Source organism: Theropithecus gelada, chromosome 18 (genome assembly GCF_003255815.1).
Source record: "Theropithecus gelada isolate Dixy chromosome 18, Tgel_1.0, whole genome shotgun sequence".
Classification (NCBI taxonomy): Eukaryota; Metazoa; Chordata; class Mammalia; order Primates; family Cercopithecidae; genus Theropithecus; species Theropithecus gelada.
The window spans coordinates 23,476,995-23,595,830 of NC_037686.1; the positions used below are offsets into that span (position 1 = coordinate 23,476,995).

The window sequence follows — 118,836 nt, forward strand, 5'->3', positions numbered from 1 at the left end:
TATGGAAAGGCACTTATGAGTAACCTCTATTTTTTTAAGCCTTGCTTTTAAATTAAACAGCTACAGCCATTTAAGGCTTGAGGGTAATAAAGCTTGAGAGTAATAATGTTAGCTTAGCAAAGGTTTAGATGTATTACTTCATGCATGCTACCATGATAGTAATGCAGCTCTTCGAGTCATTTCTGGTCATTCAAGATATTCGCCCTTTTGCCCATAGAGAGCACCCTACCTCACGTGCTTACTGATATTGTTTTAGCTGATCACAAGATCATTATCAACCTCCATGATTCCTTATTGTATATAAAATACAGAGTTTTATATTTTCCTTTCTTCTTTTTTTGCCATATTCAAAACCTAAATTTGTTTTTGCAGGTGGAATGCAAAGTAATCAAGTGTTTGTGCTTTCACCTAGAAGGGTGTGGTCCTGAAAGAAAGAGGTCCCCTAAATATTCCCCACCCTGGTGCTCCTCCCTCTCCCTGGTACCCTGACTACCAGGAAGGCAGGTGCTAGAGCAGCTGGAGAAGTGAGGCAGCCTGTGCTTCCACAGACAGCGGTGCTGCTGCAACAAGGCTTTCAATGCGCTCGTCTTACGGGAGAGAAGCTAGATCCTGTGCAGCAGCCCGGTAAGTCCTGAGGAGGTTTCATTGCTCTTCCTGCTGCTGCTTTTTGCTTCTCAATGGTGGCTCGCTCTGGGGTCTAGAGCACATGCAGCTAACTTGTGCCTCTGCTTATGCATGAGGGTTAAATAAACAACCATAACCCCTATTGGAAGTTCAAAGGTGTATTCAGGATCCTCCAAGCATTTTAACCTTGCCTCTTAAAACCCAATTTACCATGAAATGGGAATTTTGCTGCATTGTTAAACTGCAGAGGAAATCATGCTATAGTAATAAAGCTTATATAAGAGAGAAATTGAAATTAAATGTTTTTAAATTTCAAAAAAAATCAGGCTTTAGGATGACTTAAAAATTGATTTGCCATGTAAAATGTATCTGCATTTTTTATACAAAACTTGTTTTAAGCAGAAAATTTTAAAACTTTACTACTTGATGTATTATACATTTTGAACCATATGTATTAAACCATAAACAGTGTAACGTTGTTATAATAAAACCAGCAATAAATTTATAAGTAAAAAATGAACTACTCTCTATATTAATAGTTATTAAGAAAATATGATTATAAAACAGCAGTCCCCAACCCTTCTAGCACCAGTAATCACTTTTGTGGAAGACGATTTTTCCACAGACGGCGGCAGGGATGGTTTCAGGATGAAACTATTCCACCTCAGATCATCAGGTATTATCATAAGAAGCAGGCAACCTAGATCCTGCGTACGCGCAGTTGACAATAGGGTTCACGCTCCTGTGAGAATCTAATGCCACTGCTGATCAGACAGGAGGCAGAGCTCAAGCTGGACTGCTCACTTGCCCGCAGCTCACATCCTGCTACGGCCTGGTTCCTAACAGGCCACAGCCAGGTACTGTTGGGGGTGGGGGTGGGGGAGGGGTTGGGGACCCCTGATATAAAATGACTCACATATGTATTTTTATCAGTATTTTAGCTATTTTTTCTAGCTGATTCCTTTTCTGTATCTTCCAGGTAGGAAGGAAGGATCTTGAGATTCAGGATGACTCCAGGTGGACATAGTACAGGAGAAAGTGTTGGATGAGGTCAGGGCAGAGGGCCTTTACTAACTGGATGCTTTAAGTCATTTGCTGTTTATTTTGTAAGTTGCAATTGTCTCTCAGGTAACTGAGAGATCATTGTTGTGACATTCAAAAGTTGTGACATTCTAAGATGACTTGGAGAGAAAAGTTGGAGTAAAGAGAAAGTAATGTTTACAATCTAGCCTGATGAAAAACATGTACCATGTCACTGGTGAAAGCCATCAGCCCCAGAAGTGGAACTGTTTTTCCGTAAATGCTAAAGTCCATAGGCCTTCTTTTAAAAGATGCCACAGAATAAGTCCCTCCAATGCTTCAGAACTTTCTTCTGGCTGACCTTCCTCCTTAAATATGGATAATGAGGTTTGGACATGGAGTATACGGAGAAAAAAAAATGGATTAAAGCAAATATTGAGTAAAGAATGGTAGTTGGCTTAACTCAAATGTTTCAAATCAATTCCAGGAAAATGAAAGTCATGTAGATAAAATCCAAAAATATTACTAGCTTCTTCTATTCATAGAAAGTTCAAGGAACAAAAGTGACAAAATTGGTTAATTTAACTTGAGGACCTTCATACATGAGGTAAGAGTGTGAATGGAACACATTCGACTGACTAGTTTCAATGCAACTAACAATTTAGAAACAATTAAAAGTTAAGAATCCTTCTTGTTCTTGCATTTCCATGTTGTCTCGTATCTTCTTCTGGGTCTACAAAGAGGAATACTGAATTAGAGATTATACGGTTTAACAGTGTTCAATAACATAGTCTTAGATGGTTTTATGTACAGGGGATGATTGATAAGACAAGAAGATAAAAAATCATTTAAATTCCAGAAGCCAGAAACCACAGACGTTTTCCATGATGAACGCTGAGACTCCTCTTGCTTTGCTGTCCAGAGTGTGCTGAGATTACCTCCATGGCCAAAGACATCAGGCTGTTGTCTGATTGGTGTCTTTACTTCCTTTTTCTTCTACAGTTTGACTCATTTTTACAAATACAAAACAAAAAAATGTAGACACAATAGAGATATAATTAAAACTCAAGAGGATAAGGTCTGAAGAACAAGTACAAATGGATACAGTTATCAGAGCAAGAAGAAAAGAGACATTAGTGAAGGTTACCAAGTGGTCAAGAGAGCTACATACTCTAATTCAATTCTAGAGTAATCCTTAGATTACAGGCATGGAAACAGAGACTCAGAGAAGCAAAGTAACCTTCTCAAGGTTGCACAATAAGTGGCACAAATGTGAAAGTTGATCAATAGTTGTCCGGAAATAGTAACTATTACTCTCAGAATAATCTGTTCACTTCCAGTCTAAGACTTGAGTAGAACATTAAAAATTAAAAAGAATACAAAGAAAGTGAAAATTATAAAAAGAATTAGAAATCTAGATGTAATTTTAAAGATTAAAGAAGTAGTATAATGTAGGCATATGTGTGTGTGGGAGGGAGAGAGAGAGAGTGACAGAGAGAGAGAGAGAGAGAGAGAATGCTAATACATGATTTGCTGCTATTTTGAAGTACATGCGGAGGTTTTCCTTTCAGGGGTCAGTGACCAGGTCTCTTCCACAACCAATAACTAATAAGAATGAGCCAAAAGCCTAAATTGCAGAAACAAGTATTTAGCTGAATTTAAATTATAATTTTTGTATTTTAATACAAAATTAAAATGCAATTTTATACAATTATAACTGATGTAAGTACTGAAAAAAACTGCCTGGAATCTCTTTCTCAGTAAACTCCCTAAGAATTACTTTGATAAAACACTATTTAGAAGAGGTTGTATGAAATGTATCCAGATATGAAATGATTACCTTAAACAGGTCCTTCCAGCTCAGTGTTTCCATGATTTGTGGAAAAGAACATGTTTTAACAACTACAAATTTTTTACTCCTTGAAGTCAGTTTCATTTCTACTTTGATTTTCCTAAAGAACATGGTACCACTATATTTTCAATTTTACACCTCAGAACATCTCTGATGTTTTCTGTGTGCAGAATTCATCATTACTAAGTTAGCAAACAGTGAATTTTATGTGACAACACAGAGAATCAAATGATAATATAAGCAAAACACTGATATTGAAACAATGTGTATGTCCTCATTTTCCCAGAAGGCAGAAGAAGTATTTATGTTCTTTCACAATCAAAAGAAGGATTGGAAGGAACTTTCCTGATTATAAAGCAGTGAAGAATCAGGTAATCCTGTATTTATTCAAATGACATAATGACGTGATTTTCAATCCTGCAAGGAGACATTGTTACTAAGTGAAAAATGAGTATTTAAGCACAAAATATGAGATTAACTTCAGTCATGTCTTCTCATGTCCAACTGACTTCTACTGATAATAAGATTTATATGGTCGTAACTCAGATGAAATACACACACACCCACATTCTTGCCTCAGGTAACCTCATGACTTGGCATAGCTAAAGCAGGGTCTTTCCATTATCAAATACATGGACCAGACGCTAATGCTTAGTGTACATTGCAGACACAAAGTTTCCACATTTAAGAATTCTCCTATCTAGCTTTATTATTTTAGAAAATAATAATAATCACCTAGATTTTGCACCTAAATTTCTTTAGGTAAGCTATGGCAAAAAGCCTTATTTAACCAGACTTTCAATTATTTTCAACCAGGTCTGACATCCCCAACATTTAATTAGTAAAAAATATGCAATAAATCCTTAGTCTAGTAAGTTCTGACGATATCTACCTTCCTGCATCCTCCCTCTTTTTCTCAGCTGTTATACATTGCTATGAATTTTTCCTCAGAACATATTTTGTGGCTGCTAACTATCTGATATCTAAGTTGATTTTCTAACTTGCCACTGTTTCTACATACACTCTCTTGGATCCTGGAAATGTTCTCTTTCGTGCTGGTCTTTGAATATTCTTTCAAAGAGGCAAACTTATAATGAAGGCATATGCTATCAAGACAATAACAGACCTCCTACTTCATGCAACAAAGGCTCACCCAGGGCCTGTCAAGCAAGCCGGTGCATGCTATTGCTACTTTTGCCAACGCTGGCTAGAAAAGGGTATCTCTACTGAAGGAACAAGTCAGGAGATGTTCGGGAATATAGAGAATGGGTTGTCAACCTAAGAAAACCTATTAAAGTTTACAAAAAACAAAAAACAAACAATGAAACCACTACCAAAGGAGCTAAGAGAATTTTTAAAAATCTCACTCCATCTATTAGTCAATCAAAATAACTATATTTTAATGATTAACAAAAATTAAACTTGAAAAGGTTTCTATTTTGTTTTTTTGTGTGCATTTAAGTTAATGGTTAAGAGTTCAGGCTTTGGAGACATACCACATACTTGAGTTCAAATCCCCGTTTCCCAACTTACTAACTTTATGGTTTGGGGCAAGTTTCTTAATCTCTCTGAACATCTCTGGACTATTATTATGAAGATAATAATAGCTTCTATTTCACACAGTTTCTGTAAAGTTACAAGAATGCACTTTGAACATAGTAAATGCTCATAAAGATTTGTTTTCATTTTTTTACTGTATTTTAAATCTTCAAGATGAACTCAATCATCTCAAAGTTAAGAGTTCTAATGTACAAACTACTGAAACCACAGAATCTCGAAATATCCCTATTGTATGATCCAAAGCCCTCCTTTTATATGGATGCTTAAATTGAGGCTGAGAAGTAACTCGGGGATGAATTTCAGAGTTAAGAATTGGCTAGGCTGATTCTCTTTCTGCTACTGCCACCACAATATGTCTGTTTTATTAATTTTTTGCCTTAGCCACAAGGATTGTCCTAGTCTTCTCAGCACTGGAAATTCCGATGAATACACAGTCCAATGGAGATGTGCCAGTTCATAACAAATTGTTATCTTGTATACCCAAACTGATCAGAATCACCAGATGATTGCCATTTTTCGGTTCAGCTTCCTTGGAAAAGTGAATTTAGGCTTCTAATTGAATTCCTGTGTTCAGGTGGATACTGAATGTGACAGGGTCATGTAGGTTGTTTCTATCATGTTGCAATAGGGTCATGGGCAGGATGGATGGCTTCTTTCTTCTTCTTCTTACTAGAAATGACATAGTAAGCATTCTTTGGAATACTTACTATGTCATTTCTACCAGCTAGATGGGACAGCCAGATGGCTCTGGAAAAAAAAAAAAAACAGTTATTTGAAAACTAGCATGAAAAGAATGACGCTAATCGACCCCACTTCCATTGGATATATATTTTACTGTTACTAGAATAGTGACAAACTGCATGAAAAAAGACCACATTTTATGTTCAGTTTCTATACGATTTATGGATCATTATCACTGCTGGGCAAGTGAAAAATGAGCTTATTTGCAAATGCCAGCTGACCCATCATAAAATGGAAGGAAGTGAAATCTGTCTTTACCTTTGCATGTTTATTCTTTATTTCTAGCACATGACATGCCTGATGTCTTCATATTCACTGCTACCTGCTTCCTCTAAAAACTGGCCATAACTAGTTGATAAGTTTTTTAATGTTTGAGAAATTAATTCACAGTAAGGTATAAATCACAAAAAGCACTTTGTTACTTTTCTCTGAAGTGTGTGTCTTTAATGTTTAGAATATTTGTTGACTGCATAAACAAAGTGAATTTTCATTATCATTAAGCAATAGGTTAGGAGGTAAAGCAACTTGAGAACTCACACTATCCAGCATCCCTCCAATTGCACATTTCACATCTGTCCACGTAGACCACTTCCGTGCACCGGGGACAGAGGCCTCACATTCTGACCCATTGAGCACACTCTGTAGACTCAAGATTTCAAATATTGAAAATTCTGGGGTATAGAGTAGACTGATTCTCCCACAGTGTCAGACAATGAAAACTCGCCATGGCAATTTTATGAACCATACAGCAATTCTTCACATGAGGTTTTACATGGATTTCACATTATCCAACTCCGAATCTTTTCTGTAATACTGTTCTGCTTAACCTGCTGTCATCAACTTTACTACTTACTTTAGATTAATGTTCTAATCCCACAGTTAAGAAAGAACTACAATGATACACTTTCTTCCTCTCTCATACTCATAAGAGAATTAATCATAAGCAGTCTTCGTTGACTGACGTAACTTTATTGTAGCTGATTCTGCATCAAATGGGTGTAACTCTCTCCAAAGGTATAATGTCATTCACATATTGTTCCAGCTGCAGAGACGGCCATTGGGAGGAGGAAGACATTACAGTAAATGTGCAGAAGATTGCCTAGCTAAGTAAGGGGTCAGCTTTCAAGATACACAGTAATGTTCATAGTGAACACAGTCATTTTTTAAAATTTTAACCACAATTGTCCTCGGACAAGCTGAAAAGGGTCATTGTGAGCATTACATCTAAACTATCAAGAGCAATTTTTTTCCCATTGCCTTCTTTGTATCAAACTTTTTTTGCTTAATCAGTTTGCTTAATCTTTAAACATATCTCTGTCTCATAAAACCTCCACTTGGAGTGAGAATTAGAAGAGGTGATATAACTCAATCTAGGTCTACTAAAAAAAAAAAAAAAAAAAAAAAAAAAAAAAAAAGGCTATATAATTTGAACAAAATGGGTTTAAAAACAAATATTTTCAGCCAGGCGCAGTGGCTCACGCCTGTAATCCCAGCACTCTGGGAGGCCAAGGTGGGTGGATCACGAGGTCATGAGTTCAAGACCAGCCTGACCAACATGGTGAAACCCCGTCTCTACTAAAAATACAAAAATTAGCCAAGCGTGGTGTCATGTGCCTGTAATCCCAGCTACTCAGGAGGCTGAGGCAGGAGAACCACTTAAACCTGGGAGGCGGAGGCTGCAGTGAGCTGAGATTGTGCCACTGCACTCGGGAAGCAGAGGTTGCAGTGAGCTGAGATCGTGCCACTGTACTCCAGCCTGGACGAGACAGCAAGACTCTGTCTCAAAAAAAAAAAAAATTTCCTGAAATTCTAGACACCAGAGACAATGTTTTGGTTCTCTTCTATTATAATATCTGAAACACTACTTCGACTCTCCAGTTCCCTGGCTGTGTACAGAAAACTAAGTTAATTAAATTATTATTTATCATGTTACGGGGTTTTCAACTAGTTTTGCTACAGAAGTAAAGTTACTAGATAGAAATAATTTGCCATTCACAATATCCAACCTGGGATTCAAGAATAACAATATCGTAATTGTAGTCAGCACAGTTCATGAAGTATGTCCTCCAAAGTAGATGACATTCACAAGCTCACACCCTCAGATGGAGAAGCCCTGTGATCAAGGCTAAGGTTCCCATCTCCTTCCCTGATGGAACCCATGTTCCTCCTCAACCTGAGAAGAATAGCAGAACACAAGTGGGTAAGTTCATTATTGAATAGCCTTAAATGGGCTCCAATCATTTTAACAAAGTAAATCCTTCACAAATTTCAGACTGTTACTATTAACAAATTAGTACATTGACTGAAATTTTCAAGCCACCACCAAAAAGACTAATTTGTAAAGTCAATTAAAATAAATAATTAATTACTTTAAATTCTTGTTTTTTCTTCAGAATGAAAATCATGTACTTTTGAAATTGTGTATCTCTCAACCAAAGTACTTACAATGATCATTCTAGGTCATTTGGAAAGATTTTTAAACCCACTATTTTACTTCCGGGTTCACTCTCCAAAGCCACTGCATTGCTTCTATTTCACTTTTTCCTCGCACATAAGAATGTCGTTGTCTATCTACGAACGAATGAAATAATTGCCAAAAACCAGTTTTGTTTGTTTTTTCTGTCTTCTGAGGGTTATTTCTTTATTTATTTCTGGGTATCTCCCTAAGCTCATTAGTCACAATGGGTCAGTGTGGTGGTTTCTGTCTGACACTCAGTAAGTACTGCTGTGCCTGCCCTAAAACCCTGCAAGCCCTGTCATGCTGGTGATGGATTCCAGTTCAGGACTGTTGTTAGCAACCGAGGACTCCCCTGCTCTCTTTCTTTGCTATTTCCCTTATCTTTCCAAGAACTTCCATAAACAAAACCTAGGGTGAACCCAAAATAATAGATTTGTCATGAGTAGATAAAACCAGCTTTCCCCAGTGTTGCACTCCTTTAGTGAATGCACGCTTTGTTCATTTCCAGGGAGAAGAGGATTTTTCATGTCGTTAATGTTTTCTTCCTTGGTTCCCCGTGCAAGGAAGGGAGCCTTAAAGCAGAGGAAGAACACAGCAGTGTTCTCCACTGGCCTCTGAACTCCTCCACTTCACCCTGTCCCAGCAGTCTTAGCAATGCCCACTCTTGATGAAATTGTGAGGTAGAGCAATTTTGTCCACAGTGAGCCAGGCCTCCCCCATCACACCCCCGCCCCGGTTTGGTGACAGTCACTCATGAGTTGGATTCCATGAATCCAACGTTCTCTTCTCCTTTTCCCCTTTACCCTCATTTTACTCTCTCTCTCTCTCTCTCTCTTCCAAAATAACCTTGAAAATTTCTTCACTTACTCATTTATTTACACATTCGGCTGGGATTTACTAAAGGCCTACATTGGGCCAGGCACTGTTTTATTTGCAGGATACATGGCAGTTCACAGGGAAAAATCCCAGCCCTCACAAAGTTTACATCCTAGGGAATGGCAACAGATAAGAAGTAAGTTAAAACACAGTCTTTTAGAAGAGAAAAAGAGGATGGGGAGCTCTGGGCACGGGCAGGTGGCGGGGTGGGGGACGGGGGTAATTACAATTTTAAAAATCATTGGTCAGGGAATGTCCTTACTGAGAAGGTCATATTTGAGGGGAGAAAAGTGAAGAGCGATGGAAAAGACCTTGTACATTTCTGGAGCAGAACCTTCCAGGGAAAAGGAACCGCAAATGCAAGCCTCCGAGGTGAGGCGTGCCTGGTGAACCTATGGCATCAGACTAAGATGTAAGTAACTGACAATGGATCAGCATGCTGCCCTCCCAGTAATACGCACTCCAAGGAAGCCTTCTGCTGAAGGAATGCCAACATTAATCAGTGAACGGGAGAGGCCTTATATTGGGGCCTCCAGGCCTTGCTGGGGTTTCCCAGGCAGTTGCCTGTTTCATAATTGCCTCAATCCAGCATTATTATATTCTGATCACATTTTTAAACTAGTGTGACTTAGTTCAAAAAAGATTGCATGAGATGTGTTCAACACCCTACTGATTCCCAAGAATAGACCATTTTGTTTCCTCTACTGCACCAAATCCTATTGTGCAACTATCATTGTTTTTCCCTAATTCTCCTCTACCTCATGAACAATGTTAACAATTTCCTTAAAACAGCTTGGCTCAGAGACTTTGCATCCAAAGCAGTCAGTCCATGCATACTGACTCACCAGGAGGAACACGTGGGGAAAGCTCAGTGAGACACTGTGACTCACGGCACTGGGACTCTCACTCTTTCGGGATATTGACGTCTGTGGCTATGATCTCAGGGCTGCCTATTTTTGCTCCCCCAGAATGTGGGGACTGTTCATTAAGGACGTGTTGGCTTCTCTGTGCTAGAAAATAGGGCTTCTAGTCTGCTGGGCTTTATTATCCTGGGAGTTCTAACTGGGAAAGTCAACATAATTTTCCCCACTCTCTTATTAGAGGCCTCCTCCACCCCCAAGTTGGCCAAGTTCTCGCCACCTAAGGCAGAAGCAGCTCTCGGTCCATCTAACTGGAGAGTCCATAAGAATTTCAAGGTCCTGACTCCAAATGTTGGTGCTGTCATCCATGCCTTGTCTTACATGGAATAGGATCATGGGTCTTTCTCCAGGATTGAGGGGAAGGACGATCCTCTCCCATTTCTCCAGGGCCAATGTAACGAACTGTCTATTCTCAGCTGGCCCCTGAGCTCCTCCAGCTTCATTTACCCTGTCTGTCTTCCTCGTGACCACACTCAATTCCAGGAGTATCCTGGATACTTATACCTTTTTTCTTTTCTTTTCGTAAAGCTTTTTTTATGGAATGGAAAGTTACAGTTTCTAACCTAAACCTTTTCCTCTGAAACTTAAACATATTTCCTCTTAAAGAAGCAATAAGAATATATTCCTTACAGAAATGATTTTTAGGGCTTTTATATTCTTTTTCTGATACTGTCACTTTATTCTTTTTTTTTTTTTTTTTTTTTGAGACGGAGTTTCACTCTTGTTGCCCAGGCTGGAGTGCACAGGTGCAATCTCGACTCACTGCAACCTTCACCTCCCAGGTTCAAGCAATTCTCCTGCCTCAGCCTCCCATGTAGCTGGGATTACAGGCATGCGCCATCACGCTCAGCTAATTTTTTATATTTAGCAGAGATGGGGTTTCACCATGTTGGTTGGGCTGGTCTTCAACTGCTAATCTCAGGTGGTTCACCCACCTAAGTCTCCCAAAGTGCTGGGATTACGGGCTTGAGCCACTGCACCTGACCACTTTATTCTTTACTAGGTTAAATATTCCCAGCACTTTCAGCCTTTTGTTATAGATCTTGTTTATCATCTTTGTATGTGTGATATTGTCCTCAGTGCCTAGCTCAGTTCTCTTTATAGATGTTTTACATAGATATTTCCATAAGATGTTGTCAATGTGGACCTAGAAAAACATCAAAATAATAGTTGATCTTTCCTGGATACTTACACCTCTTAACTGTCCGTCAGGCCACTCTACAACCCTGACTTACACCTACCAGCTGCCATCCTTATTCTGCCCTGGGCTGCAGTGTTAGGGAAAACACATGTACACAACTAACATGTGTGCATGTGTGTGCAAATGCATGTACACACACATATCACAGACCAACATTTTCTTACCAGAGCCTCTGCTAATTCACCCACAGTGGATATTCCAAACACTTTTCCTCATAATACTCCTTTTTCAGTTAAAATTAATCCCTTCCTGTGTGGTCTTATTTCAACAAATCTTAATTGATCATCAGATATGTGCTGGATGCTGAGGGTTGGGCCCACTGTGAATATCATACGGCCTCTGCTCTCAAAGAAGGAACAGCTTTGAGAAAAAGAAATGGGTGGAGTAGTAGACGTGGATGAAATAACCATAAACTACAATGTGATTGCTGCTATGCAGGTTGTATGAGTCATCTGGGATAGAGCCACAGTGCACTGAAGGAGAGGTAAGTAACTAGACACGGAGAGTATAGAAAAAGGAATAGAGGATGCCACTCAGGTCCTAGCGTGAGTGGCCAAGTTTGCAAGGCTGCCATTGACTGAGTGGGGCATATGAGGAAGTAGCAAGCTTGCACTAGAGAGATAGTAAAGAGAGGATATATGAATCTGTTCTTGTGCTGCTAATAAAGACATACCTGAGACTGGGTAATTTATAAAGGAAAGAGGTTTAGTAAGCTCACAGTTCTACGTGGCTGGGGAGGCCTCACAATCGTGGCAAAAGAGAAGCAAAGGCATGTCTTACATGAAGGGAGAGAAGAGAGAATGACAGTCAAGCGAAAGAGGAAACCCATTATAAAACCATCAGATCTTGTGAGACTTATTCACTACCATGAGAACACTATGGGGGACACCGCCCCCATGATTCAATTATCTCCCACCAGGTCCCTCCCACAAACCGTGGGAATTATGAGAGCTGAAATTCGAGATGACATTTAGGTGGGGGACACAGCCAAACTGTATCAGAGGGAATGCTTTTTTGTCAATATGCTATTTGATATCCCTACAAAATTACTATGAAAGTGTGAGGTTCCCATGAAATATCCAAGTAGTGATGTCCCATGATTCGAGCTTGAGAAAGAAAGCTAAGTTTACACAATGGAAGTGACCACAGAATCATACCTGCTACTAAGTAAGAAGAAAAGAAGCAAAGTACAGAACTCAGAAGACACACACATTTTACAAGCAGCAAAGGGTAAGAAATGGATTGAGAAAGAACAGTCAGTGAGATGGGAACAAAATAAGGTGACTATTTCTGCTACCCAAATCTATTTGCAGTGCAGTTGTCCTTTCTCATTTCAAATGACTTGCTAGGCTTTTCGAATTGGATTTTGTTCTAATGTCTCAAATTCAACATGTTTTTACCAAAAGAGAAGTTTTTACTTCTGATTTCCCTTTTTGTGTCATCATGATGAAAAGAAGGCTTTTTTCACAGCTAAAGCAAAAGCCCTGACTCTTCATCAACAGCGTCTACGCTTTGAGTTCCTCTGCCCAGGCAGGTTCAACACCTGGTTCACAATTACTCATCCTTTAAGAATCACTTCACCAAACTTCCTCCAAGAAGCCTTTTCTAATCCCATAGTCCAAAGTGTGAGGTAGGAAACTTCTTCATTGTTCATATTATACTGCATGTGTAGTTCTACCATGGCGGTTATATTATTTTATAAGTAATTATAGTTATATTATTTTATAAGCACGTATTCTTGTTTCTTTGGATACGGGAAAACATTTAATTTTGCATTCCCAATAAAATGAAAATTAAATGTTTGTTGAACTGGGACAAGGTAAATATTGAATAAACTAGTAGAGCTAAACAAAAAAACAGATTCCTCCTTGTATTTCCCTTCTCAGATTACCTGGGAGTATTTCATATTTTGTCCTGTGCCCATACGCCCTTTAGTAATCAACATTCTATGAGTAATCCTCCTGACCATGATAACCTTTTTTTATAACAGCTACACAACTCTATGATTTGTTTATAAGGCATTTTAAAAGGATAGCAACCAGATTTAGCTCTCACCTCTGAAACATTAAATCTAATACATATACTCATGAAATTTTCACTGGAATTAAGTGATCAGCCACTTATCAGACCTTTAGCAAAGAACTGTCCATTTTTATAGTAATATTTAATGTTAGGATGTGTTGGGAGTAAGGAGGAAGTGTTAGTAGAAAAGAGATATATTAATTTTCATTGATCTTTCTGAAACCCTTTAAAGTATTTTTTGTTTTAGATCATATTAAAGAGGTGATTTTAATGAGCTAATCACTTGAAGATGATTCTCATCTGTGTATGTGTGTGAAGCAAAGTATTCTGGAAAACATAAATTTAGGTAGACATTTTGAATCTATCTAGATGTTAAAGGTAATTATTATTTGCATAAATTATGTTTTGAACCAATCCATTCTAAATGTCTTAAGAAAAGTACATTTACCATAATGTTCAACTAACTTAGGGGAGGAAAACATGAAAGTTAAAATTTTCACATCCTATTAACACTTCAATTTATTGTAAACAAATCCTTAGTCCTTTGTTGGTAATGGTTACATTTATTTTTGTGCACAGAGATGTACAAAAGAGATTTACTCTAACCCCAGCATAAAGAAGTTAGGAGCCAGAGAGAGAGCTGTGAAACATCTGATTCTCAAGAAGTCCCTTCAGCTCCCTGAGTCATAAGTTTTAGATTTTTTAAAGTAGAACTAATTCAGGAGTGACATGGCATTGGATGACATATTGGCACCTTCTCTCAAAGTCCTGGGGAAAATGTCTTATAGAAGGAATACTACCTTGAAACTAACTTTGACAGCCTTCAGGGGAGGTTGAAAATACAACAGAAATAAAGTTTGCATTGGCTATTTCTCATTCTGGAAGCTACGTTTATCTTCATTGCTGAATAGAAACCAAAGTCTTAATAATGAAGCATAAATACTTCTCTATAGGACTCAATTGCAAGGGCACAAATTTAAGGCAGGACTGACATACAGTTTCCTACAATTATTTCTGCAAGTGATTTGGTAAAAGCCTCACTTCTTAAATCAGGAGTGCTCCCAGCATGATGGCAAATGAGAAGTGTCACCAAGGTGTGCTAATACCCCCATCTAGCTCAAGAGAAAGCAGTGGAAATTGAGACATATTTTCTCCAGATTCAATTATGTTAAAAAGTTTACTGAGAGTATCCCACAGTACACAGCACAGTCTGGGGCACTTCTGAGCAGAGTGATGAGCTAAGTCCTCAACTAATTCAGCCACCGTCACTTAAGTAACTGCATGAGAAAATCTACTCAGCAGCTAAGCCCCAAACATACGGACAATGTGCTTCTCTCAGCTCAAATAGGCAGTGGTCCTTGGGGGCCTGGGAAGAAAGAGTGTAAAGAGGAGGTGGTGACCTTACTAGATCTTGAAGATTGGCACTTGGGAGATGCTGCCAGAGGGTGAGGGGGCACTTTGGACCACAGAAGTAACTCTACTATTTGAGCCAAATTTAATGCCAAACCTCTCTTTCTAGTCTCCAAATAACCCTTTATGCTTATATAGGCATGGGAAAAAAGTTAAATATTACATTTGAACTCAGTTGAACATGGACACAAACAATGGTCATCAAGTCCTGGAAGAGGTTGTGTGAGCCCCTTGAGGAATTCATCCAGCACTGTTTTGAAGAAATCTCTATTTCAATCTATACCTATACATCAGTTATTGAAAAACAACAGACAATCGCAAAAACAAGTTGACCTTTTGTGTTACTTGAGCCCAGTCGTGAAGGGCCCTGGTGACTGGGCCTCATGTCAAACAACTGGTTACAGTCCCAGACTGCACCGAAGCTTCATGAGACATCTCCTTGTCAGTGTACGGATGAGTGGCCGACTCTGGAGACCAGGCTGTTGCTTCCCTGGTCTGGTGATGAATCCTCCATAGTCTAGGTAATATAAATATATATATACACACACACATATATACATATACATATATATTTATCTTTTCCCTTCTCTCCTTCCCATTGCAATTTGCTTATTATATCGATTTGCTTATTATATCAATTTTCTTATTATATCATTGGCTTATTGTATCATTTGTTTATTATATCTGCATTGCCATTTACGTGGGATAAAGGTTGTTTACTGTTAAAAGTATTGTGCATGCCTTCTTCCCTCGCAGGTCTCCAGCACAAAACATTTTTGTGGTCATGAACAGGATCCGAAAGTGAAAACATGCCATTTTTCCACCACAAGGATCGGGCTGGGAGGTCCCCATATCCTGGGATGGGAACTCACCGACTTCTCCTCCTTGGTCACTGAGTGATCTAACGGAACTGGACTGTGTGAAAATTGGGAATCTAAATTAGTGCATTTTGAGCCATTGGCTGTGCATGAGGTGCTGGAGGGAATCTCAGTTGGTAAAGAAGAAACTGAGGGAATTTCCTGGTGTGGATGGTGCTTGCTTACTGCTTATAAGTTAATGTATCAAGATAAGGACTGGTTGCTACAAGAGAAATGTAAGCTGGAAAAGGAAAATGCTAATCTGACTTCCAGACTCACCCTGGCCCAATGCCAGGCCTATGTCTTGACTAATCAGGCTCAAAGCTTGTTCAAGTGGCCCAGCCAGGGTAAAACTGAAAAACTAGTGAGCTGGGGATTGGAGCAGGTAAAACCCAGCTCCTGTCTCAAGAATGGGAAATTAACCCCAGTAAAATTCAAGGACCTACACAAATTGTAAAATTTCTTGGCATCCTATGGAATGCAGGGAAATAGTCCATTTTACCAAAGGCTAAGCTAAAATACTAGAATTTGCAACTCCTACCACTAAAAAGGAGGTCCAGAAATTTATTGCCTTGCTTGGATTCTGGAGACATTATATTCCCCACTTGGGTAACATTTTACAACCTCTGCACGCAGTCACTAGAAAAGGCTATGACTTTCACTGGGGAGAGGAAAAGAGCATGGCTTTTGAACAAGCTAAACAAGCAGTGCAACTGGTCCTGGATCTATGGCCCATACAGGATGGCCCAGCAGAACTGCAAGTAACTGTCCTACATCAACATGCTAATCAGAGCCTTAGGCAGAAACAAGATGGGAAGACAGTACCTGTGGGGTTTTGGACCTGAAAACTGCCAGAGGATGGCAAAGCTTATACACCTTTCTAGAAGTAATTGTTAGCTTGCTATAGGGCTTTGCTGGAATGGCGCACCTCTGCTTCAACCATGATGTCTTTATGAGGCCTGAAATTCCTATTATGACTTGGGTCACGAGTTCCCCCAAAGCTCACCAGATAGGGAAAGTAGCATCATCAAATGGAAATGGTACATACAAGACCAGGCTAAGCCAAAACCAACGGGGGTATCACTTTTACATGAGGATATACAAAACTTGCCAGTTCAGGAAATCACCAAGCAAGTCCTACAGATAGGGAAGGAAACCTCCCCCGTCCAATGGGGCAAATCCTTTAAAGAACTAAGCCCAGAGGATCAGAAACATGCTTGGTTTACTGATGGATCTACCAAATACATTGATGGGACCCGATGCTAGAAGGTGATGGCTCATAACCCTGTTAAAAAGCATAAGCATTTCTGATGAAGGAAGGGGTGGGAGCAGCCAGTTGGCTGAACTAGTAGTGGTCCTCTGAGCTATTCAGGAGGAGGCCAGAGGGATTTGTCACTTGAATACCGACTCTTGGTAAGTAGCAAATGTTCTTCCTACCTGGATGCCCCAACAGTAACAAAACAAATGGTTAATTGGGAACAAAGAGGTTTGGGGTAAACAATACGGGGAAGACATCTGAATCCTGGCACACACTACCATTATCACTGTTTTCCATGTTGATGCTCATGCGTCTCTGTTTTCTCTTGAAAGACTATTTCATCAGCAGGCAGATCAACAGGCCAAAATTTCCACCATAACTGCAAACTTGAATGCGGACGAATGGATTACAACATGTTCAAGACTTGCAATGAGAGGCTTCATAATGTATGGTATAATTGATAGTGATTACCAGGGAGAGTTAAAGGTCGTTTTATACAATACCACTCCAGATTCTTTTGCTATAAAACCTCAGATGCTGGTTGCTCAATTGTTAGTGGAACCTTGTCTACAATTACCCCTGAGGAAATCTCTGCCCCAACAGAGGCTACACACAGAACTGGGGAATGCAGATCCTGGAGCCAAAATCCTAGAGCCAAAATTTGGGTACAGCATCCATCAGGTCCCACCCTTAAGACTGGTGACCTTGTAGCTATAGGAGCAGAAAATGAAGCAGAGTACAATTTCCTAAAGATGAAAAACAATATTATATTCCCCTCCGTTTTTGTTATCACAGGGAATAACCTATCTACTAATGGTCGGCACCTGTGTCTTTGTGTCTGAGGCCAAGATTAAATTCATCAACTGGGTAACCACCGCTGCAGAAGAAGCCAATCGCAGTCTATGTTGGCTATGCGTTGAGTTGCTGGAGGCCGCTGGGAATGGGCTACCTTGGAGAATCCTCCCTGCTAACATTTCTGAATGACTATGTCGCTACAAATGGGACCACAACAACAACACTTGCAATCCAACCTGGACTTTCTTTGACCAAACCAAGGCTTGGTGCTCTGGGGTTTCTACTGCCAGACACTGTCAACACATGCTCCAAATCAACATTATCCCCAGTGAAACACAGTCTTTTTCCTACTTTTATAACACATGAGTACAGTATGATTACAGTAATTCCATTGCTATCCCCTGGCGGGCCCTCTGGGTGTGCGGATCCTATGGGTGGCAATACCTGCCCCCACATTGGATGGGGAGATGCACTTTGGGATAGCCATTAATTCCATTCACCATCCGGGATAATATTGCCCTCCCCAGTAATCTAGATGCTCACAAACATCTCTGGTTACGAGTGCACCCGACTCCCTAGGGGTGGTACCCTATCACAGTATTCTCCCCTGCGGCCAATGTAATCCTGCTTCAGCAACCAATTAAAATATTAAGCTTACTTCTAAGAAAAGCTCTTAATGATAGTAGCACTGGACGTATGTTGTTAGCAGATGAATTTGCTCAGCTGCATACTGTTGTGTTGCAAATGGAATGGCATTAGATATGCTTACTGCAACCCAAGGAGGGGTTTGCGCCTTACTGCGTACTGGATGTTATGGGTATATCCCTTACAATTCTCACCATATTACTCTCCTTGCAAAGCCATGGTGGGTGTGGTTATTATTGTTGCTTTTAATTCTCCTGTGTTTACCCTGTATCTGTAATCTAGATCAACTATGCCTTCCCCATGTATCTGTAGGGGTATTTTCCTGCAATTGATTATCAAATTGAAGCTGAACGTGGAGGAAAAGTTAAATATTAAATTTGAACTCAACTGAACATGGACAGGAACAATGGTCACCAAGTGTGAGCCCCTTGAGGAATTCATCCAGCTCTATTTCAAAGAAATCTCTATTCAATCTATTCCTATTTGTTAGTTGTTGTTAAACAACAGACAATCGCAAAAACAAGTTGACCTTTTTGTGTTCCTTGAGCCCAGTCGGGAAGGGCCCTTGTCACTGGGTCTCATGCCAAACAACTGGTTACAAAAAGAGCTAGGGTCCCAGAGCATGTAGAAACTTCGAGAATCCTCTGTAGTCTGGTGAGTGTAGTGTCCGCCTCTGGAGCCCAGGCTGTTGCTTCCGGGTCTGGTGGCGAATCCTCCACAGTCTGGTGAGTGTAAATATAAATATATCTTTTCCCTTCTCCCCTTCCCATTGCAATTTGCTTAGTATATCGTTCGCTTATTATATCCGCATTGCCATGTAATTGGGATAAAGGTTGTTTACCCTTAAAGGTATTGTGTGTCTGCGTCTGGTCTTCTCCCCTTGCCCGCACAGAACAATAGGCTCGTCAGCTACTTCCAGTCGTTACATTTCTTGCAAGTTTCCTAATCCGGCGCTGATTCTAGTGTTTGGATGCCCATACTAAGTTTCTGCTTTTCAAGAAGATTTCAATGTAACATCTTACCTCGCAACCATACTGTTCTAATTTTAACAATTATTTATTGAACGCTTAAGTTCCAATTTCGTTCTCAAAACATCCCTGTGCGTTGGTCGGTATTAATCCCATTTGACAGATCTGGAAACTGAGGCTCAAAGAGGCTAGTCCAGGCCACCCAGCTAGTTACTCTTGGAGCGGGGCCTCTGATCTAGCTAGTGGTGTAATAGAATTTGTAAATCATATCAAAGAGTATACCTATGTCCCGTAAAACCCAGAGTTTTCTCCCAGGCCAAGAATTGTCCTTTTTGACCTCTGGGGATTGTTTCTCCCTGAGCCAGATAAGCTGCAAACCTGTTGGAAGCAGTGAAGGGCCGTAGGGAAGAGCAGCCTTTGCGGAGACAGCCACCTGAAATTCTGCTCCACGACCTAAGCTCCCGGAGATGGGGCCGAACGCACCGCGGTCGCAGCTTCCCTGAGAACGCGGGTCCCCATGTCACCAGCGCCACCTGCGCTCCGGGCAGATCACAAAGCACAATCACAAAGCGCGGGACCTTTGGGCGGCGCTGGGCGTCCTGGCCCCGCAGCCACTGGGCAGGTTAGTCCCGCAGGACTCTGCTCTGTGGAGCTTTTGTCCTTGGGCCGGGGCCCTGCAATCCGCGCGCTACCGAGCTCGAGCCCCTCCAGGAGGGTCCCTCCTCCCGCCATTCTCCAGAAAGGAGGGGGTCGGGAAGGAAAGAACGGCGGGGCGGGGCCAGCCACCCACAGTCCGCAACCCAGGGACGTCACGGTCCCAGGTGCGAGTGCGAGTGCGAGGGGGCGGGAGTCCACCCCGCCCCTCCCTCCTCTGCGGAACTCCCCACCTGTGTAAGAGCGGCCCGGGCCGGCCCCGGGCTCCATTTTCTCGCAGCGGCCACACCTGGAGCCGCGCCTTAGGGTTGGGCTGGGCTGGGCCGCGCGGCAGCCACGGGGAAGACTGCCTCGGGGCGGGGAGGGAGAGGGTGGTTGGCCTGGCCGGGCCGGGGGGGCCGGGGCCAGGGAGGAGCCGAGTGCGCGCTCGGGGCAGGCGGCGGCGCGGAGCGGTGCAACGGCGGGAGGCGGAGGCGAGGGTGCGATGGCGCGGAGCCCGGGACGCGCGTACGCCCTGTTGCTTCTCCTGGTAAGTGCTGCGAACGGGGCAGGGGAGCCCCCTCCGGGGAGGGCGTCGGTGGGCAAGGTCTAGAGCTCGCGCCCAGACTTGCCCGCCGCCCTTGTGCGCGTTAGCCGCCCGGCCGCCGCCAGCCCGGCGCTCCCTCCTGCTGCCCGAGGTGGGAAAGGGCCGGGCAGGCTGCGGCGAGTTCCGACCTGGGGCTTCGGAAAAACCTCTTGGCTGGAGCCAGGAGAGTAGGTTGCGACCTGTCGAAGTTGTGTTTTCCTTCCCGCGTCACCCAGGCCCCAGCGCCCTTTTCTGTGGTGTGCGGGTGTAGTGAGCCCTGGGGCGGGGAACACCATTGCTGGGAGTCGGGGGCTTTGTTTAGAGTCTCCGGGATGAGAAACCTGGGGGCAGTAGGGAACAACCTCGCGCCACTTCCACGTTCCTTGAATTTCCCTAGGATTCCCCAGCTCCTCTAGCCGCCGACACAAGCCAGTGCACTGGGGAAACCAGGAACATACTTGTATTCTTAGAGTGCAAAAAGTTGGCTAAAAGTAGTTTCTTTTTTAAAAAAGGTGTAATTTACAAAGCTTATAAGTGGATCACCCACATATAGTTTTAACTTAAAGTTCATGGAGTCGGTGTTTCACAAGTTTTCCAGTATTTAAGATAATAAACATATGTAATAGTTTGAAGACTTATTCGTTTAAAAGGTTACAGAAAATGGAAGTGTAGCGCCCCCTCCCCCACGCCCCACCCCTCAACCCCCGGAGACGACGTTCAGCCCCTGGATCTAGAGTTCTTATGCTCAAATTGGATTTTAAACTGTTGGTTTTTTGTTTGTTTAAGTGGTTGCGCGTATGTGTGTCGCTGATAGGGGTTTACTAAATGGGTTTTAATAAAGTGACAGTTATTCTGAAAATATAGGTGTGAGTTCACCTTCCAGAGAGTTCACAAATATGTGTTTACAGAGATTAGATGCAAAATCATACTCTGTTTTCTTGTGTAATAATTAAAAACGCAAATACATTCACTGTATTCAAAGTTCTAACTTCCAAAACATGAGCCCTTCTATCCTAGAGTTTTGGTGTGATATGGAAGAAAATCGTGTGTGTGTGTGTGTGTGTGTGTGTGTGTGTGTGTCTCAAAACGGAAAAAGGCGTGACTAAATCCAGTCTAGAGATTTCCATGAACTTTCAGGTGGAAAAGCATGATAATTAGGACGTCCAGGCCTAGCACACAGTTCATTTTCGTGTTCTATTTATCCATTTCGTTTTGCCCAGGTAACTTTGAGGTAACTTTCAATGAAAGTTCATTTTGTTGACAAAACTTTTCTAAAACATGATTTGGGGCTTCGTTTTTAGCCTCCGGGATGGCAAAACAACTAATCCTCTCACCTTGATGTTTCCTTGGTTAAGAAGAATTTCCAAGCTAGTGTGACACCTTGCTCACTTTGAGAGTTACATATTCTTTCCATATATGAAAACAAAAGACCTTTAATCTTCAAATAATATAGCAATCAGGCCAATTTGTACACTCACAGAGTAGCAGGTAAACAAATTAGGCATATCTTTCACTTTAGCAATTTGATACTTTTACCTTATTGGGCAGTAATAAACATCTTTAGAAAGTGACTATAGCCAATGGAACAGGAGCAAAATTCTTGGACTGTTCTATGTATTTTCTATAAAACTTTCTGCAGTATAAATTTGAATATGTTTATTTTTGTCCAGAGAATAGTGGGCAATGCAGCATTTTACCCTCAGTGTGTTTGCAGTTGTAGTTTTTTGGTTAAAAAAAAAAAAAAGGAAAGCAATTCATCTGACAGAAGTAGTTGCCAAGGAAACAGGTCCTTCACTGGAAGGAATATAAATTGTATTCTGTTAGGTCAGAGTTCAGTTGCAGGTAACGGAATTTACTCTAGCTATTTAAAGTAAGAATAGGTTTATTTCGGGGCACTAAACTGACTACCTAAGTGTAGGAAGGATTGAGAAGACTCCCATTTGAGCTGTCAGTAATGACTTCAAAGCCACACAGCAGTGCCACACTGCTTAGGGAACTGCTGCCACTCCTGTGACCAGGAACTGCCCTGCCACTCCCACAGTCTGGAAACTGCTGTGATCAGGGTGCTACTTTGGCTACCACCTGCAGACCCATGCATGCCACATCTGCTAGGATGCATAACAACATGGATGCTTGTACCTTGCCTCTTGGTGTTCACGAATCTAATAACTAGAGCCATAACAAGATGACTACAAAGAAACAGCTCCTTATATCCACATCTGCTTGCCAGGAAAAACAGCAGGCACAGAGCTCTGTTTCACTTCCTTCTTTCAAATCTCATGTAAATACTGATTGAACCCAAACCCCATTCAGAACAAAGCCTGCAGTGGAGTCTATGACACGTGGCCTTTTGCTTTCCTCAGCAGTACAGGGAGACACACCAGAAGGTAGCTGTGTCACCCACATAGCTATCACACATTTAGGCCAGCTGTATCAAAATGGGAAAAAGAAATAATTTTCTGAGTAAAATTAGAGAATGTTTCCTCTTCAAGCGTTCTTTGTCTGCAATCCATCGACTCCCAAATGGTTCACAGATAGAATTCAAGGGGTTCCTAGAGATGGCAAGGAATTAATTACATATATATTTTAACTACCTTCTGACTGAAATGTAGTATTTCTTTAGATGATGAGTGTGGGGAAGACACTGCCATAGTAGTGTGAGCAGTAGCTGTGACTATCAAAATAGAATTCACAAATACCTTTATATCTTCTTATGGTGATCTCAAAATACCATTTATTCTCAACATCACTAATAGACTTTCTACTAGATCTTTTAGTTGATACGTTAATAACAAAATACATGATATTGCTGTATCACAAATTGGTATTTTTAAAATGCTGATAACTATTTCAATATAATTGGGTTCATTGATAATCCCCTGTATTTTATTTTATAAATTTGAAATTGTTAATCTGAGAAGGGGTTCAGAGGCCTTGCCAAATTGCCAAGGAGGGCTCGTGGGTGAGAGATTTCCTGATGGTTGCTTCAAGTTTGGGTTCGACGAATGAAGCTTGTGCTTCAAAGTCTAACTACATTTTAAGGATTCAATGGCAGCAGATCACACTGTGAGCAGCCATATTTAGTAGGGTGTTAGTTTGCTAGGACTGCTGTAACAAAGTGCTAAAAACTGGGTGGCTTAAAATAACAAAAATGTGTGATCTCACAGTTCCAGAGGCTAGAAATCCAAAATCAAGGTGTGGGCAGGGCCATGCTCCCTCTGAAACCAGTTTCCTTCCTTTCCTCTTCCAAGTGTGTGCTGGTTTGTTGGCAATCTTTGGCATTCCTCCTCTTGTAGGTGCATTCATTACTCCAATCCTCCATCTGCGCATGGCATTCTCTCTTTTGTCTCTTTATATCGTCTTGCCTCTGTGCATGTCTGTGTCCTTCTCCAAATTTCCCCATTTTATAAGAACATCGGTTGTGGCCGGGCGCGGTGGCTCAAGCCTATAATCCCAGCACTTTGGGAGGCCGAGACGGGCGGATCACGAGGTCAGGAGATCGAGACCATCCTGGCTAACACGGTGAAACCCCGTCTCTATTAAGAAATACAAAAAACTAGCCGGGCGAGGTGGCGGGCGCCTGTAGTCCCAGCTACTCGGGAGGCTGAGGCCGGAGAATGGCGTGAACCCGGGAGGCGGAGCTTGCAGTGAGCTGAGATCCGGCCACTGCATTCCAGCCTGGGTGACACAGCGAGACTCCATCTCAAAAAAAAAAAAAAAAAAAAAAACCATCGGTTGTACTGGATTATACTCCAAAATAATGACCTCAACTTGGTTAAATCTACAGAGACCCTATTTCCAAATAAGGTCACATTCTGAGGTACTGGTGGTTAGCACTTCAATATATTATCTTTTAGAGGTCATAATTTGATCCATAACAAGTGGATTCAACTATCTATAAATTATCAATAATATTAGAGTTATGCTTAGTGTTCTAATATACAACTGAATAGCACATATTAAAGAATACATTTAAGTATAAATTAGATGGTGAATATTGAAGCCATAAGAATAATCAATTATCATATCCAAGGATTTTAGAAACATGGATTTCTTGCTGGTTTTTGTTTCTAAAAGTTAGTAGGTAATGGGAAAATGGCAGCTCTTAACAAAAATTTTCTTGAATTATAACTTAAGGCAAGTACTTTACAAAAAGACATGAGCATTCATTGGTCTACATTCTCTCTGATTATTAGAAATCCCCAATAAGCTAGATGAAAATTTCCAAGGCTAATATTCTGTGGTGTGTGGGTGTAGTGAGCCCTGGGGCAGGCTCACTACAATATAAATATGTATTTATAGAAACTTCCCAATTGATCTAATTGTCAGACAGTTGCAAGCATGAGAATTACTGGTCTATATTTTGCAAAATAGTTTATGACATAGAAAAATTTACATGGGAAAAATTACACATTGAATACGGATTGGTATTTTTGAAAACTGCCAAATTGTAATTAAAATTAGAAACTTTAGGCTGGGCACGGTGGCTCACGCTTGTAATCCCAGCACTTTGGGAGGCCAAGGTGGGCGGATCACCTGAAGTCAGAGAGTTTGAGACCAGCCTGGCCAGCATGGTGAAACCCCGCCTTGACTACAAATACAAAAAATTAGCTGGGTATGATGACGCATGCCTGTAGTCCCAGTTACTCAGGAGGCTGAGGCACAAGAATCACTTGAACCTGGGAGGCGAAGGTTGCAGTGAGCCGAGATTGTGCCACTGCACTCCAGCCTGCGTGACAGGGGGACTCTGTCAAAAAAAAAGAAGGAAGGGAGGGAGGGAAGAAGGAAGAAAGAAAGGAAGGAACTTTAATTGAAAGCATAAAGGACTTTTAGATCTATTTGAGCAATTTTTAATCACAGTTTTTTTCCCCTTTCACTCTGCCACAGATTTCAGTAGCTTTGATAACAGCTTGTAAACATATAGTCTGTATATGATGAAAAACTATGTTCTCAGTTTTGTTTTTTATTAAGTTTTTATCATATGCAAAGCTTGGTGATTAGAGTGAAGAAGCTGGAACAAAAGAATTCATACCATGGTCTATAGTGAGATGAGAAATGTCCATAAGAAAAGAAACCAAACACACATGACCCGTATTTAGTGAATCCCTGCTTGATGCTAGACAATGTGCTAAACACTGGGAAACGATAAAAAAGCCAGACATGTTCTGCCCACATGGTGCTTACAGTCTAATGAATAGTGCAGTAAGTAAATGGTTAACTTCCAAATGGGTAACAATAGAGTAAGAAGAGTAATAATAGAGAAACATAATACCATGGAGCCTACAGAAGGAGCAACTGTCTCAGCACTGGGTATCCCAGCTAGTATCTGAGAATAATTACAAATTAATGAGATGATAAGAAGAGAAATAGATTCTAGGTAGAGAGAAGAGCATCTACAAAGGACTGAAAACAATAGTTTATGGTTCTGCAGAGGAACCTAAATGTTCATTGTTGCTTGAACATAGAAAGTGAGGCAGAAGAATGTATAGGAAGATAGACCTTCAAGCCAACAGAAGCCCAAAAAAGCTAATTGCCAAGGAAGTGTTTTTAGGGAGGTATTCGCATCACTAAATAAATGAAAAGATGGGCTTTGTTTGAGATGGTCAGGAAAGGGTCAAGAAAGAAGAGATAGGATTTTATAGGATTTGAGTGATTAAGTATAATTTTGCCTGGTTAAAAAGAGAGGCAAGAGGCATTGAGGACTTGGTAAGCTGAGATCAAAGCCAGGCAGAAAAGCTCACAGACCATGGGGTACCTGGGAGGAGAAGCAGCCTGGCTGCCATAGGGAGATTGGTTTGGGAGCCAAAGGGGTGGGAAGGCATTTTGGTTGTCACAGTGCCTGAGGATGCCCCTGGTATTTAGTTCCCAAAGCCCAGGGACACTAAGTCTCCTACATTCTGTAGAACCTTCAAGAATTGGGCACATGTGAAGAATTTTTCTATCCAAAATGCTTATAGCACCCACATTGAGAAACAGTGATAGGCAAATAGTAAGAGGTTCTAAGTAGGGATTTATTTTACTTGTCTGGACCCTCTTTTTGAAAGGCAAATATCTCTTGGGTTGATTACACCTTGATACATTTGTCCACTCAACAAATATTGAGCACCTACTCTGTGCCAAGCCCTGTTCCAGGTCTCACCTCGAAATCACACCTGACTGTGGATTATTTTCATCAGTCAAGAAGTTGCCAACTGGCTGACTGGGGAGTGTTTTGGATGGAGATGAGAGGAGATGAGACCGTTTAGATTTCCCTTGTTCTAAAACACCTCCATCTAACCACTCTTTCAAGCCCCCTACAATGCAAACAAAAACATTAAACTAAATGTTTGATACCCACTGCCTCATTTTAATGATCCAGTCTCCTTAGACCCCAAAAGTGCTAATTGAGAAACTGGGCAAGGGTACTAGCTCAGTCATCATCTCCTTTTAACACCATTAATCATATCATTTCTTGTTGAGATATCACCTTCCTCTGCTTCCTCAGTATTCTGGGGTTCCTTTCACTTACAGGAACCTGCAGTGCTTCTCACCCCTTTTTTTTCTGGCCAAGCACAATGGGGCAGGTGCAGGGGTACACAGTACATATATCACTAGGAGACATCAAGTAGGGGTAGGAGAGAATGGCAGTGACCAAGAGGATGCTGCCCTCAGGACAGTGTGTGTGTGGATGTTGAGAACGTCCCCAGCGGCCAGGCAATCCATACCCGTCATTGAGCCACACTGCCCTGCTCTCTGTTACCTAGCATCTCTCTTCCCTACTCAAATACTTTCCCAAGGACCTGAGCTTAACATGTCTACAGTCTGTGCTCTGGGAATTGCATCTTTCTAGCTACTCAGACCGAAAACCTTGACACCCTCTGACTCCTTCCCTGTTATCCCCACACAGGGCATTGCCAAGGATTTTTGTCCCCATAAAGGCTCCTACTTCGACCCGTCTATCTCATTGCCATTCCCCGATGCTGTTCCTCATTCCATCTCCCTAACTTAGTACTTTAATCTCTGAACTGTCTCCTGCCTTTTATCTTGCACTGTACTGCCAGAAAATCTTTCAGAATCACTAGCGACATAGTCTCCCTAATGAGAAGCTGCCAATGACTCTCCACTCCTTATAAGATCAGTGAAGAACCTCAGCTCAACCCTTTGTCCTTCTTTTCTTTTTGTTTTTTTTGTTTTGTTTTGGTTTTTTGAGATGGAATCTTGCTCTGTCACCCAGGCTGGAGAGAAGTGGCACGATCTCGGTTCACTGCAAGCTCCGCCTCCCGGGTTCACGCCATTCTCCTGCCTCAGCCTCCCAAGTAACTGGGACTACAGGCACCCGCCACCACGCCCGGCTAGTTTTTTGTATTATTAGTAGAGACGGGGTTTCACCGTGTTAGCCAGGATGGTCTCAGTCTCCTGACCTCGTGATCTGCCCGCTTCAGCCTCCCAAAGTGCTGGGATTGCAGGCGTGAGTAACCGCACCCAGCCTTTGTCCTTATTTTCTACTTGCCACCATTGTATAGTTCTAGGTGCCAAAACTACACTACTTCTTATTTTTTGTCCAAATATCTCCATGTTCTGGCACATGCAGTCTCTCATCTGTGCGTTTTCCTTCCTCCTATATGCACAGAAACAGATTATCTTCCATTTCCAAGGCCAAGACCATTGCTATCTCCTTGCTAAACCTCTCCTGAATTCCCCACAAGGAAGTAATCTTGCTTTTTCTGAGTTCCCCAGAACTATTTTTATAGCCGTCAGTTATACAATTAAGGTTTCCTACCTCACAGTAGTTTGATCCTCCTATTAAACTGTAAGCTTCTTCAGAGCAAGATATTTGTATCTTTTATCTATAAACTAGCTAAATGCCTTGGGCACAGATGTATTCTTTAAAAACCTGAGTTAAAGTATCTTTCTATGTTTAGAAAAGCTGGAATAATGATATGATTTTCATGTGTTTAAGAGAATTATTTAATGCCCAGGTGGGTTGAGTAGTAATTTTTTTTTTTTTTTTTTTGGCAGAGTCTCTCTCTTTCACCAGGCTGGAGTGCAGTGGCGCAGTCTCGGCTCACTGCAACCTCCATCTCCCGGGTTCATGCGATCCTCCTGACTCAGCCTCCCAAGTAGCTGGTAGTAGCGTGGTGCATACCACCACGCCTATCTGATTTTCGTATTTTTAGTAGAGACAGAGTTTCACCATGTTGGCCAGAATGGTCTCCATTTTGTGACCTTGTGATCTGGCCTGCTTTGGCCTCCCAAAGTGCTGGGATTACAGGCATGAGCCACTGCACCCGGCCAAGTCGTAAATTTTTGTTTAACTCTTATGCATTTAGCAGTCACAAATTGGGCATCCGCTATATGACCAATAGTCTTCGAAGGGCATGTGAACTGCCCCCTGCAATCCTGGAGCTTACAGTGGAGAAAGGAGTGTAAGGACAAGAACTTGACATGTTTTTAATATCTGCTGTGTGCCAGTCACTGGATTTAGTGAAAGTTAATAATGGGTGAAATTGAATCAAACCCAGGTTCATCTGGCACCAAATGCCTGTCAATCCAGAGACATCATCGAGAATTCCCCTTACAACAGTTTGCTACAGTGAGTCATCAATAAGATCTGAACTTCTGGAACTAGATAATTTATTTCACTGCAAATTAGAATCATTCTAGAGAGGAAAAAGAGAAGAAATGTAAATTAAGATTTACCTCATTTCAGAGAGAGAATCCTGCAAAACTGTACATACAACTTTCTAAAGCCCTTGATTTTCACTCTCTTCAATTTTGCTGATCCACTTATTTGAGACTAATGAAATGCTTGCTTCCCACTTTGGACCTTGGAGTCTCCTGTGGGTTAATTTCTGGTAGTTCCTGCAGTTTGCCTTACTGACAGGCCAGTGCCATCTAATGGTTAAAAAGGACAGTCTGAAGCTCTTGGTTTTCTTAAACTTCTCAGTGAAAAGAAATCATTGTCTTCATTTTACTTTTTAGTGTAGTGTCAGGAATATACTGCAGCAAAAAAGTGGAAACAGCCTACACTTTTTGTTTATCAAATTTTGTGAAGTCTGTTGTACAGATTTATTTATATTTTGCCTAATTCCAAAAGCATGTGTGGCCATTACAGAAAACACCTACCAATAAAACGGTATTTTTTTTTTTTACATTTCTAGTCATTTAATAAATGCTATTTTGAATTGAAATTGTATTTTAGTTAGGTTTGCTTGTTTGAGCAACCCAACAATGACTTCAATGAAAAGAAAAAGTATTGTTTTTCTTTTTTTTTTTTTAATTATACTTTAAGTTCTGGGGTACATGTGCAGAACGTGCAGGTTTGTTACATAGGTTTACACATGCCATGGTGGTTTGCTGCACCCATCAACCCATCATCTGTATTAGGTATTTCTCCTAATACTATCTCTCCCCTCCCCCCTAGCCCCAACAGGCCCCAGTGTGTAATGTTCCCCTCCCTGTGTCCATGTGATCTCATTGTTCAGCTCCCACTTATGAGAGAGAACATGCGGTGTTTGGTTTTCTGTTCTTGTGATAGTTTGCTGAGAATGATGGTTTCTAGCTTCATCCATGTCCCTGCAAAGGACATGAGCTCATCCTTTTTTATGGCTGCATAGTATTCCATGGTGTATATGTGCCACATTTTCTTTATCCAGTCTATCACTGATGGGCATTTGGATTGGTTCCAAGTTTTTGCTATTGTGAATAGTGCCACAAACATACATGTGCATGTGTCTTTATAGTAGAATAATTTATAATCTTTTGGGTATATACCCAGTAATGGGATGGCTGAGTCAAGTGGTATTTCTGGTTCTAGATCCTTGATGAATCACCACACTGTCTTCCACAGTGGCTGAACTAATTTACACTCCCACCAACAGTGTAAAAATATTCCTATTTCTCAACATCCTCTCCAGCATCTGTTGTTTCCTAACTTTTTAATGATCGCCATTCTAACTGGCATGAAATGGTATCTCATTGTGGTTTTGATTTGCATTTCTCTAATGACCAGTGATGGTGAGCTTTGTTTCATGTTTGTTGTCTGCATAAATGTCTTCTTTTGAGAAGTGTCTGTTCATATCCTTCGCCCACTTTTTGATAGGGTTGAGTGTTATTTTCTGATAAATTTGTTTAAGTTCCTTGTAGATTCTGGATATTAGCCCTTTGTCAGATGGATAGATTGCAAAAATTTTCTCCCATTCTGTAGGTTGCCTGTTCATGCTAATGATAGTTTCTTTTGCTGCCGAGAAGCTCTTTAGTTTAGTTAGATCCTGTTTGTCAATTTTGGCTTTTGTTGCCATTGCTTTTGGTGTTTTAGTCGTGAAGTCCTTGCCCATGCCTATGTCCTGAATGGTATTGCCTAGGTGTTCTTCTAGGGTTTTTATGGTCTTAGGTCTTACATTTAAGTCTTTAATCCATCTTGAGTTAATTTTTGTACGAGGTATAAGGAAGGGGTCCCGTTTCAGTTTTCTGCATGTGGCTAGCCAGTTTTCCCAACACCATAAAATGGTAAAGTATATTTTAAGTGACAAATGCTTAGGACCAGTAAAAGTTGAACTAGAAGAAGAGGTATAAACCAGGGAAAACACTACCTAAAGTAATTCAATTGTAGTTGATGAATACTTGTAAAATGAAAAATCTTTTTGTGATGAGAATTCACAGTTACTGAACTGCCCGATTTATTTTATTTTATTTTATTTATTCTTGAGACAGAGTTTCACTCTGTCACCCTGGCTGGAGTGCAGTGGCACCATCTCGGCTCACTGCAACTTCTGCCTCCTGGGTTCAAGTGATTCTTGTGCCTCAGCCTCCCGAGTAGCTGAGATTACAGGCATGCACCACCACACGTGGCTAATTTTTGTATTTTCAGTAGAGACAGGGTTTCACTGTGTTGGCCAGGTTGGTCTTGAACTCCTGATCACAGGTGATCCACCCACCTCTGCCTTCTAAAGTGCTGGGATTACAGGTGTGAACTTACAGGTGCAAGCTTACAGGCGTGAGCCACTGAGCCCAGCCTGAATTGCCTGATTTAGAAGACATCTTTCCACACGTCTCTCCGTAACTAGGGGCTCATTATCCAGTTTATGAATAATCCAGGCTCTCCTCTTCCCTTTCCTATGCTGCCATGTGATTTTACACAGTGGTTTCCGAAAGTGTGGTCCCACCTTTGGGACCAAGCAGCATCAGCATCCCCGGGAAACTTGTTAGATACAATTTCTTGGACCCCATCCAGACCTACTGAGTCAGACACTCTAAGGCGGGGCTCAGTAATCTGTGTTTTATCAAGGTGATTCTAATGCTACTCAAGCTTGAAAACCACTGTTAACATCCCAATTAGAAAATAAAAATAAATGGAGTAGAAAAGAAGATTAAATACTAAAAAGCCCTATGCCAAGGGAAAAAATAGGAACTGTCCATGAGTATACCAAATGTTACCTGAAATAAGAATTCACAGCATGCATGAACAAGTAGTCAAGGGTAGCAAAGCATTGCTAAATGCATGTTTTAAAATTCTATGAGTTAATAAAAAGTTTTCAAAGAAACTGTCTTCCTCTTTGTAACTAACTTCAATATGACTCACCTAAAATCATATTTGTTACATTCAGATTAGCCCAAACATCCCAAGAACAGGTGAAAGATGTTGATAAGTCATATACTTTATTACTGTCAGATTTAAAATATTTATTATCTAACGTTCAAATTCAGAGTTCAAAAATTGAAAGTTCAAAATATTGCTCTTGTTTTTTTAAAATTAGCAATTGTGAAAAATATAATTACATATTTAAATCAGCTGTTGAGTGAGACTGCTATAGGAATATAGAAATGTCTAGATCATCTGTAAGTTGGACTTTTAAGTTGGAATTTTCTAAATAAGTTGTGCTGGTTAGCCTTAAAATAAATTTTATAAAAACTGCCTTTTCTTCCTCCCATCCCCAAAATAAGATTAAGAAGAAAAAAGTGCAGTAGGTGAATTCTAACATAAACCTGACCCACGTCAGATTTATCAGAGCAGATCACCAAAATCATTGGTCCACCGTGACTGCACTGGGTCACTGGAACTCTTGTGAATGTGTACATTTCTATGACTATAGACTACAGAGCCTTCTTTGTGGCTACAGAGACTACTGCAGACCAGACCACCAGCTCTGCCAATACAAATAGAAAAATCAGGATGTGTGACCGGAAGAAATAAACAAGTGGCATCCACTCCCTTTATTTTATCTTGTTTTATTTCTTTCAGATTATTTCAGCCAAAGTTGAAAACTCTTTAAGAATGAATTGGGGATAAACCAGGGATCTTCTGGGCAGTTTTTGATTTGACCTCCTGTACAATAAAAGGGAGAAACAAAAGAGTTATAAAACATTCTGCCTGGTTGGAAAGTTGAGTAACATAAGGAAAGAAAATAACACAGATGTTAGATGATGGGCCTGAGATGGGCATGAATTTAAAGAACCACTGGCAAGTGCCACGTCCTCTGTGTTTAAGTTCTAAAGAGAGTCCGTTGAGCACACTGCTTACCTTCTAGTAATTTCTCACTGAATGGACATTAGAAGCCATTATAGGGACTCAAAGTTGAAATAATGTTTTAAACTAATTTGTATTTCTCTACATCCATTTTTAATAAGATATCTCTTAGTCTGAGTTATTAAAGTTTAAGGGATTACCTCACCGTAAAACCACCGAACACTTCAAGATTCTCTACTTTAAAGGAGAGGCTTCTGATAGAGAATCTGTCAGCCAGGAGGAGCTGCCATCCAGTGACTCATGAGTCCTCCTGGATTCTTCGTGTTTAAACTCATCAAGGTGACTTCAGAACAGAAAGTCTTTTCTAAAAGTGCTGACCTTGAAAACAATGACTACATTGATTGATGCTGTTTGGTATTCCCTCATGCCTCTGCAAAAAAAAATATATATATATATATATTTTGCCAGATACCAGGAAGTCCAGTTTTTATAAGATGTGCAGGATCCAATGGTAGGAAATTTTTTTACGTGTTTTTCAAAGCAGCAAAGCTAGTTAAAATAAAGTAACTTTTTTAGAGTTAGCAAATTAGAAAAGCTTTTGCAGAATTTTTTGGTTCATCTGAAAACACTGCTTTGGATACAGGAACTAGCAGCTTACTTTTCCTCATTAGTCTTAAAGGCATGTTGCAGGTGATATTTTTCTGTCACCAAGTTCCTGGTGAGAAAAAAAGTCACACATTTAGTGTTTGGAGGAAACCATATCGGCCATCTTGTCCAGCCACCCTTCCGATGCTTGAAACCCCTATACAGCATCCCCACAGGAAGTGACTCAAACTTACAGAGTGGACAGGTTTTTTTTAAAGTGCCAGGGAGTGGGAATGGAAGACTAAGGCAGAAAGTTTCTGCTTATTCCATTCATGTTATTTGCAGTATACTACCCACTGGAGATGTACAGAATCTCCACAGTCCTCTGCAGCTTGTATGACTGTCCTGACCCTAGGTACTACAGTAGCTTCCAATCAGAGAAACACAGCCATGGTTTCTTAACCTCAGCACTTTGCCAGTTGGAGCCAGATAACAGTTGTAAGGGCTATCGTGTGCATTGTAGGATGTTTGACAGCATCTCTGGTTTCTACCCACTAGATGCCACTGGCATTTATCTGCCCGACCTCAAGCCCAAACCTGGTTTGACAACCAGAAATGTCTCCAGAATTACCAAATATCCCCAGTGGCAGGAGGAGCGGGGCAGGGCAAAACTGTCCCTAGTGGAGAACGATTGGTCTAAATTAAGAATGTGTTCTGTGAGATACAGGATCTAAAGGAACCAGATCCAAATTATTTAGAAAGCAGTGGCTGAGATCTTAACTGTTTGCTTAGTCAAATAAACAAACAGTTCCACAATTGACAAAATGTTAGTGCAGTTCTTTTTTCTTTTTTGTACAATGAATGAAGCAAATATTTCAGTCCATCACACCGTATTAAAAACATGCTACTGCAATAGGTGCTATAAAAAATGCAGATAGCAGAACCCTGTTACCTAGATTCCAAGACAACCTTGACTTGAGGATGCACATCAATTTTTTATGTTTTAGTGTAACATCCATACAGAAAAGTGCGCATATCACGAGTGCACTGAATCTTCACAAACTGAAAACACCATGTCACCAGTTACCAGATGAAGAAACAGATTGCCAGCATCCCAGAAGGCCCCTTGTGCTCCCTTCAGTCCCTATGAGCCCCCTGATAGCCACTGTCCAGATTCACAGCAGATTAGCCTTGCCTGTGTTACACTGACTCCCTAGATGCTCAGCAATTTAATACCAGCCTTTTGAGAGAAGAAAAGAAACATTACATTAAAGATGTACAAGACCTCTAATATGCATCCCAGTTCCGTAACTAAAACCGACTGATGACTCCCAAATGTTTATCTCCAGGCATAACTTCTTTTCTGAGCTACTAACTCCTATATCCAAAAGGCCATTCACATAGAACACATAAAAACAGCTCTTACCTCCCATTTCACCCCTCCCTCAACACCCCCCCCCCGCCCCGCCCCACCTTCAGCTTACTCCATCCCTCTCCCCATTCTGTCTCATCTCTGGAAATGGTGCCTTCACTCACCCAGGTGTTCCGGGTCAAAATTCTAAGGGTCATCTTGACTATTCGCCCTCATTCACTCCATTCACAGGTCTCTGTTGCCTCTACCTTCAAAATAAACACTAGAGGTATCTACTTTCTTTCATCTTTACTGCAACCCCCAGGGTTTAAGCTAGTGTTATCTATTGCACCGCTCCTGCAATGATGCAGTGACTACAGTCTGGTCTCCATATGTTTGTTTTTGCCCCTTTATGGTCTGTTCTCTGTACAGTAGCAGCAGTGAGCTTTTTCAAACATAAACTGATTTGTATCGTTTCCAAACACAAAAGGTTCCAGTGGCTCCTCTCACACTCAGGATAAAACCCGAAGTCCTCTCCCTGACTGGGTACTGGCCTATTATCCCTGTGACATCATCATCAGTGATTCATCACCGCATGGCCTGGGCGTTCCTTTTGCTGGGCTCTGCCTGACTGGCTTCCTCATACCATTCAGGTCTCTGTGCAGATGCAGCCCCTTCTGAGAGTTTTTCCACACATCCAAATCATTCTCTACTCTCCTGGCCCTGTTTTAATTTTTTTGTAGCTCCTACCAAAACCTGGTCTGTCTTTGTCTGTCTCCCCAGTATGTAAGCATCCAACAGGGTAAGAATATTGTGTTACTTACTGTTTTAACTTAATTTAATTTGATAATTGTCTTAATACTTAATTTAGGAGAGCTAAATAATTAAACATGAGGCCAAAGTACATAAGAAAGCGGCAGTCTTTTATTGCAAGTATGCACACACTCTCAGGTGAGGTTCTGCAGTCCTCAGGTATGGGGCCAGGGAAGTCGCGCTGGTGCTCTCGGGTGAGGTTCTCTGGTCCACAAGTAGGAGGGGCCGAAGAAGTCACGCTGGCTCCTGCCGGCTGGCTCCTGCCGGCAGCGGACTTTTATGCATTGGTACTGGAAGGGGGAGGGCAGTGGGCGGGATAAGGGCGTGATAGGGGCATCTCCATAGGTGTGGCTGGGTAAGTTTCGATCTCTTCAGACTGACATCACCCGGCGCATGCTTGGTTGATCTGCATCTTCCCAGGCACGGGCTGCATTTTCCCGTGTGCGGGAAAGTTGGTGAGGAAGAACCCGGAAGCAACATGGATTGTGCCTTCTTCTTCACCTTCCTCCATCTTGTCCTTTCTCCCTCACCCAAACAGTCCAACCTCTTATTGGTTATAAGAATTTGGGGCACCATTGTCTGTCTGGCTGCTTCCTGCTGTTAAGGGGCGTAGTTAGGGTCTGAGGTTGGCAGTTGGATGTAGGGTTGCAGGAGCATTTGGTTGAAGGTGACTCAGGTGATTTCTTGGACCTTGGCTCGGAGAAATTTTATTAAAATGGGAGCAAAACATAAGGCAAGGCAGAGGATTAGTATGGGAATTAGGAAATCACAAAGGGCACCCTGCCAAGCTAGGTCTTCTATGAGAGTAAAAAGTTGGGAAACCTACTGGTTGGAATGGGTTGGGAAGGAGGATGTCTATGGGGTTTATGAGGGAAAAGTCAGTTAATAGTGAGGAAGCGGGAAAATTTGAGGAGGGTGTTGATCCTTGAGTAGAACCTGGTCACCTGGAGAAAGGGAAGGGGAATAGATGTTTTGAGTTAGGTTAAGATGTCTCATCCCAAGAGGGGGGTGGGACAAGAGGGCATGATGAGGAAAGAGCGGGCAAAGCATGCATAGTCCAGGCAGTAATTTAACACTGGGGTCTGGCGAGGGTTAGACGGTTTACTGTCTACCCCAACTACTGAGATAGTGGATGGCTGGCTAGGACCTCCATAGGTTGACAAAACAGAATAGGTAGCTTCCGTATTGATGAGAAAAGAAATTGGCTTACCCGCTATCTGTATAGTTACCCTAGGCTCAGCGAGGGTGACCGGGGTCTCCGAGTGTGGGCACCGTCAGTCGTCGTCCAGGTGTACGAGCTGGAAGGAGCCTTCCGGCCTTTGAGGAGAGGCACCACGTTGAGGCGCAATGCCTGCCCTGCTGGCGGGGCAATCAGACTTCCAATGTTTCTCCTGTTGGCAGGTTGGGCACGGCGTGGTAGGTGGGCGAGGATTTGGACATCTTTTTGCCCAATGCCCAGTTGTGAACTGTCTTAATTTAATTTAGTTTAATAATTGTCTTAATTTAATACTTAATTTAGGAGTGCTAAATAATTAAACATGAGGCCAAAGTACATAAGAAAGTGGCAGTCTTTTATTGCAAGTATGCACACACTCTCGGGCGAGGTTCTCCGGTCCTCAGGTATGGGGCCAGGGAAGTCACGCCGGCACTCTCGGGTGAGGTTCTCCGGTCCACAAGTAGGAGGGGCCGAAGAAGTCACGCTGGCTTCTGCCGGCAGCGGACTTTTATGCATTGGTACTGGAAGGGGGAGGGCAGTGGGCGGGATAAGGGCGTGATCAGGGCGTCTCCGTAGGCATGGCTGGGTAAGTTTCTATCTCTTCGGATTGACGTCACCTGGCGCATGCTTGGTTGATCTGCATCTTCCCGGGCATGGGAAAGTTGGTGAGGAAGAACCCGGAAGCAACATGGATTGTGCCTTCTTCTTCACCTTCCTCCATCTTGTCCTTTCTCCCTCACCCAAACACTTACCATATCCTACAAGCTCAGGAAATTGAAGTTATGAATTAATTCAAACTTGCAGAAATTTTAAGATGAGGACCATGCAAGACTTACAATTGGGGAAATGTCTCATAAATTCTATTTATTGAATGCCAGTCACTGCAATAGTTACATTTCATGTATTTCTTTAATTTGCACATCAGCCCTGCAAAATGGATGTGTCCTAGTTAGGTGGCTATCAGATGCAAGTAACAAAACCCAACTAAAACTAGGTTAAAGAAAAGAATATTGAATATCTCATAAGAAAGGGTCTGGAGAGAGAGTTGGTCCAGATTTGAATGATTCTGTAACTTAAAGCCTTTATGGTTTCAGTTTGGCTTCTCTAGCATTTTGTTAGCTCTCCCCTCATGGTCACAGCATGGCTGTAGCTATTCCAAAAGTCACTTCCTCACTCAGCAGTCTCCAGAGGCACTTAAACAGGGAGGTTATGCATGCGCTTCTCTTTTAATCAGTGAGGAGAATCTTTTGTAGGGTCTCCTGATACTTCATTAGCCAAAATTCTCTTATACATTTATGCCTAAACCAGCCACTATCAAAGTAAACAGGCATACATACCCTGTTTTGTCATACCAGTCATTCAGCTCCATGAGCTAGGCAGGGTCTACCTGAGAGTACAAAATAGAGTCTTATGAACACTGAAGATGAGAGAGAATGCCAATAAGCTAGACAATTGAAAATGTCTGCCACGTATGTATTACTCTCCTGTTACAGATAAGGAAATTCAGACTAAAGCACCTTATCTGGCAGAATCTCTTCCCCGCTTCCCTCTGCCCTAAGGATGGGTTAGACTTAATGACTCACTCCCGAAGAATGGAATAAGGACAGGGAAAAATAGTAACTTTACAGCAGAGAAACTGCAATCAGTACCTTAGCCCGTGGTGTCATGTGGATATTACATACCAGCTAGTATGGTGTGACGAAAAGGGCACTTAAGCTCTGTGATGTTCTTTCCAAAAACACCTAATACTGGTCTGATCATGAGAAAAACAACGGGTAAACCCAAATTGGAGGACATTATGCAGGATACTCAGCCAGTATTCCTCAAAACCATCAAGGTCATGAGAAACAAAGACTGGGAAACTGTCAAAAACCCAGAGGATATAAAGGAGATGTGATTACCAAATGCAGTGTGGAATGGTAGATTGGATCCTGGAACAGCAAAATAACATTAGTGGGGGAAATGGTAAAATCTGAATAAAGTATGGAATTTAGATAACAGTGCATTAACTAAATGCACCAATGTTAATCTCTTAATTTTGACAAATATACAGTAGCTATTTAAGATGTTAACATACGAGGAAAGTGGAGAAAGGAACTGCTGTTACTATCTTTGCAACATTTGTATAAATCTAAAATTATTCATAAGTAAAAACATATTTTAAAAGAAATGTGTACTAGGTGATTGTTGAAACTGGATGTTAGCTATGTGGGTGTTCATTGTACTGTTCGCTCCGCTTTTATACATGTTTGCAATTTAAAATGATTTTAATGTTAAAAATACATACATAATGAAATATATTTTATGAATTTCTGCCTTCGAGATACCAGCAGTCAAGAGTCACAACAATTCTTGTGCTGACTACTGAAACAATAATGAATAAGGCAGACTTCATTGACTGTTGTTTGTACGTAAACAAACAAATGATATTTCATGTCACATTCTATAATCTTGCTCCTCAAAATTTGGTCCAAGAACCCACAACATTGCTATCATCTGAGATCTTGTTAGAAATGTAAAGTGTAAGGCTGACCTCTAGACCTACTGAATTGGAATCTTCATTTTAACAAGGTCCCCAGTGAACATAATACACATTAAAGTTTAAGAAGCACTGTTGGTAACCATGCGATTTTCTGCATTTCTGAGCAAATCACATCTAGAAAGTAAATTCCAATAAAAATCAGTGAAGAGGCTCATATGATGAATTTACCTTTGACTAGAGGACTATAAATTACTTCCATTTTCTTATACCCTAGTAAAACAGATGACACTTGGTCAGAATAATAATATTTACTTAAAATAACATGTAAATTATACCCTCTTGCTAGGGCCAGTAAGATTGTAGGGAAGAATAAAAGTAGCAAATATTCAGTGCAGCCAACTCCTTAATATGGCCTGTATCAAAGAGAAGAGTCTGATGGTTAGAAAGATGGGCAAGAAATATATTAAATTTTCATTTGCTTGTTTGTTTGAGACCGAGTATCACTCTGTCTCCCAGGTTGGAGTGTAGTGGCGCGATACCGGCTCACTGCAAGCTCCACCTCCCAGGTTCACGCCCTTCTCCTGCCTCAGCCTCCCAAGTAGCTGGGACTACAGGCGCCCACCACCATGGCCAGCTAATATTTTTTTTTTGTATTTTTAGTAGAGACGGGGTTTCACCGCGTTAGCCAGGATGGTCTCGATCTCCTGACCCCATGATCCGCCTGCCTCGGCCTCCCTAAGTGCCGGGATTACAGGCGTGAGCCACTGTACCCGGCCGACATATACTAAATTTGAAGACTGTTCCCTGATGATGTGGACACTGGGACCTCTCTGATCCAGGCACTGATCTTTCCCTTTGAAAATTCCCACCCAGGGAACACGCAGAGAGAAGTGATCTATCTCAGCATTGCTTTCCCTTGCTTTTCATACCATGCCACCTTTGAAAATACATACATTTGGGGAGTACCACCTTGGTTAGAGACATCTCTGGCCACTGCTAGCTGGGCAAATTAATAGTAGAGAGAATGAAGAAGAGATCATAGATCTGATCATAAAATAGAGAATTAGCCATGATTGTTCATCTGCCCCAGAGAAGCCCACACTAGAAGCTGAACATCTCCTCTCCCTGAGTTTCTTTTTGGAATGGAGAGCCAAGAACATGAACTGACAATGGAAAGGAAAGAAAGAGGCTGAAGGATTCACATGTGGAATGGACCCTACAGGGAGCTTTCAAATGAATGCAAAGGATGTGAAAGAGACTGAAATTTTAGGGAATGCCTTGTTTCCCATGATGTACCAAGTAGGGCTTCATGGATCCATGTGACCATGCAGATGGGAAAAGGCAAACAACTGAGACAATCTACACCAAAGACAGAGTCCAGTGAATTAATGCATAAATGGAAGGTGGAGTAGTGGGGGCAATACATATAGACAATAATTTCAGTTTGGAATTATAAGTAAGAGAGGGATATAGAGCAATAGATTGTTAACAGAAACAAGAGAGGGATCTAGTTTTCTTTTTTAAGAGAAGGAAAACCGAAATATATTTGGTTTGTCAATCAGAAGGAAATAAATGTGTTGATTAGCCAGTGGAGAAGGACGATAAAAGGTTAGTGGAAGGATTAAGGTTCTTGAAGATAAATGTGAGAGAACAAATAGAGTTGCAAATAAAGCACACAAATGATGGTTTGCCTTGGAAAGGAGTCAGGATACCTCTTCCCTGGGGAATGAAAGGAAGGAGAGGATGACTGAAGATAGTGTCAGTCAAATAATATGTGGGGTCATCTCATAAGAGTGAATAGGTATGGAGGTGTGACTAGCGTTATTTCCTAAAGTTTGGAATGCCTATTTTAGAAATGCAATAAGGGTAAAGCAATGACAAGGTGACGATACAATTTATAGTGTGAGCATACTTTTGAGGATGAAAGGGTTGCTAACAGATGGAATGCCTCACAGCAGGTGTCAACCTAGACTCTTTGGGCAAATGCAGACATATGGTCACTCTAGAAAGGAACCGTCACCCCACTGAAAGAACAGCTATTTGAGAGCATGAATGTGTAAGAGATTTATTCAGCCACTGTGGCCCCTCTAGCAATATTGCCAGTGTGTGGTCAGTACTAAATAGGTTTCTAGATTTGAGAGGAAAAGTGAGGCAGGAATAGCAAGAGTCATGAAAATGAATGCTCCCTGGTGATCACTGACAACATCTTCAGAGTGGCAGGCAGCAGTCTGCTAGCACTGGTCTGGTAGAACTGTGTGCAGTGATGGAAATGTTTTCTGTCCGCCCTGTCCAGATGGGTAGCCCTTAACACATGTGGCTGTTGAGCAACTGGATTATTCATTTCAAATAATTTCAGTTAAAATCCAAATAGCCACAAGTAGCTACCATATTAGAAAGTGCTGGTTCAGATTGAGCCAAGAGAAGAATGAAGCCAGCAGGGAGATTAATGAACTGTGAGGAAATCCTGCCATTTGCAGCACAACAACATGGCTGGAACTGGAGGTCATTATGTTAACTGAATAAGCCAGGCACAGAAAGACAAATACAACGTGTTCTCACTCATATGTGGGAGCTAAAAGTTTTGATCTCATGGGCATAGAGAATAGAATGATAGAATCCAGAAACTGGGAAAGGTAATTGATTAATGGGTACAAATAGATGGTTTGATAGAAGAAAGAAGACCACTAATTAGAAATAAGAACACTAGTTCGATAGATTAGCAGGGTGACTGTAGTTTACAGTAACCTATTATACATTTCAAAGCAGCTAGAAGAGAATTATTCGAATGTTTCTAGCATAATGAAAAGACAAGTATTTAAGGTAATTGACATCCCAAGTACACTATCTTTACAAATTATATGAATGTATTAAATTATCACATATATTCCAAAACTATGCACATCTTTAATGCATCAGTTCTTAAAATTATTTTTTTAGAGTGCAAAATATTCAGAAAGCAATATGGGAGTTTTTTGGGCAAATTTAAGAGTAAGCATAACTGTATTTAGAACAGTACTATGTCATGATGAAGTCCCCGGTGTGACAGTGCCTATGAAGAACCAAAGAAAAGAGTTGGTGGGACTGAGGATACTGAGGAACCGAAAAGTCAGAACATGGGCTGTCCATGTGTGTGTGGTGTGTGTGTGTGTGTGTAATGCACACACATCCATAGGGATGGTGGGAGTTAGCTGGGTGTGGGGTACATTACATACTGGTGGCCCTGAGGAAAGGTAAGCAGGTCCTGGAGAACACAAGATAAAAACCATAGGGTGGGGAGAAAAGGATGGGAGAATGACTAAGATGTCACAAGGCAGATGACTTTGTTTGTTTTTGAAGATACTGTTTTCTGGAGGAGTCAGTATGGATCCAGGAGGATATAGATTTCTCCTCTGGCACTGGCCATTAGGGAAGGCAAAGGGAAAAATTAAATTTGTTTCCTCTTGACAAAGGATAGTAGTAGTGGTTAAACTTTTTTTATGTCTATAATATGTAATGTGGTACGTTATTCATGAACAATGTTTTCACACTGAATTGAGCAGTAAATTGGCTAAATATCTAATAATTTTATTTTACAGATCTGCTTTAATGTTGGAAGTGGACTTTACTTACAGGTGAGGAAATAAAGGATTTATTTCTGCCTTTTGACTCAGGAGGCTTAATTCCATGGTAAACAGGTTGTCTGGGCTTTACGAGATTAAAGACACACATTGTATTAGACCCAGCGATTCCCATTCAAACAAGTGCAGAGGAGCTTATCCAGGGGTGTTCAGTGCAGCAGTTTTTAACAATGTAAGTATCCACCAATAGGTGAATGTTAAAACCATTTATGGTACATGGAAAAATGTCCATGACGAGGTGCTGAATGAAAATCAAGGGGTAAAATGAGATATAAATCCATTTTTATAGCAAAAAGACCTTTATACATCTGTGTATATATGTGCAACTGTATAGTTATGAAAAATCATAAAAGATATTAAGCTGTTGGCCGGGCGCGGTGGCTCAAGCCTGTAATCCCAGCACTTTGGGAGGCCGAGACGGGCGGATCACGAGGTCAGGAGATCGAGACCATCCTGGCTAATGCGGTGAAACCCCGTCTCTACTAAAAAAAATACAAAAAACTAGCCGGGCGAGGTGGCGGGCGCCTGTAGTCCCAGCTACTCGGGAGGCTGAGGCAGGAGAATGGCGCAAACCCATGAGGCGGAGCTTGCAGTGAGCTGAGATCCGGCCACTGCACTCCAGCCTGGGCGACAGAGCGAGACTCCGTCTCAAAAAAAAAAAAAAAAAAAAGATATTAAGCTGTTAACAATGAATACTTCGTGAAGTATAAGTGAAAAAGTAATTTCAATTTTTTGTCATAGAAAATTTTGTGCAAGTAAAAAAAAAATCAAGGACCTAGTGATAACCGGTGTAAATATTTCGAAGTAAAATACCTATTACATAGAGCAACAAAATGAGTAAAATGATAAAGCAAACCTAGTATAAGGATTATTTCTGATCTTAAGATCCCAGGTCAGCTGTATTGAAATTTGCCTTGGATAAAATATATATGCACCTATAAAACCCAACTGGAAATGTATAGAATGGTTTTCTCCCTAAGGTTCTGAAAATGAAATGGGAAATTTAATTCTTTACCCAATCCTGAAAACAATAAATTCATTAACTGACAGTTTCCCTAGTTTTAGTCAAATTTATATCAATAGATTACTAAGATTTAGTCTTAAAAAACATTTAGTAATTTATTTTTAAATCACAAGCCACCACAGAAAAATGAAACTTCATTTTCAGTTAATAAGAAAAAACGTTTTTGACATGATCTGTTATTTTTTACTTTGCCAATTTGTAAGGCTACTAAATGATTCTTTACTCTCACTCTGGGAAATCATTTCTTACAGTTAAAAACAAAATTCTACTGGCTGGGCACAGTGGCTCGCACTTGTAATCCCAGCACTTTGGGAGACCGAGGCGGGTGGATTGCTTAAGACTTGAGTCTAGGAGTTTAAGACCAGCCTAGGCAACGTGGTGAAACCCTGTCTCTACTAAAAATACAAAAATTAGACAGATGTGGTGGTGCATGCCTGTAATCTCAGCTTCTTGGGAGGCTGAGGCAGGAAGATGGCTTGAGCGGGGGAAGTCAAGGCTACAGTGAGCCAAGATCATGCCACTGCACTCCAGCCTGGGTGACAAAGTGAGACCCTGTCTCAAAAGAAAAAATAAACCAGAAAAAACCCTACCACTTTACCAGCTTGGAGATAATCTCTTTAGGCCCTATGCAGTTTTCTGGAATATATATATTCCCTTTTAGACAATGAAGCCTCATAGGAAATACAAAGCATACCTCAAAATTTGCACTATTTAACAGTTTAATATGTTATAGGACACCATACTAACGTTCTATATTTATGACACATAATAAATTTTCACAATATTCTATTGTTGTAGGTCTCAAGCACAAGAAATGAAAATAAGCTGCTTCCTAAACATCCTCATTTAGTGCGGCAAAAGCGCGCCTGGATCACCGCCCCCGTGGCTCTTCGGGAGGGAGAGGATCTGTCCAAAAAGAATCCAATTGCCAAGGTATCTCCTAAAGAGGAACATGAAATATATGCATATGACTAAAATGTGGTATGAGAGGACTTTTATGTCTACTTTAAGATTTAAGGAAAATTTAGAATGTGCTTACAGAATTTTTAAATATTCAAGAGATATCTGAAAATTAGCAGAGCTTACTTTTTAGCATAAAGTATCAACTTTAAGATTCTCTTTCCTATTCCGGAAGATGCAGCATCATTGGCAAAAATATAGATAACTCTGAGCTTTGATTTAACTAAGAGTAAAGGGATTTGGCACTGGTAACACAGAGTGTTCAGTGCTCAAAAGAAGATGTCATAAAATGTCATTTTCAAGATGACCTGGTGTCTATTACTAGGTAAGGTGACCATCTTCATTTGCCTGAGACAGTCATGGTTCATGCCTGTTGTCCTGGCTTAATAATTAATATCTGTGTTTTCACTCTCAAGGGGTTGAGTTTTTTTGATAAATTATGTGATAGTGTTACTACTCTATATTTCAAAGTTGGCATGCACAAACATAAACCCTTCATTTTTCTCCCCCCAAAGCTTTTCTTCGTAAGTTCTACCCATTTTGGTAATTGACGCTATAATTCTGTCCCGTTTTTCAAGCCAAAAATGTACCACACACTATCAGTTCTATTCCAAAAATATATTCCAAATCTGCTGCTTCTCTTCAACTCCACTGTCATTCCCCTAGTCCAAGTCTTGTCATCTCTGGCCTGTATTACCAAAGAACTTCAGAAGGAAATTGTCCATACAAATATATACCTATAAATTACAGAGAATCTCTTCTCAGGCTTTTGGCTAAGGTCAAATCTAGTAAATTACAGAGAGTTCAACCTGAAACATTCCTGTTATTTTTATGTTAGATACATTCTGATCTTACAGAAGAAAGAGGACTCAAAGTTACTTACAAATACACTGGAAAAGGGATTACAGAGCCACCTTTTGGTATATTTGTCTTTAATAAAGACACTGGAGAACTGAATATTACCAGCATTCTTGATCGAGAAGAAACACCATTTTTTCTGGTAAGAAGAATAATTTTACATTTATTAGTTGGTAGTTTTCCTTTCATAATAAGTATCATTTGTTTTTTTTTTTTTTTCATAGTATGGTAATTTAGTTTTCTTAGCTGAAATCTAATCTTATTTATTATTTATGTCATGATTTCAGCTAACAGGTTACGCTTTGGATGAAAGAGGAAACAATGTAGAGAAACCCTTAGAGCTCCGCATTAAGGTTCTCGATATCAATGACAATGAACCAGTGTTCACACAGGATGTCTTTGTTGGGTCTGTTGAAGAGTTGAGTGCAGCACGTAAGAGTCTTTTTTTTTTTTAAATACTAAGATTATTTTATCCCCGCTGTAAATAAACACTAAATTTCATATCTTAGCTAAAGTTGAGTATTACCTACAGAACAATTTCACTCTAGGTTCAGAATTGCTTTCCTTATAGGTTTAAAGGACTTTACATGCCATTGCTTTTACCCTCAGAACAGATAGGGTAGATTAATGTGACAGATAAGGTCTCTGTAGCAACTACTCAACTCTGCTCTCTGCAGGAAAGCACCATAGATAATATGTAAACAAATGAGCCTAGCTGTGTTCCAATAAAACTTTATTTACAAAAACAGGTGGCTGGTTAGCTTTGGCCCTACAGCTTTGGCTATAGTTTGCTGACCTATAACTTGTATTATTTTTACTGTAAGGTTTATTCACAACATTGTTCAACACAGTGCTCTTCATGAGGACTCAAATGAGAGATTTTCTTTTGGACCATGATACAAAGAATACGCTTCTCCTGATTTGTTTGTATCTTAATAAATATCAGGATCATGTACCTGTTCATGTTACTTTCTTTGTATTGGCTACTAATACTATTATAAACAAATCTGTCACCTTATATAGCAATTTTTCAGGACTCCACCCTCAGCCTTGCCTTCGTCTTGTTTTTCCTATTGTTGTATTCCATTCACGCTTACATCCTCATCCAGTTAAATGTTATATTGTGGTCAACTGCATGTGATTTTGATAAGCACCTGAAATCTTTTTTGGAACAAGCTAAAATTATAAATAAAATAACAGGTAAGTATGCTTAAAGTTGAGTTTCATCTTAGACATCTTTATTTCTAATGCCAGATACACTTGTGATGAAAATCAATGCAACAGATGCAGATGAGCCCAATACCCTGAATTCTAAAATTTCCTATAGGATCGTATCTCTGGAGCCTGCTTATCCTCCAGTGTTCTACCTAAATAAAGATACAGGAGAGATTTATACAACCAGTGTTACCTTGGACAGAGAGGTAAATTAATATGTTATGTTGCCCATCTTTAAACTCTCTATCCTTTCCAGTTTTTCCTCTCTTTTTCTTTTCTAATTTTCTTATTTTGTTCTGTATTCCTTATCCATAGGATAACTCTTGGAATTACTCTCTTTTAGGGATGGGCTGTCCAATATGGGCCATGTGACTATTGAGCACTTAAAATGTGACTGGCCCAAATTGTAATGTGCTTTATGCGTGTTGAATATGTAATATATGCACCAGATTTGAAAAACTTTATATGAAAAATGCAGAATATGACATTAATGTTTTTTGTGATCATTGCATGTTAAAATAATATTTTAGATATCATGGATTACATAAAATATACTTGTTTAAAATTGTTATCACATGTTTCTTTTTAAAATGTGACTACTAGAAGATTTAAAATTACATAAAGACAGCACCCTTCTAGGGCCTCTCCTATCAGCATTCTGTTTACTAGAGATTCCTAAAACATTTCTCAGTTTGCAGTTCTCTAATGAAAAATTAGGAGGCTCCTGCACTGCTAGTACATAGAAGATGATGAGGAAAGGGATGAAAACAGGAATCCTAGTTAGAGAATAAAGTATCTGTAAAGGAGAGAATTACTCTAAATCCCAAATTGAAGGAAAATTTGAGTAGGTTTACTAGGAAGGCGTTTCTCTCAAACATTTCACTTTGTTTAACTCAAAGGGAAATTTTTTAATAAAAAGGGGAGATAGAAGATTTTTTAAATGCTGTATACGTAAAGGTTTTAACAGGGTACAAGAGTAAAGTGTCATTGATCCTAAAGATACACTCTTTGTCATCAGATATAAATCATCATCCAAATGCACTACGTTCAGTATTTCTTAGAAAAATGATTTAATTCTGCCCAAATTGGAAGGATTGCGCCCAATAGGCTTAAGGGGATGTTTGTAAAATTAAAGAATATGATTCATCTAAAATTCTACTCTATACCTTTTCACATAAAATTAGAATGGAAACGTGTTACTTTGCATTGGTAGTGTGATTTTTAACAAGCTGCTGTTTCTAAAGGACAGAAAGTTTAACCAATAATAATGGCTGTTAACTTACTGGGCATTTACCTTCTGCCAGGTACTGTTCTAAACCTTTTTATGGATTAACCCATTTAATCCACATAGAAACCCTGTGAGGCAGATTCACTTATTATCCTCATCTTATACATAAAGAACCCAAAGGTCAAAGGGATTAAGTGCGTGTCCAACACAGTCAGTAAGTGACAATGCCAGAATTGGAACCCAGGCAGCTGGCTCCAGGGTCCTGGTGTCCTGCTGTGCACTGAGTGCTTCTGCCCTATGCAGGACCCCAAGCCCTGGCACTACCTGCCGTCCTAAATTCCAGCCACACTGAACAGAACCATAGTAAGGAGACCTCATGGAAGAAAAGAAGTGACATCTGAGAAGCCGTTGTCTAGGACACGTACTATAAGAATCAAATCTCTGGGGAATTCTGGACAAAGTTCACCCAGTTTTGCCTTCACTAGCCAAGTTTATTTAGGACCAGGTTTTCCTCACTGAGAATGAAGCGCGGGACAGAAAGAACCAATTCCTACAGTTCCACCTCACTTTAAGCAGAGAATAAGCTACACTTTCAACCGTGGCTCCTTTGTGCAGACTTCTCCTGATAATATCACCAATGACATATTGAAGAATTTGACTATCTGCAACTCCTGAGGCTTTTCTGTTCTTCTGCAAAAGCTCTGACTGCAAGTAAATAGTATCTTCACACAAATAATAGCAGATCATAAAACTGATTTGTAAATAAAATATACTGTGGTACATGATAAACTGGACTAAAACCAGAAAGCCAGATTTAAGAGTGACTCTTTTCACCCAGCTGGACATTTTTCATTGCTCTGCAGGAACACAGCAGCTACACTTTGACGGTAGAAGCAAGAGATGGCAATGGAGAAGTTACTGACAAGCCTGTAAAACAAGCTCAAGTTCAGATTCGTATTTTGGATGTCAATGACAATATACCTGTAGTAGAAAATAAAGTGGTAACTATTATTCTTATAATAACTGTACCTATTTATTTATATTTTAGTCCTAACTAAAAATATATCACTTATATTTGTATTTCATTGAAAAATCATGTGTTCATGTTTTGCAGCTTGAAGGGATGGTTGAAGAAAATCAAGTCAATGTAGAAGTTACACGCATAAAAGTATTCGATGCAGACGAAATAGGTTCTGATAATTGGCTAGCAAATTTTACATTTGCATCAGGAAATGAAGGGGGTTATTTCCACATAGAAACAGATGCTCAAACTAATGAAGGAATTGTGACCCTTATTAAGGTAAGTACTAAGTATTCAAAACTGGCATGGGCCAAGTTGGTGCTGGAAAGGAATCTAATGTATCTAAGCCCTGAACACTTAGAAGTGCTTTACATACTCAATTAACTAGCACTACAGTTGTTTGAGAAAGGAGCCATCCCTATTTACCCAAGTTCTATGGTTAGGAAGTGGTCACATTATGGTTCAAATTCATATCAGGGGACTCTAATCCTAGCCAGACAGCATGGAACCAGCATCATTACTGCTTAGCTCATTTCCAGGCTTTCCTGCAGCTCATAGCTGGTGATCACATTCTCACATCACAACCTCTTGCCTCTATGAGTATCCCCTCGATTACTACCTCTGATTTTATTTACTTAAGAGTAAAGCCAGGCCCCACACTTTGAGAATCCAAGGCAGGCAGATCGCTTGAACCCAGGAGTTCGAGACCAACCTGGACAACATGGCAAATCCCCGCTTCTACCAAAAAAAATACAAAAATTAGCTGGGCAAAGCGGCACATGCCTGTAGTCCCAGCTACTAAGGAGGCTTAGGTGGGAGAATAGCTTGAACCCAGGAAGTGGAGGCTGCAGTGAGCCGTGCTCACACCGCTGCACTCCAGCCTGGGCAACAGAGACCCTGTCTCAAAAAAATAAAAATAAAAAACCTGAAACAAAACCAGTAAACCCAGACCTCACTAATAACATCTAAAAATAAAAGCTGTGATAACTTGATAGTTAAGTGTGCCTAAGAATCACCTCATAAAACTGCATGCCAAAAATGCAGGTTCCTGGTCTCATCAACAAAACGTTTCATTGGGCAGGTTTCAGGAACTTGTCTTTTTAACAAAAATCCACTTGTGATTCTAATATTAGTATGAGGCTCACATTTGGAAATATAGTATACTAAGTTCTTGTGCTTAATTGAGTCAATGAAGGGAAAATTGAACTAAATAGGGATAGTAAGCGTTTATGTCAAATTACAGGATGGGCTGGGCGCGGTGGCTTACGCCTGTCATCCCATCCCAGCACTTTGGGAGGCTGAGGATGGGGGATCACGAGGTCAGGAGTTCGCGACCAGCCTGGCCAACATGGTGAAACCCCATCTCTAGTACCAGAAATACAAAAATTAGCCAAGCATGGTAATGCGTGCCTGTAATCACAGCTTCTCAGGAGGCTGAGGCAGGAGAATCACTTGAATCTCGGAAGCAGAGGTTGCAGTGAGCCGAGGTTGTGCCATTGCCCTCAAGCCTGGGCAATAGAGTGAGACTCTGTCTCAAGAAATACATATATATATATATATATATATAAAACAGGATGGATTTGTATGTCACAAAATAGGTAAGGAATAATATCAGTGTATTTTAAGTAGCTTATATTAGAATTGCCTTACCAGATTTTAAAATAAAATGCAAAGCTACAGTTCCAAAATACTATTTCATTAAGTTACACATAGGCAAAAATTGATTCCAGAAGTTTCTAAATTCTTACGAAAACTTAATATATAACAGACTGGGTAAAACTCTGACAGTGGAAAGAGGAATAATGGTGATCTAAATGTATAACAGAATAGAGAAGCATTAATTTGAGGTTTCATGATAATTGAGCACTACTTATTGACAGCTACTATATGTGTTTAAGCTACCTTTTTAAAAGCGGAGGAAAATTGAATAACATTACCTCATGTTTAAAGGGAAGAACTCATGATTATTGAAGAAATGGATCATGTCATTCGAGACAAAATCAGTTTATCTGCTTGTGTATAAATATAATTTTAGCCGTCAATTATAGGTATGACCATGCCAGATACCTGAGATAGAAAAGCCAATTGCACACACAAGGAGAAACAGATATTGATGAATGACAGAGGTGCTAGCATAGAATTGTCATGTGCCACATATGAACGTTTCAGTCAGTGACAGATTACATATATGACGATGGCCCCGTAAAATTATAATGGAGCTGAAAAATACGGAGGAAGGATGTAAAGGAAGAAAATCGTTTTGTATAGATGCACAGTGTGTTTGTGTCTTAAGCTAAGGCTCATTACAAAAGAGTCAAAAAGTTAAGAAAATATTAAAAGGTTTATAGAGTTATGGTAAGCTAAGGCTAATTTATTATTGGAGAAAGAAAGTATTTTCTTAATTTAGTGTAGCCTAGGTACAGTACTTACAGTCTACAGTAGCGTATGGTAATGTCTTAGGCCTTCATATCCATCCACTCACTCACAGTAACTTCCAGTCTTGCAAGCACCACTTACGGTGAGTGTTCTATACAGCTGTACCGTTTTTCAAATCTTTACTATCATATTTTTACTATACCTTTTCTATATTTAAGCATGTTTAAGTACACAAATACTTACTATTGTATTATAATTGCCTGCAATATTCAGTACAGTAACATGCTATACAGGTTTGTAGCATAGGAGCAATAGACTATACCATATAGTGTAGGTGTATAGTAGGCTTTACCATCTAGGTATGTGTGAGTTCACTCTGTGATGTTTGCACCTAAACAAAATTGCTAGACAATGCATTTCTCAAATCATTAAGTAATGCATGACTGTGTTTTTAGTGTACTATGATAGCACAAAAAAGGGATATAGTTGTTTCTATCAAGAAGGATGTAGATAAAAAATAATAATAAAATGAGTATTAAAATGAAAGCAACCGAGTGAGATAATTACAAAGTCACTGTCTCAATTATATAATGAATTGCTTCCAAATTATACGGGCAGCAATCAGATTCCATTGAAAGGAATTTAGACAGAAAAGATACGCAAGTAGCAAATACCCACATGAAAAGGTGCCAACACCATTAATCATTAGGGAAAATCAAATTAAAACTATAAGAGATACCACTTTACCTTCTAGAATGGCAGAAATGAATGTCCTAGTCCGTTTGGGCTACTACAACAAAATGCCATTATCTGGGTAGCTTATTAACAACAAATTTATTTCTCACAGTTCTGGAGGCTGGAAAGCCCAAGATCAAAGCAGATGCAGTGTCTGGGCAGGTCCTGCTTTCTGGCTCACACACAGTGCCTTCTTGTTGTATGGTCACATAGCGGAACATCCAACAAGCTCCACTGGGCATCTTTTAAAAGAACATTGATCCCAGGGTCTCCGAAAAGCCCCACTCTTAATATCATCACTTTGAGAGTCAGGATTTCAGCACATGAGTTTTAAGGGGACACAAACATTTAGACAATAGCAGTCAACAAGATTGACAACACCAATTATTGGCAAAAATATAGAGAAACTGGATTGCTGGTGGAATTGTAAAATGATACAGGTGGTTTGACAGTTTCTTTTAAAAGTTACACAAGAGTAGTTATATGACCCAGTGACTTGATTCTTAGGTTTCCACCCAAGAAAAATAAAAACATGTCTATACAAAGACATGTATGCAAATGTTCATGGCAACATTTGTCATAATAATAAAAAAACTAATAGCAGGTCCAAATGTCCATCAGCTGGTGAGTAGATAAACAGAATGTGGTGTACTCATATAATGGAATACTCATGAGCAATAAAAAGGAATGAAGTACTCATACAAGCTACAACACGGATGAACCTCAAAAACATTATGCTATGGACCAGGCATGGTGGCTCCCGCCTATAATCCCAGCACTTTGGGAGGCCAAGGTTGGGGAATCACCTGAGCTCAGGAGTTTGAGACCAGCCTGGGCAACACGGTGAAACCCTGTCTCTACTGAAAACAAAAAATTAGCCAGATGTGGTAGTGCACGCCTGTAATTCCAGATGCTTGGGAGGCTGAAGCAGGAGAATCGCTTGAACCCGGGAGGCAGAGATTGCTGTGAGCCAGCATCACGTCACAGCATCCCAATCTAAGAGACAGAGTGAGACTCCATCTCAAAAAAAAAAAAAAAATGCTGATTATGCTGTGTATAAGGAGCCAGACACAAAATACTACATATTATATGATTCCATTTACTTGAAATTTCTAGAAAAGGCGAAACAATGGGGATAGAAAGCAGATTGGGATTGCTTAGAGTGGGGAGCGTGAGTGGGGACTGACTATGAACACACATAAAGGAACTTTTGGGGGTAATGGGGTGTTCTAAAACTGGACCATAGTGATGACTGCAAATCCAGAACTCATCATGCTGTACACTTAAAGCGGGTGAATTTTACTGGATATAAGTTATACCTGAATGAAGCTGTCCAAACAGGATAAAGGAGATGAGCAGATATTTTTCAATATGGAAATAGAGATAGTAAATAGTCACATGAGAAAAATTCACAGCTTTGTTAACAAATTAACAAACTTACAATCTTTAATGTTATTAAAAAATAGCAAAAATGGAAATGATAACATAAGTTTACAGAATTATAAAAAATAGAGGTCTCTTCCTTCACACAGTACTCTTGATACTGAAAATTTTCCATTTGCTTTGGAGCATTATGGCTATTTATGGAAAACATTATGAAACACATCGCCCCAGTATCTAGCTTTTTTTTTTTTTTTCATTGTCTTGGCCTTTGGATACTAATGACATCTGGGTGGAAGATTTTGTTTCTCATCCGGCATAGATCATGCCATGAAACAAGCATGTCAAGTGCAAGAGTGACTTAAATAAACTAACAAGCTTTCACAAAGATATGACAATCACAAAGGATGTATTTTCTCTAGTCTTTGTTCTCCTGTGTCCTTGTCTCAAAATCACAGTGATCCATAATTTTCAAAGGGAACAGAAGTTGTGATCCATCCAGAGCCCAGTAGAGAGGAAAACTGATTGATTTTGGTGAAAATAAGTAGTGGTAGCTCCAAAGGAAGGAAATTCACAATGAATCCTCCAAAAAACAAATGAAAAGCTTTGCTTTGCTGTAATTCATGTAAACATGCCTAATATATTTAATTTTATACCGAAGAAACAAGCAAAAATGTTCAGTGCATCTAAACGGTCAGAGACACTAGAAATAAAAAGCAACAGGACCTAAGTAAACTTTAGGTAATTCTTTTAGTAATAGGATATAGGTCAACAGAGGAAAAATAATGTGTAAAAAAATGTTGACAGCAGCATTAATTATATTTAGAAATTGTGATAGCCCAAATGCCTAATTATAGAATGACTGTCTATATCTAAGTAGTAGAATACTATGGAAATGTTTATAAAAAGAAACATTGAAAAGTTGGACCATAAAATATGTATACAGTAATGAACTGATTATTTCAAATGGAAATTGTGCTATTACAAAGAACTATTTGAAGAAAGGTTAATCTTTTATGGAATTAACAGCAAACCAGATATTAATATATATTATGCTAAAAAAGGAGGAGAGTGGGGTTCTCTGTTTAAACAAATTTGAAAACTCTAGGTTTCTTCTTTACTCCAGGAGTTCAAGTATTTTAATATGCTAATGTGCAATACATAGCTATATTAGAGGGACAGAGCTCACAGAGCTATCACTACTTATTTTCACTGAAATAAACCCATGGAACACATTTTAAGGAATATTGATTTATACTGAATGCCCACTATTTTTTTACATTAGAAAAAAAATCACTTCAGATTGTTAAAGATAAATATATATGCACACACACACATATATACAGATGAATGTGTGTGTATGTTTTGAGACAGGGTCTCGCTGTATTGCCCAGGCAGAAGTGCAGTGGCATGATCATGGCTCACTGCAGCCTCAACCCCCTGAGCTCAAGCAATCCTCCCACCTCAGCCTCCTGAGTAGCTAGGACCACAGGCACGAGCTATCATGCCCAGCTAATTTTTGTATTTTTTGTACAGATGGGAACTCCCTATGTTGCCCAGGCTGGTCTCAAACTTCTGGGCTCAAGTGATCTACCTGCCTTGGCTTCCCAAAGTGCTGGGATTACAGGCATGAGCCACCATGTCTGAACAAAATATATATATATTTACAATGATTTCAACATTTAGAAAAATAAATTGGTAATGCTTCCTAAACATCCTTAACATTTATGACTATCCAGATTGACAGAGAATTTTTATTTGCTTGGTGTCAGTGTCAGAGTTGGAATATTCAGTGCTGCTATATTTCCTGTACGTTAAATTATTATATCTAACATTAAAACCACACATGTATATGTATATGTGTGTGTGTCTTCTGTTTTCTCTTTGGAAAGAATTCCCTTTGGTTTTCCCTTTTAGGAAGTAGATTATGAAGAAATGAAGAATCTTGACTTCAGTGTTATTGTCACTAATAAAGCAGCTTTTCACAAGTCAATTAGGAGTAAATACAAGCCTACACCCATTCCCATCAAGGTTAAAGTGAAAAATGTGAAAGAAGGCATTCATTTTAAAAGCAGTGTCATCTCAACTTACGTTAGCGAGAGCATGGACAAATCAAGCAAAGGCCAAATAATTGGAAAATTTCAAGCTTTTGATGAGGACACTGGACTACTAGCCCGTGCACGGTAAGAGAGAGTGACACGTGTATTTCTTTATTTTAAATTATTTTCAGTGCCTATTTTCAAAAATCATAATGAAATCTGAACACTTCATTCCTTCAAATCCAGCATTATAGTTCCCCAAAGGTCTACAAATTTTCCAAAGATGTTTCTATAACTGAGAGATGAGGGGGAATTTTCACCAGAATCCACCTTCCTCAACCACCTGTGTGTGAGGAGGAAGCTGGTTTACTCACCTCTGAAACAGTTCTGGCTAGAGACGGCTAAAAAGCAACAAAGGAAAAGTTCAGGAGAAAACTTTTTAAAACCTGTCTTATTTCCTAAAAGATTATTATTGGAGGGTAAGAACATACCAGATAGCATCCACAAGATTTACTTTACACAAGTTACGTAATGTATTTTAATATGGGGAAACCAGCTTTACTTAACCCATAAATCTTGGGAATGAATCTTCGTTTAAACCTATTTGTTTCAGAGATGAATGAGCCTTCTGCACTGTTTATGTTTGTCTTGATCATGGTGACCTTTACTCAGAGTACATTTATTGAGAACCTACAAGATGCTCACTGTGTTAGAAGAGACTGGCTTGTGTCCACTCTGTAGTGGCACCTTATTGTGTGACGCTTTCAAATTTTCAAAGTAAATGTACATCTTAGATCTCAGTGCCATGCCACGGAAGGACCATTCTCTACAGAGCTGTAATTTATGGAGCTCTAGTTACTGTTATTGCAGTTGAATTTAAAGAATCCCCACCTGCTGTCCCAGACACAACGTTAGTGACTTCCTGCTCAGTGCCCGAGCTGCCTGGTTGCTTGAGTGTCCTTATGCACCTGTGTCCCTGTCTTACTCCGTTTGAGCTGCTGTAACAAAAATACGTTAGACCGAGTAATTTATAAACAACAGATTCGTTACTCACAGTTCTGAAGGCTAGGAAGTCCATCAAGGCACCAGCCAACAGATTTGGTATCTGGTGAGTCTCACTGTGTGCTTCCAAGATGGCACCATCTTGCTGCATCCTCACGTGGCCAAAGGAGCAGGGAAACTCATTGGAGCCTCTTTTTTAAGAGCACTAATTCCATTCTTGACGGTGGTGCCCTCATGACTTAATCACTTACCAAAAGCCCCACCTCTTAATATGATCATATTGGGTATTAGGCTCCAACATAAGAATTTCCAAGGGTTACAAACATTAAAATCATAGCAGTCCCTGTGTACCAGTGCTTCATAAAACATTGTATTTAAGTGCCTCGCCAAGTGTAGCAAGAATGAAAATGTGGAAGAAGCTCCTCAACAACCTTTTTCCTTTTAGTGAATCTCCTTTTCATGGAATTCCTTAAATAACATTTTTTCCAAAATAATGTTAACAAACAACTTCCACCATGTTTTCTGTAGTGCCTTGGTGACATTCTTTGGCCCGCTCTGCTTCTCTTATGTGGTCTAGTTGGTCTAGTTTTAATTTTCTCAGCTCTATACCTCACAAGACAATATACCCTAACTGAATTCCCAAAATTGAGGATGAATTTTCTATATGATCATTTCTCACTGCTGTCTACATAGAAACTTGTATGTTCAAACTAATTATATGCCAATAATATGTGGCCACTTATTGAAGCTTCTGTTTCCCACCAAATTATTTACTTTTGGCTGCTGTTTTTTTTTTTTTTTTTTTTTTTTTTTTTTTAAGGGGCCATGAATACATCAAAAGATGTGTGCTCTGCCTGGAAGAATAATGAACCCTGCCTCTTTCATTTCTTAGTGTTTGATTGTATTCTTTAGAACACAGTTACAGAATTTTAGAAAGAAAAGATCTTAAAGACCAGCTCAAACCTATTATTTTACAGATAAGGAATGGAGGCACAGCCAAGTTAAATTATTTTCCAAATGTTCACCTAACTAATTAGTGGTTGTTATTTTGAAACATTGATAAGGAGCTGGGCGCAGTGGGTTCATGCCTGGCATCTCACACTCAAGAATCTGAGGCAGGAGGATCACTTGAGGCCAGGAGTTCAAGACCAACCTGGGCAACACAGCAAGACCTTGTCTCTCCAAAAAAAAAAAAATTTTTTTTAATTAGCCAGGCGTGGTGGCACATGTTTGTAGTCCCCACTACTGGGGAGGCTTAGGCAGGGGGATTGCTTAAGTCTTGGAGTTCAAGGTTCCAGTGAGTTGCCATCACACTACTGCACTCCAGACTCTTTGTCATAATTTACTGTTTTATTGATTATTCATGTGTATCAGTTGTTTACAGATATTTGCTATAACACACAAGCAGCTCTGCTACTTGAATGATGTCTAGCTTTTACAACAGAGAACAGAAAATTTCTTACATTAAACAAAGCATCACATTGTGAAATGTAATCCCTATTCCTAAGACTCTGCCTTTATTATCAGTATGAATGTTGGTAAACCATAGACAGCGACTCATGTCCAAGCTTTAAAATTTCAGACATGAAATTCAAAACTAATTGTGAAAATCAAAATGTATTATTATTTACTGGTAGCAATATTAAGAGGCAGAAAAACTTAGTTCAAGTGTATAATTGGAAATAGTACTATAAATAAATATTGCTGTAAATTAGCCACTCATTCCTGTGTGCCTCGAAGCCACTTAACAGAAAATAAATTAACAATTTGATTGAGCAAAGCAACATATTCATATGTTTGGTTGGTACTGGTATTTGTATGTTAAACTCATTGGTCTTAATGAACTAATTACATACTTTTTTTTTTTTTCTTTGAGACTGAGTCTCGCTCTGTCACCCAGGCTGGAGTGCAGTGGCACGATCTCAGCTCACTGCAAGCTCTGCTTCCCAGGTTCAAGCAGTTCTGCTAAAGCCTCCCAAATAGCTGGAATTACAGGCACCCACCACCACGCCCAGATAATTTTTGTATTTTTAGTAGAGATGGAGTTTTACCCTCTTGGTCAGGCTCGTCTTGAACTCCTGACCTCAGGTGATCCACCCGCCTCGGCCTCCCAAAGTGCTGGGATTATAGGCGTGAGCCACCACACTCGGCCAATTACATACATTTCTGAAAACATATTATGGACATTTGCCTTGCTCTCCCAGCATTGGCTCCTTCCACACTAATTCTTCTTGCTTTGAGGAAAGAAACCCATACATTATTTTATCGGCATTGTTTCCACTTTTACCAGTTCTACCTGAAAGAAAATTATTACCCCAATAGTCAACAGTGTCTGAAAATTTTTAGATGCTTCCGTTTTTGTTTTTGGTTTTTTTTTTCAGACAGAGTTTTGCTCTATCACCCAGGCTAGAGTGCAGTGGCATGATCTCGGCTCACTGCAACCTCCACCTCCTGGGTTCAAGCAATTCTCCTACCACAGCCTCCTGAGGAGCTGGGATTACAGGCACACGCCACCATGCCCAGCATTTTTTGTGTTTTTAGTAGAGATGGGGTTTCACCATGTTGACCAGGCTGGTCTCAAACTCCTGACCTCAAGTGATCCACCCGCCTCAGCCTCCCAATGTGCTGGGATTATAGGCATGAGCCACTGCGCCCAACCCCTGGGATCGCTGGTTTTTAAAGTTGATGTTTATAAATGTTGCTAACACCCCCAATAAACAACAGGACATAAGACTGCTCTTCTCCACCAGTCCTTATTGTATGACTAAGTTATTCCCCAAAAGTTTAACCCAAATTTAAGGGACACTAAATCAAATGCCATAGGACAGACTGCAGAGCAACTTAAAAACTTGGGTTAGTGGTTAGTGGACTGAAGGAGAATCACCCTTAATTTTATGTCTTGGATATGTTACAGGAATAAGGAAGGTCCAATTTACGTGTGACGTGCGGTAACGAGAGGGGCTTTTAGGATGGTTTTACGAAATTAACAACATTCAAACAAATGCGTGTAATAAGAACATATTTAATGAGAAGAAAAGGAAGCTTGAAAGAGCTGTAGATGTTAGAGATTTCCAGTTCATGCAGAATTCAAAATTAATTTTATGTTTGTTTTATGACAGATATGTAAAATTAGAAGATAGAGATAATTGGATCTCTCTGGATTCTGTCACATCTGAAATTAAACTTGCAAAACTTCCTGATTTTGAATCTAGATATGTTCAAAATGGCACATATACTGTAAAGATTGTGGCCATATCAGAAGGTGAGTTATTAAATAGATCCTTTTCTTGGTTATATGTATTTAGATTTTTATTTTCCAACATCAGAAACCTTTGTTTTGATTGTGTATGAAAACCTAATCTCAGCCGGGAGCAGTGGCTCACGCCTGTAACCCCAACACTTTGGGAGCCTGAGGCAGGTGGATCACAAGGTCGAGAGATCAAGACCATTCTGGCCAACATGGTGAAACCCCACCTCTACTGAAAATACAAAAGCCGGGTATGGTGGTGTGCATCTATAGTCCCAGCTACTAGGGAGGCTGAGGCAGGGGAATCACTTGAACCCGGGAGGTGGAGGTTGCAGTGAGCAGAGATCACGCCACTGCACTCCAGCCTGGTGACAAAGCGAGACTCCAACTCAAAAATAAAAAACCTAATCTCAGCCCAGCACAGTTGCTTGTGTCTGTAATCCCAGCTACTCAGACAACTGAGATGGCAGGAACACTTGAGCCCAGGAGTTTGAGACCAGCCCGGGCAACAAAGCAAGACGCCATCTCCAAAAAAAAAAAAAAGGAAGGGTGGATAAAATTTAAAAACAGATGTTTAAAAGATTTTTTTAATAAGATGAAATAAGCACGTAATTTCTCCAGTAGATAAACCTCACATTTCTACTTGGTAAGTGGATTAGAAGATACTATTTGGTCCAAATTTGAAACATATCTAGGATAGAAAATGTCCTAAGTGGTTAGTACCTTTTCCACTCCAAATTGGCAAGGGAATTCAAACTATGTCTGTTGTCAGCAATAAGAACAGAATGTACATAATTTTTCTGTCTTAAGATTATCCTAGAAAAACCATCACTGGCACCGTCCTTATCTACGTTGAAGACATCAACGACAACTGTCCCACACTGATAGAGCCTGTGCAGACAATCTGTAATGATGCCCACTATGTGAATGTTACTGCAGAGGACCTGGATGGACACCCAAACAGTGGCCCTTTCAGTTTCTCTGTCATTGACAAACCACCTGGCATGGCAGAAAAATGGAAAATAGTACACCAAGAAAGTAAGCAAAATCACTGAACTACATTGAAATCTAAATATTAAGCATGATAGATATCTAAAATATTTGTAAGTTCTATTTCTTCTCATAAATTATATTTCCAATATAGTTTTTTAAAGGAGTTTATGAAACGAGGCCCTGAACCTACTGGCATGTAGTATCTTTTATATGCTTATGGAGAGAAGAAAAATAATCTAATAGCTCTTGAAGTAGTTTTGTCTGGTAAGATGAGGAGTACCAAGCCTTTCTCAGCACCACAATTGTAGTAGGTGCCTTCTAAAAATCTTGAAGTGTAGTAACAACAATTCCATTCAAAACAACATTTACTGGGCACTTGCTGTGTGCCAGGCACTCTGCTAGCCCATCCTACATATTACCATATTTAATCCTTACTTCTAGCATTATTCCCTGATTAAAGCTGAGGATACCTTGGTTTAAGTAAGGAAAGCTCAAAGCTAGAACATGATAGAAACAACGTGACAGTGGGTTGTCTGACTCCCCTTTCCCCATGTCAGTGGACATGTCCATACGTCCATATCCAGGACATCTAGACACATGGAACATATGATGTGTTGATGTGAGTTTTCAGATGTCCTTCAGGGTGGTTTTGAATGCAGAAAAGTCTATCCAGAAAACTATTGTGTTTTAAATAATTAGGGTTCATTTCAGAAAAATTTCATAGATAATGGTCAGGTTTTTGTTTGTTTTTAATTTACAGCTTTATTGTGTTAAGTCTAGCAAATGTTTGAAATCATTTTAAGAGGGTTTGAATAATGTTTAGTGCAATTAACAAATTAAACCATCAATATTTCAAACTGTATTTACAGATTTAATATATTTAGTTTCCTTTCTTATATATTTCAGTGATCTGAATTAACAAAACCTCCCAGCCAGGCGCAGTGGCTCATGCCTGTAATCCCAGCACTTTGGGAGGCCGAGGCGGGCAGATCACAAAGTCAGGAGATTAAGACCATCCTGGCTAACACAGTGAAACCCCGTCTTTACTAAAAATACAAGAAATTAGCCAGGCGTGGTGGTGGGTGCCTGCAGTCCCAGCTACTCAGGAGGCTGAGGCAGGAGAATGGCGTGAACCCAGGAGGCAGAGCTTGCAGTGAGCCGAGATCTTGCCACTGCACTTCAGCCTGGGTGACACAGCGAGACTCCATCTGGAGAAATTAAAAAAAAAAAAACCCTCCCTTTGATGCTTATACTCTAACATTCTAGTAAATTTAACTTACAAATACATTGAGTTGTATATTAAAGAATATTATCAATAATAAGTTGAAGCCAGGCATGGTAGTCAGGAGTTTGAGACCAGCCTGGCCAACATGGTGAAACCCCATCTCTACTATAAATACAAAAATTAGCTGGGCATGGTGGTGGGCGCCTATAATCCCAGCTACTCAGAAGGCTGAGGCAGGTGAGTCGCTTGAACCTGGGAGGCGGAGGTTGCAGTGAGTCAAGATGGCAGCACAGCACTCCAGCCTGGGCAACAGAACGAGACTCCATTTCAAAAAATAAGTTTAAGAGTGCTAATGTTCCTTGATCTTAGAAGGTGCATGCTGAAGAATGTCATGCTATCTGTAACTTACCTTGAAACAGTTCAGAAGCTTAAAGAAAAAGTGGATATATAGAGGGCAAAAAAGCACTGTTGCAAAATATAAACAGTAAAGAGTTTGTTAATATTCACTAAAATATTCTTTCAGCTTTTCTATAGGTTTGAATTTTTTTTCAATTTTGAAAATATATAGTGTTGAGAACAAAAAAAAAAGATGGGACTAGAGAAAACAAGATCAGCCCATTGTTGGAAACGATTACAGCTGAGGATGGGTACCATGGCGGTTATGCTCTTCTCTCTGTTACTATGTTTGAAAAATCGCCTTAATAAAGTTTTTTTTAAAGAAATGGTAAAATAAAGGTCATTCAGTAGAAATATTAACTCACCACTTGTTTGTCACTGTATTCCCAGTATATGGAACAGTTCCTAGCTATCCTAGACCCACACACATTGGTTACAGCTAATCATCATGAAAGTAAGGTGTCTAGGCCGGGTGCGGTGGCTCAAGCCTGTAATCCCAGCACTTTGGGAGGCCGAGACGGGCGGATCACGAGGTCAGGAGATCGAGACCACCCTGGCTAACACGGTGAAACCCCGTCTCTACTAAAAAATACAAAAAACTAGCCGGGCGAGGTGGCGGGCGCCTGTAGTCCCAGCTACTCGGGAGGCTGAGGCAGGAGAATGGCGTAAACCCGGGAGGCGGAGCTTGCAGTGAGCTGAGATCCGGCCACTGCACTCCAGCCTGGGCGACAGAGCCAGACTCCGTCTCAAAAAAAAAAAAAAAAAAAAAAGAAAGTAAGGTGTCCGGGTCTGACCCTTTCCTATTTAAAGTGCATGTTCAGGGCCTATAGACAAATTTTAACGAGCACACTTCAATGAGAAGTGAAGGAAGAACAACGTATCTAATTGGAGCTAAATATAATCAGCAATGAAAGAACATTTCTGGAATTTAATGTTGCCTCATCCTTGGTAATCATTCGTTTTTATTTCCTTCTGCTGCCCGACCTTACAGGTACCAGTGTGCTGCTGCAGCAAAGCGAGAAAAAGCTTGGGAGAAGTGAAATTCAGTTCCTGATATCAGACAACCAGGGTTTTAGTTGCCCTGAAAAGCAGATGCTCACACTCACGGTTTGTGAGTGTCTGCATGGCAGCGGCTGCAGGGAAGCGCAGCGTGACTCCTACGTGGGCCTGGGACCCGCAGCAATCGCACTCATGATTTTGGCCTTTCTGCTCCTTCTGTGTAAGTCTGTAAAAGCCACTCTGTAGTGCTTTTAGGAATTTGAGTGCACTACTGGAGTTGTGTTACTATGGTAGTCATTGATTTCTTCACCGTTATTCTTTAACTACACTAGAGCACTTTGAGAGTGAACAGGGAAACAACTGATGATTGGCAAATCACCAAAGCATAATATAGGAGTCTTCAGAAATTTGTTTTATAAATGTATATCATGTTCCGATTTCAGTAACTTAGGAACTACTCTTTGGCATAAACTTCGCTGGTATTCCCATTTCGATGAGCTCTGTGAGGGCAGTGTGCTGTCTGTTCTCTTCACTGCTGTATTCCCAGTGTGTAGAACAGAGCCTTGCATGTATGTAGTAAGCGCTCAGAAAAGATGTGCTGCATGACTTTGGGTTATGGGTGCAAGGTTTTTTACAAACCCAGTTTATTCCAATGGATTCTGCTTTGTACAGTCAACTTGTCAGAGCTCCACCTCCCTGGTATTCCCCGCTTGGCTTGTTTCTTCACCAGCACCAAAAGTAGGCAGACCCCCTGAGCACTTCCTGTCCTTCCTGACCGTAAGATGTTCTCAACCAGTCCTGCCTGCCCTACCCACCCTCCAAAGACCTCGGGTTTCCATTTATAAAAGAACAAGGGATTGCATCCTGAGGTCACATGAAATACCACTCTACTTGACCACTGAACATGGACAGAGGGCCACCTCCAAGGCAGCCCAGGCTAGTGCAGTGACAGAGGAGGGGTCTGTTAGACAAGGGGTCCCCAACTCCCAGGCCACAGACCAGCACCTGTCTGTGGCCTGTTAGGAACCAGGACACACAGCAGGAGGTGAGTGGTGGGTGAGTGAGTGAAGCTTCATCTGTATTTACAGCCACTCCTCATTGCTTGTGTTACCATCTGAGCTCTGCCTCCTGTCAGATCAGTGCTGGCGTTTGATTCTTATAGGAGCTCAAACTCTATTGTGAACTACTCGTGCAAGGGATCCAGGTTGTGCACTCCTTATGAGAATGTAATGCCTGATGATCTGTCACTGTCTCCCACCACCCCCAGATGGGACCATCTAGTTGCAGGAAAATAAGCTCAGGGCTCCCACTGATTCTGCGTTATGGTGTGTTGTATAATTATTTCATTATATATTACAATGTAATAATAATCGAAATAAAGTACACAATAAATGTAATGCACTTGAGTCATCCCAAAATCAACGCCCCCACCCCTAACTTCCTTGTGGAAAAACTGTCTTCCATGAAACCAGTCCCTGGTGCCAAAAAGGTTGGGGACTACTGTGTTAGAGCCATTGGTAGATGTTCAACTGAATGCACAGCACTCAACAGTCTGCAGTGTACTTTTATACCATCGTGTCCATGCTATGGCTACATATACAGATACATAACGGTAAATGACTTGTCTCAGCTTACCAAGTTTGTAGGTAGGTACTGGAGCTGGGACTGTATCTTTTGCTCAGGGATTCCTTGCACTGCTTTCTCATCTCAGATTCCCTGGAGCCTAACGTAGTACTTGGCACATAATAGACACTTGATGTATGTTTGTTAAAATTGTTGAATTGCCACTGGCTGAGTTCAGTCTTCTTATTCGACATAGTAGCTATAGTTAACGTGCTGTTGACTGTTTGACATAAAAATGAATCTAGGCAGTTGCCAGTTCATCACTGGAAGCTGCCAAATGGGAGTGGCAGATGGGCATGCAGATACGTTTAATTCTTTGCTGCACTGATCAAGGGGTCAGCCTTGGTCTTTGCTTCCTCCTAGCAGTAAAATAAAATCTAAGAAGAGGGCTCTGAAATTGTTATATGTTTCACTTTATTATTTCTAATTACTGTTTTTAATAATACATATATTTTTGCAACAGTGACTTTTTTTTTAATTGGACCATAGTTTAAAAAAATTTAATCTTTAAGCTGGTTGTGATGATTTGGATACTATGTGACCTAGTCTTGGTAGTGCACTCAGCAACCACAGACAGGCTCTTTTTGATGAACAAGGCCTTGAATCTGTAAGACTCCCTCATCCTGCCTTCGGGTTTTGGAGTAACTCGCCCAAAACAAGCTTGATAAGGTTGGATCAGGGTGAAGAAAAGAAAAATTGGGCTGTAAATAAGTGAAGACAATTCTAGGAAGGGACATGAAAATTCCAAAATTAAGCAATATAAATTTAGAGATATGTCAAGATTAACCTTATCTGTGTTCAATTTTGTGTCTGTACAGTGGTACCACTTTTACTGCTGATGTGCCATTGCGGAAAGGGCGGCAAAGGCTTTACCCCCATACCTGGCACCATAGAGATGCTGCATCCTTGGAATAATGAAGGAGCACCACCTGAAGACAAGGTCAGTGGATCAGATGTCAATATGACTTGTCTTCTTTTTGGGTTTTAAAGGGGCCTCGGGAAGTGTTTCTTACATTTTTGGTTGCGTGAGTAAAGTGGTCACTATGGATTTCACTCATGTGCCTTTGTTAAGCAAAGGGTTCAAATGACAGCATATTTTGTGTTTGTTGCTGGGGCAGAATTGAGATAGTTTTACTCTGTTTTGACACTTCCCATGTTGTAGAGAATGTAGAGCAAGGTTCAGGAAGAGCAGAGTGTGTAGGGATCTAAGTCTTTTGTCCCAACATTAAATGGGCAGTTTTCACAACCAGGAACTGCTTCATTTCCATTCCCCTCAATACATAGGGTTTGCAGAGGTAACCCCACAACCCCCATGACAGTTGTAAAATGTTGCAAAACCCTCTTTCCCAACTACTTCATAATCATATCCCTTTGTTTCTCTATTGCATCTTCACCCTGGACCTCTCACCACCATCTGTTACGAGCACCATTTCTAATAGGATAGAATTTAACATCAGGTGGCAGAGAATTCAGAATAACAGTGGCTTAACCCTCAAATGGGCATTCCAAGATCAACATCATGATTCATCCACAGCATGGTCCCCAGCTCCCTCTTCCCTGTTTCTCTTCCATGGCTGAGTTCCATTCCCACACTGTCCTCCTGTCCCAGTTCTAGCTACCTAGCTGCCGTCCCCACATTCTAACCAGCAGATAGGAGAAAAGTGAGGAACCCTCTTTAAGCACACTTCCCAGAACTTGCATACACCATTTCTGCTTCATTCACATTGACCACAGCTTAGTCAGGTGGCTATATCTAGTGGCATCAGAGGCTTGGAAATAGAGTCTTTATTTTGGGTGGCCATGGACCCAGGTCAAAACAAAATTAAGAATCCTATAACTATAGAAGAAGGTATCAAACTGTAGAGGAAGATGGAAATGCCATTGGTGCCCATAGAGTAAAGGAGCTGAGACCCTATGTGACTGTGGGGGCTTTGTTTCCTCTTTGGGCTCTATCCAGCTATAAAACAAGAAGATAGAAGAAAGGAGATCTTCATAAGACTTATATAAGTTGTTCAACTCAAAATACTTTTTCTAATTGGCCTCAGTGGAAATAGCTTACACCTTCCTATGCCCACTTGGCTCGGATCCTTCTACCAAGGATGAAGGATTCCCTCCATCCTTCTGACTCAGTTCTTAGCTGTGTTTGCTCTCACAGGTGGTGCCATCATTTCTGCCAGTGGATCAAGGGGAAAGTCTAGGAGGAAGAAATGGAGTAGGAGGTATGGCCAAGGAAGCCACGATGAAAGGAAGTAGCTCTGCTTCCTTTGCCAAAGGGCAGCATGAGATGTCTGAGATGGACGGAAGGTGGGAAGAATACAGAAGCCTGCTTTCTGGTAGAGCTACCCAGGTTACAGGGGCCACAGGCGCTATCATGACCACTGAAACCACGAAGACCACAAGAGCCACAGGGGCTTCCAGAGACATGGCTGGAGCTCAGGCAGCTGCTGTTGCACTGAACGAAGAATTCTTAAGAAATTATTTCAGTGATGTAAGGATGGGCTTTATGTATTGGGGTGAGGGGGGCGTGAAGGGAACATTTGTATGTGACTGTGTTATTATTAGGGTAATCATTGCCTTGGATCCAAATGAGACTTTGGGTTTTTTTTTTTTCTTTTTTCAGGGAATACTTACAGGCAATAAGGAAAGAGAAATGGGACCCACAGAATCAGTCAGTGTTAGCTAAATTATGCTGCAGTAACAAGTGACCCCACGATCTTAGTTCTCACACAGGCATATTTCTCACTTACAGTTATGTTTTTGCCAGTCAGCTCAGCTCTGCTCTGCTTCATGATGTCTTCATATCAAGATGCCCGCTGAGAGAGCAGATTGTACCTGGGAAGCTGCTGTCCTTGTGACCCAAAGAACAAGGCAGAACCAGGCAATGGCTCTCAAAGCCTCCACCTTTTTACACTCACATTTCATTGACCAAAGCACGTCGTAGGACCAAGACAGATGCCAGTGGTTCGGAAAGTCCCATCCTTCTGTAGGCGCAGGCTTGGTAGGGATGAGCTCCGTAGGAGAGGCAGAGAATATATAACCTAAAAAACACAATCTATTAAATTTTACCTTCTGTATGTGAGTACTTGGCTTTGCTGTTATGAGGGTTCACCAAAAAATGATGAGAAACGTTCCAGGAAGATGATCAGATGCAGTAAGGAAGCTCATGCTAGAATTAAGGAATTAGAAGCAGGACTGAAGATAAAAGTATACTGCAGAGGTCAGGCACAGTGGCTCATGCCTGTGATCCCAGTACTGTGGGAGACCAAGGCTCAAGCAGATCACTTGAGCCCAGAAGTTCAAGACCAGCGTAGGCAATATGGTGAAACCCTATCTCTCCAAAAATACAAAAAATTAGCCAGGCATGCTGGCACACACCTGTAGTCCCAGCTACTCAGAAGGCTGAGGTAGGAGGATCACTTGAGCCTGGGAAGCCAAGGATGCAGTGAGCTGTGATCATACCACTGCACTCCAGCCTGAGCAACAGAGTGAAACTCTGTCTAAAAAAAAAAAAAAAAAAAAAGTGTAACATAAAGTATACTTCAGAACAAGGAATATGACCAGGAATAATGAGGGATAGTTCATAATGAAAAGTGGGTCAGTTCATCAGGAGACCTGAATATGTCAGAACCTAATAACAGAAATTTGTAAAACTTAAAGCAGAAACAACTCAAAGAGAAATAGACAAATTCATAATGATAGTTGATAGTTGGAGGATTCAACCTGTTCTATCAGTAAATGAAAGAACAAGTAGACAGAATAGGAAGCATATAGAAAACTTAGTACTATGAACCCAATGAGATATGATCTAGTTGACATTGACAGAACACTCTATGCAACAGAAGCAGAAGAATACACATGCTTTTTCATATAGACTCTGTTCTAGGACATAAAATAAACGTAAATAACTTTTAAAGAACTGCAGTCATACCATGTACTTTCATGACAAAAAAAATTAAAACCAGAGATGAGTAACAAAGAGATATATAAAATATACTCAAATATTTATAAATACACATGACTGCAAATTAAATTACACGTTATTTATGAAAATGTGTGGGGAACTACTAAAGTGATGCTTGAAGGGAAATTGTGGCAAAAATGGTTATTTAGAAGATGGGTCTCAAGTTAGTGACCTAAGCTTCCACGCTCAGAAGTTAGAAGAGCAAATTAAACCCAGAACAAGCAGAAATAAGGTCATAATGAATTTTAGAGCAGAAATCAATGAAATATTTAGCAAAAAGCAATAGAAAAAAAATTGAAACCATAAGCTGATTATTTAAAGAGGTCAATAAAATTGATCAACATTTTACCAAACTAATTAGGATATTAAGAGAATAAACACAAACTATGGATATCAGAAATAAGATAAAGAACTTTACTACAGATCCTACAGACATAGTAAGAATACTTTTAAAAAAAAAAAAGCAGAATTGGGTGGTTTTCTTGAGAACAAGGCCCTGTGCGCTCATGAGAATGGGCATGAGAACGGGCAGAGTTGGAATATAAGGCATCTGAAGGGCCCTAGAGAGGAGTAAGGGGAGGGGCTTCCATTGAGAGAGGAAGCAAGTTACTTCTGTCCTCTCTTCTACATTTGAAATTATTAGCGAGCTTTCCCACTTTCTGCTCCTTTCCACCCTCCCGTCTTTCATACTATCCTTCACCCCCCTCCAAGTATCAGCTTAACAGGGATGTTGTTGGTGTCAAGCAAATCCACTTCTTGGCCTTTCCTGTCTCACCGCTAAGCTCAATTCTAGCATCCTGTTTGTTTTCCTTTGATATGTTTTCCCTCCACGCTAATCCTGCTCCAGTCATTCTTGGTTATGTATGTATGTACTAACTTTTGATTTGGAAGTAATTTCAAAATTATCAGAAAATGTGCAAGAATAGTAGAAATTTTGGACCCAATTAATATTTTGCCACATTTGCTATTTGCTTTTCCATTTTCTCTCTCACTGACACACATTCACTGACTTACATTACTATGGTACAGTTAACAAATGTAGAACTTTAACATTGACACAGTCCGTATTTCAATTTAGCCAACCATCACAATATATTTTATAGCAGTTTTTTTCTCAGGATCTTGCATTCCATTTAGTTGTCCTGACACTTTAGTCTCCTTTAATCTGAAACAGTCCCTTCTGCCTTTCTATTTTTTTCCCTGATATTAATATATTTTTAAGAATACAGACCAGTTGTGTTGTAGGGTCTCTCTCAATTTGTGCTTCCCTGATGGTTCCTTGTAATTAAATTCACATTACTGCATTTTGAACAGGAATATAGAGTCTTGTTTTTAAATGAATTTGTATTACTAATTATTGGTCTGTTTTGTGTTTGTTTTCATTTTAGAAAGCGGCCTCTTACACTGAGGAGAATGAAAATCACACAGCCAAAGATTGCCTTCTGGTCTATTCTCAGGAAGAAACTGAATCGCTGAATGCTTCTATTGGTTGTTGCAGTTTTATTGAAGGAGAGCTAGATGATCGCTTCTTAGATGATTTGGGACTTAAATTCAAGACACTAGCTGAAGTTTGCCTGGGTCAAAAAATAGATATAAATATGGAAATTGAGCAGAGGCAAAAACCTGCCACAGAAACAAGTATGAACACAGCTTCACGTTCAGCCTATGAGCAAACTATGGTTAATTCAGAGAATACCTACTCCTCTGGCAGTAGCTTCCCAGTTCCAAAATCTTTGCAAGAAGCAAATGCAGAGAAGGTAACTCAGGAAATAGTCACTGAAAGATCTGTGTCTTCTAGGCAGGCGCAAAAGGTAGCTACACCTCTTCCTGACCCAGTGGCTTCTAGAAATATCATAGCAACAGAAACTTCCTATGTCACAGGGTCCACTATGCCACCAAGCACTGTGATCCTGGGTCCTAGACAGCCACAGAGCCTTATTGTGACCGAGAGGGTGTATGCTCCAGCTTCTGCCTTGGTAGATCAGCCTTATGCTAATGAAGGTACAGTTGTGGTCACTGAAAGAGTAATACAGCCTCATGGGGGTGGATCGAATCCTCTGGAAGGCACTCAGCATCTGCAGGATGCACCTTACGTCATGGTGAGGGAAAGAGAGAGCTTCCTTGCCCCCAGCTCAGGTGTGCAACCTACTCTGGCCATGCCTAATATAGCAGTAGGACAGAATGTGACAGTGACAGAAAGAGTTCTAGCACCGGCTTCCACTCTGCAATCCAGTTACCAGATTCCCACTGAAAACTCTCTGAAGGCTAGGAACACCATGGTGTCTGGAGCTGGAGTCCCTGGCCCTCTGCCTGATTTTGGTTTAGAGGAATCTGGTCATTCTAATTCTACCCTAACCACATCTTCCACCAGAGTCACCAAGCATAGCACTGTACAGCATTCTTACTCCTAAACAGCAGTCAGCCACAAACTGACCCCGAGTTTAATTAGCAGTGACAAATTTCATGTTTCCAATGTACCTGATTTTTCATGAGCCTTACAGACACATACGCATTGATCTTAAAATGTTTCTCAGTCACTGATAATGCAAAGGACCACACTGTCTCTGCTTCCAGGAGTGTATTTTAGAAATGCTCAATGATTTACTGAGGACATAGAGATGATGCTGCTTCTTAACGTGCCTTTTAGCAAGCTATGCAAACAATCCTGAGAAGATACATAGAGAGTCAGTCTGGCTTCTGAGAGTTTAGCAAATGAACAGAGTATCTAGTTCATCAGCCGTCCAGTAGAGTAACCCAGGAAACTGATTGGGTCTCTTTGTCCACCATATTAACATTAAACATTGATGTTCTGTATTCTATACTTTACTGCATCTAGCAGATTTTCAACAACTCATTGATCCAAAGATATATGCACAGTCTGAGCACCAGTTTTGGTTTTCCTTAAGACTTGAACCCTTTTAATCTGAGTGTGATTCATTAAATTGGCCCATTGATGGTAAGAATACACATTGTATGTTTCTGTGCACATGACTCGTGTGTGTGTATGTGTGTGCACGTATATACTGTATAGTCTTAAAAATAGCATTATACTGGCCAGGGGCAGTGGCTCATGCCTGTAATCCAGCACTTTGGGAGGCCAAGGCAGGTGGATCACTTGAGGTCAGGAGTTTGAGATCAGCCAGGCCAACCTGGTGAAACCCCATCTCTACTAATAATACAAAAAGTACCTGGGCGTGGTAGTGGTCACCTGTAATCCCATCTTCTTGGGAGGCTGAGGCAGGAGAATCACTTGGACCTGGGAGGCGGAGGTTGCAGTGAGCCGAGATCACAGCATTGCACTCCAGCCTGGGCAACAGTGAGATTCCATCTCAAAAAAAAAAGAAGCATTATACCTCTTACTCGTCTCAACCGCCATGAAAATTTTGAACACTCCAAATTCAGTTGAATAATCAAAAACAAAATTTATAAATATAAAATAATTTTACTTACAGTAATAGTATACTTAAAAAAAAAACCTCAGGGTATGCTATCTTCTAAACAGCTACAATTTAGTGCAGCTACATTAACCAACTATGTTCTCTAGTTGTGAGAACAACTAGGCCTATTTCACTGCTGTGTATCCTCAGTGCCTAATATGGGTGCCAAATATTTGTAGAATTACACTGAGTTGTACAAACCATTTTTGTTTACAATTGCCAAAAATCTCAAAAAGCCCTATATTTCTGTAATTCTGTCTTTGAAATTATTATTTTGTTTTGATTTGTCAGTTATTGACTGGTCGGGTGGGACTTAGTACCTAAGTACTCAATATTATAAAAACCTCAAATAATTGACTTGATTTTGCACAACATCGCTCCCTTTTCTACAAGTTAATTTTTTTTACAAATTATTTGGATTGGTTAGCTCCTAAATAGGTTATATTTTATTGCTCCTAGAAATAATGTTTCAAAATATATGTGCATTATCAGTAATAATTTATATAACTATTTCCCACAACACAATAATTTTCAAAGACTAATTTCCTGACTGAAGATATTTTGCTAGGGAAGTCAAACTTTAAAATGTTGTAGACTTTAAAAAATATCATTGAATGGTGTTATGCAAAGTATTTATATAGTGTGCTCCCACTAACTGTGTACAGATCAGGGCACATATTTTAAGACATCTAAATCTATAGTGTAAATGGAGGTTACTCTTCCATGATCTAGAATTGTTTACTTAGTAATTGTTGTTTCTTTTATTATTATTGTAGACCTACTAACAGTTTTATTTTGCCAAGTATGCAACAGGAATATCACTAGTATGTGAAAATGTAAGTATCACCCCTGTACTCGAACAAAAGTTGGTCTTAAGCTTCCTCCTTGAGCAGCCTTGGAAACCTAACCTGCCTCTTGTAGCATAATCACATTTTCTAAATGATTTTCTTTGTTCCTGAAAAAGTGATTTGTATTAGTTTTGCATTTGTTTTTTGGGAGATTATATTTGTATGCGTATCATCATAAAATATTTAAATAAAAAGACTACCTTTAGAGTGACCCTTTCCCCACAGATTTCTATTTGTCTATTATATTTTACAAGGAATATAGCTCAGTTTGTTAGGGAGCGTGCTGTAAAGGCAGGTGCCTCTTGGACTTTGTTATTTAATTAGATCTGCTTGCAATAAAAAAAGTTACCGGTTATCTAAAATTCAAGTTTATCTGAGTACTCGGCATTTTCATTTTCCAACTTTGGCAACCTTGTTCCTAAGGTATTGAAGGTCGCTCTCTGCCCAGAGTAACGCTGGAGAAATCCGCTGGATTTGGCTGGAGAAAACTAGTATATCTAACGCAAAGAGATGAAATCATTCTACCAATGTTTGAGAGGCTGTTTTAATTGCTTGTCATAGTTTAGAAGGGAAAAGATCAGAGTTGCTGCTGTAAGAGAAGAAAAGCGAATCTTTTTCTTCTAGGCCCCCAGCTGGGACTCTCTAACAAAACACAGATTAACAAGAGAAAAACAAACATTAGTCTATTAACATGTGTATGTCATGCATGCTTTGCAGTAACTGGGAAGAGCAGCTCAAAGGGGTGGTTAGAACTTCGGAGTAAAATGTTACAAGAAGAGCTTTAAACAAATTAAATCTAACGGTTTATTTAAGCAAAGAATGATTCACAAAATTGGGCTGCCCTAGAACTAGAAAAGGTTCAGAGAACTCTGTTCTACAATAATGAGCAGGCAGTATTTATAGACAGAAAATGGAAGTGAGGTAGGGAAGCTGCTTGATTGGTTACAGCTGAGCCTTTGCCTTAATTGGAGGTGGGCTGATCAGTTGGCAGCCAGTGACTGGCTGAAACTCAGCTGCTGTGATTGATTGACACTCAGCTATGTGTTACAAAAATATACTCCTAAGTTAGGCTTTCAGTTCATTTATGTACCAAGCTAGGCTGCAGTTGGTCATGTGGGGACTCAAGGTATGAAGGCAGCCTCAGGCCGAATTTACTTTAATTTAACAATATACCAACTTGGGCTAAAACAAAGGAAAGGGGATTAAGGGCTTCTGGGCAGGGGAAAGAAGTTATGGGAAGGTGACCAGGAAAAGTCTGGTAAGCTTAAATAAGATTTGTTATGCAGATTTAAGTTAATGTCCTTGTCACTTATAGTCATCCTGTGTTTCTGGTAGAGAGGGATACAGACTTACAAATGGACATTTCCTTTATAAATGTAAATCCCTTTACAAAAGGTAAACTTAACGTTCTATCTTCAGAGTTTCTCCTGTGTCTGCTATTTCTCAAAATAATCAGCTCAAAATAATCCTTATACTAACAAAACATTTTGGGAGGTGTAGCATATTCTAGTCTACACTGCCGGTAAACTGGAATGTCTCATGAATGAAGATTACATGACACTGGCACATCAGGACATCCTAAAGCATGAAGACTGTTTTATTCCTGTGACTTCAGTTCCCACTGCAAGTGGCACATGGAGCTACTTCTGGTTGATCTCTGCAGACCATATTCCAAACACCATATCAAAATGTCTACAATAGGACATTGCTAACTAAACATCACCTAAAAATGAGACATTTCAAATCACTAAATCTGACTTTCTTAACAAACCAAAATTTCTTGGTTTCATTATGTTTTATTTTAATCCTTGATATCATTCCCAATTACTTTGTCTACTTTTTCCATTAATTACTAAGAGGTTGAAGTCTCCCAAGTGTGGCTTTGATTATTTCCCCCTTTAATTCTTCCTATTTTTGTTTCCTGTGTTTTGGAACATTTTGCCTGTATTATTAGGTACAAACACATTTAGGATTACTGTGTTCCTGAAGAACTGATCGTTTTATCATTATGAAATGCCTCTCTTCAATTACCTTTAGCCTAAAGCTGCCTCCTTACATTCTTTTTTTTTTTTGAGACGGAGTTTTGTTCTTGTTGCCCAGGCTGGAGTGAAATGGTGCAATCTCGGCTCACCGCAACCTCCACCTCCCGGGTTCAAGTGATTCTCCTGCCACAGCCTCCCAAGTAACTGGGATTACAGGCACGCACCACCACACCCAACTAATTTTGTATTTTTAATAGAGACAGGGTTTCTCCATATTGGTCAGGCTGGTCTCAAACTCCCGACCTCAGGGGTTCCTCCCACCTCGGCCTCCCAAAGTGCTGGGATTACAGACGTGAACCACCACACCCAGCCCTCCTTACATATTTTAAGTTTGGCCTGAAGGTTTCTCCATACTTAGTGAACTGTAACCTAACTGGATGTGTAAACAGACTGTAACCTACTTTTGTCTCAGGCAATCACAGCCGCAGTACTTCAACCACTCACAGGCAGCCAGCGGTTCAAACTGCATTCAAATAAGGCAAACCCTGAGCTGTAACCAGTCCTGCTATTTCTGTACCTCTTTTTTCTATCCATAAATCCTCTCTGGTCACGTGGCAGTGCCAGCATGGCTCTGAATCTACTCTAGTTTAGGAGCTGCCCAATTTGCGAATTATTCTTTGCTCAACTAAAGTTTGTAAAATGTATTTATGTATTTATTTTATTATTTTGGAGATGGAGTCTCACTCTGTCACCCAGGCTAGAGTGCAGTGGCGGGTTCTCAGCTCACTGCAACCTCTGCCTCCCAGGCTCAAGCGATTATCTCAGCCTCCTGAGTAGCTGGGATTACAGGCGTGTGCCACCACACCAAGCTAATTTTGAATTTTTTTTTTTTTTTTTTTTTTTTTTTAAGTAGAGATGGAGATTCCCCATGTTGCCCAGGCTGGTCTCGAACTCCTGGCCTCAAGTGATCCACCCAAACTGCTGGGATTACAGGCGTGAGCCACCACACCCAGCCAACTTTATAAAATATAATTTGTCTCAAGTTTTTCTTCTAACACATTCTTTGTCTTGAAATCTACTTTGCCTAACATTAATACAGCCACACCAGCCTTCTTATGGTTAGTGCTTCCATGGTATATCTTTTTGATCCTTTTGCTTGACATCTGGCTGTGCCTTTATAGTATGTTTATTGTAAACAATATACAGGTAGGTCTTGGCTTTTCCTGTTTTGACAATTTCTGACTTTTATCAGAAGTTTTTACGGCAATTATTTATATGGATAAGTTTAAGCTTCCATCTTTGTATTTGTTTTCTCTTTGTCCACCTGGGTTTTTTGTTGGTTTTTTTTGTTTTCTCCACTCTTGTTTGCTGACTTCTTTTGTGTACTGCACGTTTTAGGATTCCACTGTAGTGCCTCTATTGACCTTTCACCTACACCCCCTTGTGTTTACTTTTTAATTGGTTGCTCTTATTGAGGAAATATAACTAACAACAAAATTTCCTGTCAACCTAAGAAACCTTTCCACAAAGTAAAGGAGAAAGAAAACAGTTTTATCACTGAATAAGCATTAAGTCCGGAAAGTGAGTCAGATCATAGGTAGCTCCTAAAGAAACTGCAGGCTGGGCGCGGTGGCTCACGCCTATGTAATCCCAGCACTTTGGGAGACTGAGGCGGGTGGATCACTAGATCAGGAGATCAAGACCATCCTGGCTAACAAAGTAAAACCCCATCTCTACTAAAAAGACAAAAAATTAGCCAGGTGTGGTAGCGGGCACCTGTAGTCCCAGCTACTTGAGAGGCTGAGGCAGGAGAATTGCTTGAACCTGGAGGCAGAGCTTGCAGTGAGCCGAGATCGCGCCACTGCACTACAGCCTGGGCAACAGTGTGAGACTCCATCTGAAAAAAAAAAAAAAAAAAAAAACTACAGGCTGGGCGCAGTGGCTCACGCCTGTAATCCCAGCACTTTGGGAGGCTGAGGCGGGCAGATCACCTGCGGTCGGGAGTTTGAGACCAGCCTGACCAGATAAACCTCGTCTCTACTAAAAATACAAAAATTAGCTGGGCATGGTGGCAGGTACCTGTAATCCCAACTACTTGGGAGGCTGAGACAGGAGAGTCGCTTGAACCAGGAGGTAGAGGTAGAGGTGAGCCGAGATCACCCCATTGCACTCCAACCTGGCAACAAGAGTGAAACTCCATCTCAAAAAAAGAAAGAAATTGCAAAGGCAAAAAGTTTTTGCTTTTTATATAGCCATTTAGAACATACCTGTTCACAAGATAAACTATAGCTTGTCCTCAAGTCACAGGATTTGACAGCACCATTTTGTCATACATAGCTCATCTTAAATTCACCTGGTAATTGAGGTGGCTATTGTGTTTGCTAATTGCCTTTGTTCAAAGAAATAACAAAACTTCTTAGATCTCTCTGACAGGTAGCTAGTTATAATTTGGAGCAAGCAGCCATGGAGATGGGAAGATAGGGGTGCTGGCTTCTTTGATGTTAACATTTTAAAGAGACAGCCCCAGGTCCTTCAGAAGGACATCCCTGGTTATAAAGCTGGCAAAGGAGATAGAGAAAGAACTAACAACTGCAGGTTCTTTAAACTAAATACTGTAAGAAAAGAGAGATGAGAGATGGCAAGGGAAAGTTTTCCCTTTTTTGCACCAGGGAAAATTCAGTTTTTTCCCACTTACATTTGTACTTACACTCTAGGGCTATGCTCTACGTGGCAAGCGGCTGCCAACTAATTGGACAGCACAAATCTAGAATATTTATATCATGTGTAGATTTGGGGGGAACTTCAGAGTGAAACCACCTTTGTAAAAATTATATCAATGAGAAAATCACAACACAAAAGAGGTCTGATCTAATCAACCCCTATCTTGCCTTTAATCTCCAAACTGCCTTTGGTCATTCCTGGGCTTGGGCTAAGCTAACTTTGGGAGATATTTAGGTTATAGTTTAAATGATAAGAGCCTTTCCCGAAAACTAAACCACCTTTATAAAACTAATGAAAGCCCACCAGGTTAGGAGGATGAAAGGGGCTTCTAGTCTGCTAAGGTGTAGATGTAAACAATTACCATCCATTCTTCCGGAAGTGACAAAATTTGCAACTTCCCCAATTACTCCAGCAGATAACATTATTATAATAGAACATAAGATTGGCCTTTTGGGATGTCTTTTCAGGCTTTTACATTTTTGATGACTGGATATCCATGACTCTTGGCTCAACTGCTCCTGTGGCCCCCGTCCTGTAGCAGACTTGGTGCACTAGGACCGTTTTCCACACCCCTGTGATTGCATCCCCAACCAATCAGCGGCACCCATTCCCCTATCCCCCTGCAGTGAATTGGTTTTGTCTGTGCAGGAAGAACCCACTGGGTGATTACAACGGTTCTGGAAATTACAATATGCAACTTTAATTTATCACAGTCAACCTTCAAATATTCTACTATTTCACAAATGATACATGTGAACCTTGAGCTTTCACTCTGTGGACCTTGCTATGCCATTCAATCTCTGACTTTCTTTCTACCCTTACGCTAATCAAAAAGCTTTCAGCATTGTTTCTGTCCCTCACACCTTCCATCATACCCCTGCCCCACTTGCTATAATGCATTATTGCCATGATATGAAACATACAGTATCAAGTCCATCAGTGGATGGACTCACATTGCTCCACAGATTACAAAAACCCGCCTATCCAAATTGAAAAAAATGTGATGAGGAATGTATGTATCTGTTAAAAATCCAGATATGCCCTGGGCCAGGTATTTTCCATCTGCCTCTTCATACTCTCTCTCTGCCCTTCAACCTGCTCTGAGGCCCAGGAGCTTACCTTTTATGGACATTTCAACGGGCGCTGCTTGCTGACTCTGGCTTTTAGATGGACTTGGCCAGTGATGGCCTTGGCTAGAGATTGGTGAGAAAGAGAAAAATGAGGTCAGGGCATCTCTCCCTCTTCCTCCCTCTGTTACGCATCTCTCTATAGAGCAACTCCCTCTCTGAGTTCCTGGACCCACGCTCTCTCCTTGTTCCTGTAGGCCTATTAGTAGTGGTTGCCTCCTCCTCAATTATTACCAGACTTGAAACTGTCCCCCAGTGTTGACAAGGATTGCATGCTGAGTTCTGAATACAAATATATTTGTAATTAAACATTAATCAAGCTGCACTTTGGCCCACTTCATTGTTGCTAAAAGTCAGGTAGCACCAGGTACTGACCATTTGCATTCCCATTGTTCCTATAGATAGAATCTCTGAGTTAGGGTCATAAGGCTGTTGAAGAATTGATTTGCATCCCCCATTGTTCCCCTGCATACTGTCAGTGGGTATTGAGATAAATGAAGGCAGGAATGGGCCTTTTTGATATTTGTCATCTCATACTTACTCCAGTATCAACTAACAAAAGAAATGGTTGGTGACTGAATGAACAGAGGGCCAGTCATAGGAAGAATGGTGAACTGTGGTGGGAGGAATTTACCTGTCTCAGAGGGTAGGGGTTTTTGGTACATTCAAGCAAGACAATTGCAAAAATCCAAACAAAATTTTCAGACTGGTTTTCTAAACCTGTGCATGATTCATTTAACTAGCAACATTTAATCTGCTGCATCCCAAGCCCAGGTTAGTTTTCATTGTTAAGTCTGAATCGATGGATTCTCAATGGCTTTGAGGGATTCTGAGGAAAACTACAGAGGTTTCAGTGCAGGACATGATCTATTTGCAATGGTTCAAAAGCTCTTTCAGTTCCTATATTCTGGTTACTTGGATTGTTGGAGATTTTACTCACTGTATTAAAAATCTGTTTTATTCTTCTTTCTTTTTACCCGAGGCTATACATTAAGACGTACCCTATGTGTTCCCCTGCCCCTCGTCTACTGCTTTCAGCTTCTTCTAGCAGCAAGTTTGGTTTTGCAACCCCTCTTGAGTTGGACCCTTCTAAAGTCATCTTGAGTTTCTCTTTCCAGCCTCTCCAAGGACCACATCTATTATTTCCCTAGGTTACATGGGTTCTTTTTCAAAGAAAAACACTGGATTGGGGTTCTTCAATGAAAGAAGTTGGAAAACGCACAAAATACAAGCATCTTAAATGCTTCTAGATATACCCTACCCAGATGTACCAGATTGAATTGGCTTAGCAGTAAACTATATGTACGCTCACCTAGTAATAATCCATGTGTTTCTACACTTAGCCTCTGGACTACAGAAATAAGATGGAACAGCAGAAGCGCTGTGGCATAACTATGAGTGTCATATGCTTCATGGCCACAAGATGGCACTATGCATGCAGTAAAAGAGGCAAAGTCACTCTAACAACGCTAGGAAGAAAAACAAAAAATTAAGCAATTAAGTAATAAGTTCTTGAGCAACACAAACTTGCAAAGGCCAATACCTTCCTTCACTAACTGTGACCCTCTCAGATAAAGTGTGATATGCTTCAGAGCTGCCTGAGAAACGAGACCTGGATTACGGAAGTCTAATAAAACCTGTACCACTCTGATGGTGAAACACAAAACGTCTTTCTGAAGGTCAGTCATGAGCCTTCGGCTCTATCAAAAATGCTGTACTTTGGAGGAAATGACGCTGGCCAATGGATTTACAAATAACACAGTCAGTCTGGTGTGGGCTATCTTAAGAACAGATGTTGACTTTTTCTGAAAAATTAGATTCAACTAAGCATATGTTGAATTCTCACTATGTGCAGAGCCCTGTTTAGTGGCTTTAAAATTATTCAAAGACGAGTAAGACCCAGCCCTTGCCCTCCGGAGGCTCACAATATAGTGGAGGAAGTAGTTACAAATAGCTTATTCTGAAAACCAAGACACCCTGTAAAAAAACACCACATCAAAGATAGAAAGAAAATGCCAAGGCTGATGGGAGAGATTAATTCTTCTTTTGATTAATTTCTCCTTGTCATTCCCAATTCCTCCAAGTTGAAGAGGAAAGGGAATGTCTAGCAGCTCTTCTTACACAGGTGAGCGTTTGATGAAAATTGGAAGTTGATATAGTTAGGATATGGGTCCCCTTTGAATCTCAGTTGAAATGTAACCTCCAATGATGGAAGTGGAGTCTAGTGGGAGGTATTGGATGATGGGAACCTATCCCTCATGAATGGCTTCGTGCCATCCCCTTAGTGAGGAGCCAGTTCTCACTCAGGTAGTTCACGCGAGATCTGGTTGTTTTTTAAAAGACTGTAGCCCCTCTCTCCCCTCTCTTGATCCTGGTCTCACCATGTGATACACCCCCTTCGCCTTCCGCCAATAATTGGAAGCTTCCTGAGGCCCCCACCAGAAGCAGATGCCAGCACCACACCTCTGGTTCACCTGCAGAACCGCAAGCCAATTAAACCTCTTTTCTTTATAAACTACCAGCCTCAGGCCAGGTGTGGTGGCTCACACCTGTAATCCCAGCACTTTGGGAGGCCGAGGCAGGCAGGTCACCTGAGGTCAGGAGTTCGAGACCAGCCCGACCAACATGGTGAAACCCCATCTCTACTAAAAATGCAAAAATTAGCTGGGAGTGATGGCGGGCGTCTGTAATCCCAGCTACTCTGGAGGCTGAGGCAGGAGAATCGCTTGAACGTGGGAGGCGGAGCTTGTAGTGAGCCGAGATCATGCCACTGCACTCCGGCCTGGGCGACAGAATGAGACTCCGTCTCAATAAATAAATAAATAAATAAATAACCAGCCTCAGGTATTTCTTTATAGTAATGCAAAAATGAACTCATCCAGAGAGTAAGTAAACAGGAGGAGGGACGACCTAGACCAGAAGCTTACCTCACACAGGTAAGGGTGGCTAGGGGGTAGGGGATTAGAGGCGGTGAGTGCAGCAGCAGGTGTGGGTGAAGAGGTAGATACAGGCCACCCTGTGGAGGACTTGGAACAGCGGCTAAGGCTGTGGGACCAGACTCTCTGCAATAGAGAGCCACAGACAATTGTGAGCAAGACACCTTGTAACCAGGTTTTAGAAAGAATCCTCAGCTGGAAGAGGAGATTCTGCAGGAAGAGGGTGGGGGAAAGTCGAAGATAACTCCAACCACTGTGAACCTTAAATATTCACCTTTTTTTCTTCTGACTTTCATTGACTTTTCCGTGCATTTTCAGTGCCCTTTTCCTTGCTATAAAGCAAATTTTAAATATTATGTCAATAGGTCACAGAGGCAACAGACAGGCAAGATATGGTTGTGACAAAAACATTTCCTTAAACAAAATTAGAAGACAGCATTTGATGAAAGATTTTTTTCCTAACTGGTGAATTTGTTTAGATAAAAACACTTACAAAATTAGTCAATCAAAATAACAGGGAGTCATTTACTTAAAGAATTCCTTATGTTTAAAAGTAAAGTAGTTGAATATGGGATCAACCTAAGTGTCCATCAACGGAGGATTGGATTATAAAACTGTGGTACATATATACCACAGGATACTAGCAGCCATAAAAAAGAATGAAATCACGTCTTCTGCAGCAACATGGATGGAACTGGAGGCCATTAACCTAAGTGAGATAACTCAAAAGGAGAAAGCCGTTCGAGACCAGCCTTACCAACATGGAGAAGCCCCGTCTCGACTAAAAATATAAAATTAGCCAGGTCTGGTGGCACATGCCTGTAATCCCAGCTACTCGGGAGGCTGAGGCAGGAGAATCGCTTGAACCCAGGAGGCGGAGGTTGCGGTGAGCCGAGATTGCACCATTGCACTCCAGCCTGGGCAACAAGAGTGAAACTCTGTCTCAAACAAACAAACAAACAAACAAAACAGGAAGTCTAATACCATAATACCATATGTTCTCACTTATAAGTGGAAGCTAAACAGTGGGTACACGTGGGCATACAGAGTGGAATAATAGATACTGGGGATTCCAAAAGGTAGGAAGGTAGGAGAAAGTAAGGATTGAAAAATTACCTCTTGGGAACATTGTTCACTATTCCGGTGATGGGTACACTAAAAAGCCTAGACGTAACTGTTATGCAATCTATACATGTAAAAAATCTGCAGCCAGGCTTGGTAATATATGCCTGTAATCTCATCACTTTGGGAGGCTAAGGCAGCAGGATTGCTTGAGCCCAGGAGTTCTAGACCAGCCTGGGCAATATAATGAGACCTCGTCTTTACAAAAATTTTAGGAAATTAGCTGGCCATTATGGTGTATACCTGTGGTCTCAGCTACTTGGGAGGCTGACATGGGAAGATCACTAGAGCCCAGGAATTGAAGGCTGCAGTGAGCCATGACTGTGCCACTGTACTCCAGCCTGGATGACAGAGGACTATGCTTTAAAAAAATGAAAATTAAAAAAATCCTGCACTTGTACCCCTGAATTATATAAAAATAGAAACAGAAACTTAAATAATAAGAAAATGCATTTCTTTTAAATATGAAATAAATAAAAGTACTTGAAATTAGACTATTCCAGAAAACCGTTGACATGTTTGTTCCCCTAACAATTTAGTACTTTGATCTCCTTATGAGACTGTGAAATCTCTGAGCCAAAAACTTTGTCTTTCTTCATTCTTGTATCTTTAGTACATATCATAATGCTTTATATATGACAGGTGCATGACTATTTGTTGTTAATTGAATGGTATATCATACATCAATAGACATTTTCCCTAACATTCTATTGGGAAACTTTTCACACACATAGCAAACTGAAAGAATTTTCAGAGCACACTTGAATTTCTACTGCCAAGATTTCACCATTAACATTTTACTGTTCTTGGTTTATTACCTATCTATCCGTGTCTCTATCCATTCATCAGTCCATCTTATTTCTCTAGATGAATTTCAAATTAAATTATAGCCATAAGTTACTTAAATACATCAGTGCACTGAACACATCAGAGTTGAATTAGAGTTCAAGATTTATTTACATTTTTTCTTCTGAGGCAAAATTACATAGCATGAAATGCACCAATTTTAAGTGTACATTTGCTAAGTCTTGGAGAATGCGTACTCTCGTGTAACCAAACCCCTTTCAAGATGTGAAAATGACCATGACCCCAGAAAATACCAATGCCTCTTCCTGTTCAGGCCTCATCTCTATCCCCAAGAAGCAATGACTTTTTTATTTAAATTTTTTTAGTTTTGCCTCTCCTAGAACTTTATATAAATGGAGTCATATAGTGTGTACTCTGGAATAGACTTGTATCACTCAGCATAATTTTTTGAGATTCATCTAGGTTGTGTGCACCAGTAATACATTTCTTTTTGTAGAAAAGAAATTATTTTGCAGCAGAATACAGTAGCATTCTATTGTATAATTATGTCAAAATTGATTTTCCATTCTCATTTTGATGGATACCCAGACTGTCTCCAGTTTTGTGTTATCAAAAACGAAGCTACTATAAACATTCATGTTCAAGCCTTGGTGGCCATATGTTTTCATTTCTCTGGGGCAAATACCTAAATTGCTGGGTCATAGGGTAAACGTGTGTGTAGGCATTTTCTAGAAGCTTTTTTTTTTTCTTTTTTAACAAAATGCCAGGCTATACTTACCAGGCTTTTTCTCTCCTAGTTTGCCAATTTATTTATTTATTTATTTTCTTGAGACAAGGTCTCACTCTGTTGCCCAGGCTAGAGTGCAGTGGTGTAATCATAGCTCACTGCGGCCTCAATCTGCTACTCAAGTGATCCTCCTGCCTCCGCCTCCAGAGTAGCTAGGACCACAGGCACCACCACATCCCGCTAATTTTTTTTCATTTTTTGTAGAGACGGGGATTTGCTATGTGACCAAGGCTGGCCTTGAACTCCTGGGCTCAAGTGATCCTCCCACCTCAGCATCCCAAACTGCTGAGATTACAGGTGTGAGGCACTGCCCCTGGACTAGTTTGCCAATTTAAAAGAAATCCCTGAATAAGAGCATTCAGGGTCCACTGAATGCCCTTCACCTCACTCGGAATTCCAGAGCATCAGAGAATCTTTCCATTCCATATGATCCACACCCAACCACACACTCAACCAGCAGCTGACTGGATGAGAGAGGTACTGAACCTAAAAGTGGCCATCTACAGGTTGTCTGGAAGCGCAAGAGATAGACTGTTCAAAGATCTGCCCACAATGGGATGACGATGAATAATCAGTCCAGTTAACTCCCTTCTTGAGAATTAGAAATGGAGACACTGGAAAGAGACATTTAGTTAAAAGTGGACACAGAAGGGAAAAGACACACAGCAAAGCATTCTTCAGATTTCTTTGAGAGCAGTTAAACTGATGGCTAAAGAGACATGTGGAAATTCATGCTTTTCTAAGGAATGAGCTCTTTAGGAGTTTCTCTTGCAAACAGAGAGAAATAAAATTCCCACATAATCTAGAACACTCTAAGGAAAAGTAGAAAATCCACATGGTTGCTAGTATAGGACTTAGAGTCTTAAAAATTAGAGAAATTCGTTTAGGATTTATAGTCTTAAAAATTGGAAAAATCCACCTACCTGGTCCACATTGAGAAGCTGGGATGAAATAAAAATGAAGATGATTAAAAGGAATATTCGCTCAATTTTTCCGCTCCCTGCATGCCTGCCCCGTCTGTCTCCCTCTACTGTCATACATACTCCAGTAATATTTGGCCATAAGGAAAAGCCAGGGGGTTAGAAAAAAGAAATAGGATAAACCAAGACAAACTATCAAGGAAGTAAAAGAAACATAGAGGCAAACAAATTCCTCATATCTCTTTCCCCTACTCCTGACACAGCCCTGATAACTGGGGATGAAGAGCATCTGCTACCAGGTGCATCCTCTGTACATTCTAATGATCCGACCCATGGAAAGAGAACCAAGTTCTTCAGCCCAACTTCTAGGATCTTACCTCAGGAGAGAGTCTGAAAATTATGAAAAGATATACATATAAGGATGTTTGTTACTATGCTGTTTATCATGTAAAAATTGTAAACAGCAGGTTTTTGGTAGAGTTCATTCCAAATGAGCTGTGGGCCTAGCGTGCTGGCTCACACCTATAATCCCAGCACTTTAGGAGGCCAAGATGGGAGGATCACCTGAGGTCAGATGTTCGAGATTAGCCTAGACAACATGGTGAAATCCCGTCTCTACTAAAAATACAAAAATTATCCCGGTGTGGTGGCAGATGCCTGTAATCTCAGCTACTGAGGTGGTTGAGGCAGGAGAATTGCTTGAACCCGGGAGGTGGAGCTTGCAGTGAGATCACGCCACTCCATTCCAGCCTGGGTGACAGAGCGAGACTCCATCTCAAAAAAAAAAAAAAAAAAAAAAAATCAGCTCGGTGCAGAGCTACATGTGGATTAATGAAGCATTGAAGGTTACAAAAGACAGAGATCCTCCCAAACTCCTTTTGGTAATCGCAAGGGAACCTGGAATAGATCTATCCACCACGCTATCTGACCTTTCTAAACTTGTGTGTCAGTCACATGGTTTATTGGTCTGCTTTTTAGATGAGCAAGCCAAAGGTGAGGTTCATGAAACTGTGGCACACCTGTACACAGGTAAAGCTTTCGGACACAGTGGCCTCTGTTACTCAAAGGTTCTTACCCCGGTCAAGGGGTGTTCTACTGCAAGTAGTTTTTAAGAGAGAAAATTCAGTGTGCGTTTCCCCTAGGAATAATAATACTCCGAAGCACAGAGAGAACCTGGCGCACAACAAGGGTGATGGTGATCACACCACTAATAAAGAATCCAGTATGCACTGGGTACCTTCTCTGGACAGGTCCTATGCTGAGCATTTCTCATACTATCGTCTGATTCGATCCTCACAACAGTCCTAGGGAAGAGTACTATTATTTGGCCCCCATTTGATGGGCGGGGAGAAGATATACAATATATAAAGCTGGTGGTTTGTCTCGTAGCTCTTGCATCATCAGACAGTTCACCCCAGCTAAAGAAATGATGACGGGAACAAGAAAAAAGCCAAGGTTAAGGGCACTTCAGAACTTCAGAAAAACGTTTGTTGCCTCTTCCAATTTTTGGATTTGTTGGGACAGAGAAAGGCTGTTTAAAAACAATTCAAGAGCCAAAGACATACAAGTGGTTTTTTTTGTTTTTGTTTTTTTTCTTTAAATGCCCTAAGCTATATTTCATCTCTAAAAAAAAGCACTGGGTAGAAATTTCCATTCACCTATAACTGGCTAATCTTTAGCGATCACTTAGCAACTGGGTAACAAATGGAGGTTGGCAAAGCCCGGCTGATTAGCACGCTTTTTTAGTCAAAAGATCAGAGTTATTACAAGACACGGCCAACAGCTCTGAGGCTTACAGGCGAAGGAAAGGTCAGACAAAGTTGCTGTTCATTTTGGTTTGGTTTGGTTTGTCTTTTTTGTTTTTTTCCTTCAGAGCAAAACAAGTTTTCTTTGTTTATTTGGTTTATAAAACATATGATCTTTGCAAGAGAACAGATCCTAGACTGGGGGGAGGGTCCCCAGCTTGCTCAGTGGAGAAATCTACACCAGCCCATGATAATGAAGATCGGCTATGAAATGCTTTGAAGTCTCTACAAAAAAATTAATTGTACAATAGATTTTCCACCAGTGGAGCAAATAACAGCAATAATTTGTAATAAGTGGGGAAAACACATTTACAATCACAAAGAGAATTAAAAGAAGCTTGAGAGGTCAACTAATCCAATCCTCTCATTAGGAGATACCTCCCAACCAGTGAAAGGAGAAAGGGGACCACTGTCTATCATTCTCGGTTATCCACTCCCAGGGTTCACAGAATCTGTATCAGGAAGTTCTTTCTTAAGTCTCACTGGAGTCCCTCTTGCTACTATTTCAAGCTAATCTCTCCTTGTACTCTTCGTAAAGGAGGCATCAATCTTTCTTAAGGGTTATCTTAGTCTTGCATGATGTGCGTAATTAATTCATAAAGACCTTTCTCTTCTCCAGGTTCAATTTTTAAATCCACTGGGCCTGGCAGCAGGACTGGACTTGCTAAGTCCTGAACATAGAAAGATTTATAACACGGCCCTTGGCTGCAAGGAGCTTATGTTTTCATGGGGTAAAGTAGATGTTTAAAGAAATGATGGCAGCAGAGTGTTACTGTGTAAAGTTCTGACATTCTTTGTTTTTGCAACTTTGCATTTTGGTATCTGTCCATTCGAGATTACCTTATTTTTCCATTTCAAATTTTTAGCTATAATTTTATTACAAAATTTATTCGTTTCCACTGATGGGGTTGAGGCGGGGGGCGGGGTGCAGGAATAACAGAATGGGCTTGCCATCTGGTGGCAAAATGAGACAAAAAGAACACCAAACTGTAGCAGCATCCTTGTATCTACATGGAGGAGAACAAGGAATATATTTCCTGGATTCAAGGTATCAAAAATTGTAAGATGCACCATTGGTTTAGTAAGAGAACAAAAAGACCAAAAATGGAAACAAATACAACAAATATACACATCATCTGGATTTTAGAAATCCTAGGAGAAGTGAGGGGCATCTCAAGGAAATATGCTCATTTTTCACTACTTTCTAACAGTTGGCAGCTAATGATGAGTGGTGAGTGCAGCTAATGATGGGAATTACCGTGCACCCAGTCCTGCTATATGCTGAATATTTCACAATTGTCCGCAAAAGAGATGCCATTTTAGCCATTTAACACCTGGAGAATGGGAGGCTCAAGGAAGGATCCACTCTTGACCTTAGAGCCAACATTTAAACTCAGGAGGCTCGCTTACAGAGTTCACAATTGTTCTCCTCTCCTAAGCTCCCTTCTGCTTTCTCTGCAAACTCTAGTGCTTCCCCACTGCTTTCCTTGAACTCTCTCCTAGACACACAGACAAGGTCTGATGACTCTAATTATTGGACTTCCCTGCATACTCCAGTTCACTCCCCTCTCCTGGACCAGATCCATGAGCCTGTCAGCTCCTAAAACTGTTCCACCTCAGAAACCTCTATCTCAAGCCCCAGGGTATGGCTCTATTCCCATCACCTCTTCCCTTCCACTTTCTGGTGATTTCTAGAAACCCTTTCCTCCCTGCTTACAGATGCCCCCTAACTTGCAGACACCCTCGAAGTGGTTCTGAGATAGCACCCTGATTCCTTCACAGCTTTGGCATGAAATTTGGGAAGCCAGGAGTGTCCCAGCGGGCAACACGGAGATGCAGAGAGAACAGGTGGCCCAAGGGAGGCCTAGGGTCAGGAGATGAGGCCAGAGAGGATGGCCCCCTCACCAATAGAGGCAAACATCAGAGGCCTTGAAATTCAGCAGCAAGTCTCAGCATCTGGGTCCAAAGGACATGTGCAATTAGACACATCTCACGAAAGAATGGTGCAGAACATTCGGGGACAGCTTCTCTATTCCACAGCAGAGACCAGCATGCTGGGAGAGGCCCGTCCCACCAGGAGTATGGGTAGGTCTCTCCCTGCACCCAGGGGCATTGTGGGAAAACAGGAGGCAGATGCAAGACAGCTTAAGTTAACTCATAAATGACTGTTTTAACCTGTAAGAAACAGAATTTTCTTGCTTTGGCAAGTTTAAATAGTATCGCACCCCAGCCTCCAGCATTGGTAGAAATGGGGCTCTAAACAGAAGTTACAGAAAATAAATGAAGGCCAAATCTATGCAGATTTGAATAACAGCATGTATCTATCAGCATGTATTCAGGAAAGCAGAGTCACTGTATGTGGATATTGTGGAAGAAGAGACTTAGGATAGGGATTAGACCTGACACAACTGTGGGAGAAGCTGGGAAGGCAGAGATCTGGAAAGGGAAGTGAGAGTATCAGAGAACACTCACTGTCCAGTCCTCCTGAAGCCCTGGCCAAGTGACCGGATCAGAGCTTGCTAGATATCAGGGAAGGAAGGCCAAGTGCCGTTGGGCTGCTGAAATAGGACGACAGTAGAAGAGCTGGGATGTGTGGGTAGGGAGTATTGGCCACTGCAGGTCTACGGCCAAGTGGCTGGTGCTGGGCCAACAATCAGAAAGAAGACCTGTACATGGGGATGAAAAGAGCAAAGACGGGCTGGGACCCACAGGGCATTGCCCATCTGATAGCCACAATATCAGCCTGCAAAGGGTTCCAGAGAAAAACGACCACAATTTCTCTTCTGCCTCTCAAATCTTATGCAAGTGTCTCTTTTGGCCAATTCTATTTAGGCTTCATAGAGGGAAGGGATTCTGAAAAACGTAGTTCCTAACATAGCCAGAGGTGACTATGAAACAATCCAGCACACTGAGTACATTTCAATCCTGCTCCAGGATTTATAACTTTAAAGTTACTACACATATGTACATGTGGCAGTGCCAAATAGCACTGGTTGAATTCAGAGAAAGCCATGGAAAAGCTGACTCTGGAAGTGGACCCAATATATTTTCTATCTAAAATTTTTTCATGCACTGAACATTCATCACATAGTAGCTGACATGTAACAGATTCTCTGATGAACAATATAATTCATGACCTACACATGCTCTGCTATTGATAACAACATCTTCCCCAAACCTTCCTTCTTCCTTAGCAGAGAGTTCTCAACCAGGACCTGCCACCTCCAGTTATTCACAAACAGTGGCGGAAGAGGAAGTTCCAAGCTTCCTGTCTGCCTCGCATTCAGGGTTTCAAGAATAGTTCTGGTGAGTCAATCACTGTTCTTTCAACAAGGATGGAGAGCAATTGAAAAGGTTGGCTGTGACGTGAAATAGCAGTGTGGCTGCAATTTCCTTATATTTTCTAAACAAGACCTTAAAGGCTGCAGAACATTAAAATGCTGTGGCTGTCATTCACTCTTACAATAGCCATTTCCTTGGACCATCTTCCTTTCTGGATGATAAAAGCCCAAAATGCCAGGCATTGGCTGTCCTATCGTCACAGGTAGCCAGGACCTGCCTCGTATCCCAATCCTGGCTCCCAGCATCAGAGGGAAAGTTGTGAGAAGGTGTTGCTTTCTCCCTGATAAAAAGAAACATCCTTTTCCCTCCTCAAGCTTCTGCAGAAGACAGCTCTGGTGGCCATCTTGAGAGCTGTGAGAGAAGTCAGGAGAATCACAGAGAAGCAAAACCCAGACCTGTGACGCCACTGACATTGTGAGACAACCTGCAAGCACCCGCGCTTGACTCCTCTCATGCCAGATGATCAAGGCACTCTTGGGTAGGCGTTTTTGGGTAGATGCACACTGACACTTATGCCTGATACATTTTTAACATTTCTCGTTTTGCAAGGGATTCACTGCTTTTTCACAGCCCACTGGACTTAACTAGGGTGCCCAAGCAAGGCCACTTAGGGCCACAGAAAAACCCACATGCTCTGTATGCAATCTCCATGCTTTCCTCAGGCCGCCTCTCGTGTTTCCTGCCAGACTCTGCCACCTCCTGGCTTTGCTACTTTCTCTTGCCAGAGATTTGCTCTGAACCTTGGCTTCTGCTGACTCTTAATCGTCAGGCTTTGGATGTATTAACACAACTTTGCCCTTTGTTCTCCTTCAGAATAAGAATTCGATTTCCTGCCCCATGCATCCTTGCACCCCAGGTAACCTCATGCCCCAGACTTGATACTGCCAAGCTGGGTCTACCTCATGCCCACCAAACCTGTCCCAACCCACTCCTCCTATGGGCACAAAAAAGATGAATGGAGATCATGTGGGGCTAGTCCATAGGACTGTGTATAACAAAGCTTCATGGGAATTTTTCTAGAGTCACAATATATTTTCAGCTGAACGTGCAGTGGTTCACGTCTGTAATCTCAGCACTTTGAGAGGCCAAGGCAGAGGATCACTTGAGGCCAGGAGTTCAAGACCAGCCAGGGCAATATAGTGAGACCCTGTCTCAAAAATTAATAAAATAAAATTAAAAACAATATTTTATCCTATATAATTCCTTAGAGTTGAATGCACAGACACCAGAAAGGGGAAAGTTTGAAAATCAGCTATAGTACCAAGAAGAAATCAATGCCCAGAGAAGGAATAATACCAAATTCATTAGAGTCCCAGACTCTTCCTCCATGTTAGTTCTAGTCATGTATTTGTTTATGTGGAGGTCTTCTACACTAAGAATTGGGGCAATACTGATACCTGTTAATGGATGTCATGCCTTTGACAAACGATTTTTTTTCTTCCACTACATGCTAAATGCTGTCATTATTAATATAGAGAATGTAGTTAAACTTCCACAGTGGGCACAGGTGAGAATTTCACTGCCATCAATTTCAAAGCTAAACCCTGATCTCAGTCAGTATTTGTAATATTTATGAGTTATTATTAGGACATCCAATTTGTCTTGAGTTTGCACATCATTGTACTTCACAATAAAAAGTAAGCAGGTTCTTGGTGCCTGAATTTTGTTAATTGTCCTTCTTCGTTGGGGACTTTAATCTTGGCTTCAACTCTGACATTAAATTAAATACACTTGCAGACAAATTATTCTAACTGCCTTATTTAGCTAGAGAAGAACAGGGCCTGGCCGTGCAGCATTTACCCATTAGCTGCACCTGAGCTAGTCCCTGATCTAGCACTGTCACCTCTGCAGGCAGGCCTGGAAAGGTTTACAGTTCTGCTCCCTGCCCTGGGAATCCATATCCAGGTCTCTGAGTGCTGCCTCTTCTCCCGGCCTACCCTCTGCCCCCACAACCCTCACACCCACCCGCTACTCCATATCTGGTTGGGTCCCTCTACGTAGGTGTTTCTCAGTGGTAAACTGCACCTAGTGCTATAGTTTGGATATTTGTCCCCTCCAAACCTCATGTGGAAATTTGATCTCCAGTGTGGGGCCTAGTGGGAGGTGTTCGGGTCGTGGGGGCAGATCCCTCATGAATTGATGAATGCCCTCCTTTGAGGATGAGTGAGTTCTCACCCTTAGTTCCCACGACAACTGTTTGTTAAAAAGAGCCTGGCACCACCCCTTTCTCTCTCGCTTCCTCTCTGGCCACGGGATCTCTGCACACACCAGCTCCCCTTCACCCTCTGCCATGAGCGGAAGCAGCCTGAGGCCCTCACCAGAACCAGATGCTGGCACCATGCTTCTTCTACAGCCTACAGAACTATAGGCCAAATAAACCTCTTTTCTATATAAATTATCCAGTTTTAGGTATTCTTTTATGGCAACACAAAATGGAGTAGGACACCTAGACATCCAGGTTTATAAATGTAGACACATATATACATGCATTTTCACACATAGCTTGTTAGAATGTGTGTGTCACTGGGGCTGTTTTATCTATACACTAGGAAAAAAGCATCTGCTTCATTTTATGTTTGCCTTGCTCACCTCAGCTCCTTCCTTTATTTCTGATACTAGCAACTCAAGAAAGAGGCATTTTAATTCGATCAACCAAGAAAATCAATCCCAATTAACCTCGGGACCATATTTTTATTTTCATTTAAAATTAACTAAAACTATTGAAAAGAATGAAAATTAATAAGAAACAGAAAAACCTAATAGCTTGGAACAACATGTATACACTAATTTTGTTTACTAATACCTCCATCGAGGGGAGTTATTTCTAGCAAGATTCTTTCTTTCTCTTTTTTTTTTTTTTGAGCGGAGTCTCACTCTGTCACCCAGGCTAGAGTGCAGTGGTACCATCTCAGCTCACTGCAACCTCTGCCTCCCAGGTTCCAGTGATTCTCCTGCCTCAGCCTCCTGGGTAGCTAGGATTACAGACATACACCACCATGCCCAGCTAATTTTTTGTATTTTTAGTAGAAATGGAGTTTCACCACGTTGGCAAGGCTGGTCTCGAACTCCTGACCTCAAGCGATCTGCCCACCTCGGCCTCCCAAAGTGTTGGGATGATAAGCATGAGCCACCATGCTTGGCCTGCAAGATTCTTTTTTATTGAGGCAATTAAAAGTTAGAGGAGAAGAAATGGCTGTGTAAAAATAGGAGCAAATAGAAAATGAGAATGTCCAGGCACAGTGGCTCATGACTATAATCCCAACACTTTGGAAGGCCAAGGTGGGTGGATCACCTGAGGTCAGGAGTTCAAGACCAGCCTGGCCAACATGGCAAAACCCTGACTGTACTAAAAATACAAAACATTTGGCCGGGTGCGGTGGCTTACGCCTGTAATCCCAACACTTTGGGAGGCTGAGGCAGGTGGATCGTGAGGTCAGGAGATAGAGACCATCCTATGAACGGTGAAACCCCATCTCTATTAAAAATACAAAAAAAAATTAGCCAGGCGTGGTGGCAGGTGCCTGTAGTCCCAGCTACTCAGGAGGCTGAGGTGGGAGAATGGCATGAACCTGGAAGGCAGAGCTTGCAGTGAGCCGAGATTGCACCACTGCACTCCAGCATGGGCCACAGAGTGAGACTCCGTCTCAAAAATAAAATAAAATAAAATAAAAATTAGCTGAGTGTGGTGGTGGCCACCTGTAATCCCAGCTACTCAGGAGGCTGAGGCAGGAGAATCATTTGAACCTGGAAGGCAGAGGTTTCAGTGAACCAAGATCATGCCATTCCATTCTAGCCTAGCAAAAAAAAAAAAAAAAAAAAGAAGAGGAGGAAGAAGAAAGAAGGAAAAGAAAAGAAAATGGTAATCTTACCGTCTCAGCCCTCAAGTAAAAGAAAAGTGCAGGGCTAGGTCAGCAGAGTGATCAGGAAACCGATTCCACAGCCCTATTGCCTAAATAGGGAGGGGCAAACAAGATTCAGGTATTTCCCTCTTGGTCTACACGTGGATTATGTCCCCAACCAGTAAAAACTCCTCCCTAACAGTTCTCACAGTTGTTCACCTACACCTGAGCAGTGCTCTGGGGTGCATTAGCTGGTGAGAAGCTCTCCTTGCTTGAGCCAGTTTTAGGAGAAGGAACAGCGGGATTGAAAGTCACTAGGGAACTAGCCTATGGCCAAGTGCTATGAATGGCCTTCCATGTTCCAGAAGCCCCCACATGAGACCTTTCTCTGGGCTAAAGCTCCATGGTTGCTAATTTCTCTGAGAGTGATACAGTCCCCTAAGTCTAATCAAGCCTGGAAACTGAGAGGATATTGTGTGGACTTGGGCTCTGAGAGGTTCCCGAATCTCAGAATTCTGCCAGTTATATGACTTTCATTTAAATTTTCTTTTTAATTGAGAAGGGGTCTCACTCAGTCACCCAGGGTGGGGTGCAGTGGCTTGATCACAGCTCACTGCAGACTCACACTCCTGAGCTCAAGCAATCCTCCTGCCTCAGCCTCCTAAGTAGCTGGGACTATGAGACATGCCACTATGCCAAGCTAACTTTTTTTTTTTTTTTGGTAGAGATGAGGTTTCACTACACTGCACAGGCTGGTCTCGAACTCCTAGCCTTAAGTGATCCTCCTGTCTTGGCCTCCCAAAGTGCTGGGATTACAAGCATGAGCCACCATGCCTGCAGTTATATGACAATGATTGTTTCTCTTTAAACGAAGAAGCATGTGCTCAGAGAACTGAGAAATCCCTGTGTGTAGCAGGTGAAGTATACCATGCTAAAATAAACACATATAATTGGAGAAGCTAAGATTATTCTTAAAGCTAGGTCAGTCATTCTAGCTGCCAATCAAAACCTGCACACAAAAACCTGGACATAAATATTTATAGTAGCTCTATTTATAATTTGGCATTGTTGATGCCAAAACTTGGAAGCAACCAAGTTGCCCTTTAATAGGTGAGTGGATAAACAAATTGTAGTGCATCCATACAACAAAACACGATTCAATGATAAAATGAAATGATGTATCAGGCCATGAAAAGACATGAAGAAATTTTAAATGCATATTACTAAGTGAAAGAAGCCAATCTGAAAAGGCTGCATACTATATGATTCCAGCTATCTGACATTCTGGAAAATGCAAAACCATGGAGACAGTCAAATGACCGGTGGTTGGCAGGGGTTGCAGGGGAGGTAGGAAAAGAGAGGGGGATAAATAGGTGGAATACAAGGGGATTTCAGGGCAGTGAAACTCTTCCGTATGATACAGTGATGGTGGATATGCGTTATCATACAATTGTCAAAACCTCATTCAACACAAAGTGGATCCTAATGTAAACCATGGACTTCAGTTGAGAGTAATGCATCAATATTGGCTATCAGTTACAACAAATGCACCACACTGATGCAAGATGTCTATCATCGGGGAAGCTGTCAGGTGGAAGAGTTGAGGAGATACGTGGATAAAGGGGATAAATGCTATATAGGAGATAAAGAACAAGACTTGGCTGAAAGAAGGCAACATATTGGAAAGAGGTTTTGTAAGAAGCCACTCAAGGGAAGAAATGTAAGGATAGACTGAGAGCCAATTCTTTGTTAAAACCGTGCTTTCTAGGCCTTGTTCTTCCCAATCTTTACCAATCTTCAGCAATGCAGAGGAGGAACCAGAAACTCTGGGAGACCTGAGATTCATCTACACACCTAGAAGGCGGTAAAAGCAGGGTTTGGACGAGGTCCGACTCACAGCTCCTGATCCTTCCTCCACCCCACCCGACTTTATCTACTTACAGGAGACCCCAGCTTGTCTTCTACTTGGGACAGGGGTAGCCATGGCAATACTAGCAACAACTTAACAGTTATTCCTAGCAGCTGCCTAAGGAGATTTTCTCTGCAAGAACAGAGGATAATGAATTCTCCTAATGAATGAGAGAAATCACAGAGGTAAACAGCGATGCAAACACCCAAAAATGTCACAGTCACAATGATAGGCCAGCAAGACAGCATCGAATGATGAGTCTGCTGTCTTTAGAGAAGAGGGGTGTTTTCTGAGAGCCCCTCACTGCAGATTCCTTGCTGATCTGGCAACTCCAGCCTAGCGCTCAGAGGAAGCCACAATGAGAAGATCAATTTTCCGCAGTCCTAAGAAGAGACACATCCCCTTCTGTGTATACATTTCTCTTGTATTCACTGTTTTCACTCAGCCCCCTGCAGCCTGCATAAGACTTGAAATTGCAACCCTTATACATTCAATTCCAGATTATCCTTCTTAAAGGGAATCAACCATTGTTGAAATCCCCAGATAATCCCCCAACTTCGTTTGTACCATTTTTTGTACTGCTTTCCCAGAAAGTTCAAGCCCTAGACTGAAGGAACACACGAAGTAAAATTGATGACTTTGAATGGCAAATCCCAGCCAAGAATCCAAGAGAACATGGTGTACCAGGGCCCCAAGCATGCTTCCTGTTCCCTCCTAGCTACCGGCTCCCAGGCCGATTCCTCCTCAGACTGCCTTGGGCCTTGGGCCTGTGCAGACAGCCCTAGAGGAAGCGAGGAGGTTCCCTCCAGGCCAGACGAGGTCTGGGTGAGGGCAGCAGGCACAGTGCAGATTCCTCCTGCGAGCCCAGGTCAGGGCACAGTCTAGCTGCTGTCAAGGTTTGGATCTTAATCTCCGATTTGGCTATAAAAGCTGCTCAGGCAGCACCCAGTGCAATAACTGTGGGGCAAAATCAAGAAGTATCTAACAGGAGAGGGTTTCCAGAACAATTGTGCCGAGGGTTCTAAAAACTGAGCATTGAGGCTATGGACACTAGCCCCTGGATGGTCTAGAGGGTCCAGGATCCTACTTTAACCTGCTATCCCAGCCAAGCAGGAGCAAACCACATCTGACTTAATATACTCTTGTGGAAGATCTACTTCTCTATGCTTCTCACAGTCTCTGCTAGAGCTACTAGCAAGGTACAAGTGACAACAAGCTCGCAGGATGGATATGTGGGAGATAAGGGGGAAAACAAGGAAAGAGAGGGAAGGAGGGAAAGTGGGGAAGTGCAAACAGTCTCTAGATGGCCAAAGGGTAATGAAAATTTCAGTGATCGAACTCCCCTCTCCTCCCTGCTTCATTTCTGTATCTTTGAATCTTATCATTTGCTCCAGACCCCAGTGAAATCTCCTCCACAAAGTCTTCTTTAATGCCACACCTGAATACTGAGAGCTCCCCCTTTCCCAAGTGTGTTGGGCAATTTCAGTCGGAAGCTCCAACAGAGCAGTTAATCACATGCCTCTGGTTTCGAGTATATAACCTTGGTTCCTGACACTCTCCAAACAAGAGGCTTCACTTGCTCAAGGACAGTTATGCTAGACACTTTCCTTGTAGCCAAGACCTAGGACAGAACTCCACCCTTCAAGATGGGCATTCACTCACTGATTGAACCCCCTCCCCACGTCCCAGCATGCTCTCATCTATGTAGGCACTGGCAGGAGAACCCTCGAGAACTTCCCTTCAGGACCAAGGGAAGGCAGTGCTCTCGTTCCCCATCCCTGGGCTTCCAGAGTCTGAGGGCACAAAGGTACAGCAGAGGGCCTGCCAATCCTTGGCCTAACCATTTCAGGTGGTCTGGAGCCGACATTCATCCAGAAATGGGTTACTATTTTTTAAACGCATATACATACATTTGATTTATGAAATACAAGCCAGGCATGAGAACTTACGCCTGTATCCAATCCCAGCACTTTGGGAGACCAAGGCAGGAGGATTGCTTGAGTTCGGGAGATTGAGACCAGCCTAGGCAACATGAAAAGGGATTGTCTTTTTCTTTTCTTTTTTTTTTTTTTTTGAGACGGAGTCTCACTCTGTCACCCAGGCTGGATGGAGTGCAGTGGCATGATCTCGGCTCACTGCAAACTTCACCTCCTGGGTTCAAGCGATTCTCCCACCTCTGTCTCTTAAGTAGTGGCGATTACAAGCACCCATCACCATGCCCAGCTAATTTTTGTATTTTTGTAGATACAGGGTTTCACCATGTTGGCCAGGCTGGTCTTGAACTCCTGACCACAGGTGATCTACCCGCCTCAGCTTCCCAAAGTGCTGGGATTACAGGCATGAGCCACCATGCCTGGCCAAGAGGCATGTTTTTTTTTTTTTTTTTTTTTGAGACGGAGTCTGGCTCTGTCGCCCGGGCTGGAGTGCAGTGGCCGGATCTCAGCTCACTGCAAGCTCCGCCTCCCGGGTTTACGCCATTCTCCTGCCTCAGCCTCCCGAGTAGCTGGGACTACAGGCGCCCGCCACCTTGCCCAGCTAGTTTTTTGTATTTTTTAGTAGAGACGGGGTTTCATCGTGTTAGCCAGGATGGTCTCGATCTTCTGACCTCGTGATCCGCCCGTCTCGGCCTCCCAAAGTGCTGGGATTACAGGCTTGAGCCACCGCGCCCGGCCGGCATGGTCTTTACAAAAAAATTGTTTAAAAATTAACCAGGCATGGCAGTGCATGCTTATGGTACCAGCTAATTGGGAGGCTCAGGTGGGAGGTTTGCTTGGGCCCAGGAAGTCGAGGCTGCAGTGAGCTGTGTTCACACGACACCACTCCAGCCTGAGTGACAAAGTGAGACCCTGTCTCAAATAATAATTTAAAAGAATAAAATACAAAGTCATTTTAAGCCATTACTGACTTTTTATTAACATTTTGTTATAAACGTATTTTTAAATGGGTAGATATTAGAAGTTCAGGTCCCAGGATTTTTTGACATTTGAAAGAATTTCAATGTTATATTAGAACATTTTGGAACTACTGATCCATACATGAATGCTGTTCCTCTCCTCATTCACAGTCAGGTGGCATGCTGCTAGCTGCAGCCCAGAATCCAGGTTCCCCGTTTATGAACACACAGTCATTGAGTCTGCCAAAAATTAGCTTCTGAATTTGCAGAAGTTCAAAGCTTAGGGAAAAGTTTAAAGGCAACTGATGCAACTGTCACTCTTGACCAATTTGCTGGGAACTGAAATCATGCACAATCCATAAATATGACTTAAATAGTTCTATTTCAGTTCATAATAAACAATAAGGCCCAGCTCCAAACCTCCTCTCTCCCCAGCAAGGATTATTCAGAGCCCTACCCTTGCATAGCTAGGAAAGGTGAGGACCAAGTTTCATATTCCATGGTATTAACAGACACAACAAAACTCTCTTTCCTTGACCCAATTCACTGCCTTTATTTTCACAAACTGCTTGGCGCAATAGCCATTTAGCATAGTGTGTCCCACTAAAATAAATGGGAGCATCATTTAAATGCCACACTAACTCCTTACATTTCTACATGCTTATAAACCATGAGGCAACTATCAAGTTAATAAATGTCCAACTTCTGACAGATTTACATATTATATTGTTGACACTGTATTTGCATTCAGAGCAAAAATGAAATGGGTCTTAAAATGAGTCATGATGAAGTGATTGCTATCAAAAGGCTGGAGCCTGGATCCAGACAGCCATGGGCTTGCAACTTTCTCTACTGAACAACAAACAAAGTCAAAGATTAAAGTGATCAAATAAAAATTAGGGCAGGTCTGCCAATCTCCATTTCCACCTCTACCTGATGGGACTAGTATTCATGAATGACTATGGCCCATAAACTGTGTTGTGCTTCTTATCCACTATTGAATTCAATCCTCCCTAACAGGCAGATGCTATTCTTGTCACTGTTTAACAGACAAGAACACTAAGCCTCGTGGGCTGTGTAAGAAAACACAAGTAAATAATCTAGTACAAATCAGACTCAGGCAAAGTCAGACTCAGACCAACATTTTCCGAAAATCCAAAGCCCATACAAATTCCTCTTACACTACTTTGCCTCTCAGGTGAAATATCATTTCTTTGCCTAGCAGCCTTCACTTACAGCCAGGGTGGTTGTGGACAGATCTGTGTATGGCTCTAGTATAAGAAAGTGGGGAGATGTTTAGAAGGCTCAAAAACGTGTTGACACCAAAAATTCAAACTATCCCCTGTCCACAGAAGTCCTAGCTGAGTTTTTAAATCAATATTCCCTCAGCTGACCCTGATAAGACAGAGATTTCAAAAACCAAATATGCACAGACATGTTCCACTTACTCACTCATGTAAACTTAAAAACTCGGCAATGAGTTACCATATGGAGCTCCAAGTACAAACGCTGTGTCTGTCGCCTTGAGGTCTCCAGACAAAGGCGGGCAGTGAAGGAAGGACTCTAGGGGATGGGCACAATGCAAGGTGGACAGCTCACCCATTTCAGGAGCTGGCTTCAGCCCCACAGCACCACAGGGATGGAGGTAAGAGACTGTAAAAGCAGTGGGCTGACTGCAACTGTGCTATCAGGAAAACTGTGAACCCCAATCAGCAGCAATCACACTTGATCTTCAGGATGACTTTGGAGCAGTTCTCAGAACTAAGTAGTGGAGAGAAGGCCAAGTGAGGTTATACATGACTCAGATAAAGCTATGGATAAATTAATTTTGTTTTCTTGTGCAAACATTTATCCCAACTGAAGAATTATAGTGTTGGCATGAATATGCATTAAAAGAACAGAAGCTGTATTGTGTTCTGAGGGAATTGTATTGACTACACAAGCAGCTAATGACATGGTTTACTTCTCTGGAAGAATCAGCACTCATTTTCAGAGTGACCTTATAGTTTAAACTCTTTGAATTGAGAGCACAATGAACAAGCTCCTCTAGTGAATTTATAAGTAACTATGACACAGCAGTACCAAGTCACTATCTGGGTAACTCATCTGCCTGTGGAAACCTGTGTTGATCATTGTTTTTGCACCAGCCTTCCTAAGCTAGTACTGTCTGCAAACAAATCTTTCTGTGCAGACTAAAGAGAGCCTGATTCAGTAGAACCCACGTGTCACAGATCATTTGCTTTGCCTCTCTCAACACAGAACTTTAGCATCGGATGAACAGAGGCCAGATGTCCTCCTTGGACACCAGGCCAAATGGATTTGTTTCTAAGCAAAGTCAGAGGAAACCAGAGGTAGTTATGCACCTGGTCCCCAGTCAGCTTACCCTTTTTAATGTGCCTAGTCATCCCTGAAGTTTTGCCCTGTTAACAAAATAGGAATTTGCCACTGCTGTCTTTAGAGGTGCTCACAAAGCCATAGAATAACTACAATTTGAGATCAACTGACTCAAAAATTTTATCTCCTAGAGGAAAAAAACTAAGGTCCAAGGAGGTTAAGTGACTAGGTCAAAGTTACCCAGCTAGGAGATGGCAAAGCTTTTAAAGACACCAGACTCTGGATTCCATGGCCCAACCTCACTCCTGCTTATTGGTTGCATCTAAGACAATGGCCTTCAAACTTTAGCATCAGAATCATCTGGAGGGCTTGTTAAAACACAGATTGCCAGGTCCCACCCCCAGAGCTTCAGATTCAGTGTTTCTGGACTGGGGCCTTGAATTTACATTTCTAACAAGTTCCCTGGGGGAATGGTGATACTTTCGGCCTAGGGTCCATACTTGGAGATCCACTGAGGTAGCATGTGTGATTAGATGGAAGGAAAAGTTGTTCATCTGACCCCACGGACACAAAAGTTTTATCTAAAAACTCAGAACAAAGAAGTTTGTTCCAGTTTCCAAATCTGTTCTAGGCTATGTAAGTTTGGGGGAATTTATCTTCTAGAATGCACATTTTAGAGGCTTTTAAATGTCAGGGGGAAAGGCTTCTGTTCATCCTGCTAAATCATCCTAAAGAAGCTTTACATTTGAGTCTGAAAATTAAAGATGAAGAAATAATCCTCAGACAAATATAGAAGCCCAGGGAAAAGGATGGGTGGCAATGGAAGGTGGGCACAGGCGTGTGGGCGGTGATATGGCTTGGCTGTGTCCCCACCCAAATCTCATCTTGAAATTTAGCTCTCCTAATTCCCACGTGTTGTAGGAGGGACCCAGTAGGAAACAATTGAACCATGGGGTCGGTTTCCCCCATACTGTTCTCGTGGTAGTGAACAAGTCTCACGAGATCTGATGTCTTTATGAGAGGTTTCCCCTTTCCCTTGGCTCTCATGCTCTCTTGCCTGCTGCCATGTTAGTTGTGTCTTTTGCCTTCTGCCATGATTGTGAGGCCTCCCCAGCCATATGGAACTGTGAGTCCATTAAACCTCTTTTACTTTATAAATTATCCAGTCTCAGGTATGTCTTTATCAGCCTGGTGAAAATGAACTAATGCAAGTGGGAAAAGAAGGACACGATTAGTGGATGGAACAAGGAGCACTGGGGCTCAGAAGCAGTCTGGCTCAATTGGGCACATGCAATCAAGAACATGGGAAAATGGCAGTTGGATTGTTGAGCTGGAATCAGGAATGCCAGAAATAGGATAGAGGGCAGTGCAAGTGTTGGTTCACTGAGAGAGAAAGCAAGACCCAGCTGTGATTGCAGCTGACTTCATTCATTTATTGAATCATTCAGCAAGCATTTACTGGGCATTTCCTGCATGCTAGGCCCTGCACCAGGACTGGGGTTGCAAAAAGTAAGAAGGCATTGCCCAAGAAAGAGAAATAGTGAAAACAAACAACTCTGATGGAATGGCATAAATGTTCAACAGAGGTACGAAGCACTGCATAGGAGAGTTAACTTCTGCCTGGAGAAACCTCTACTTGAGGTTTCTCTTGCTTTTATCACTGGCCAAAGGTTGGTTTACCCAAGTGCTCTATCCTTGGACTTCTTATTGTTAAAGGCTTTTGGGGTCAGGGCTGGTATTTATGCCTGTAATCCCAGTGCTTTGGGAGGCCAAGGTGGGAGGATCACTTGAGGCCAAGAGTTCAAGACCAATCTGGGGAACATAGTGAGACCCTCATCTCTACAAAAGTGAATAAATAAATTAGCTGGGTGTTGTGGCACAAGCCTCACTTAAGCTCAGGAGTTTGAGTGCAGTGAGCTATAGTCATGCCACTGCACTCCAGCCTGGGCAACAGAGCAAGACCCTGTCCATAAAATAAAATAAAACAAAATAAAATAAAATAATTTAGTCTAGTGGTGACCTCCAAATGCTGTATTTGAACTCACATGCTGAATCTTCATCTCCAGCCTGATTTCGTCCAAGCTCCATCTCCTAGGCTGTCACTTCCAGCGGTCCTCCTAGGCTGTCACTTCCAGCGGTCCTCTAGGTTGATAAGGATACCTACATATCAACCTTTTTATCTCAACATGTCCAAAAACAGATTCATTTTCTTTCATACTTTTAATCATATAAGCTAATGGCTTTTCTATCTAAACATCCTTCCAGGCTAAATAAAATACTCGAGACATTTTTGGCTCTTCTCACTCATTTTCCATTTCTGATGTCACCAGAATCTTTTATTCCTACTCCCATAACTGTGTCTCACCTGGCCTTTTCTCTCTGTAACCACTGCCTTCAGCAACACTCCACTACTTTGGCTCCTTCAGACAATTAGAAGTGTGAGGGAGAATGGATGAGGAAAGGGTAAGGGCCCTGGGCTGGTCTGTCACAGGCTGTGCCCAGGATTCAACTGGTTTTTGAAGGGCCAAAGCAAAAAACCAAGTCATGGCCATCTCTGAATGTCAGACTAAGGACATTTGACTTTATTTGGCTGGCCATGAGGAGTGCGGAAAAGCTTTTGTAGAGAGATGTGATGTAATCAGAGGTATGCATTAAGAAGATTAATTTGGCAGTAGCTTATAGAAAAGATTATATGGAAAATAGATTAGCAGTAAGGAGATCAGCTAGGACATAATTGCAAAAGGCCATATGATTAACAGGGAAGGTTTGAATTCAGTTGGCAGTTGTGGAAACAGAAGGTAAGAGATGGGGGAAATATTTTGGAAGTAGAATTGGTATTACTTTTTGAAGTCTGGTGTTAAGGGAGGCAGAATTCAAGCATTAACTCTTGAGGTTCTATCCTTGACTAGCCAGGAGAATGGGGATTTCACTTAGGGAAAGAATGATGGGGCGAGGGGAGAAGGGAATGAAGAAATGCAATGTTCAGATTTAGGCATGTTGCGCTTGAGGCACTATTGGCAATGCTAAGAGAGTTGAGGGACTCAGATTGTGAGGCTGGGACAGAAAGACCAGAGCCACACAGCCCTACTTAGAGGTGAAGAGCAGCTCTGGGTGAAACTGATCAAGGTGTAAGCCTGACCAAAATGCTTTTGTAATTGGTGATGATAAGAATACCAGCACTCTTGAAGTAGAAAAAGCCCTGTAAGAAGAAGGGGTGGGGAAACTAGACTGCCATCACTGCTGTTCATGATGAGAAAGTAGAAGTGGCACAGTAAATTAATCATCAGCAGTGATAGAAGTAAGAGAGGCAGAATCCTAGTCAAAGGCTGTAGAAAGATTGGGAAGGATGTGTTGCCTTGGGGTGACGTTAATTAGTTTTCAGGCACAGAGACCTAGAAAAGGTAGGGAGAAAGAAGGAGAAAGGACAATAGAGAGTAGATAATAGATAATGTTAGAAAAAGACAAATAAATTAAGATCAAGGTCAAAATAGGAACAATAGTCTGGAAGAATGAAAGACGGGGGTAACACAGAAGAAACAATGAACTTCCTTCTGAATGGGAGAGGAAAGCAAAAGAAGGGTTAAGAAATGGTTCACGAAAGAAATGAAGGTTGAATGTTTAATGCAAGTCTTTAAAAAATATGTGGAAAATCCAACAAGGAGTAAATACAGTATGCACATGAATGTACGAATTACCAAGCTATAATAAGGGTTATACATGAATTAAATGAATGTTTTGAGGGCATGATCTAGATAATTAAATGAATGTTTTGAGGGCATGATCAAGACAACGTTGTTGCTTTTCCCTTAAGCAAGCTTAGCACATTGCCTCCTCCCATGGATGTTCTTCGGTCAGAAGGTGGGGAAGATTAAGGACAGAAGGCATCTAGGGTACCAGGTGAGAGAAACGACTGATCATGGGACATAGGCTGATAGGGAAAATAAGCGAATCCCAAATAGGAGTGCAGTGCTGAGGGCTCCAGGATCTCTTGATCAGATGGGGGAACTGGTACCACTGAAGAAAGCTCAAGAGAAGTGCACTTGCTGGGAGAACCCAGATCCCAACTAAGACGAAGTACGGAGAGCACCTAGGGCACTGACTGAGGATACTGGTGAATTTGACCACAGTGGGATTGAAGTTGTCTGGTACTCAGTGCAAGGATTGAGTGGAGGAGTCTAAGGGAGCACAAGAGAGCAGAAAGCCTGATAAGTCAGGGAAGAGAGAGGAGTTTGCACCTGTGAGGATGAAGGCGATGGAGCCTGACTTGTAGGTCAATCCCTTTTGTTCACTCAGGTCTCAGGATCCTGCCAACTGGAAAAACCAGTCATACTTCTCCATCTCTGAGGGATGAAGTAGATCAGCCTAAGCATTCCTCTATTGTTCCATTCTCGTGGTCCATTTGTCTAAGACTGTCTCTTCCAGGACACCAAAGGGCTTGTTTGAGGAAAGCATGTGTTTGTTGCAAGGACATTGAATTAAAGTTAAACTTGCATTGTCTCCTAAGCTTCTGCCTTTAAATAGTCAATGACTTCCCTTGTCATAAATGAAATCTTCAGTTTACTTGGATGTTACTTTGATTCACTCTCTTGGGTCTCTGTCGGGGAGACCCTCTCTAATCCTCTTGGGTCCTAAACTAGAGAATCATTCTGACTTTCACCTTCCTCAACACCCTCTCTGCTGTTAGTCTTTGCTCAACACTGTCTGTTGCATCCATTCCTTCCTTCTATAACCAGTGGCACTACCCCCACCGAGATTACTATTGTTGACATTGTAGGAGAGGTGCTTACTGAGGTCAATGTCTCCAAGTGGAGGCCAGCTAACTCTCTCTCCAGGGCTACCTGGATGAATTTACCAATTCATTCAGGCTGACCAATGCCCAAAGTCCACTGGGGAGGCTCAGAATCACAGTTTCATTAGAAATTTCAGAAATGGACTCACTAACCAAGCTCACAAATGCTAAAGCATAAGTAAGAATCTCAATGTAGTAATATTCCATAAGAAATCCTGCAGCCACACAGGCCAGAATGACTAATATATTCTCTTTCTGGCATATCTGTGTAGGAAGTCTTTGCAGCAGTGTTTCCTGCTCCAGCAAAAGTCCTGCCCATAAGACTATAAATCTTCAGTCCAAAAAGCCAACACACTACAACTTCCTTGCTTATTTCCTTCCACTGCTACCAAATCCCAGGGATGACTGCCATTTTCTTTACACGTGCTTGTAGATTCCATTCTATTACAGTCAAGCCTTGATGGCCTGGGGGAGGTTATTCTGTCTCTGTGTCCAGGTTCTTCACCTTATTGTGCATAAAATTAAATACAGAGGATGACAAAGGAAACTAAATGTGTTGAAATGCCATTATTAAAATGTTTTAAATTGTCATATAGTAATATATGTGCATCTTTATTAGTTACAAAATGTAGCCCTGGGTGTCATAATTTTAAAGTAGCAATGAGCATAAAGAATATTTCAAAATGTATCCATCAACTGTATGTGATATAAGTATATCTGTGATTTCTATTGGTGATAAAGTCACAGTTACTGCTCATAACTACTCTGGCTTATTATCTACATTCATAATTTAAGAAAATGCTAAACTGCAATCAAAGTCTTGTATAAAGATGTAATTTTTTTCTCATCCAGTAATCACAGGTTTCCTGAATTCTGCTCACAGACATCAAGGATCTGTGGAGCCCGGGTTAAGAGCCCCGACTGAGCTGATGTGGCATGGCTCTGCTTTTCTCACGACATGCTGATTTCCTAGTGTATTTCTCACATCACAGTTTCTAAGTTCTTGGGCAACTCATTCCATTTCATAAATACTACCTATCGTTATTAGGTATATTCTCCATCTTTGCATAAACATTGTTTTTTACATTTGCAAATGTATGAGACAATCACCAAAAGCTGGAAACTGAAATGTCTGCTAAGTGGTGAACTGATAAATTGCATTATATCTACTCCATTGAATACTACTAGCAAATTAAAGAAAAAGTTAAGAAAAACATGCAACAATATGGAGGAATATTAAAAGGAATTATGCCAACTCCAAGCAGCCATACTGACAAGGCTGTTTACTGCAGGACTCAACGGGTATGACTTTGTGGAACAGGCAAAACTATAGAGGCAGAAAACAAATCAGTGGTTGCCAGAGGCTGGGAGGAAGGAGGACATTCACTACAAAATGGTGTGAGAAAACTCTATGGATGGAAATATTACAACTCTTGATTCTGTTGTTAATTACATGACTTACATACATCTGTCAAAATTCATATAACTGTACACCTAAAAAAGAATTTTACCATACATAAATTATAGTGCAATATATCTTTTAAAAGTATGATAAAATATATTCAGACCTTCACATAATAGAGGTCTTTTTAATAACGTTTTGTTGAGAAAATACAAGTGTGCATGTAGACTCGAGAATCTGCAATAACTCCAGAAGGGCAGGGGTGCAGGTAACCTTGACCCACAGGCTGGACCCTACTGATTATACAACCATATTAGTGTCCTAAATGGCCACTTAGCCTGTATATTTTTCTCCTCCAGCCTCCTCCAGGCTTAGTCTCTCCAGTTTCCACCCTGTTGTTCTGTCAATAACCCAAAACTCTCAATAACCCTTTTTTTGTGTTCTGTCAATAACCCAGAACTCTCAGAACTCTCAATAACCCCTTTATATAGGCTTGTTAGTGGAAAGGACTTTGAAGGTCATGAATTGCCAACTCCGACTCACTGCCGAACCCCATCCCCAGTACTCCTGCCTGCGGGTCAGCAAGCTTCTACCTGGGTACCCTAGTGGCAACGGGGCACCCCACCTCATGGAGGTAGAGTGCTCTGTGGGTAACAGCCCGAATTACCAGATAGGTTTATGTTCTTACTTACAGAGAAAACTCAAACTTCTCAGGAGAGCACTAAAGATCCTCCACAGTCTGACTCCAAATGGCGTCTCTGGCTCATCTCATTAGGTTCATCTAATCCACATGGTAGGTCCTGCTCTACTCCTTGTTCTCAGGCCACGCCTAGTGTTCTTCCACTTCTGCACCTGTGCTCATTCTGGTTTCTACGTCTTGAAAAACAAATTGTCTTTTCCTATAAACTTAGTGCTCAGAGACACTCCCTCATCCTTCCTTCTCTGAAGTGGCTCCAAGAGTCCAATAACATCTATGATAGCAATAACAAATATCATAGCCAAACACTCTTAACTAGGCCTCAGTGTGTTATGCTGAAATTGCCAAACCAGGTTTAGTTGCCAAATGAGGCCTGGGGCAGCTGGATTCCCTGGGCTCATTATCTCCAAATGGAGCAGTCATCTTCTATTTATCCCAAAATGCTGATACACACACACACGCACACACACACAAAATAAATATGTGTGTATATATAATATATATAATTTTATCTATATAAAAATTATTTTTATGCATGTGGAAAACTGAAGAAGCACAGCATTCAGATGTCTCTACGGCCCAGAATGCATCAGATCCCAGGCTCTAGAACTACTCCTACCCCTCCTGACCTGCTTGTTCCATTGTCTCCAGGACTATCCCACTGCCTCACCCCTGGTCCAACCTTCTCACCCTAGCCCATTAACACTTATGTTTCATCAGATTCTATGCTTGGTTACTACACCTGGGTTCTGGATTTTCCTTCATTCCTGGTTCCACAGCACTCACGCCATTAATTTCTTCTTCCATCCCCAACAACTTGAAGCTCTCAAATGCTTTCCCATTTGTATGGGAGAGGAATTCCACACACTGTTCTCTTTTTCCTCTGTAGATTGTATTTCTCCTTGATGATCAAGCTTCAATCTCACCTTTTCACAGACGCTTTCCACGACCCCAAAGTTACTTCCTCCCTCTGTGAATTATCGTCCACCTCATCAACTGTTTCCTGTTGACTGGGCATATTTTTTCCTACTTCTTTAACTTTTATTAAGTTCTGGGGTACATATGCAGGATGTGCAGGTTTGTTACATAGGTAAAAGTGTGCCATGGTGGTTTGCTGTACAGATCATCCTATCACCTAAGTATTAAGCTATTCTTCCTGATGCTCTCCCTCCTCTACTTGCCCCTCGTCCAAGAGGCCCCAGTGTGTGTTGTTCCCCCATGTGTCCATGTGTTTTCATCATTCAGCTCCCACTTATAAGTGAGAACATGTGGTGTTTGGTCTTCTGTTCCTGCGTAAGTTTGCTGAGGATAATGGCTTCCAACTCCATCCATGTCCCTGCAAAGAACATGATCTCATTTTATTTTATTTTATTTTATTTTATTTCTGCATAGCATTCCATGGTGTGTATGTGCCACATTTTCTTTATTCAGTTTATCATTGATGGCCATTTGCATTGATTCCATATCTCTGCTATTGTGAATAGTGCTGCAATGAACATATACATGCATGTGTCTTTATAATAGAATGATTTATATTCCCTTGAGTATATACCCAGTAATGGGATTCCTGGGTCGAATGGTATTTCTGCCTCTAGGTCTTTGAGGAGTTGCCACACTGTCTTCCACAATTGTTGAACTAATTTACTCTCCCACCAACAGTGTAAAAGCATTCATTTTTCTCTGCAACCTCACCAGTATCTGTTGTTTTTTGACTTTTTAATAGTAGCCACTCTTGACGGGTGTGAGATGCTATCTCAGTGTAGTTTTGATTTGCATTTCTCTAAGGACCAGTGATGTTGAGCATTTTTTCGTATGTGTATTTTCTTAATAATTAAATTATAAGCAATTTGAAGGCCATGCCTTTTTGGATAGCTCCCACAGTGATGGCTAGCACACTGACTCACATAAGACGCTTAATAGTTGCTTATTTTAAATTAGTTGCTGAATTTAAAATATCGCTCTCAGTTCCAAGATTGAAAGAAAATAGAAGTAACCAAAATCTATATCCTGAACCATGCACAGTAGATTATGGCCACAGAATCAGTATAGCTGATCTAAGGGATATGTAAGTACAGACACAGAGTCAACCAAATAAATCCTCTTTAATTCTGGCTGGTGCAATTGACCCATACTCTAGTGCAGTCTCCTGGTAAACGGGGTAAGTTATTCCACATCACAAGGATGTGTTTGGCGAGGAAATGGTATATATCATATCACGTATCCAGAAGGCCACACCCCACTTCCTCCTTCCTTCACAGATCATGGTAGCCTCCAACCTCGAACTTGTTTTGCTACACTAGCTGCATGAGAGTTGCAGGGGCAAAAAAAAAAAGAAGCCCAAAGGAAACCTGTCAACTAGATTCTTTCAAAAAAATATCTTAACATTTTAAACTTCCTCTTTTGTCTGCATATACACCTCGTAGGGAGGGGTGGGTGAGCCTTGAGTAACTCTAGAAGCCAAAACTCTAACTGTGTCTAGTAACTGTTTATGGATAAAATCTTCTAACACGTGTGTGATCACTAAGACAGATATGAACCTGGACCAAGACACGGTGTCCTGCCTGAATCATCAGAGCTACTGATACACAGCAAAATCCCCCAGACAGTGACAGGTGTGTTCTCAAGCCATGGGTGGGACTGAAGTTGTCACTCTTGGTTATACAGTTCACAAATATGGGGCATGGCAACTTGCAGGCTAAGGGTTGTGGAAGAATCTTACACAAGGGAGTTCTCAATGGTTGTTCCCAACTAGGTTGGCCCCCAAAATTCAACCATGAAACTCAAACTACAATTAACAAATATAAAATATGGTCTAATTAATATATCCTAGATAATGTTTGCCTTTACTTGGATGGTTATCTATATGGACAAGGGAAGAAGGGAAGATAAGGGACAAAGCTTTTTGTGTGTTTATTCAACACTGGCGGAAGAGAGGCATGCCAGATAAGGCAGACACAGGCATTCCCAACACAAGAAAAGTATGTGCTACAGAGAAGTCAGATAATTTTCCTAGGGTCTCCTGCAGTCCAGATGAAATACTCTCAAAAAATTAGCCCGGGCCCTTTGCTCCAATTTCTTGCTTACCTAGCAACCATCTAACTATTAATTAAATTGGTATTATGGTTTTAACATGAATCTTTTATGATTTGCTTACCATTAATCAAACCCCTGAGGCTTATTCACCTCAAGGGGAGCTGACAAAATTGAATTATTCAACCTGCAAAGATCCAGGGCCCCCAAATACCGTCATTTCCACTCTCCCCTAACTCCACCATGAGGCCCAGTCTCAGCACTCGGAGTCCCAGCACTTTGACTCCAGACTACCTACATGTAATCTATGCCCCACTCTGGGTAATCAGCTTAGACACATTAATATTAGTGGGCATTTCAGTGTCAACAGATCACTGTCTGGCAGCGGACATGCACCCTCAGAAAATAAACCAAGAAGAAAGAGTTTATCTATAATATCAAAAATTTTCATAGATAAACCTGCCCATTATAAGGAAGAGGGCAGAAGAACCCTAAACTAAGAGCCAGGCAACTTGTTCATTAATCACAGCATATTCTGTAGGAGGAGGAGAACTGTTGTCATCAAATTCATCTTTTTCACCTCAATTAAACATCTACGCTACAGCCTCACAGTCAGATTGAGAGGAAAAACAGTACGTGGCTAAGAAAAGACATACACTTGTAGCTGAAATGCTTCACTGGAGCTCCTTTTGTTTTAAGGCATTGGATCTTGATAGCCACTGATCGTGCCTAAGTACACGGTATCTGCAGCAACCACTTAGGCCTCCAGGAATGTGGTGACCATTGACCATAATTCATTCCCCTTTATGGATCCTTTGTAACCATCCGCCGAAAAGAGCTTTCGCAAACTCAAATAAACACAGGAAAGGAAGACCTTCTTATCTTTGAGAGCATATGTTTAGCCCTATAACCCTCTCTTATCATAAATTGCTTCTTAGGCAAGAAACATTGGATTTTTCTTGTATTTGTCATTGCCATTGGTTCCATTCAAGCATTCATTTAACAAATAAGGCGTTCCATCTCCGTTTTTTGCTTTTTCCTTCATGCTTTAGCCTTGGTTTTCTCTCACCTAAAACACTGCAAGCTGCCTCTCCCAGAGCTCTCACTTTGACTGCAGACTACCTACATTTAATCTTTAATTCTCTACCAAAATTTTCTCTTATTTTTATATCTTTTTAATTTTAATTTTTGTGGATACATAGTAGGTGTATATATTTATGGGGCACATGCAATGTTTTAATACAGGCATGCAATGCAAAATAAGGACATCATGGAGAATGGGGTATCCATCTCCTCAAGCATTTATCTTTTTAGTTACAAACAACTCAATTACACTCTTTATTTTAAAATATACAATTATTAATTATAGTCACTCTGTTGTGCTATCAAATAGTAGATCTTATTCTGTTTTTTGTACCCTCTCGTCTTTTCATGTTAAAAAATAATCTTTGTCTCTGTAAGCTTTATCAATGATTTTCCAATGAAATTTAGGATCTTCTCTGTACCATGAATTGCCTTACTTTCTCCCCACTTCCTTGTCTTATTCAAATGCAAATTTCATTAATGATTTCCAGATCCATGATAGTTCAGAAAGCAAACAAGTCAGTGACCAAGGGCATGGCCTGAAAGTGTTCTAAGAGAGGAATTTACAGAACAACTATTAAATGATGTCAATAGGATTGTATTAGTATGTTTTCATACTGCTATAAAGAACTGCCTAAGACTGGGTAATTTATAAAGGAAAGAGGTTTAATTGACTCACAGTTCAGCATAACTTTGGAGGCCTCAGGAAACTTACAATCATGGTAGAAGGTGAAGGGGAAGCAAAGCACCTTCCTCACAAGGCAGCAGGAAGAAGTGCCAAGCAAAGGGGGAAAAGCCCCTTGTAAAACCACCAGAACCTGTGCGAACTCACTCACTATTACAAGAACAGCTTGAGGGAACCGCCCCCCATGATTCAATTACCTCCACCTGATCTTTCCCTTGACACATGGGGATTATAATTCAAGATGAGATTTGGGTGGGGACACAAAGCCTAACCATATCAAGGATCCAGTGGTGGGTTGAAACTAACGGGATGAGAGATGTCAGATACAAACACAAGGTCCCGTATTTGGGTTAAAATTCATAAATGATCAAAGCACAGGATGACAGATAATGTAGGTCATTTTAGATTATTGTGACCAACAGATCACAGTAGGTAGTATTCTGATGAAGGGAGGGTCACAGTTACTACAGTTACAGATGGATTCTGGGTACAACATTTGCACTAAAGTGCCTTTGCCAAGGGAGGCAACAGTCTCAACATCCTGTGGGTTGGCCTGATCTACTTCAGGGACTGTGTCTTGTTCAGAGCATCACATTTGAAGAGAAACTTTGACCAGGGGAGTATACCAGAGAAGGAAGTTCAGGATGCTGAGGATCTTAGGAACTATGTCTAAACAAGATTCATTCACGGAAGTGGGAATGTCTATCTGGCAAAAAGAAAATACTACTTACATCGTTGTTGGAAGACCAGCCATCACAAACTCAGTTTTCCAAAGGCTGGGCAGAAGCCCAGATGAGAGAAATGGGCCATGTGTAAGAAAAGATAAAAGCTCAAGCATGATATGCCACCAGAAAATCACCTAGCCTCAGCATTGGCAGGGAGACCTGGGGAGTCGTGATGTCTGAGAGTGACCTTCTGATGATCACTGTCATGTGTAAACGTGGGCCTAATGCTGCCAACTTTTTTGATTTCTTAAGAGAAGCCAGAAATCCAAATTTTTATGCAGCATGTCTCAATTTTTAATTTTAGCAACTATTACAAAATGTTTAGAGACACTGTGCAGCCCAAATATAACATATCTATGGGCTGATGGCAGCCCAGGGTTGCCAGTTCACAGGGTCTACAAGAGATGATTCTTAGTTTCAACAGGGTACAGTGCTGAAACGCATGCATAGTAGATTTGCTTGGGTCATGAATATGCTTCCACATACTTATGATTCATAGCCAGAGAAAAGACTCTCTATCCAGGTTCTGAGCAATAGGAAATTATCAAGAGGATATTGGATGACAATATATAGGGATGTTATTTGAGAAAGGATTTTCCCCTGAGGCATAGGTGTTGAACCAAATTCCATTAGTTATGCTTTTACACCAGGATAGTGGTTTACAGTTTACAAAAGGCTTGTACATCATCTCATATTAAAGGTTACTAGAACAGTCCTTTGCAGTAGAAAAGTAGGTATTTTACAACTCATATTTTACAAATGAGTTGACCAAGTATCTGAGATAGTAAATAACTCATAGAAGGTCATCCGGGAAACAGGGCAGCAGAACTGGGATCGAATGACTCAGGTCATCCAACTCCAAATGCAAAAGTCTTTCTGCTGCTGCTTCCTAGTCAAACTCTAAGGGTCTAAGACTCTATTCCTAGTTATGGTCTCAATTACATTTGCTCATTGCTGTGAGGGGTCAGCCCACCTCCCGGAGTCCTCTCCTGCACATTCCCATGTTCCTGAAAGGCATTTCCATCCCTTCCACTACTCCCTGAAAACTCCTGTGCTTCATGATTTCTTGTTGAATTTTTTCTAATCTGACTCTATCAGTTATGGGAATGTTCCCTCAACCCTTAGTGCTCCAGACTGGACTCACTCTTGGCATGTATTTGTCCAAAATATTTGTCTGCTTTATGTCTTCTACATGTTTGTCTTATAAGAAACAGACACCTGCCTTAGTTTATCCATGAACAAAGCCACACATGCTAGGGCACACACACACACACACACATACACACAGAGGATTTTGTACGTGATTAATGAATCATCAAATCATCATAATTTCTGGACTTGTATTAATACGTCGGCCAGGAGGAAAAGAATCCATTGTCAATCATGGCTTCTGGTTCTCACGGTCATCTCTACTTTCTTCCAGCAAGTTTGATTCTGTCAAACACCAGCTGGCAGCCTTGTTCCCGCATGCCCAATGCAGGAGAGTCAGTAAAGAAGATTTCGTTCTCTGTATTTCAGCATCGTCAATGCCAGGTTGAAATATGCTATTCTGGCCCAGCTCAGTGGCTCACACATGTAATCCCAGTACTTTGGAAGGCCAAGGCAGGCAGATCGCTTGAGCCCAGGAATTCGAGACCAGCCTGGGCAAGAGGCTGAGGTGAGAGGATGGCCTGAGCCCGGGAGGTCAAGGCTGCAGCGAGCTGTGATCGTGTCACTGCACTCAAGCCAGGGCATCGGAGTGAGACCCTGTCAAAAAAAAGGAAGGAAAGAAGGAAGGAAGGAAGGAAGGAAGGAAGGGAAGGAGGGGGGGAGGGACGGAGGGCGGGAGGGAGGGAAGATGCCATTCTGTCTTAGATTGAAGTGGACCTTATCTGGGCAGAACACACACACACACACACACACACACACACACACACACACACACACATTGTGGAGAAATTGCTGACTAAGCAAAGCTTCCAAATGACTGAGTTTGGCTAAAATGTAGGCTTTTAAAAATGTGAGCACTGCCAAGAGTTTTTCCTTGTTGACCCATGGATCCATCAAGTGCAAACATTTTCTAATGCACTATATTTAAGCCTGTGCAGCCAAATGTCATTCAACATGAAATGCATTATTACAACTTGCATCTGTCTAAAATCTTGCATCCAAAATGAAAGACAAAAATGTATAAAAATGGAAAACATGCACAGAAATATGTGAGGGAGGAAAAAAATATCCCCAGGAATGTTAGTGCACGGAGTCACACAGGGAGAAGACTATTTTTGTTTTGTTTTGATTGTTTTGTTCTGGTGACCTCACTGGTCAAATGACCTATTAAGAATATTTCATAGAGCTAATGTTCCGATGCTCTAATCTCTCTAGACAAGGTTCATATTTGTATGGGTTACTTATTCTCTCTTTGTTGACTAAGTCAATAATCAGAATCAGCAGGTTTGGAGTCAGATTGGCAGGGATAAGCAGCCTAGCTCAGGAGAAGTGGGTATAAAAGCCCCAGGCTGGGAGCAGCCATCACAGAAGTCCACTTGTTCTTGGCAGGATGGCTTCTCATCGTCTGCTCCTCCTCTGCCTCGCTGGGCTGGTATTTGTGTCTGAGGCTGGTCCTACGGTGAGTGTTTCTGGGACATCCCGCTCCTACATTTAAAATGCACGCTAAATGAAGTAGGAGTGACTCCTTCCAGCTTTGCCAACCAGCTTTTGTTACTAGGGCAAGGGTACCCAGCATCTATTTTTAATATCATTTATTCAAACTTCAAAAAGAATGAAGTTCCACTGAGCTTACTGAGCTGGGACTTGAACTCTGGGGATTCTGCCTCATTGCTTTGGTGCATTGGGTTTGTAATGTCTGGTATCTCCACTTCCTCAGATCGATGATAGAGATAAAGATATGATATTTAGGAAGCTGTTAATCCTGAATTTTCAGAAAAGTGTCCCTTTATAAAATGTATTTGGGGGGCAAACTGCATGAGACTATATTCTGGCCCTATAGCTAATCAAAATGTGTTTACTGATTAATCTTTAAAAGGCTTAGTGAACAATATTTTAGTCAGATATCTAATTCTTAAATCCTCTAGAAGAATTAACTAATCTATAAAATGGGTCTGGATGTAGTCTGACATAATTTTATAACAACCGGTAAGAGGGAGTGACTAGAGCAACGACTAAAATGATCTCAGGAAAAACTGTTTTGGTCCTATGTATAGTACATTACCTCTTTTCAGTAATTCCATTCAAATGGAGAAGTTTAACAAGGCAACTGTTCTCAGGGGGCCTATTCTCTCCCTTAAAATTCATTATACACATCCCTGGTTGATAGCAGCGTGTCTGGAGGCAGAAACCATTCTTGCCTTGGAAACAATTATGTCTGTGTTATACTGAGTAGGGAAGCTCATTAACTGTCAACACTTATGTTCCTGATAATGGAATCAGTGTGTAATTCTTGTTTTGTTTCAGATTTCTAACACCATAAAGAATAAATCCTTTCACTCTGATCAATGTTGTTAACTTCTCACTTGTCTTCTCTACACCCAGGGCGTTGATGAATCCAAGTGTCCTCTGATGGTCAAAGTTCTAGATGCCGTCCGAGGCAGTCCTGCCGTCAATGTGGCTGTGAACGTGTTCAAAAAGGCTGCTGATGAGACCTGGGCGCCATTTGCCTCTGGGTAAGAACCCTCCCATGGGACTTGGTTTTATCTTCCCATTGGCCCCTCAGTTGGTAGACAGAGGCTCACATCATCTGCTAAAGAATTTACAAGTAGATTGAAAAACGTGAGCAGAGGTCAAGTATGCCCTCTGAAGATGCCCTCTTTTTGTTTTGCTTAGCTAGGAAGGGACCAGGAACCTGAGCATCATTTAGGGGCAGACAGTAGAGAAAAGAAGGAATCAGAACTCTTCCCCTCTAGCTGTGGTGTGCAACCCTTTTGGGTCACAGACCACTTTATGTAGGTGATAAAAACTAAAGATTCTATGCCCAGAAAAAATGTACAGACACACACACACAAAACCAAATATGTGATTTTAGGAGTTTCACAGATTCCCTGGTGTCCCTGCGTAACACCAAAGGTGAGAGTCCTTGTCTTAGAATTTTAGGAAAGAGGTGCAATGTGTATTAACCCACTAACGAAAGGAAAGGAATTCAGAAATATTATTGACTAGGCATCTGTCTGTAGTTCATTTGGATCACCCCAAAACCCAGGGCTTTTGCCTAATGAACACTTTGGGGCACCTACTGTGTGCAGGGCTAGAGGCTGTCAAGCTCAGTTAAAACAAATGTAAAAAAGGCCGGGCGCGGTGGCTCAAGCCTGTAATCCCAGCACTTTGGGAGGCCGAGACGGGCGGATCACGAGGTCAGGAGATCGAGACCATCCTGGCTAACACAGTGAAACCCCGTCTCTACTAA

The 118,836-nt window shown here is 41.2% G+C and overlaps 2 protein-coding genes and 1 long non-coding RNA gene across 4 annotated transcripts in view; 2 read left to right on the top strand and 1 right to left on the bottom strand.

Moving 5' to 3' along the window:
* The first annotated feature begins 20,086 nt into the window (after positions 1–20,086).
* Positions 20,087–73,857, top strand: DSG2 (desmoglein 2). Its single transcript, XM_025365499.1, has 15 exons — positions 20,087–20,390; positions 42,894–42,929; positions 44,758–44,892; positions 45,758–45,919; positions 46,065–46,209; positions 47,032–47,198; positions 49,084–49,221; positions 49,335–49,520; positions 55,650–55,915; positions 59,893–60,035; positions 60,831–61,058; positions 63,626–63,853; positions 66,075–66,196; positions 67,412–67,744; positions 70,606–73,857. The coding sequence occupies exons 1-15, from the start codon at positions 20,346–20,348 to the stop codon at positions 71,626–71,628; spliced, it is 3,357 nt and encodes a 1,118-aa protein (XP_025221284.1). The 5' UTR covers positions 20,087–20,345; the 3' UTR covers positions 71,629–73,857.
* LOC112611557 lies at positions 67,030–81,627 on the bottom strand. The gene is made up of 6 exons (XR_003116682.1): positions 80,645–81,627; positions 79,325–79,398; positions 74,909–75,225; positions 70,621–70,791; positions 68,004–68,294; positions 67,030–67,213 (listed from the first exon to the last, which is right to left on the bottom strand). It is a non-coding gene; the product is annotated as an uncharacterized LOC112611557 (long non-coding RNA).
* A 35,174-nt stretch (positions 81,628–116,801) lies between these two features.
* The window catches only part of TTR (transthyretin), a 7,387-nt gene continuing 5,352 nt past the window's right edge, over positions 116,802–118,836 (top strand). Inside the window, exons 1-2 of one of the 2 annotated variants that reach the window (XM_025365009.1) lie at positions 116,802–117,045; positions 117,969–118,099. In XM_025365009.1, coding sequence (XP_025220794.1) covers positions 116,977–117,045; positions 117,969–118,099 — 200 coding nt within the window. In that variant the 5' untranslated portion in view covers positions 116,802–116,976. Of the gene's footprint in view, positions 117,052–117,968; positions 118,100–118,836 lie in introns of both variants that reach the window. The other variant, XM_025365008.1, reaches the window with a different exon arrangement.

What these genes read in the sequence shown, in the direction of transcription:
- DSG2 (XM_025365499.1), top strand. Translation starts at nt 20,346, where the DNA reads ATGGCGCGGAGCCCGGGACGCGCGTACGCCCTGTTGCTTCTCCTG. An exon ending in GGACTACTAGCCCGTGCACG is followed by an intron (nt 55,916 to 59,892) that starts GTAAGAGAGAGT and finishes GTTTTATGACAG; the next exon opens with ATATGTAAAATTAGAAGATA. An exon ending in TAAGAAATTATTTCAGTGAT is followed by an intron (nt 67,745 to 70,605) that starts GTAAGGATGGGC and finishes TTTTCATTTTAG; the next exon opens with AAAGCGGCCTCTTACACTGA.